Source organism: Cricetulus griseus, chromosome 6, assembly GCF_003668045.3.
Source record: "Cricetulus griseus strain 17A/GY chromosome 6, alternate assembly CriGri-PICRH-1.0, whole genome shotgun sequence".
Taxonomy (NCBI): Eukaryota; Metazoa; Chordata; class Mammalia; order Rodentia; family Cricetidae; genus Cricetulus; species Cricetulus griseus.
Genome location: NC_048599.1, coordinates 74,863,568 through 75,007,746, shown reverse-complemented (window position 1 = coordinate 75,007,746; position 144,179 = coordinate 74,863,568). Strand labels below are relative to the sequence as shown.

General features: G+C 43.3%; 1 protein-coding gene across 1 annotated transcript; it reads left to right on the top strand.

The window, feature by feature from the left end:
* The first annotated feature begins 28,358 nt into the window (after nucleotides 1-28,358).
* Slc1a2 (solute carrier family 1 member 2) lies at nucleotides 28,359-134,238 on the top strand. Its single transcript, XM_035446778.1, has 11 exons — nucleotides 28,359-28,664; nucleotides 85,153-85,292; nucleotides 86,928-87,080; nucleotides 89,003-89,253; nucleotides 93,097-93,262; nucleotides 97,618-97,744; nucleotides 104,989-105,222; nucleotides 110,659-110,853; nucleotides 116,615-116,749; nucleotides 125,519-125,750; nucleotides 129,723-134,238. Exons 2-11 carry the CDS (start codon nucleotides 85,163-85,165, stop codon nucleotides 129,792-129,794), a joined length of 1,695 nt encoding a protein of 564 aa, XP_035302669.1. The 5' UTR covers nucleotides 28,359-28,664; nucleotides 85,153-85,162; the 3' UTR covers nucleotides 129,795-134,238.
* Nucleotides 134,239-144,179: the final 9,941 nt, after the last annotated feature.

The window sequence follows — 144,179 nt, the reverse complement described above, 5'->3', positions numbered from 1 at the left end:
AGATACAGACTCACGGAAACTGTGGCAACATGCAAAGGCCTACAGAAGTTCAAACCAGACAGAAATCCCAGCACAGAGAAGGGAAAGTGGGCATAAAGTCCCACCCAAACAAGGAGCTATTTGCAATTTATCCCTGTTGGGAGAGGGAAAATCAGTTTTCTCCAATGTAGTGACATTGGGTATACCAACCACACTCCAGGGCAGGCCAAATGTCCTTAGGTATTTGGCTAATACAAAGTGGACTCTCTATCTTTGTGTGCTTTTCTGTTTCTTTCTTTCTTTTCATTTGATGTGGTTTTCTTAGAGTTTTTTTGTTTGTTTTGATTTTTTTATTTTGAAAGAGAAAGAGCATGAAGTTGAGTAGCTAGAGAGGTGGCGATGATCTTATAGAAGCTGGGAGAAGAAAAAGAGCAGGATTGAAATATATTGTCTGAAAAAATTTAAGCCAATAAATATGAAAGAAAGAGAGAGAGAGCATGGTTAGTACTGGGGGAGGCGGCATGCTTTAAGGGTGTATAGTTTGTGGTTGAGGGGGGGTCCTTATTTGATCTAGAAGGGCTGAGGAAAAGGTTTTGCCTTGCTGAAGCTGAGTTGAGGATTTAAGTACTGGAATGAAGAAGTGAGGTGAGGAAGAGCACTCAGGAGGGAAAGCATGCGGAGACCTGGAGGTGGGCTCCAACCAGTAAGGCTACATAAGGAAGTATGGCAAGCAGAGTGGTGGGTGTGAGGCTGGAGGCGGAGTCACACAGCATGGAGTGGTGCTGGAAGCTAGGAGGATCGGACCAGAGTGTGCTGCCAGGCCTCACTGTACCCATCAACACCTATGAATTCCTAGAGTTAGTCAAGAGACCTTAGATCACGAAGATCCCTTGGCTTTGACTTTGCGTTTTTCTGTTGATTAGCCTGAGTGCGAACGAAGACCTTAAGACTCAGCACTGCCACAACTCTGCATGGCTCTAACAGAATTATCTTATATGAGAGAGACGAGTTCAAAGGGAAAGCTGACAGCCAATATAGGTGAGAAGAGCAAGGCACTGTCACCCTCACCTGATTCTTCTTCTTGGGGATCCTGTCATAATTCTGATTGAAATACTTTGTATCCCTGGGGCTTGGGGAGTTTCTGTTTTCTGCCCTGTTGGAGAGAGGAGAACATTTGGGAGTGGTTTGGTAGCAAATTGTGGTCTCTCTCTGCTTTTCTTGGCAGCGGCCCTTGCTTTCCCTGGCAGGGCTCAGCCCGGATGTGCTGTTGAGAGCCAGCATTTTAAGAAGACAGTCTCAATGGTTGCATTTTTAAGAGCTCATTTCAGGTTTGTAACCCAATTCACTCAGTGTTTATCCAGAGGCTTGGTCTAGGCTTAGGAGAGAGACCTTTGTCAACCAAGCAAACACAACCAGTATATCAAATTGGGGAACAATGTTCTCAGATGAGGAATAAAATTCCAGATTGCAATCTTTGAGGAAAACAAACAAACACTCAGTTATGTTCTTTTATTTAAGGTTTCTAGGAATGCAATTTAGCATAGGTGAGAGAGAAGAATGCTACTAATTGGGCTCAGGAAGTGTATTTGCAGTTGAAATGGTGTCACATGAAACCATCTCCAGGTGGGAATGATGGAATTTTGAAGTGAACTAGGGAAAACTCCAGCTCTCTGGAGTATGCCAAGGCATAATGGAGGTCTTTAGCCTTCGATGAGAAAGCACCATCTGTGAATCTAGACCCATACAGAAAACCTAGCTCTCTCTTTAATGGATGTCATCTACTAAGGAAACATGATTTAGGATTTGCTATATAGCTCTCTCATTATTAAGTAATTTTCTAAGACGTAAGTAGAGAAAGGAGAACATCTTTGAGTTTTTTGGAGGGACCAGAAAGAGGCCCAGACCCTTGGTCCAGTCCTTTTCCTGGACATAGCATTGACATAGCATTTAACCATAAAGAACCTCTGTAAAGCACAAAAAGCCCATGGGAGACAATAAATTATTCTTTCTCCTCTTGCTGTTTGGGAGGACATCACTACTGAAGACTATAATGTCCCAGCAGAAGAAAGAGGCCACTTTTGCCAAGACTGGGGAGAATCTGGGTATAGAAATTCAAGTATTACTCTCAAAGTCTCCCCACTTTACACAATATCAGCCTACCAAGGAGACAGTCACTCTAATTTAAAGCACTGTGGTTTTTATGGCGCACACAAATGAATCTGAGCTAACCTTGACACTGTGCCCCAAGGGATCTTGTGCTAGACATATTGATTTGGGAATGGTAGGCAGAGACCTCACAATTCCCCCTTTTGCATTGTCTTCTCGCCACCTCATCTGTACTAAGAAAGAATGAATTCACTCTTTCTATTAGAATTCATTAGGCAATAAGCGTAACTGTGGAATGTTTCAACCTTCTGGGTACTTAATGAGAGGGTTTATGTCTGTAGAGATTATATTTAGACCAAGCTATCAGTCTGAATTGAAGCTACGGTGAAGAAACATCTCTTTTCTCATTAGCTTAGAGAGTGAGACAAAAATAGAACTTCTTCATTTGTCGTTTGCTAATGTGTGCTCACAAGAAAAAGTGAATGAACTCAAATTGTGTCTTGAAGTTCCCACACATCCATGAAAGGATAACTGCCTTTCTTTTCTATTCAATGGCCACAGAGGAAAGACAAGGCTGCAGGCGGGCTCATTGCTAGTGGTACTGTGTGGCTCAATTCAAAGCTATACTACTGACTTTCTGAGTGACAAACTAGTGACAGCCGGGAAGCTGGCATAATAAAGGTGATAATTGTTACTGCCATGTGCCTGGAGCTGTGCCAAGGGCTTTGTGTGACAGATCCCATTCATGACTGCACTCATGGACGGCCAAAGGATTAAGTGACTTACTCACAGTCATTCAAAATGGAAAGAGAAGATGATGAAATCAACTTGAATCTTTCAGGGCTCCAAACATGCTTGGGATGGATGGTTCCCCAGCTGCTTTAATTCTGAAGATGATTTCATAGCTTCAGTGCCATTCTTTTCATGCTCATTCTTAGAGTGAGCGGGTACCACCAGTGGAAACCCCCTCTTGATTTTTATTACTCCAACCTCCTTTATCTTTCTAAGACCTTTTAGTTTCAGGCTTCTCTAGTTAGTTCCTGTCTTAGTGCTCTTGACTTCTGACACGATTTGGAGAAGAGGTTTTTTTTTTTTTTTTTTTTTTTTGACATATTCTTCCTCATAATAGAAACTCTACACTGAGCTTTATGCTTCTATTCATTTATGAAAAGAACTTATGTTTTATTAATTTTTGAAAACCTTTAAATGTTTAGACTTACAGATTTAGTGATTGTTTGGTAGATTAGTTTTCAGTGTTTGGTTGCTTTGAGATGAGGATCTTGCTACATGACTCAGTCTGGCAATCCTCCTGCCTCAGTCTTCTGAGTGCTGAGATTACATGGGTGTGCCACCCTGCTTATCTTGGACCAAGGGTTTTTTTTTTTAACTTTTTATTGATTCTTTGTGGGTTTCACATCATGCACCCCAATCACATTCATCTATCTGTCCCTTCATATCTGCCCTTGCAGATACGAATAAAATAAAGTAAAACTTAAAAAGAAGTCTTGTTGTGGAAACTGAAGTGTGTCACTGTGAGTCACACAGTATACCCTGTAATTCATACAGCTTTACTTGCAAATATTCATTGCAATGGGTCATTAGTCTTATTCCAGGTCTCTGGCTTCTGCTACACTATCAATACTGGATCCTCACTGGGACTCCTCTTGGATATCCTGTTATTGTCCTCCGTCATGGAGATCCTGCAGCTTTGAATCTACAAGACCAGCCCCTCCATGTGCTCCAGCAATTCCTAGATGGGATAGAAGTTGGGGCATGGACATAGCCATGCACAAGGACCTGGGTGGTAGCAGAGTTGGTCAGCTCACCAGCTCTCCTGTATCCTTACCACCAGGGTGAGTGGTCCAACAATGCCTGTGTTAGCTCATCCAATGCCACGGACAGCAAGGGGCAGGGCCAGTTCTGCTCTCACACCCTCAGGACCATCTCACATGCACCCATACCACCAGGATGGAACTATTGTGTTGCCCAGGTGAGATGCAGGGCCTAATCTCCTACAAGCTGTAGCCGGTGAGGAGAAGGACGAGCTTTCCTGCTTTCATGCTTCTGAGGCCAGCTCTCCCATCTGCCTCAGATGGCGAAGAGTGATTGGGGGGGCATCTCTCCCTCACCCATACCATCCAATGGCAGATGAGGGACAGGGTCAATTCTTGCACTCTCATGCCCTCAGGGCCAGCTCACCTGCTGTGACTGTACTGTACTGTCCAGGTGAGGTGCTCTCCTGAATACAGGAGCACTGCTGTATCCAGTGAGGGGTGGGACCAACTCTGTAAAGCCCTTGGATATCAATGTGGTCCCAGGTACAGTCCAGAAAAGGGACATCGACATGCCTTGGTGGTAAAAGGGGCTATGGACATTGAAACAGACCCATGCTGCTGTATGGCCATGGACCTAGACATGGCCCTCAGCGGCAGCATGGGCCAGGACTTCACCTTAGCCTTGGGTGGCTTCAAAGACTACCATATCAGACTATTCATCCGTGTGTCTCCAGATCTGCTTCTCATCATAGTGCTCTATCTGTACCACTTCTCTTTCTTTCCCATCTCCCCACATCATAGTTGTACATCATAGTGGCTCATGTTGGGGGAGAGCCATGTGTTGGGTGGGGCCTCTGGGTGTCTTCAACTGTCCGTTCAATCTCAAAGTTTCCAGAGGAAATAAATCTCTGGCCAAAGTTAGGTGCAGCACAGTAAAACTGCAGTTCAACATATAGTCCAGACTCATGGTTGAACCACCACCACAACTAGAGAGAATAACAGCTAGGCTGATGATGAAAAGTAAACACATCAGGGCATGTCCAGCTAGTTATGGGTCTTCATTTTGCAGGTACTGTTCTTCCTGGGCCAAGATGCAACTCTGAAAGTCACAATGACTCATACAGTGTTTGGTTTTCTCAAAGGAAGACAATATAGGTCCACTAGCACTTGTATTTGTCACTGGTTCTATTGATGAGTAGTGTAATTCACCTTTTCCTCAGAAGCAAAACCTTCAAGTCTTCTGTTCCACCTCATTTCATAGCACACAAACCACTTGTCTTCCATTTCTCCACCACCTATTTGCTCCATTCTTGCTCTCCCATCATTCCTCCTTCTATTTACTCACTTCCCACCTCATCCAGCTGGGAGGGCCCCACCCCCTTGTCATTGCACTGCTGAGTCAGGTGGGGTCTCAACGTTGTCTTTGTGCTTTCTGGCATCTAGGATTTGCTTCTTGATGATCCCAACTGTGGTGCCTGTTGGCATGAGCATCACTGTCTTGCCATTTTCTCTTAGCCTCCTCTCCTCATGGCGGTGTCTCTTGGACCTTTGTCACCAAGTGGGAAGAGAGGCAGGAGAGCACTCAGTCTAGGGAGAGATCAAGTCCTTGGCAGAGGCTACAGCCACCACAGCCCCTGCCAAGAGTCTGGAGCATGATCCTGAGGCAGCCAAAGCCACCAGCACCATCTTCTTGGATCAACGTTTTAAAGAGAATACTGGCACATAGCTTACAATTCCTCAAGTACGAATAGAGGTCAGAGCACAGACATGTAATGGGTTCATAGTATATGCCAGACCCTATGATAGCTATTTTATACATAAAAATTTTAAAGCTATGCAAATTATTTCTATTTTACAAAAGTGGAAGAGGAACTTAGAGTCAAAGGAATTGGATGATACATTCTATGTCACATTTGGTGTTATTTGCGAAGGTGTTGGGATTCAAATACAGGATTGTTTCCCTCCATAACACAGTCTTTCTTTTCAATAACATAACATAACACCTGCCTAGACACTTGGAAAGAATAAATTTGATCTCTGGTAGTTCTGACTTTTCAAAGAACCACAAACACAGTTGTTTTGCCTAATGAGCTTGTGGTGGGCGGTTTTCTCATTACTAAGTTCTGGAGAGTGTCAGTCATCAGAAAGAACAGGGCAGATACTACAATAATTGCATTAGGGGAAGAATTTCTCTGTGTAGCTTTGGAGCCTATCCTGGCACTCACTCTGGAGACCAGGCTGGCCTCGAACTCACAGAGATCTGCCTGCCTCTGCCTCTGCATATTTCCCCAGACATTACAAATGACAATACCCTTTGAGAGGGTGTATTGGTTACATTCTCATTACTGTGGCTAAATACCTGGCAGAAGCAGGTATTAAGAAAGGAAGGATATATTTGAAATCCCAGTTCAGGTGAGTAGAATCCATTCAAGGGCAATGATGTAAGAGGCTCTGTCCATGGTGGAAGGACAGGAAGGTGTAACTGCCTGTTACAAGGTGGCACGTCCAGGAAGCAGACAGGCTAAGCTGAAAGAGCTATAACCCCCAAAGCCCACCCCAGCAACCCACTTCTTCCAGTTCTGCCTCTCCCCCTGTGAAGGTTCTATAACCTTCCCCAAAACCAGCAGTAGCCCGAGACCAAGTCAGTGCATAAACATGTGTGACTGTGGAGGAACAGTCTACATTCTTTCTATAATGGGTAAACTTGGGATCACTGGCTTTTACTTCTTTCTTTAAGTCTTTTTCTCCTGATAAAATTTGAAGTTTGCAGGGTGTTGGTGGCGCATGCCTTTAATCCCAGCACTTGGGAGGCAGAGGCAGGCAGATCTCTGTGAGTTCGAGGCCAGCCTGGTCTCCAGAGTGAGTGCCAGGATAGGCTCCAAAGCTACACAGAGAAACCCTGTCTCATAAAACCAAAAAAAAAAACAAAAGAAGAAGAAGAAGAAGAAGAAGAAGAAGAAGAAGAAGAAGAAGAAGAAGAAGAAGAAGAAGTCTAATACATTCTCCTCTGCTGTTGCTATGAGGGATGCTAAATCATCATTCTTTATGGGAAAGCCACATAAGACCTTTTTCTTTCTTATAAATTAGGAGGCCTACCTCACTGGCCCCTATGTGGACATGAAAAAACTAGTTTCAAACACTTAGGAGTAAAGCAAGATAGGAATAGAATCTTCAGAAGATAGAATAGAAAGATGAGTCTGTCTCTATGTTGACTCAACTAAGCTCCTATAATCAGGGGAGAAGACCTCAGAGAACTTAGGCTTGGACCCTCTGGGGGCTGTTTGACTCCTCCCATGATACAAATGTACATTTTTTCTGATCTCTGGAAAAAACGATCTGACCAAACCAGCTTCTCTGCCAGAAATGTGGAGTGTTCTTGCATGTTTATAGGGGCAGCCTGTCCCAACATGAATGACACAGTTGCCATAATAAATATCACAGCAGAGAGGGGACAAAACGGGGTTCTGCAAGAAGATAGCTGACACTCAAACTCCAGCCTCTTTTGTTGCCATGGAGATCCCTCTGCACTGGCCTCTTCCTCCCTTGTTTTCTGTGAAGTGGAAATACAAGGATTTGTTTCCAGGCCTCACCCTCCAAATTCCAAATTCACTAAGGAGCCCTGTGGGGTTTGAAGGATGGAAAGGAAGTTCATTAGGAATGTTCAGACCTGTGTCCCTTCCAGTGGATTGCCCCAGCCACAAGGCCTCTGTCAGGTAGCCTCCACACTGGATGTTCTTTGGGGTCTTAGTAACTGGTAGATAAGTGTTGCAGAATATTTGTTTACACTGTAAAGATATGTCCCAGCCTAAGGCAACTTCTGATTGGTTTAATAAAGAGCTAAATGACCAGTAGGTAGGCAAGAGAGAATAGGACTTCCAGGAAGAGAGAGAGAAACAAGGAGGAGGAATCTAGGCATATGCATTTTGAATGTGTAGTACTAAGAAGAGGAAACTGAACGATGTGGCAGAATGTCGACTAAAAAATATGGGTCAATTAAGTTATAAGAGCTAGCTGAGAAAAAGCCTAAGCTAAGTCCAAGCTTTCATAATTAATAAAAAGCCTTCAGGTCATTATTTGCAGGCTGACAAGAAAGCTTGCTACAAGTAACCTCCTTTCAGGCTCTGAATAGATAATGGTGCCACACTGTTACTAGCACAGGTTTGTCTTCAGCTGGAGAATTTCTCCACACTCTTCTGTGTCTCCTTCAAAATGGTCTCTTAGCTAAACTCAACCTTGTTTATTTAATTTGAATATGCCATCATCCTTTAGCTAGGAGCCATATTGAGACAACCAACAATTTTGTAACCTTCTGCAACTCCCTTGATGTTCTTGGCCTCAATATTTCCTCTGTGAATTGGGGACAGCTTTAATGTCTTCTGCAGAAGGTTATCTTGAGAATTAAACAAAGCTTTGAATGTGAGGACCTTTCTGTGCATTGTAAGCCCTTGGTAAATGTTATGATGATGCTATGACTAGCAGGAAGATGTTCAAACACTACCTTAATGCAACTCTAAGTCACTTCTTTCAACTTGGGTTAGGTTTTAAGTCACAAATCAATAAAACAAGAAGAAAAAAACCTTAAAAATCCATCAAGTCACGTATCAGAGAGCATACAGCTGATTTTTTTAATCAGTTCTGAGAATAGTTTTTCATTGATATCAGAGAATACATGAGCATGATTTAAGAAGATAAATCTATGTGCAAATGTCAGAGCATTCTACCACCTCTGTAGTGTGGACTCCCGAGGAGACAGATGAACGCAACACTAAAAATTGTCCCCAGTACCTCTAGGGGTGGCCTTGTTCTGTTCTCAGCAAGGCTTCATCCACCTACTGCTCCCTGGGGACTTAGGGATTGTGGTGAGGGTTAAAGGAGACATCAGGCTATACTTTGGATTAGGGAAGCTGGCTTCACAAGTGACCTAAAAATAGTAAATACAATTCAGTATGTGTACCTGTGTACATGTGTCTAGAAGACTTCTAGATGTATGAGGCTGAGATCATCCTATGTGTTATTCTATCTCACCCTTATGACAACCCTGAGATGGCCATTGTTGCTGCTGTGGTTTGAAATGTTTCTCCTGGGCTTATGTTTTTCGATACAAAGTCCCTTGCCATGGAGACTATGGAGCCTTCCCATGGTAGAGCCTGGCTGGATTACTGAGAAGGTTATACCCACGCTTGATTCACATATATATTCTACATTCTGTGTATGAAAGAAATCATCCAATATTTATCTTCCTGAGTCTGGCTTATTTTGCTTTACCTGATGATCTCCAGTTATATCATTTCCCTGAAAACTATGCAATTTCATTCTTATTTTATGGCTGAATAAAATTCTATTGTGAATATAAAAACATTTCCTTTATCCATTCATCAGTTGATGGACATCTATGCTGTCTCCATACCTTGGCTATTTTGAATAGTGCACCAATACATATGGGCTTGTATCATCTCTGTGGTATGTTGTCTTAAAATGTCTTTGCATGTATGCGTGTGCCCATGTGCGTGTGTGTATCCAAGATTGACACAGTGGAATCATATGATTTTTCTATTTTTACTCTTTTGAGGAACTTCCATATTGATCTCTATAGTGATTACACTAATTTGCACTTACTTTAGTAGTGTGTAAGTGTTTCTCTCCTCCCACATCTCTAGCAGCATTGATTATCATTTATTTTCTTCGTGATGGCCATTCTGAATAGGATGATGTGGAGTTTAATGTAGTTTTGAGTTTTCCTAATGGGTAAGATGTCAAACATCTTTTCACATATTTATTGACTTTCTGTACTTCTTTAAAAAACTATCCAATTTACTTGCATGATTTTTTGGTGCTTAATTTTTTAGTTCATTATATATTCTAGATGTTTCCCTGCCAGATGTGTTGTTGGCAAAGATTTTCTTCCACTCTGTAGGTTTTTCTCCACTTTGTGAAGCTTTTTGATTTCATGCAGTCCTATCTGCCAGGTCCTGTTACTTCCTGAGATGCTGGGGTCTTTTTCAGAGAACATGCATATGCTGAGATCTTGAAGTGCTTTCCTCTGGCAGTTTCACACATTCAGGTTTTGCACTAAATGTCTCTGGTCCATTTTGAGTGGGTTTGGATGAAGTGGGCGATAGAGATCCAGATTTACTCTTCTATATGTGAATATTCAGTTTTTACCTGGGGTAGGGGAATATCAAATCATTTCTAGACTAACAGAACCAAAATCTCAAGAAAGCAGCCCGAATATTACTAGTTCAAACCAAACCAAACCAAATTAAATCTCTACCAACATATTTGATTTCACACCCAGTGTTGGAATCATATTAAATGCTCAATAGAGTCCTTGGGGACATTGACAGAGAACCAGTTTCTTCTGAGCCAGAATCATCTGTGGCATAGTCCACATGATTAATAGAGCTAATTCCCTAGGCAGATGAATGCAAAAGTTTCTCTAACTCAGGAGGTGATGTGGAGGCACCCAGACATAGCTATTTACGATGAAAGTGTCAAGCCAGAATGACTAGGCCTATCTAATCCTGCATGCCTAATGATTCATTCATTCACCTGAATTTTCTAAGGTCCTCACCATGAAAAACATAATTAAGAATGATTTTCAATGAGAATAGATTTTTTTAAATAAAAAAATAGAAACAATTTGATTGCTTTCCTCTCCCCATCTTTTAACTTTCTCTGTGTTTAGGGGCACCAGGTACCTGTTGATAGCAGTGCTGGTGAGTGGTCCAGCTGAGCCCTCTGGGGCTATGTGGATGCTGAAGGTAACCATTATATAGCAGTTCATTTAAGGCTCTTCTTAAAGGGGATGCTGGTGATAGAGTAGTGCTTGGGGGGTGGGGTTCTTAATATCCAGGCTGGGAGAGATCCTTGTGGCTTTGTCCTCCAGCTGCCACCTCAGCAGAAAAGCACGGAAAATCCCTAAATAGTAAATGACAATCTCGGATGCACAGTCACAGTCTACAGGGCTTCTGAGAAGGCCATGTCAAGCACACTACCAAATTTCAAGATGCCATTTTTATACACACGTTTTATTAGTTTTTTTTAAAATTAAAGTTAAAAGCCCAAGTCTTCAGGGACGATCAAAGATTTTATTCTTTAAAGAAAATACAAGTTAAAATAATTCTGATTCATCAAAAAATTTTTAGTTTTAATTTTTGTGTGGTATGCATATGTGCACTAGGAGCACTTAGGAACATGTAGAGGCTGGAAGAGGGTGTCAGAGCTCCAGGAGTGGAAGTTACAGACAGTTAGGAGCTGCTGTGGGTGCTAGGAATCTAGCAAGAGCCATCTCTCCAAACCGGAGTCAGAATCTTTACTCTTGGGCCGAACAGAACACAGATCTGGTCAACGTACTTGGCAGACACAAAACAGGAGAGAGGAGCTAACTTCTGTTAACCTCCATCCCGTGTTCTTTTTCCTTATTTCTCTCGTGCACCTAGTTTTCCTTGCATCTTTTGTCCGAGAAACAATCCTCTAAGGACCTTAAAATTAACCGAACCGTCTTTTCTTTTGGTTTCTGAGGCAAGGGCTTAGTCTGTAGCACAGATTGCTCTCAAACCTGAGACCTTTCCACCTAAACCTGCTGAGCGCTGGCTGGAATTACAGCCATACACTACCATGCCTGGATTAGCCAAACGCTTTTTGAATGTCTTTCGTTCAATTACTTATTTCCGCACGGTTAGATTGAAGGTGAGACCTCCAGTTTGCCTCTGATGGAAAGAAGCAAAAGTGGAAGAGAAGAGCTCCTCTGGGCTAGGATTCTGGAGGAGACCACAAGGAGAAAAGAAATTAGAATGCTAGGATTCTGAGATCTCGCTCCGAAGAGCCTGGCAAGCCCCAAGTGATGGGCTCACACCTTTTGACATCTTTGTTTACACTTTGCAAACCTCTCAAAAAGAGTGTGTGTGTTTAATTCTCGTCACAGCCCCGCAAAAGGGGTTGTTTTGAGTCCCATTGTCCCGCAGAGGAAAGGAAGGCTTTGCCTTCCAGGTGGCCACAGATCAGCATGTGACATAGCTGTAGGTGTCTCAGTCGCCAAGATAATAAAAGCTGCGCGGAACGTGTCATTATTATGCAAAGCTGGGCAGAAGGCTTGGACTCTCCCTTGCAGGAGCCCATCTGTCTTTGCGCGCCGCCCCTTAGACTCAGAGGCCTGCTAGAACTGAGCCGGGTGGGTGGAAATGCGTCCCCAGCCCTTGGCCCTGACAGTTACTCTGCGCCCTGCAGGCAGACATCTTTCGGATTAAAAAACAAAACAAAACACCCGCCCCCCCGAAATTATGGCCTCCCTCACACCCCTCCTGTCCCCAGGGAATCACATTAATATTAATCTAGATGAATAATTGAATGTCCGAGATTTATTCGGGCCTTGGCGAAGGAGGACCAGCAGCTGGGTCGCAGTTCTATATGGCCACCTGAGGGTTTCTGCGGCTAGGATTCTATGGTACTCCCTATCCCAGAAGTGGTACAATGAGGGTGGGTGTGCCCGCCTGTGCGATGTGAACGGGAGCAGGTGTCCAGGGAGTGATGGGGAGCGCCAGGGCTTCTCCAAGGATTGGGGACATAGGGGCATCCCAGGTCTCAGCGCTTGGCCCAGCAAAGGGTGACCCGGGGCCACTCAGACTCGAGAGGAAACAATAGAGACTCCTTAGATCCTGGGCTACTGCCACCGGCTGTCCAAAGCTTTCCCGGACTACCGGAGGGCCTTTTTTTTTTTTTTTTTTTTTGGCTAATTTATGGCTGGAAGCTGGTGGGGGAGGGACGACAGAGGAGGGACAGCGTCTGTAGATGGGGGGCAGGGGCGACGGTTAAAGAAGTCGCCCCAGGCTGCGGCGCGGGTGATGTCAGCTCTGAACAAAAATAGAGAGGGATCGCCTGCAAATCCCCAGCTCCGGCCCAGCTAAACCTTGCAATCCCTCCCGGGCCGGCGCCGAGCCAGGGCGCAGCGGCCTCCACCGCCTCCCCCGGCGCGGCGCGCGCACACCAGCACACGCGCACGCACGCAACACTCCCCCGCACTCGCCCTCCCGGTCTTTCCCGGTGCCCCTCGTTGCGGGCTACTCGCCGCACCCGTTTGCCCTGCGTGGTGAAGCACACACAGGTGGCGGCTGGGACGTGGGGAGCGCGTTCCTGCAGCCCTGCGGCCAACGCGATCTCACAGGAGCCAGTGTGGGATCCCCGCAGCGCCACATCGGAGCGCTGGCCGCGAGCCGCGCACGGGAACGCGGACCGCGCGCCGTGGAGAGCCGGGACGTGGATTAGCGCCCGCAGCAGCCTCCCGCGCGCGCCGAGGCGCTAAAGGGCTTACCCAGGAGGGGGGTGCGAGGGCGGGGAGAGGCTGCCCGTTAAATACCGCTCCCCGCCGCACTCCAGGCTCACCCAGCTCGCCGCCACCGTCGCCAGACCGTGCCCGGGAGGAGGGGGCGTTCCCCGCGCCATGGCATCAACGGAAGGGTGAGAGGGCTTTTCTGGGTACCTGCGAGGAAGCGGGATCCGCGCGCGGGGTGCTGCTGCCCTATCCCAGATGGGGCCAGAGAACTGTGACTCCGGACGTCTGAAACCATGGCATAGCGACAGCCAGGCTGGAGGTGGTGGGGAAAGGGACTGATTTCTTTGGTGGATTAGCTGTCCTTTGAGATGCTGGAGGCAGAGGATTGATTTTAATGAACTGGGCGAAGTACCACGGGGGTGTGAAAAAGTGTGAAAAGAAATCCTTTGGAGGTTATTTCGGAGATTTAAAGGCAAGAAAAGATTATCCGTGGTGCCAGGAGACACTGTCTGGGCTGCAAGGTGGGGACCGGTTGAAATGAATGAGCCAGGACCAGAGCCCCGGGCGGGGCAAGGAACAGCGCGCGGCCTTGAACGCTAGCTTTGGGCGCGGGTAGGGGGCGGGGAGGCGAGCCCCCGGCCCAAGAGATCTTTACCCTTGTCCGTTGGAATCTCCCTGGCCAGCAGCAAGGAAGGGTGGAAGAGATTTGGGTGCTTCCCGAGAGGAGGGGAGAAAACCTGTAGCTTGGAGCAGGGCAAGAGTTTCCAGACTCTATTGGGAACACCGCTGACTTCTTTATTTTGCCTGTGGCCTAGGAGCCACCTCTTGCCTCTTGAGGCTGCAGTTGGCATGGTGATCGTTCTGTGATATAGAAGGACAACTGTATTTAGCAAAGGGGTCATGGGAGATGCAGGGGCAACAGAGTTCCTTGAGTACTCACTCCAAGGCATCCTGGTCCTGTCTCAAAAAACAAACTTTTCAGGCTTTCTGTAGCCTAGGAGGGTATCAAAAGAATGATTGGGGACCCCAACTTTTAGGTTATTTCACAAAATGACACTAGCTGCTTGCAAGAGATCACTGGACCCACATGAGATTTCCAAAGCAAGTATGGGGGCTTCCCAGGACTCTACAGTGAAATCTTGGTTCTGGTATTTTCTGGAGCATTTTTAATAGAAATCACCAACTTTCAGTGAGGAGGTGGGTGGTGGATCTCTAAGCAGGAGTGGAAGGATGGTGTTCAAAGCCAGACTTGTAGATTTCAACCTCAGACAAGGAAAATACTTCTAAAACTGTATCCAAGAGAAAGAATCCATCCATCCATTACTCTCTTTCCCGGAGTCCTTCCTGAGGTGCTTGTCATCTTGTCTAGCATGAGATTTCTTCACATGGCCCTATTTACCAGTGTGGACCTTTGAAACGATTACTTATCCAAAAAGATGTTCCAGGTTGGTACTTGTATGTAAGGAAGGGGGTATCTTGTGTTCAAACACATCTCTAGAGATAAATATTAAGAACCCACATGGCTTAACATCAACACTCCTCTGTGTTGGATTTAAAAGGTGCTCATCATAGAACAGGTATAAAGGTATTTCTGGCCACCTAAAGGCCTTCTAGAATTAGTTCAGCCTTCAGAGTCTCAGTTGGAAAACCTCTTTGAAAAATATTGTCTTCCAACCGCTGCATCCAACTCCCCCTCTATTTTGATGGCCAGAGAGGAGAAGGTAGAGATGACAACAAAACCCCTCATATATGCTGCCTTTCCCTACATCCTAAGTGAGGGCTGCCAAATGGTTTGACATTTAAAGTAAACAGATGTGATTTTTCAGGACTGAAGACCAACTCTAGTCCAATTACTGCCATCTTGGTGCTTTGTGCAAAGTTAAGGAACTACTGTCAAAAGAACTTGTATTTAAGAGTTGAAAGAATTGGGAAAAAATCTGAAAACTGGGAAACAAATGTAGAAAAATATGTTATTATTTAAGAGCAGTAATTGGTCAGCTGGAGACATTCTCAAAACCCTTCTTTTCTCCCAGGAGGCTTTGCAGAATCTCTGTTGGGTAGAATGCACCTGCTAGGCACTCTGGTGGAGATAGACACAAATAGCCTTGGAAATGACTCCCAGAAAGCTTTCTCAGGGGAGGACTTTCATTACTAGATTGTTCTCGTGGGTTGGTGAGATCCGTTTGCCCCTTCGGATATATCTGGGTAATGCACCTTGAAAAGGAAATTCAGGAAGAGTCCCCAAGCTGGTCTCTTTTGTTAGTCTTTGTCTTCTAATAATATTAAAGCTGTTTTTTCTGAAATATACATTGCTCAGAAGGATGCCAAAATAGCACTGTAATTACATGCTTTCAGTTTATACATGTTCAGCTCAACTGTACTCCAGAATGCTGGGGGAGTGGGGTAGCATATTAAACCAATTGATCTGGTGACTGTTTATTTGGTGATCAAGTTGCCATCAACAGAATATGTTAATTACTACTTTCTATGGAATTATTAGAGGCAACAAATATATTTGTTTAGCACTTGTTTCAAAGCTTATTTGTATATCTTTAATTCACTTCTTTCAATAGCTTTATGAAGTAGGCAATCCAATGAAAATAGACGTGAGGGCTAAAAAAACTTGCGTACGATATAATGCCATCTTTCCAGGAAGATTCTGGGATTTGGGCTATCATCTGGAAACGTCAGTTGTCAGTAATGAGCGTGTGAGGCATGGCTAGTGCCTATTGTCGTCTTTCTCTAGTATCTTTGTATGCATCCCTGCCAATATTTTTATATTTCATGTGTTTGATCCTTGTCTTTTTACAGACCATACCCACCACTCTTTGGTTATTTGAAGTTTCAGTGTTGCCCTGGGAATATATATCATCATGGCTTTTGTGAAATTCAGCAGTATAGTTTCCAGTTTCTGATAAGTGTATTGCTATAAAAGCAAGGTTCAATTTCACAGCTGCATGTCTTTTGTTGTTGTTGTTCCTGAGTCCTAGGCATGGCTGGAATTACTGAGATGGCTTTTAGGTTCCTGACCCAAATTGGAAAGAGATTATAAGTCGCTGGTGACAGGCAGGCTGGTGTCTGTTATTGACTGGGTCAAAGTGGAGTGGCCAGATGCTGAAGAGACAACATTTTAGAAATATGGTTCTAAGGGCCAGGGATGGCCAGGTCTCCACATATATCAGAGACTGCTGGCAATCCATCTTGTGATCAGCTCCCAGGAGCCAAGGGGTCAGGGTTGCACCAATCAGTAGGGCTTGGGTGTCAGTCTGACTCAGAGAGCAAGTGAAACAGAAAACTGCTGACAGCAAAAAAAGCCCTGCCAAGGGAGACCCTTGAATTTATGATTCCCAGCGCACGATGCTAAACATAGCAATTGCCTTACTCCCCCACCCCACTCTGAAAATGAAATTGAAGGGAACAGGGAGATGAGCTTGCAGAGTGGGCTTATTATGGGGTGAGTGGAGGGAAGGGGAGATGGGGTTTAGAAGGGCTTGCATATTGTATGCCTCAGGCTCTGCTGGAATTCATTTCTCATTTTCAGGACTTCCTTGGGTAAAATGGATATGAGTGGAGCTATGATAAAGCCATTCCATGTTTGCCAAGGCAATCTCTTGTGAGTAGTTGAAAGCTTAATTCAACAGAAATAATTTCTAAATCCAAATGAGACTTGCAAAGTAGAAATGGCAGCATATTATAAACCAAATAGCAGGTCTGAGTCTCCGACCCAATGGTCATGTTGTTTCCTCTTTCCGGTGTACGATGAGTTATCCTCTCCTTTGGCTTCTGCACTTAGTGATGTGTCAGACCTGGCCGAGTCCTTCAGAGATGAGACTCTGGCCACACAAACAAACAATATTAAGATAGCACTCCTGGTCAGTGAGCTACAGATCTTTCAATACCAGATATGCCTGGCTTCTTCATAGTTTGACGCTCAAACACAGGTTTATTTCTTGACAATTCCCTGTGCACCTTCTCCCATGGCTGTATCAGTTATAAAGATGCCTGAATTTCCTCCCTTTATAGATTGTTTTCTATAGTGAATTGTCTCCCCCACTGGATTGCCTTATCTCTTGGAATGAACTGAATCTTCATTTCAATTGCCTACTATCACTATTTTAATCTAATAAAACACAGATAACTTAAAACCCTCTAGCATTAGTAGGCACAAGTACAGATGGCAGGATAACATGTCTTAGGTTTGCATTTCAAGAACTTGTCCTCACGGTTTGTACAATACACTTCACAAATGTCTGACAGTGCTGGCTCACACACAGTCACCCCATCCCTGCCCTTAACAGCCTGTTGTGGGGCAGGAGGCCTCGTAGAAAGGGTTTGGAATCCAGATTACAGCAAATCTCTTTAGTTATCAGGGCTGTGTGATTGCTGTCCCCTCCCTCTGCCCGCCCCTCACCCTGCAGCGCCAAGCCCTTGGAATGAATTAATTAGGGGGAGTGTTTAAAAATATCTCATGGTTCCATCTCCACATGCTCTGTTATTGATTGGAGACAGATGGGCTGCACATTCGTCAGCAGCGGAGAAAACAACTGATATCTCACTATGAACCTGTCTGGTTGGCTTCAAATAACACCGGAGAAGACAATGGGCCCCAGCTATATTGATAGTGACAGAAAGCAGTCCTAACCTTTTAAAGGGTATACCTTTTTTTTTTTTCATAGTTTTGTTGCATTTTCAAGATGGTTTCTCAATGGCACTGATATTTTCTTTCATTTGTTTATCTAATGTCTCACTTAGACATGCAGATGTGTTCACTGTCTGCTGAAATGTCAGCTGGAGTTTTTGGTGATGTCGCCAGCTGCCTTGGATTATAGACTCACTGAGCAAGGGCTGGCCTTTGAAATGAGAATGAAGGGAATGAACTCCACTTGGGCAGCTGGACTTGATCTGTCTCAACCCTAGACCCCTTTTAGATGGATGATGGCAAAGACTTTGTATGAGGTCCTTGGGGACAAAGAGGTATATATTGTCCCTGTGTGTCATGTATATTAAAGGATTCATTTAAATGGCAGGCAGGACTTTCTTTTGTTACATTGGTCAGGACGACCATCTGTCATTTGCTGTTCCTAATCTGGCCTGGGACTTTGAATCACATGCTCCCACTCCTGGTCCCCAGCCTCTGCTTTCTCTCAGGATCATAGAACTGGAAACAGATCCAGAAATTCTATTTGTCTTGGCTTTGCTTTTTTGCATTGCTTTAAATGTAAGGTGCTGGACAGTACAGACCATGTGTGGCCCAGAAGTGTGCTCTCTTTTTGGCTCTCAGTGTATTTTGAAAACGTTCTCATTATTTGTCTACTTGAAAAATAGTTCACAATTTTGAATTTTCCTTTTTGCCTTATGTATTTGGGTGTTTGGCTTGCAGGTATGTCTGTGACCTACATGCATGTTTGGTGCCCATAGAGACCAGGATAGGTGTGTCAGAACCCCTGGAACTCTAGTTACAGGTGGTTGTGAGTTGCCGTGTGATTGCTTGGAATCAAACCTGGGTCCTTTGGAAAGAGCATCCAGAGTTCTTAACTGTTGAGCTGTCTCTCCAGTCCCAAATTCCTGCTTTAGCCTCTCTAGAAAATTGGAAATCTGTTGACAATGAACTCAGTTTTCTGTCTTAATACATGTATTGTGTAATTATAAGCCAGTATCTTTTGTGTGTGTGTGGGGGGGGGGAGTTATATGTATGCCTGTAGGTGTGTATGTTTGTATCCCTGCATGTATGAGTGTGTGTTTATCGTGTGTGTGTGTGTGTGTGTGTGTGTGTGTGTGTGTGTGTGTGTGTGTGTGTGTGTGATGTGTTTGGTGCCCACAGAAGTCAGCAGAGGTCATTGGATACCCTGGAACTGGAGATAGTGATTGTGTGAGTGACCATGTAGGTTCTGGGAACAGAACTCAGGTTCACTGCAAGAACAGAAACCTCTATGCCGTCTCCTCAGCCTCCAACTTATTTCTTTCTAACCCCTAACCTGTCCTTACCCTAACCACTTCTTGTAATTTCCTTTAACTTTGCCCTGAGTTGCTCTTAATATGGTTCCTCCATAATTATTGATTTCTGCAAAGCTAATGGCATTGCCTCATCTCTATACAGTGCCTTCACACAGCCCTGGGTAATCATGTGGGCCACTTGCTAGGCTATGCCTCTGTGCTTCTTTGTGGAAAATGTAGCTGAGCAATCATCAAATGTGGCTACTAAAGACAGTGACTTAAATTACTCAGTTTCTTGATGTCTTTCATTTTGCCCAGTACAAATAGTGATGCCCCTCAGGACTCCTTCTGAATTGGCCAGAACTCAGAGACTGGATCTATGAGACACATTTTTACGATTTATTTTTATTTATCTATATCTGTGTGTGATTGGGTGTCTGGCACATGTGTGCCCCTGATGGAAAAGGTCAGAAGAGGACATTGGATTCCCTGGAGATGGAGGTAAGCTGTTGTGAGTCACCCAGCATGGGTGCTAAAATCTGAACTCTGGTCCTCTGGAAGAACGGCAAGTGCTCTTACCCACTATGCCATCTCTCTAGCCCCTTGTTCCCCAACCCTTAGGAAATCCCAGGTCTCACAGCACAGCACCCCATTCCCATTGATTAAATAGAGTTTCTCCACCACACACACAATCTGATAGTAATGAGATAATTGTCATATATTGAAGTGGTGGAAGATGTCACCCTAGACAGATTTAAGTAGGGGTGTTCATTCGTTTAGTTTTATTCCAGCTTCCTGTGATTGCCTGTCTGTGACTTAATTTAATCCTTGAAAAAGCTCATAATATTATGCTCGTTTTATGTAGAGAGAGACACTGAAACTTAGAAAAGTTTTTATTAAATTCTGTGATTCGGTTGCTAGGTCCCTTCCCCCTTTTCATCTATTGGAGCATTTCAACATTTCACAATTACTGCACGTTTCCTCCAACTTTAACAAACCTTCCTTCCCTTTCTTTTTTCCCACATGTTTGTGAGTGTGTGTCTGCAGTCACTTTGGTAGGAGAAAACAAGCACCATCCCCGAAGAAACAAGATTATGACAAATGTCATAGGTTATGCACAAGAAGGAAAGAAATGAGCTTATCTCTGAATAAGGATGCTTTGGAGAAAATGGTACTGTAAAACGACGTAAAAGGAAGTTTAGATAATGGTGAACTATTGTCATATCCCAGTTTGTAGACATCAAACCAGAGGGATTTCAAACAGGGGCAGCTGTGCTAAGGGGAGATAAGGAAAATGACACAGGAAGGAAGGAAAGCACCCCCTATTAAGTACCAGTGGAAGTCAACCTCCCAATCATTAGTGATCTGTTTGTTTGCTTGTTTTTTTATCTCAGTCTTTACTTAACTGGACAGTTGGGATTTGATGGCCAGATTATACAGAAAAGTGTGTGTGTGTGTGTGTGTGTCGGGGGAGGGTATTCTGAGCGAAGCACTTAGGTCTGAAATGGATGGGTATCAACTGACATGCTACATCCCTGATGTTCCATGGGGACGGGTGGCACTGGAGATGGCTTCAGCTCTTGTTTATTTTTATATGCAACACGTGGCCTAGAAAACAAATGTCAAGAATAAAAATTGGACTAACTTCTAGGAATGGATTTGAGAGTGAAGGAATTATAGACAGAATTTAATTCTCAGTCTTTTCCTGGAATTCAAACTCATCCATTAGCCAACATTTTGAAATTATCATGGAATCATAGCATTGAGCTAACCATTGGTTTTAAGATCATGAGCATAAACATTTCAGATGAGATCAGGTGTTATGGCCGTAGATCAATTGAAAACATTCCAAATGAAAACTTGATTACGGCAGGAGTTTATCCCAGCTAATCTAGTTAGGTTTGGATACTTTTCATGGGCCTTGACTTGTTGCGTTTTGAATATTGGTGGTGGTGGTTTGCAGGGAGCAGAGTCTGAGCTGGAGGCGGACGAGTGTGCAGTTTATTGGAAGTCTGTGGAGTTGGCTAAAATCCATCCTAGATGGAGTAAAGGAAGCAGGGATGGGCAGATGGAGAGGTGAACACTCAAGCAAGGCCTCATCCCACCCATAGGCTGGTCTGGAGCACTAGAGAGTGCTCCCTGATGGAGGAAAGATAACCTGTTTTCTACCCCTGCACAAACAAGCCATTCAGTGGAGCTTTGATAGGGCAGGGGCTTGGCTATATGGGTAAAACGCAAGGATTTGGAAAGAGCCACAGTGAACAGTTGTCAGCGTAATCCTCCTAACAGATAAGCCAATGAATCCTTCATGTCTGAAATTGAAGGCCTGAGCATCTGGGTAGTGTACTACAGTAGCCACTTCCCATGTAAGTGTTTGGGAAACAACAGCATGACATTTCATCTTCCTTCAATCTGCCTATTGAAGTAGACGATAGTCTCCCCAGTGCTGTAGCAAATGGATATGGTATGCCAGTTAATGAACACAGAATTTCTAAATATAAGGGAGATAGGATAAATAAATGCAAAGATGTGTGCGTGCGTGCGTGCGTGCGTGCGTGCGTGCGTGCGTGCGTGCGTGCGTGCGTGCGTGCGTGTGTGTGTGTGTGTGTGTGTGTGTGTGAGAAGCAGGGTCTCTCACTTGAACCCAGAACTCACCAATTTGGCTAGATAGGCAGTTTGCTGCAAGGATCCCCTGTCTAGGCCCACCAAGTGCTGGGACTACAAATAGCTGCCATACGTGGTATACTCTGCGTTTTTGTGTGTGCTATGGGTCCAGACTTGTGACCCCATGCATGTGTGGTAAGTACTTTACTTGACAAGCCATCTCCCTATCCCAAGTTCCCAGATCACATCACAGGTACACAGCTAATAACAATGTATTGTATATTTAAATTTTTCCTAGGACAATTGTCTAAGTGTTGTTACTTCAAAAACAAACCATGCAAGGTAATTTGTGTGCTAATTAACTTGAGTTAGTAATTCAATAATATGTACATATTGAAACATCATTGTATGCCACAAGTACATCAAGCTATTTGTCAATTACAATTAAAAGTAGTTCAATTAATTCATCAAACTATACCTTAAAAGCAGGGTGTGGTGGTGGGGGGATGAAAGGGGAAATGAATCCCTGTAGAGAAAATAGGAAATATTAGAAGTTGTCATCCTCCTTAGTTTTAGCTATGACCCATACAGCCATGAGCTTAAGTCCTTCTGAGGAAGCCTGGCCCAGTGGGAAGATGCTATCTGAAATGTCCTGGAGAGAGAAATCAACTCTGGTTCCATTTGTCTGATTCTTGTCTGGAATGGTGAGCTTAATGAGGTGGTCCAGAAACAACAATAAATTTTAAGGCCAGGAGTATAACCGCTGTTGACACTTGGCAGGGTTGACAGCAGCTGTTTTTCTCTTCCTACCAGCGTTATCCCTGGAGTCCTCATCCTGAGCAGAGTGAACATTAAACTAGGGAGTCCCTCCTGGAATATCTGCTATGCTGTTCTAGTGACCCAAGCTGGGCAGTTTGTCAGCATCTGCAGAGCACGTGTGCACTTTCACCTCTGTTCCGTTGGCGATTATTAAGATTTTTCCCGAGATAGAGGAACACTCTTGTGCACAATCAAGTCCTTGAGATGACACCTCTGTGGGTATCCCTTCATTTTCTCATGTCCCTCAGCTGTGTGCTGACTCTATGACACTGGTGGTCGCTATATTGGTATTTTCAGCAGTACAATTCAGTTCAAGGGGGCACAACAAATCACTTTCTTTTTCACACACCTCTTTCAAATCAATACCCACTGTTTGCCATGGAAGATAGATATTTCTAGTATTTCGGTAAAGAGATCATGGAGTGGATTCAATCTACACTTAGTATATTTTGCATGTAGAAATAACATATAGGTCTGAAGGACTTAGTACCCATTGTCAAAATTGTTTTTACAAAAATTTTTACCATTCCTCCACATTAAACAAATTGTGGGCATTCTTTGTTTGTTTGTTTGTTTATTTGAGTTATAAACACGATTGAATTACATGACAATCCCAGTTCCCTTCTCCCCCGTCCTCCACTATCACCCCCCCAACTAAAACCCTACCTATTACCTATCCTTTCTTCTAATCTACACCTGACTCAACCTTTCTGCTAAATTGTGGGCAAAATAAACAAACATATAAGCCTCACATATTATAGGAGGGTATAAAGGCAAAGCTTATTTCTTACTTTCATCCTGTCCTCTTGAAATCTTCACATCTGAAGCATTTTTGTACGCCTATATAAACATCTTAATATTAATATGCAAGTTGGGGCATCCTGTACAAACTATTGTAGCTAGTTGTCTATTCACCCAATACTTTTGGTTGTATAAGTTTGTGAACGTATGTGTGTGTAGGTGTACTTATGTTCGATAATGCTACATATGAAACATGTATTTCAATACTTAATAATAGATCACAGAATGGCTATAATATCAATGTAACCAGTCTCTTTTAGACATGTGGGTTATCGCTGAGTCTTTATTATAATAAGGGTGGGCTCTGAGCGAGTAGAAGCTTGAGGCATGGCCATCGAGACCAATGAGAAGATAACAGTGATAATTTAGGTGGACAAGTTAGGGAGACAGTGGGGAGAATGAGGGCATGGGATGAATATTTTGGTGCTGTTAGGAGTTCTCAGTGACCAAGTGTCTATGGGGGCAAAACACAGCATAAAGCCAGCTCTCAGATTCCTGGTTTGAACAAATAGGGGCTAGAATGAGAGCAGAGAGGAAATTCAGGGGAGGAATGACACCTCAAAGAAAGAAGAAGATAAGGAATTTATCTCATCCACTGGTTAATTTTTTTTTTTTGCATATGTGGGACACCAAGCAGATGAGATCCCGTGAGAATCCCATGAGAGTCTTTGTGGAGTGATATTGTAAAGATAGAGGTAGACAAACTCATTCTGACTGATCATGAAATGAAGAAAAGATGGGGCTGAGGATGATCCTGGTGAGCTGTAATGTCTGTAAAGGTTGGAAATGAGTGTAACCAAAGCTGTGATATGCTGAGTTGTAAGGAGAGGGATCAGAAGGGACCCGGTGTCTCAGAGTGGCTGACAATGTCGCCTGTTATAGACATATTGAAAGTGCAAGTTCTGCAAAGTGGCCGTTGGATGAATCAGTTTCAAGGCCACCTTTGCAGACCAGAATCAGTAGTGATAACTCTGTCATGCTACTAGTATAGGTTGTGAATGGGTACAGAGAAAAATGAAAGTTTTTTTCCAAGGTATGTATGTATATACATACATATGTATGTATGTATGTATGTATGTATGTATGTATGTATGTATTTTTTATTTGTGTGTTTGTGTGTGTGTGTGTGTGTGTGTGTGTGCCCACTAGAGCATGCACATTCTGTGGTCAGGTGCCTACAGAAAAGATGGTTGTGAGCTGCCAGACATGGGTGCTGAGGACTGGACATGGATCATCTGAAAGTTCATCAAAGACTCTTAACCCCTGAGACATCCCTTCACGGCAAAGTTACTATTATTATTTTACTATTATTTTGAGTGGTAGAAGAGGTGGCAAGTAGGAAATTCTCTACACAGGGCAGCAGAGTTTCCCCTTGTGTCTTCTATCCTAGTTTGAGGGTGTGTCAGTGCAGCATTTATATGCCAAGGAAAAGGCTGTTTCTGTGAAGACATTCAGACTAATCTTTGTGGATGATTGTGTCAAAGACAAGGATCAGAGATGAAACCTGCTCATTGCTTGCTTTGGATTTCCTGAAAGGAAGAGTGGGATGTCTCTGGGATTCTTGGTTGAGGCTTCCTATGGTTTAACCAATCCATGTTTAACCAATGGTGTAGTATCTTAAGGTTTCTATTGCTGTCACAAAACACCATTATCAAAAAGCAAGTTGGAGAGGGAGGAAAGAATTTGTTACAAGGCTTACACATCCATATCGTGTATGGAAGGAAGTCAGGACAGGAACTCAAACAGGGCAGAAACCTGGAGGTAGGAGCTGATGCAGAGGCATGGAGGGATACTGTTTACTGGCTTGCTCAGTTTGCTTTCTTATAGAACCAGGACCATCAGCCCAGGCATGGTACCACCTACAATGGGCTGCTCTGCCATCAATAACTAAGAAAATGCCTCACAGATGGATCTAATGGGTTTATCAATTGAAGTTCCCTCCTTTCAGATAACTCTAGTTGGTGTGAAGTTGACATAAGACTAGCCAGCACACATAGGGACTCACAGTGTAGAAGGAAAACACTACCTGCCCAGATGGGCAAATCCACATCGTCAACCACAATGATCTGATGATGTGGGCAGCCAGTTCATCCTGCCTCTGTAGCATCATTGTCCAAAGCTGGGGTAGGGTACCAATGGTTGCCATTTTCCTCTCTCCACATTGCCTTTTTTAAAACCCTTCTTATCTTCCTTAGCTGGAGCTGTCCTTTCTCTCCCCTAGAACCCAGGTCATTATGTAATGTCTGGGTACAGTTTCTTGGACTCAGTGGTGTGTGTGTGTGTGTGTGTGTGTGTGTGTGTGTGTGTGTGTGTGTGATGTAGCATATGTGAATGCTCACATCCCTATATGTACATGTGGAGGCCAGAAGTTGGCATTGGACATCTTTCTCTGCCACTTACCACCTTACTTTTGCAGGCAGAGTCTCTCACTGAACACAAAGTTCACCAGTTTTCTAGATTGCCTGTCTAACAAGTTCCAGGATCCTCCGTCTCTTCCTCTCTGTTCATCTAAGCACAAGGCTACAGACATGTTGCTACACTTGATTGTTTATGTGGGTGCTGGGGTTCTGATCTTTGTTCCTCATGCTTGTGTAGTGAGTAGTTTAACCACCGAGCTATCTCTACACCCCTTGGATTCAATATTATTTCAGTCATGTTTTTGGGCTCTGCATTCTCTTTGGATCCTTTCTGGAACATTTCCTTACCACTGCCCTCTGGATACCTTCAGGAGAATGTTGCTCTTTCAGGTCTTTTTCTACCCCAAGACTGACAGATCTCGGCCTATTTGATGTTCCTATTTGTGTGATGCATGGGTGCATGGGGATGAGTGTACTACAATGGAGCTGTTGCTATTTTACTCTGCAGACTCACACCTACTCCCTTTCAAGCCCCCCCCCCACCTCAGCCACCAGTGCTACCACATTCTAGGCGCTGAAGTCATTGATACTAGCTTTGTCTCTGACCTCTTCTCTTCTCTCAGCTCTAATATGCAAGCTTACCTATGTCCTTCTCTACAAAAGGTTTCTTAAGTCTGGCCCTTCTCTCCACAGCCACAGGTATCGCTAAAGGGCAGGAAACTGCTGTTGCTTTCTCCGAAGCTGCATAGCTTCCAACCTTTTTAGATCTTCCTCTACCTGCGTCTCACATACTCATTTTCCTTCCCAGACCATTTCTTTGCATTGTTCTCCCACCATTCCACTGCTGGCCAGTGCCTTCTTCTAGAGCATTCTTTGGTGATAAATCTTCAATGCCACTTCCTAGAGGTGCCCCCCCACCTCTCTCTCTCTCTCTCTCTCTCTCTCTCTCTCTCTCTCTCTCTCTCTCTCCCTTCGCCATCAAGAATGGCTCCCCCTTTCTTAACACTACCTCAGTCCTCAGAACTTTCTTCCTTCACAGCAGCAATTACAGCTTTCAAATGTCCCACTTATTTATCCCCTTCTTTGTTTGGCTCTCATGGAGGGTTGCATATTGAGGACCAGTTGATGTTTGTATCTTTCTAGATCCTAACATCGTGAGTGCATCCCCTGAGTAAATGGATGGCCCTATCAGTCTGGGGGAAATAGGGATAGAATCTTAAAAGGGGTGACATTTGTGTTGAGCTTTCTCCAGGGAGGCTGACCCACTCTGCTTTGTCCAGACTTCTCAGCACTCCATTAGATCAGATTGTGCCAAGCCTTTTCTGCTCTGCCTGCTCACTGTCTCTCAGATCTCTCAGAGCATTGGAACTATCTTAATTTATTTTCACCTCCACTTACTATCTTCATCTCAGTGAATGTTGGTGTAATTGAATTGTCTGCTCTGGGAAAGAGACTCACAAGGGCATAGAGAGGAGAGAAGAAATAGGCTTAAGCCAGCAATAGGGCCAAGGTTTTGAAGAGATGTCTTTTTTGCTCCTCCAGAGGTGTTCATCTTTATAGGGTGCTGGTCAATGGAATATCCCTATACAGCAGTCAATAACCAGTCTTTTGATTGCCAAGTCTTAGCAGGGTTCAGGTCGTTACAGACGCCACCATTTGGGCAGCAGCTCATCTCCTGAAGCCAAAAATGGATTTACCACGGTCCATGGTGTCCCTGCTCTGCTGCCTAGGAAAGACTACAAACTCCTCTCTCTGCACCTTTTTCAGAACACAGTGGGCTCTAGTCAGATGAGTATATTTGATGCCCCCATGTTTCCTGAGACCACCTGTCTCTCTTCTGAATCTTGTTTATTCTCTTTTGTTGTCCTTTGCAAAGGGAAACGAGAAGCTGGGATGGACATTTAGATACACGGAAGAGAGCTGAGGCAAAGTTGGTATTTAAATTGCATTAGTGAATAAAACTTCTTGTGCTTGACAGTTAACTGCTTATAAAGCTGATTTAGAAGAACAGTTACCAGAAGCTGCCAGTGCTGTGGCTAAATTGTTGCTTTTGATTGCTAAGGAACATCTCAGAATATTTAATCATTCCCAATGGAGTCCCCTTACTGTGACTTGCTGCTGGTAGAGAAATGACCTCATTAGCATGTGTGTTTGCTGCTAACCTGAACAAGAACGTTTATACATACATACATACATACATACATACATACATACATACCCCCTCAACACACCCTAGAGTGGAGTCCTTTGCTTCTGTTTCTTGGTACTTCACTGTGCTTCATGGTCTGTGTGTTCTGTTGGAATAAGAGGTCGAATACCATTCCAGGAACTTTTAACAGGAAAAAGAGCTAGCTAGCTATGAGCTTTGCAGGGCAGTCCCTAGCTGCAGCCACCCTCTGTCATTGGTAGGGTGATTACAGCTAGATTCAGATCCAAGGCTGCAGATTTTGAAGTGAAAATAGAATCAAAGCATAAATTCTGCATTTTCTCATTTCCTCTACTACAGAAGTTGTTGTGAGTTCTGAGAACCAGGTACTTACCCATTTGCTGTCTTCCTCCTGTCAGAAGACTCTTAATACATTTCTAGTCAGCACCAGATATCAATGCCCAATGTTTGCATCATTGTTCTCCAAAGAGGCCCGGCCATTTCTCCCAGCAGGGGGCGCAATGGAACTGTATGGCCACAGGCTGGGCACTGGGGATTTTCCGGCCACTCTGAAGCAAGCTAGAGGGCAAATCGTCCTTTCCAAGGCCAGAAGCAGCTGTTGCCCAGATTTTAAAGAAAGGAAGCCCTGATACTTTGGTATTGTACATTCCAAGTCACCCTGAGTTGTCCAATCAGACAGATATCCGTAGTTCTTTGGGGGCTACAGCCAACTGATAGCCTTGGGGACCTGAGGGAGTTGGCAGTCTTGGTCTTCATTACCTGCCCTGGCCCTGGCAATCTCTTTATCACCCTGTCCTCACCCTCCTGGATTCTCCTCAGCGAAGTTCAAGAAATATCACTGATTCCGGATTCAGGTATGTGCGAATGGTTTCTGTCTGGGTTATTGACAAGCTTCTTTGAGGTGAAGAGGCAAGTAGAGAATAAAACACAAATCTGCTCTAAGGCTGAATGGAAAGGTACCTGAGGAAATAAAGAGAACATTTGGACACTTGGAGAAGTCCCAGAATAAACAGTTCATGAATGGAGGCATGGAAGCTGATATTCTTTTCAAAATGACTAACTAGGCACCCCAGAGGGCTAGCTTGTGTTTCAAGCCAGGTGGCAACAAAATCAAAGCAGGCATGGAAACACTGTTTTAGTTAAAAAGATACACTCCTTTAGGAGTCCAAGATTGATACCAGGTCCATATGTTCTCTAAAGGGCTTCCCCTTTGCCTGTGGCTAAGCTACCAGAGGCAAACCAGTCAGGGGACAATTTGCCCACATTTTTTGAAAGCAGGAAACCCATTATTCTGCCCAGCTGTGGCTTTAATGTCTCACTGAGGGCATTTTAAGTGAAGCCTTGGAATTCTTCTGTCATTAGCTCATGGGATGTTTGTTGAGTGGCTGAATGAGTGAGAGTCTCCAGAGAGGGAGCTGACTGGAGGAGTCTTTATCACAAGAACTTCTGATTTCTCCATGAAGAACATCTCGGATTACTTGGGAACAAACAGAAAACAGAGAAGCAGGTCCAGCCAGCTTCACAAGCATGTGGTGTAGTGCTTGGCAGAACTTTTCAGTAACAAGTGGCTTCAACTTGTTAGTTTGCACTGTACCCCACAAATTATGTGGCCTGTTCTAACAGAGAGCCATTCAGGAACAAGCTTATATATGAAAAGCTCCTCGTGGTGACAGTGAACAAGAGATGAGAGTAGACCCTTTGAATACTTGGTATTTTGCTGTATGCTACAGTAATCAATGAAATGCTTTGCATAAAAGAGCTTCTAGGAGCCAGTGTTGGACAGTTATGAAGAAGTTTGAATCCTTGCTTAAAACCCCCAAAAACCTCCTATCTCTTCTCTCATTAGCTTAAGTCTTCAGGAAAGTTAATGAGCCTCTGTAAGACTCATCTTTTTTTAAGTAGGGACAATGCCACCTACTCAACAGGGTTTGGCAGACAAGGTATATGTAGAGTACTCTGGGCACAGTGCCTGGGATATGGATGACTCTCAGTAAAGGTAGCTGTCATTGTTCTTGGAATTGTAACTCTGGTTACCTGTAGCCCTCTGTGCTCAGTGTGCTTTTCCATCAGGCTCCTGAATTCGCAGACTGCATGGTACACGTGACGTGCACCCACAAGCACATTTGCTAAGTTTTTCCCATAAAGCTATTGGTGATAAGATTAGAAAAGTAGCCCAGGTGTCTTTGATGGTATGAGTGGCATGTTTGCACTTGTAGGCTGCTGGAAGATTTCCCCTTTCTCTATGCTTTTAGCTTTTTACTTGTTTTACTTACTTACACATCTTATTCCAAATACATAGTGTCTTTCCAAACACCAGAAGGGAATTCTGTAGATAGTTTCATCCTGACACCGTATACTCAAAGTTAGTATCAGAGTTAAAGGTCCACCCCTACTCTAAATGCTATAAATCTAGGTGGATCCCAAGGCCCCGCCTTATGGTCCATAGCTAGAACAGGGCAGAGGATGGACAGAATTCAAACTATTAGTTTATAATAAACAACTCTGATACAACTCTGATACAACTCAGGATACAACTCTGAACAGCCACAGAAAGATGCCTAAGCTGGGTACTGGAGTAGGATTTAGAGTCCCCTGCCTTTCTGGGTACATTCTCCAAAAAACTTACTGTGTTCACCAACATAAAAGCCCATTTCATTTCCTCTTATGAAGGTTTAGCTGTGTAGGTACCACTGACTGAATCATTGGCTCTTTGTGACTAATCTCTAGACTCTCTCTGGGGAACTTGGGGTGGCAGTCAAAGTTCCAATCCTGACTCTTCCCAGTGAGCAGTCCTACTCGAAGCTATCTTGGGGCCCCTCAGCCACTAGGTATCTCATTAGCATACACAGACACTTAGTGGATCCAAAGTAGAAACACCCTTAGAACTCCAATGGGATTCTAATGATTTTGGTATTGAGTGCCAGGAACTTGAGACAAAGACCAAATATTTATTTTTTTATTCTATAGTCTCCCTTTAATATCAGAATTTCTTCAAGCAAGTTCCCCACTCCACATCCATCCATCCATCCATCCATCCATCATTCCACCATCTATCATTATGAGTGGTAATATGCTGCTGAAGGAACTGTCCCCTCCAAGGTACCGTCAGCATCACCAAACCAGAGCCATCATGTTTTAAGGCCCTACCTCTGCCCTTCCACAGACACCCCGATGCCTCCTGCGATAGCCATCCAGATTTTGTACCAGAGTCTTTGGTAGTGACATCTACATAACAAAGTCAGGTGAAGGCTATCTTCAGAATAAACAAAGGAAAGAATGTTCCAGTTTGATTTAGCAGTCTGATAGGTCAAAAGCAAGATAATTGGACTGAATAATTAAAAGTACTTAATGTTAGTTTCCCTTATGATTTTATAGGAAGCCAGAGCCTGTTAAATGCTAACTGTTGACTTTCTTAGGGATAAAGGGAGACTAAACTGGTCAGATGGCAAGAAGAAGGGTAGGAGAAGGACGAGAGGAAACATAAGGACCCACTAAAGGCAAATGTGGGCGGACCTGCCCTTTCCACACTGTAGGAACAGATTGCAAGCCAGCCATTTTTATTTTGGAAGCAACTTCTAGGCTGATGGAAATACACTTGCCTAAACGGTGTGTCTCCTAGAACTAGGTGGCTCAGGTATAGACAGATGCTGCAGGGTTAGGCAGGTGTCCCTCCCACCCACAAGGCTGCTGGGTGACTCTTCGTACATTCACAGGGATGAGAGTTAAGTAAAGTGGCCTAAGCCTGCTGCTGTGTAAGCGAAGAGTTAGCCTCGACTCAGCACTCCTAAGATGAGACAGGGGTAAGGTGATGGCTCAGTTAGAAAAGTGCCTGCCTTGCACAAGGACTCAGCAACCCAGTCAAGAGCCAGGAATGATAGTATATGCTTGTAACCCCGAGGCTAGAGAGGCAGAGTCATGCAGATCCCTGGGGTTTGTGGCCTACGTTAACCTATCTGATGAGTACCAGGACAGTGAGAGAGATGACATCTTACTAAATAAAATGGATATTCACACTCACGCACACATAGCAATTAGGTATTCACATCACCTCCTGGATACAGTCAGACAGTGGGATGATTCAGTAATACAAGTTAAACTGGAGACCCTAACAATCCTACTGGAGCAGAGCCTGTAGTTAGCAGAACGATGCTGCTGCCGACTTAACAGTAGACCTTTGGAAATGGGATGCTTGCTGTGGATGACACTTTGAGTTTAGGTTGTGTTTCCGTGGACCAGCATACCATCTTGTTTCAATCTTTTCAAGACTAAGAGCACTTAGTGCATGTGAAAGTTGGAAGCAGATGCCAAATTGTTCTATACACTGTTATAGATAATACGGTGTTTCTAATGGTTGTCAACATGGACTCAGAATGTTCCAGAACATTTGGCCTGCCTCTTCATTACCTGAAGCTCACAGTCAATGTTAGTGGAAAGGCAAGTGTTTTGATCCTAGCTCTCACTGGCTGCTGGACCAAAAAGACTTCCAATCTATCTCACAATATGCCTTCTGAGTTTTAAAGACTGGGGAAAGGGAAGAAAACGAGGTTCCTTCATATGTTAATTTGTTTGGGCTGCTGTCATATATTCCCATAAACCGAGTGGCTCATGAATAACAGAAATTTCTTTTCTGTGCTTCTGGAGGGCGGGAAGTCCAAGGCCAAGATGGAGGCAGGTGTCTGGTCAGGCCTTACCTTTATCCATAGAAGGCATTTTCCCTCTGTCCACAGGAAGGGGGGAATGAGCTCCTCTGCTTCTTTTGTAAGAGTGCTAATCCTCTTGGTGAGTTTCATCCTTGTGGCCTAACCACCTGTCAATGACCCACTACCTAATATTATCTCTTTGGCAATTAGAATTTTAACATGTAGACTCTGGAGGGACATATCCACAAGATCTCAGTATTGTGCCCAAAGCTCCCAACCATGGTTCAGATAGCCCAAGCCTTCCCTCTTTCTGCCCAGAATACACGTTTTTGAAGATCCCTTACCTGACTGATTTGTGTCCTTGCTTCACCTTGGGCCACTTCTCTGTACAGGTGAGGCTGGGGCCTCTCCCTAGCCTGGATGCCTACTCCTCTGAGTGTCTCAGTGACAAAGTGAGTTGGAAAAGATCAAGTTTGCTTTGCTTCTTTGGCCCTTTGTTTCCCAACCTCAGGCATATAGGCATGGTGCCAATGTACAGATCGTACTAAAGACAAATAAAATAAAATGATTGCAATTATAAAAGTAGCTATTTCAATGTTTTAAAAAATATCTTAGAAACATTATATAGTAGTCTCCTGAGAGAGAGAGATAACTCAGTCTATGTGCCTCACTTGAGCTCTGTCCTTGTCACAGGGCACCCCTTTCTTCTGGGTTTTCCAGTAGGAGCTGCCATGACTTGTGACATGATCCTCAACATCCTAACTGCTCAGCAACAGCCTATGCTTGTTCAGTTTAGACTGTCGTGAAGTCAGGGCTAATCACTGTGACAGATTCAGCCAGAAGCACAGTCTGTCTCTGGCTCCTGTGTGAACTTTCCTGTCACAGGTTCTCTGAAACCATCACTTACATGATGCCCAGGTCCTAAGGGCAGTCCGTGGTCCTCAGGAGCTGGGTATCCTCCAAGCCTACAATGGGGAGAAACACTTCTCTCAGAGAGTATAGCTTGCTTCCGAGTTACCCAGGCATCATAAAGAGGGCCTATGCTTTTGGGTAAAGCCCTTTCTTCCTTTACAAATGGCTTCTTGTGTAACAACTGAAAGGCAGTACTGAGCCTCTCCAAGCCCCAGGGGCAACAGGTGGCTCTGGTATCTCCTAGAGAATGACACAAGCTCTAGCTTTCAGTTTACTTGGGTTTCCATACTGCTCTTGGCCGATGGATTGGCAACCTCACAACATCTGTGGAATTAAGGGAAGGCGAGACAACAGAATGCATCCCCCTCCCCCCAGAGACAAGCAGGCATCTGCCCATCTGGTCAGTTATTGCTGGATCATCCAGACAGTTTTAATAGGACAAAATTCACACTCTTTGAACTGAGGTTAATTTTTGTTGTTGTTGTTTCCAATCTGGAGACTTCAGTTAGCAATTTGAACTTTCATGAATTTTCAAGGTACATTTTTCATGCCAGTATGTTCAAGTTCCAGCTTTCTTACCTGCATATCCGCCATCTATAGGACCAAGGTTTTGGATACTGACAACAAGAAGCCTATCCCTTGTGGTACCCACACAGCAGATGGAGGTTTTAGAGACCTGAATGTCTTTGGTCCCTCTATGCCCAGCTGACGTCATATCAGGGAAAGGGTGTCTGTCTAGTATGTGTGTTGCAATGCCCCAAGAAAGCCAGGACAACAGGATTACCTGAGCAGGGAGGAGTGAGAAGGCCTGCTCTTTGGTCTTGGAATGTAAGTGAGACTTGTTGAATGGGGCAAGAAGAGATACTAAAAAGAGAGTTGTTAGAATGGTACCAAGGAAGGGAACACTCACAGCAGGTTAGTATTCAAGTGAATGGGAGGGTGCTTGGTCCATTTTAGGTAGACAGGTAGTCCCTGAATTAAGATACCTTGACTGGGGAGTTTTGACATTATGATGGTGAGATCACACTCGTACATGGGTTCTGCTATTCCTTTTCAATATAGTAGGCAGTAAATTGTGTAAGATATTCAACACTATTTTAGAATAGGCCTTATTTTGGATGAGTTTTTCCAACTGTAGGCCAATGTAAAATTCGTAGCACATTTACAATAGGTTTATATAAGCTATGTTGTGCACGTGTCAGATATATTAAGTGAATGTTCAAATGACAGGCTTTTTTTTTAATATGCTGAGGGTAGATTGGGCAATAGCTCCACTATAAGTCATAGAGCATCTGTATTGTAGTTTTGATTTTATTTATAAATTTCATTTGGTTATTTTTTTCTGGGAGAGACACAAAATCCAGAAGGGAATGTTCAAACTGGGAGGGAAAGTGGTGGGTGGCTTCCCCCACCCCACGTTTCTAAATTGTACTTCACATGTTGTCTGAATGCCCCTTGCTTATTGCCAAATCCCAATTTAATTCAAGACTTCATAATGGACTCAGGTTTTGGAATCCGCTTTACCAACTCTGTAACAATGAGGCAGCAGAAAGGACTGAAGACTTTGGTGGGCTATCAGAGCCCTTACATAGGCTGTGCATGCTAGGGGCCGCTTTCAGCCATCTGCCTTTGAAGTGACCAGGAGAGGAGCCACACTGTTAGTGTTGGAGGGAGATCAGGAACTGCCCATGCCTTGAATGTGGGGGCTGTAAGCACACAGAGCCCTCTTGGATTGTAACACAAACCACTCAGGTGGCAATAAAATGCAGCACCAACCAGTCATTCAACAGATGCTTGTAGACAGGCTGGCCCTCTGCTAGGTGCTAGGAAGGCATTCTGGACTACAGTCAGCCACTCACCATCTGGCAGCCACACAGAGCATAGCAGCCTGTGTGCTCAGAAAAATGAATCCTGGGTTTTCTGCCACATGGCATGACACTGTGGCCCAAGTCTTAGTATGGGACACTTGGCACCAATGAGGAACCTCAAGATGTTTGAATCCAGTGCAGGCTGTTTTCCTGGACATATGATTCGGCTTTTTGGAAATTCAGTGTCTTCTTCTAGTATTACTGTAGACTAGGTATAACCACAGTTGCCCTGGGGGAAGAAATAACAGTCTCCTGTCATTTCGACTTGCTCTGGAACACACAAGTGCTTGGAAAAGGTAACTGATTTAACTTATCACCTATTACACTTAAGCCCAATGATGCTTTCATTTCCCCGAAACACACAAAATTGGGCTCTCTAAAGTAAACATCCTTCAACACGTATAAACGACACATTTATTATCCTCCCCTCCAAGCAAATGTGTGACCTCACTGATTCTGAATCTTCCAGAAAAAAGGAGGTTTTGAGGATGCCAAGACTGGCCAGACACCGAGGGACCAGGCAGCCCCTCAGTAGGCTTTCCCAAAACCCTCCGCTTCCTTGGGAAAAATGAGTGTGGGAGTGCCGAGTCCGTCTCTGCGCAGCCTGGGGACGGGCCTTGGGCCTTTCGGATGTCTGTTCCGGCGAGAAAAAATATGAACAACAGACTCAAGAAGGCTTAACTGTTTCTTGGCTCTGGAAATCCCAGTATGTACAGGATCGTCCCGCTGGACCTGCTTTCTGAGATCAGAAGAAGCAGGCTTCCTCTGGTTATGCCTGGGACTTCCACTGCCCCGACACAGGGGGGCGCTGCAGCCTCTCTTTTGCTCAAAGCTCAAATCCATTCCGGATTTTTCTCTGTACTAGCCTGAGGTCATGTTGTGTGTCCTTCCATAGAAATCAGTGGGAGACTAGCAATGTGCTCAAAATCCTGCACAGACAAATGGGCTCTTTTCAATCAGGAACAGAAAGTTACACAAGCAATTGACTTTTCACAATAGGCAAATTTTAAAGTGCATGTAAGCAAAAAGAATCCCATTCTCCCTTTGAGAATTGTGTTCAGTACATACATGTGCAGGTACACACATGCACATACGCACACTCTAACACACACTAGGATGGTTATGAGTGATTGTTATTTGATTACTCAGATATCACTCTGCAAACAATTTCATTATTTGCATTTTCCCTTAAAAAGAGCTCAGGACACTTTTCCCATCCATTGTTTTCAGAGTAACTTTGAATAATTGAGATAACTGAGGTTGAAGCCCTAAGATCTGAGGGCTGAACAGGAAAAATCTCTCAAGGAAAATCCTTGCAGTGAGTGTGAACAGGTGGAGACACCTTCCACTTTGACCATCTTAAGTGTGGCATGCATGGTGGCATTTACTGGGACACTGGTGAGAAGGCAAGAGTGCAATTTAAACCCCTCAATTCTCCAGAAGATGCCTGGAGCCACCCAAACCTGTTTACCTTTCCTTCTGGGGCAGTTGGTGCTCAGGTAGGTGGTAGGTTACAAAAGTGGGATTTGGGAAATGTCTGGAGAGCTACAAAGATGACACCAACTAACAATCTAAGCAACAGAGAAGAGGCTACCTTAAATGCTCTCTCCTGATAATGAGATTGATGACTAATTCATATGCCACAGTATAGCTTTCATCCAGCAGCTGGTGGAAGTAGAAGCAGACACCCACAGCTAAACCTTGAGCTGAACTGAAATCCAGTTGCAGAGAAAGAGGACTGATGAGCAAAGGGGTCCATACCAGGCTGGTGAAACCCACAGAAACAGATGACCCAAACAAGGGAGAGCTCTTGGTCCCCAGATTGATAGCTGGGAAACCAGCATGGGACTGATCCAGACCCCCTGAATGTGGGTGTCAGTGAGGAGAACTTGGATTTTCCTCTGTAGGCCTCTAATGTGGCCTCTTGTAGTGGATCAGTACTTATCCCTAGTATAGGAATGGATTTTGGGAGCCCATCCCACATGGAGGGATACTCCATGAGCCTAGATGCAAGGGACTTGGCCTAGACCCTATCCCAAAGGATATGACAGACTGTGAAGACCTCCTATGGAAGGTCTCACCCCCCCTGCCCCTGGGGAGCAGAGAGGGTATGGGGTAGGTAGGGTGTTGGTAGTTGGGGGTGTTGGTAGTTGGTAGGTAGTTGGGGGGGGCAGGGGAGGAGGGGAGAGAGAGGGACCTGGGATTGACATGTAAAATAATTTTCTTTCTAATAAAAAGAAAAAAAAGAAACCCTGAGGGAGGGCAAACAAAAGTGGGATTTGCAGCAAGATCTAGATAGGGTGAGCGTTTGGCTGTTTGGCAAAGTGTGAAATTTGGCAAAGAGGTAAAAATGGTGGCTCAGGCTTTGCTATAAAATCGATGAAGGTTCAGAATCTGGTTCTGTTGCCTGCTACCCAGCTGAGTGACCTCGGGTAAGTTGAGAGCATGCATCATTTGTGATGTGTCCTGGTAAAACTTCTTTCACAGGATGGTGGTCAGCATTGAGCCAGTGTCATGGTCATCCCTCTGAGTCTGTGGGTTTCACAAGTGCATGGATTCCACCAAACACATCTGTTGATAGCATGTGCCCTGAACTTGTATAGATGTTTTCCTTCTTTTTTAAACAAAAAATGGAAAATGTAGTGATATCTTGTTTATTCACTAACAAATAAAACTTGCCTGAAGATCAGGGGGCAGAGCTAGCCACTAGTAACCAAGGGCTGAGGAGGAAGTGATAAGGCGGGAGGAGACAGGAGCTCAGTCTCTCTTTGGCTGGGAAGATGAGTAGGCAAGATGTGGCTGTGGTTTGCTTCTTCGTCTCTCTGATCTTTCAGCATTTCCCCCTATATCTGACTCCAGGATTTTATTATTAAGACCTATTAGAACTCGTGTTGCATTATTCTCCAAGCAATACAATATAGTAACTACCATAAATAAATAGCATACTAGCCCAGCATTCACACTTCGGCAGGTGTTAAAAGCATCAGGTTTAAATCGCACAGGAAGATGTGCACAGGTTATGTGAAAATGCTGCATCCACCATTGCATACGAGATTTTTGATCATTTGCAGACTGTGGCATCCACAGGAGATCCTGGAGCCAGTGCCCTGTAGAGCCAGTGTTCTGTTCAGGGGCTGAATTTTTCCCATAAAGAGATAGTGAATATTTTAGGGTTTTGTGAGTGGCAGTACCATTCATGCTGTTGCCATTCAACTCTGTCATTGAAGCATGGATGGCAGCAGAGGAATGGGTGTGGGTGTGTTTCAATAAAACTATTTATTTGTATAAATAGTCGACAGGCTATATTGGACCAGTCGGCCATTATGGCTGATACTGTCGATGCAACTAGAGATAATCATGCCAAGAAAACTAACTCAGTCTCAGAAGGACAGATACAGTGTTTTCTCTTAAGTATGGTTGGTTTCTAGATTTTTATAGAAACATAAAACCTTGTTTGTATGTATAACATGGAGATAGAAATAAAATTACCTAGGCAACAGAGGGAACTAACAGGAGGGGTAGGGGTGAGAAAGGGTACAGAAGGGCCTATGGAGGGAATATATTCAACATAAAATAAATATGTACATGAAAATGTCATTATGTGAACCACGACTATGTGCATAAAATATACAAAAAGAAAATTTAAAACATTATTCCTGTCCAATAGAAATATAACTGAGTCACATACATGATGTTGATTTTTTTCATAACCACAGTAATGAAGATGAAAGAAAGAGGTGAACTTGATTCTAAAGTGTATTTTGTTCATCTCAGGGAACAGAAATGTCTGTTGCTCCAACATGCAGCAAATATGAAAAACCATTGATGATTTTTTTAATTTCATTTTTTACTTGTTTTACTTTTTGATACGGGTGTATGTGTATGTGTATGTGTATGAGTGTTTGCTTGTGCTTTAGCACACATGTGTGCAGGTGTCCATGTGTAGAGAATTGAGTGTCTTCCTCTCCCTGAACATGGAGCTTTGGATAGTCTGGCCAGTGATTGTTCCTGCTCTGGGAGTTCTCTGTCTCTGCCACCAGAGATGGGGTTACAGGATGGCTCCTACACCTACTGGTTTTTCTGTGGATTCTGGGGACCTGAAGTAAGGTCCTCACGCTTGCACAGCAAATGCTGTGCCCACCAAGCCCTCTCCCTAGCCCCTTTTGTGTTTTGGGTATTATTTTCACAATCTGCTGTGTGCTTTCAATCTCTAATGTGCTTCATTGCATTACATGTGTACATGGGTGCCGTGGGGGAGCATGGCTCCAACTAGTGCTTCTCAAAGTGCAGGTCCCCAAACTGCAGTGGAGTGATTTGGCGATTTACTTGAAAAACAAAAGCAAAACAAAACCCTCAGAAACAAACTCTAAAAATCAAATGGCGGAGAATAGAAATGACCAGAGTACAGTTGTTCCCAGATTAGGGGGTGGGGGGGCAATGACCATTTTATTACAGTATGTTGTTCTGTTAGCTCTATTTTATTGTTATTTTGTGGACCTTGTAGTGTGCTTCACTGAGAAACTAAATTTGATCAGTAAATATGCTTGTACAGGAAGAACACAGTATATCTGAACTGGCAGCATATGCCCCTGGATATACGATCAGGAGGCACCAGCGTGCACCATATTCGGAAAGGCAAGGGGTTGTTTTCTGCAGGTAGATGAGTGCATGTTCAGGTGTGCATTTCTATGCATGAATGTGTATGCATGGATCACAGTGACAAAGTGAACACAGGTATTTTTCTTGTGGACTGTTGCCAAACGTGTGAAATTCAGCGTTAACTATTTCTCGGCTTCCTTTTCTAAGTTTTAAGTCCAGCTGACTTGCTTCTCATCTTTCCCCCTTGGGCTCTACTGGGGCAGGGCCAAAATCATCCACTGACCAAATGAATGTGCGTGACTAGCCAAACCAGTTACTGAATGTCACGATGGCATTTAAAATTACAAATCAACATCACAAGCTGTGAATGTCACTGTTTGGAAAAAAAAAAAAAAAAAAAAACTCAATTGACAGGACGCAAACTGAGGCCTGGACAGTTGATGACCTAAGAGAGACCCAAATCCCAGGGAGAAACTTGAAGAGAAGGGGAAAACCCATGTACCCACTCAGAAGAAGAGCCCCTTCATGTACATTTCACTCTCCTCTAGATACCCCAATGAGTAACTGAATCAACCCATGACTTAGGCACATGATCTATCATGACTTGAAGTGTTTGAACAGGGGAAAGTTTAAGAGATCCTGCTTTGCCCAGATTCTCTTACTGACTCTACCACAAACATTTCTGAGCATCTTTGGAGAGTCCAACATTTGCTGAGTGTCAGGCTTGGGACTGCTGGGAAGCACAGACCGGGAGGCACAGGTCCATGCACTATCAGCTCACTTGAAGAAGGCATCTCTGTTTCTACAGACAGAGGTCAGAGAGACCCCGAGTGATGCAAAGACAGGATTTTACTGTCATCTTGTAGGTCCATAAAAGATAAAGTCAGAAATGCCTAGAACACATTCAGTTCAGTTCCCAGCAGTTGTCAGGAGGTTCACAACTGCCTCTAACTCCAGCTCCAGAGCATCTGATGCCACTGGCTTCCATGGGCATCGGTGCTCATGTACACACACACACACACACACACACACACACACACACACACACACACACAGACACACACAGACACATGTGCATTTGTATCATTGAAAACAAATAAACATTAAGTAATTAAAGAAAAAGGTTAAGTTTACATAGCATTTTTGATATGGTTAAAGTTTCATAATAACATAGCCAATTGCATCCAGTAATAGGATGCATATCTGTTATTTCCTTTTCCTTCCAGAAGGGTGCAGTATGAAGCTGAGAAAGGCATTTTGCATCCCTTGCTGTAATGCCCTGGCATTTAGAAGCTCATAAACTGCATTTTAGAGACATCTCTTCCGCACTTGCCACACTCACTCATGCACATGCAGTGTCTCCAGGAATTCAACAGTCATGAAAAAAAATCCCAGATACACCACACAGTTGTTTTAAAGCAAGCAAGCAAGCAAGCAAACAAACAGACCTTGCTGTTGTTACCATGGCAGCCAAGCACTCTCCTGTCAACCACCCTAAAGTGAATTATTAATGAGCTGTGTCCAGCATATGATTAACAAGCACACCCAGTGTTTTCAGGAGGAGGTAAAATGTGGTCACTGTTCAGGAAAGTGGGCATTGTTCCTTGCTGTTCGTCTAATGGGGGAAGATCTACAGGGACCAGCCATTCTCTTTGGGTTCTCTTCACTGGTTAAGGAGGCTGTCCTCTAGCATTTGGGAGTTGCATAAAAGGTTGGTCCCCTGATGTTTCCAGAAGCAGGATGTTTAAACAGGCTCCCTTCCTTCCTCCAGCTTTCCTCTGTCCTTCGGAAAGACTTGATTCACCCCTGCTTAGATACCCTCTCCTACAGATTAAGGCCATCACTCCAGTATTATCTAACCAGAAGCAAGTTCAAAAACTAATTCTGAAACACAATGGAAGAAGACAGCCACTGTATTTTTGCAATGTGCTGAACTACAAATTCCTGCCCCTTATTTTATTTAACAATAGGAAGAGTTGGGGCTCAGTTTCTCAGGCAAGAGAATTTTAAGACAATTTACTTAAGCTTTCCAAGCCTCAGTTTTTACATGTATAAGATGGGTTTAACTTAAAGTTATTTCAGTGGCGAGGAACTTTAAGGATCATTGCCCTTAAGCTTCCCCATTTACCAGCCATTGCCATGAAGATGATTTATCCCTGGACCATTCTTCAACATTCCTCTAGTGTCGAGTTCCTGACGGCTCTTATGATATATATCTTTTGAGCCAGGGGTTGAGACAGGGTCTCACTATATCCCAGGCTGGCCTGTAACTCCCTATGTAGAGCTGAATGCACAAGAGCTGAACCTTGGGTAAATTGTTCAATCTTTTGGCTTTTCTGAGCCCCCATTTGCCCAAATGGAAGAAGTAAACAATATGGGTTTTCCTTGCAGGGTTGTCTGGAGGATGAAATGGCAACTCATGTGACATGAACTTGTCATGTTAGGTAATACCTGTTACCTCCTTTCTATGTTCTGGAAAAGCTGCTGGTTTTCCCAATTCAATTGGGAGATAGATTGATCTTTCTAATTTTCACCTTAGGAACAAGGAGATTTCTATCTCGGTTTCTCATCACCATCACCACTATCACCACCACCACTGCCAACAAGAACTTCCTTCTCCCCTCCTCTGGGCTTTGGAGTGGGAGGGTAGGACTCAGATGTCTAAAACCCTCTTAAGTTCTCCAACTTGATGGCTGAAAGTGGAATAAATATAAAAGGGGCTGAACTTCTATGGTGGTATTTCTTCTTTTTCTGGAGACTTGGAATTGAGGGTGGTGATGAAGGCGCCTCTTCAGCAAGAGGGGAGGCCTCTCCAGCCAGCCAACAAGAGTCTTCCATGGCTTGATGATCTGATATCCTTAATCCACAGGCCAGAAAAATGAAGCTCTGACACTCCTTTAGGACTCTTGGGTCCAGTGTGTGCTTGCTGCTCTGATTTATGGCCATATGTTGTGCAGATGTCCTTTATTATTCAGAAGGGTGGAGACACACCTTCATTATCTATACATTACTTCTCAGAGACTCAAGGGGCTCAAGGATGAGATCAGAATTAAAGGTCAGCCAAGAGGGTGGTTATTTTCTGTGTCCTCTGTGACATCCAAGCTCATCCACAGTTTGGCACATGAATGGATTTTTTGCTTTGCAGCTCAAATATCTATAAAATTATGGTATCATTAAAAAAATCATTCTCAGCTCTAACTGGCTTTGCTGATTATAACCCAACCACAGATGCAAATCACATTTGACAAGAGAGCTTCTGTTCCCATTTTGTTTCATGTCCTAGGATTCCATGAGATAGCTATGCTCAGCAGCACTACGCTCCTCTTTTATGGTGTATGTTTCTTCTTCAGGCAACTGCAGCAAGAATTGATTGGAAGAGAGGAGGAAAGCACAGGCCTTTGCTGAACCCTGCAGTGCTGTGGAGTTTGTCTGGGGCCCCTTTCATCTCATCAACTGCCAAGACTCCACACATGTCAGAAGGACATTGTTGTCCCTTCAGCTCTAGAAAGCCTACAGACAGGGTCTGGCAGGAGACGTGTGTAGTGCACATGCTGAGGAGATGGTGGCTGTTCTTTAGAACATCAGCATTACCCTGTGTAGTCCACCAGGTACCAAACCACAGCCATTGATTAGACCCCTACTGATGGTCAAATCTGTTGGCAGGCGATGGAAATTCAGAGACAGGTAACTGAGTGTGCTCATCTTGATTAGTTTCTTGCAGAGTGGTAGCGTGATTTGAGCAGAGCTCTTTCTGTGCCAGGGATTGCTTAAAATGCATTTAATATGCTGGTTCTTGTGATCTCCAGAATACCCTGTGAGCAGTACTGTTCCGTCCCTCACCATTCCCTATGTGTGAGGGACTGTGTTCTAGGACACCACCCCTTAGTGGATACCCAAAATGGTGGACAGTACCAAACCCTAGATAAACTGTTTTCTCCCACAGATGCGTTTCTGTGAAAATACTTTACCAAGTTGGCTTGTGAGAGACCAACAATAACTAATGATATCTAATAATAGACCATAATAACACATTACCCAACATGACTACTCTCAACTTCAGGCCATTATTAAGTAGAATATAGATCATTTAAACAAAGGCTGTGGGATTCCATGGCCATAACCTACTGCTGTCTGAGTTGCTACTGAGTGACACAAAGTGGGTAGCATTCACAGTATGCCTACATGGGATGAAGGATGACTCCTGTCTGTCCTGGTGCACTGGAGCTGGCTGCCACAAGATGTGGCCATGCTACTCAGAATGGCCACTTAAAATTTATGAGCTCTTTATTTCTCTCCAGAACATCTCCCTATTTTCACGCCTTGGTGGACTAGGCAGTATACTACAGAAAGCCCAATTGTAATCAGACATCACAGTGGCATCCTTGTTTTGCAGACAGGGAAAGGAGGACCCAGAGGCACTGGGCAGCTCAAGAGCCATAGCTACTGAGTGGAGGACCAGGCCCCACCCCACAGCATCTGCCTCCACCATCTGCATCTGCCCTTGAACCTTCAGCATGGCTATTCCTTCTCTCTGAAGTCCTAGTAGCATTTTCACCTCATTAAGCCTTAAAACACTTTTAGGCTTATTTCTTTTACAATGCCATTGTGAAAATAATCTCTTAAAAGTAAAACAAAAAGTAAATTTCAGTCAAAAAACATACAAAGTAACAAACCCAAACAAAAGCAACCACAATCCTTCTGCTGTCAGCTTTGTGTGTGTCCTTTAAGTCTGTATGGTTGTCATTTGAACAGAACTGTGTGACAGCATGGGGACTCATCCCTATAGTCTCAGTGCTTGGGGAGAAGAGATGGGAGAATGGCTGAGTGTAGGAGGCTAGCTTGGGTATTGTCATAATTTGCTTTTCTGTTGCTATGATACAACTCTGACAAAAGGAACTTATGGAGGAAAGGGTTTATTTCACTTATACATCTGGGTCATAGTCCATCACTGAGGGAAATCAAGACAGGATCTCAAAGCAGGAGCCTGGAGGCAGGAACTGAAGCAGAACCATGGAGAAGTGCTGTTTACTGGCTCCTTCACTCTGACTTGCTCCGGCTGCTTTCTTATATCACTCAGAACCGCCTGCCCAGGGGTGGCATTACCTGTACTGGGCTTCCCCTTCCCATATCCACTGTCTATCAAGAGAATGCTCCATAGACTTGCCTACAGGCCATTCTGATGGAAACACTTTCTCAACTGCACTTCCCCCTTTTCAGATGACTCTAGCTTGTATTATATTGCCAAAAATAAAATAAAAACTAACCATCACAACTACAATAGTAAGTTTTAGGCAAGTTTGAACCTCGAAGTGAGGTGTCAAAAAAACCACCTCATACCAAACCAAACCAAATTATACCAAAATAAAACAACAAAAACCTATGCATATTGTTTGAAGTGTGGTATTTTTATTTAGGAACACATCAGCTATCTTTCCTACTACATTTTTCCTTGTTGTGTTAAATGACTCAGTCAATTTATATATTTTTAAGTCATAGCTACACCATGAAATTGAGTTAATAAGTCCCCTATTGTTGGACATTTATATTATTTCTAAGATTTTATCATAACATACAACACTGTGATGAATCTCTTAATATACAATTTTCCTCTATGTGTTTGATGATTTCCTTGGCTGTAGATTTTTAGCTTATGTGATGTCCTGGAGGAAAAAGCTGAATCAGACTGAAGGCTAAGGTTCAGAGGGAACATGGAAGGTCTGGGGGTGTAGCGGACTGGAAGAGCGAGTGCTTGCCTTAGGATGTGCTGAATCCAACTCTCTGTACCAAACCTTTTCAGTTGCTTTCACTACTGCATCACCAGAAACAAATGCCTCAAGTGTTTGAGACAGAATCTTAGTCACTCACCTGTGCTTTTTAGGGTAAATGTTAAAATGCGTGATTTGTACTTTCACAAATTATAAGTACATTTTTCATGAGAAGTTGGTTCTATGCTGTGGTGAGGATGTTAGAGCGGGTGGGCAGTGTGAAACAATAGCAATGGAGATCTACAGTCAGCGCGTGACTTGGCAGAGAAATAAACTCAGTGGCTGAACCCCTGCACTGTGGTACAAATGGCTGGGTGATCTTTCGCAAGTCCTGAGTGCCAGTGTCTCCATCTGCCAAATGGGCCCATTGAGATACATGCTTCATATGGGCATGGTGAAAATTCAACTTTAAGAGAATGTGAGCTTGTTAGCTGATGTGTGCAGACCCCTGTCATCAGTTACATTGTTATGCTTATCATCATAATCATCTCCCCTCCATGAAGGGACTGTGTGCTTTGAGTCCCATGTTCATTCACTGTGCACAGAACCTGAGAGCCATGGGGGATGTTTAGCTTTTCTTGGAAAGACAGCCAATGAACTGGTGCTATGGGGCCTGTTATTTGCTGGAAGTGCAAAGGAGGAGGGTTTAGGGTCTACTTCCTGTGGGAGATAAAGCAATTTAGGGGCCTCTGAACCAGCACAGTGGGTATCAGTGGACAGGCTTGTGTGTTGCTTACAGTTTTATCTGGTCTAAAGTTTTAAAAAATTTGACATTCAATGACAATTGTGTGTACAGATTCCTTCAAGTATCCTTGGTGACACTCCAAAGGGAAAGAGGAGGGAACCTTATCAGCTGACGTAACCAAGGTGACGGGGGATTCTGCAGGATTAGACAGGACCAAGGACTGATAGGTGTTACTGACTGTTAGCTGGGCTTGCTTCTGAGTTATCTTTGCTTCAGGCAATGATGGGTCCTGACAGCTCAAAGCATATGGAGCCTTCACAGTTAATCCCAGCAATAAGAACAGCCTCTTTCCTGGTGCTTCTGGGAAGGACCCCAGGGAATAGTCTGATTGGTGATTTCCAGTTCCATTCATTCCTGGTGTGACCAGTGAGGAGAAGTTCACTTTGATTGGCTAGATATGGGTTATTGCATGTACTTTTGTGGACAGTTCTCCAAAGAGGTGCTGCAAAGACAAAGGGGAAGGGGGGGAGGGATGGATGGAAAGAAAGAAAGAAAACAAAACAAAAGGGAGGAAGAGGAGGAATATGTGTCTGCTACAATCTCAAAGATTCTCATAGTTTAGTAACTCACACCAGAGCTCTGCAATATCTCATTGCAGCTTAATGCCTCCTCCACCTACACCGTGGGTGTGATTTTTCAGTGAAGTGTTGTTTTCTCACACCTGAAGCTTCAGCACTTGCAGTGACTGCTGCTTCTTGGAGCTGAGGGTGTCATTAGTAGCATAACAGCCACCTTGTGTGGCTTAGCTTTTCCCTACAGATGCTAAAAATACCCAGAGCTCTGAAAACAAGCAGGGCGTGCCGGCATGGGGCGCACACTCAGCCACTAAGCCGCCTTAGCCCTGGCTCTGCAGGGACAGCCACTATCTTGTCCACCCACCTCCTTCCTAGGTTGGTTTTTGGATTCTGCTAAGACTCTGTTGATACAGCAGACAAGGAGGCTGCTGATGGAAGAGAACTGAGTGGAAGAGAGGAAATGAGGGAAACTGATCACTGTTTGCCCTAACTTTGCTGCTCTCTGTAGACTTGAACTAAGATGTGTCAAGAGATCAGAGCGGTCCCTGCAGCAGCACAGATTAGCTGGGATTTAAACTAAAACTCCTTACCAAGAAATCACCTAGACTAACCCTCCTGCATGTGTTCATGAAGAGGCCCAAGGATCACAGCATTCAGAGAAGGTTAGTGTGCATGCTGGCCAGGGCCACAGCCCAAGGTTATTGTTCCTCAAAGACAGAAACCTCCAGAACTTTTCTGTAGAACCCAGTAGAGCTGAACCACACAGGGAGCCAGGGTCCTCGTAATTCAAGCATGCACCTCTCTTCTGTGTCTGAAGAGGTCCAAGTATTGGTATCCCATGCTGAACTGCTACAGTCAGGGAGCCTGCTTGCTGTGGGTTGTCTTATCAAGCCAGTGAGCTCTTGGGGTTTTCAAAAGCTAGCCAAGGGATTACATGATATGATCAGACAAGTTATGGAAATACGTGACTCATAACAGATCTGACCTTTCGTAGACTGTCTGGAATCATCTTGTGTCTGTTTAACAATATAATGAACTCAACTTGATGAGAGCATCAGGTCACAGCTTTGGCTGATTGGATGGAAGAGGCAATGACTTATTACCAATTCTGTGGATGTCTGGGCTTTGCCAAACTTTCGAGTTTCCATTGGTAATTGCCACTTGATTAATAGATTGCCCAGAAGTTGTTCTCAGAGCAATCTTTCCATTGGCTTGTTTATGACAGGACCCTGGGATTTAAATGAAAACGTTAGGGATAAGCAAAGACAAAATGTTCTTCGCATTGTTTCCTTCCATACGTGAGGGGAGGAAATGTGTGTGTACTCTGGACATATGCTTCTCATTGGAAAACTCTGTTGAATGTCTGTGTCTCCAGGCTGGTTCTCATGGAGAGTCTTTGGCATCTTCTCAAGCCTCAAGTGAAGTCATCTGAGCTTCCAAATTGCTAGGTGGTCGCTCCCAGGGAGTATGACAAGGCAGGGGAGCATGTCTCTTTGTGGGTGGGAATTTGCTTTCTTAGGAGTTTATGACTGCTCAAAAAGAAAAAAAAAAGAAAAAAAGAAATATATTGTCTGTTTAATCTGCATTGCTTAAATGTGGCAAAGTATTTAGAAGTTTTGTGAGTTATGGTAACTGCATCATCATAACAGTGACAACAACAGCAACAAAAGGGTCTAGCCTTTACTTTATCATAACAGTGACAGCAACAGCAAGGGAAGGGTCTAACCTTTTCAAAGTACCTTCTGTGTGCCAGGTTACTTTTCAGTGTGGCATGCATTTGAGCGCATTTAATATACAGACAGTGGGTTTCTGATTCAGTATTTTGAGTTTCCCATTCTCCTTCTCTGAGTTAAAACCGGGTAGGTGGCTGAGTACCCTTTCCAACTTCAACTTCGATCTTCCAGACTGGTCTTTTAATAGCTTAACTGAAGACAGGCCATGGGTTCTATGTTTGGAGATACCCTCTTCTTTTGCTCTTACTTCTTTGAGGAGCCTTAGCTATGAGAAATGAACCCATTTGAGAGATTCTGTTATATGTTAAAGACCTATTCTATCCCTCTCACCCTTGTGCCAGTACGTTAGAAATGTTTTAGCTTTGTGTTGCTCGTTCTCGGTTTTCATGAAAAGGAGCACTGGCTGCTCAGTGCTAGACCCAGGCTGTTGATATGAATGCCAAGGGAGAGCTCCCTGTCAGGTGCAGGTTTTAGCAACTCAAGCCCATTGCTTCTGGGTGGAATGGCCTGCAGCCACATTCTCTTGTCCCTCCTCCATCTCTGGTGGAGCAGCAGTGGGCTGTTCTGGCGTGAATGGCTTCCCAGGAGCCAAGGTCCCCTGCCATCTCCGGAGCTATCACCCAAACAACGTTCCAGAGTAATGGGTCCCTAAGGAGAAGCCTTGTGGAGGCATCCAGCCAGAGGCATGAGCCTGCCTCATAGGACCTGGGGTTCTGCCTTTTCCTAGAACTTTTGTGCATTGTGTTACTGTTTTAGAATTCGTAGTTCTGAGTTGATGATGGGCTCTTAGAATGGGAGGCTGTGGTGTGACTGATGTTATCTTCAAATATACAATCAGTGGAAAGCTTGAATTTGAACTGATGGGCACTTGCCTGGTTCTGTGTGGCTTTATTCTGTCTAAAACTTATAAACGAGCTTCCACATTCTGTATATACAATGTCCCTTCGTTCTCTTTGTCAGCTGCATGCACGTGCATATGTTCTCACATTTAGCAATGGCTGCTTATAGAAACAGATTGGAGATCTTATTCCTTAAAGAAATCTCACACTAGAAAGAAGGAAATGGGTGTTTACAGTTTTTTTTTTTCATGGAAGTTAGAACATGTAGGTATCTCAAATGGGTGACTCAGGTCCCAAACAGATCCAAATAAGAAAGGTCTTCTGCTTGTTGGCAGTCCAAACTGATTGGATTTGACAAAGTGGGCAGGCAACATGACCTGGGTAACAGTCAAATCCGTACATCTGTGTGCCCACAAGGCCTGACTTGGAGGTCATCCCCCCCACCGCCACCAGGGGCCATTGGAGGTTCAGGTCCTTGTCCCTGTGTGATGATCTGCTTCGCTTGCGACTCTGCACCTACTGAGGAAAGCACACAGGTGGTTGTCATCAGGAGTGTGGCCATGTTAAATTTTAGCCCCTTCACAGTGACTGTGGTTCTAGAGGAGCAACTGGCCTTTGTGAGCCTTAGGTACTTCATGCTCACTTCTTCACTCCCTCTTTGTCTTGATCCAGTGCACTCTGAGCACGTGACACCCACTGTTTACTTGTATGACATCCACTGTGTGCTCTGTCTGACTCCCACTGTGTGCTCTGATACCCACTGTGTGCTCTGTCTAACACCTACTGTGAGCTCTGTCTGGCACCTATGGTGTGCTCTGTCTGACATCCACTGTATGCTCTGTCTGACACCTACTGTGTGCTCTGTTTATCACCAACTGTCTGTGGTACCAGTTTATTTTACTCCCAACTCATTCTCAGCCTTGAAGACATCTCAGTGGATGAGTGACAGAGGTATTGAGTCTAATGTTGATTGAATAAAAGCAAAAAAAAGAAAAGGTAAAGAAGAAAGACATAATTTCTGTGCTGTATCTGGTCTCTGTTGCTGACTTGTGTGGTCTGATATGTGATGTATATGGGCTGTAATGAATGAGCTAATGAACTACCTACCTCCTGGGGCATGTCTTATGTCACGTCAGTGTAAACACTGATGCTGCCTTCACTCCCTTAGCCTTCTGCCTCAGCTTTCCTGGTCCCCATGAAGACACTGGCATCTCCATTGGCCCAATTCCAGTATTCATACTACTGCTGCATTTCTTGAAGCCTCTTTCTGCTTACAAGTGACCTATCTCCTGCCTTTCCTAACAGCTCCATCGACCTGCAGCAGTTACATAGATTTGCTGAAAATGTGAGCCAAAAGAGGGACAGACACAGAACCACAGCAGGAAGCATGTGAGAGGACTCTGTCCTACTGAGGCAGATCCAGCTGGCTCAGTACAAGTGTAGCCAGCTTCCAAAAAAAAAAAAAAAAAATCACAGATTAAAACAGACTCAAAGTTAAATCAAGACAAGCACTTATGTAAGTCAAAGCAATATAACTTGATTATAATTTCAAAGATAAACATGTTAATTCATAAACTGACAACAGCAGTCCTTTGGCTCTTGCTGTCATTCGGCATCTCTGTTTTTAAACACAATTGTTTTTATTTTCAGATCATTTTAGACATACCAAAGAATTGCTGTTTTTCTCCTAATCTGGTTGTATGTGTTTTAGGTTATGTCAGATTGCTTGTAGGATCTGCCTATTCCTGAGCAGGGATGAGAAAATGATGGGGGGGGGACATTTGTTCAACAATATGTGTGTGTGTGTGTGTGTGTGTGTGTGTGTGTGTGTGTGTGGTGTGTGTGTGTGTGTGTGTGTGTGTGTGTGTGTGATTTTCTTCCTGTTTCAGCACCACCCTTGGCTTAAAACCAGCAACATGTGTTTGGGGCAGGTCCCTTTCTTTCTGTGCATTGTGAGCAACTCCTATAAAGCATCTTCTTTCAGGGTCAGTCCTGTCCATCATTCCCAGATGACCAGATTAGTTAGCAGTATCCCCAAGGAACCTGTATTCTAGAAGCCTATCCCTTGGAGGGGTCCATCCTCGGTCTCCCAATCTCAAGAGTATCTCTGATGAACTATGCACAGTACAGACCCCTTTGCCGTAAGTGTGTTCCTCTTAGTGATGTGTCCCAAGTTCCATGTGTTTCCTGTCCCCATCACTTTCCTCCCAGTCAGGCTGCTGGCTGCTGGCCACATCCCACTCACACTTGCCTGGTGGGAAGCAGGCAGGCTCTGTCCTCTATGGCAGAATCTGAGTGCTGCTTGGCTCTGTTTAGGTAATGGCTGACTGATGCAGCTGTCTTCCCTACACATTCCCCGAGATGCTTTCTTTTTCATCCCTCACCTATCCCATTCCCTCCTCTCCAAATTCTATCCTTTCTCCTTGCTCATGCTGCACAGGCACCCTTGCCTGGGGAGGCAGCACACCTTCCCAATAGGGGAAGGGCGTATAACAGCTCAACACAAGCGCAACAGTCAGACTCAGAGTCACCATCTGCCTGCAGTACCAACTGAGGAGAGTTACCAGCCTCTCTGGACCTTTTCTTCTTTTCTACGAATGGGAATACAGTAGTCCCCACTTATAGGTATGGAAAGACTTAAAGAAGTCAGATACCTGGGAAGTTTTCCCAATGTGTCTAACACAGAGAAAGCCTTCCATAGCGGTTACCTAGCATCAATGGCCCAAAGTGATAAATGCCACCTAAGAGGAGGCAGAGGTTGTGACTTGATGTGGATGGAGTCTACCTTCCAAGAGGCCTGGAGCAGAAAACCCAGCCAGCCAGCCAGTCATGCCACTGCTGTGATACCAACAATAATTCTCAGAAGCAAAATGCTGAATGGGAGCTAAAGGCTCAGAATAGAATGGCAATATCCTTGCCCAAGAAATATTCATGAAATGATCCGATAACATACTAGTGGTGGCATAGTAGTCACAGTGTGCCCCATGCTCTCTAGTAGACATCTCTGCATATACCCAGCTGGTTATATTTTTACCACAGTCCCATGTATCGTTATTACTACCAGAAATACTCGTTGTGTGAATGAAGTGTTTGGGATTCAGTGCTGTTAAGACAATTTACCCAAGGTCATGCATAAGTGTCGAAGGGAGAGTGGAATGAGTCTTGTGTGGCATTCCAGCAGACGTCACCATGAACACTAATTCAGCTTATCCTGCCAGGTCTATTTATAGCTGTGATTAGGAGCCAAGCTAGGTACATTTCTTTCTCAGTTGCACTATTGCCTGTGAAATTTTTGGATTGGGACTGAAACGGCCTGCAGTGAGGCCAGACATACTCTATGAAACAGCCACACATATGTGAGGACTAGCTGGGAGATGCGGAGCTTAGAGGACCCTGTGGAGGCTTCACCTGGGGTGGGGGCAGACACATCAGCTCATCTATGAAATGTCCGTGCTGTACATATTCTGGGGCAGATCTCTCCAGTTTGAGTACTGTTAGATGAAAATAGAGGCTCTGCTCTTCACATCACATCAAAGTCACACAGTTTCGTGTGGCAGGTGGACTCCTACCAGTATCTTCTGTGTCATAAAACTACATTCTGCTATGGAGCTCATTGCAGTTGCTCTTCTCTGACCCTGAAACATTGCCCCAACATGGTTTGAGGTGCTTGCCAGAGATATAGGAGCAGTGCCAAGAGGTGTCTCTTGAAGCTCAGGAGGCCAGCCACGTGCCGTGTTAGGGAGTGTGCTCATTGGATCACTATGCATAGGATGTGTGTGGCGCTTCCATAAAGAATGTAGACAGACTCTGGGTCTCCATGACCTTGGGAGCCAAATGAAGTGATGTTCAATGAATCTCTCTGCCCCCTTCCTGTCTCTGTCTCTCTCCCTCTCTTTTTTCCTCTCTCCCTTTCATCTTCCCTCTCCCCCTCTCTGTCCTCCCCTCTCTTCTTCCCTCCCTCCTTTTCTCCCTCCCTCTCTCCCTCTCATTCTCTCCATTCCTTTCCTTGTCCCCTCCCTCTCTTTCTGTGCATGCATATATACACTAATACTGCACTGCACCCATATGGAGGCCCCTTCTCCTTGTTTGTGGCAGAGTCTCTTGTTTGCCACTGACTTCACCAGCTAGCGAGCCCTAGAGCTTCTGGGAACTCTACTGTCTCTGTCCCCCACCCCCGTTTCACCATAGGAACACTATGATTGAGACAGGCACCACTGCATCTAGCTCGGCATGGGTGCAGGAGAGCTAATCTCAGACCCCTGCATGGGTGTGGCAAGCACTATACCCACGGGATCTCCTCCCCACCTCCTGGATAAGTTTCTTCACAGTGGGTCTTTTGGGAACGTTTGGTCCCCAGTTTCGCATGTATCACCCAGGGTACCAATCTCTTTCCAACCTTTCAGAACCTCCCTCTCCTTTAGATCAAGGAACGCTTGACAGGTACTAGTAGTACTCGGCGGGACAGTCTGGGAAAAGATGTTCCTAGAGGAGACCATGGAAGGTGCTTAGGAGGCAAAGCAGATTGCTTTGGGCAAAATCCACTGAGTAAATGAAACCACGGATCATTGAGAATGGAAGCCTAGAGGGAGGCTTAGACGCTGGACTAGTCCTGGGCACTGATGTTGAGATTCCAAGTCAGGGGTGAAAGTTAAGCAAGCATTGGGGGATTGTGTAGTTCATGATGACATTGGGAAGGAGATGTTAAATGAAGGATGTGGTGACATGACTAGGGCTTAAGCGACTCTGCTGGACTCGGGAGCTGGCTGCGGAACTGTGGGCTAGCCCATGGAAACTCACAGGGTCTATGAAGTAGACAGTCCTGGCTCTTGCTCACAGAGCGGAGAGGGACATCAAAGGCCCCAAATGATCCCTATGGGGCCTTCAATTCCTGTGTGTTATGTAATGTACAAACAAACACCTAGCAACCTTGGGAGCTGGAGCCAAATGACAGCCATCAATAGGACAGCATGTGACTCCTTTGACATCAAAGCACTGGCTAGGTAAGCTTTAAAATACCCAACTTCACACTGGGGATGGACATCTGAGCTATTCCCAGAACTTGGAAGCCAGTGATCTCCTGCAGCTGAGAGGATGCTCAGGTCAGACAGCTGGCTTGAGACATGGGGTTGGTGGGCTGCGGGGGACAATAAGAAGGGAGGAAGGACTGTACACCCAGAAAGGAAAGAGAAATGACAAGAAGGAAGGATGGAAGGGAGAGTGGATGGAAGGAATGGGAAGCAAGATGGATGGGAGGGAGGGTAGGTTATTACAGATAACCAGTTTTGGCATTTGGCAACATCTGCCTCTCCCGCAGAGCAGACCTTCTTAGAAATGGAGAGGCTCTGTGAGTGAAAAGATGACAGGTGGTTACATAATGGGTGCTTCCAAAATGTCTCTGAATGGTGTGTCAGACATGTAAGTCCCCAAACCTTTATGGGCAATGACGGGCTAGGCATCTCACGACACACTTCTCAATGAGCGTGTGTCTGTTGGGTCTGAATCTTGTCTACTGATACATATCTTTTCCCCCTTTGAATGACTCCTAGAGCATGTCTGTGATGCTCGGTGGTGAGTTGGGAAAGGTGGCTCTTTGGCCAAACCATCACCCATGAATTTCTCATATAACACTTCAGCTTGTAGAGGTTTGGTGACGTGTGTGGAGTAGAACCATGGGTTTTTTGTATAGGTTAGAAGGTGGGCATCTTCAGCAATCACTACTGAAAAACTGGTCCAGATGCAAACCTATGCATCCCAGCTCTGCTGTCTTGTCTGTCTGTCATATGATAGCTCTATTTCTACTGCAAGGACAGGGTAAAACAAGTGATGTTACTAACGTTTTATTGTCAGTTAACCCTGCTGAACACGCTGCAGGCCAAAGATTGTTGCCAAGGTTAAGGGACTCCCTGTTCTTGCAAAAAGCAGCTGTGTTGGTTTTGATGGTGAAAAGGTATTTTCCTAGCATTGCCACATCCATGAAGTATCTGGTCTGATGTTGCCTTTGGAACCTTGTTGAATCTTCGGCTATTCATGTCTACAACACAGTATGTGTGGATGGATGGATGGGTGTTCCTAGGATCGGCTGCCCACCTTAGTCCCTCAGCTAACTTCCTTTTTAAAGTTACCCCTCCTTTTCCAGATGCAGAAAGAGAATAGCTGGGCCTCCCCAGTTCTGCCACACATCTTTACTAGGTTCTTGGCACAGTTTTAGGGGGTCACTGTAATTAGGACAATGTTCTAACACTTCATTCCTTTACATGCTGGTTTATAGTTTCAGAAGTCCAAGAAAGTATTTTTTGTTTTGTTTTGTTTTTGTTTTTGTTTTTGTTTTAAGAAGAGGTTGATGAAACTGAAACTACTGATAGCAGGGGCTCAGGAAACCAAAAAAGAACCTCATGGATTCTGAGCAAGGGTTTTCTTGTTGCTTTGGATGGAGGTGATGCAATTCAAAACCCCCAAATGCATCCTGTTTCAGTCATAATATACAAGGAAGCATTGGGAATCGTCTTCTGCAGTTTTGCTCTCATGCAAGCTTCTAAGGTTGTCTCATTTTTTTTTTATTTTAAGCAAAATGAACTTAGACCATTTTGCTGTATAATCTTATCCTAAACTTCACTCTAGTCTTGGGCATTAGTCTTAGGACTGCCCATAAATCAAGTAGACAGTGTACTCAATGTGCTCTATACTCAGATTTTTAAACACACTGGAGTCACCACATGGGAATGTGAATAACAAATTCTGTCTTTTATGATTCTATACTTAACTCTTGCCATGTCACCTGCTTAACATTTTCTCAGTGGTTAGTCTAGTCTTCTTGATTCATAACTAGCATAGAAAATGATTGTCTTTGTTTGTATGCCATTTATTTTCTTAGAGATAATTCCATGCGCCACATTTATAAAACAAGCCTTGTGTTACTAGGCCCATGAATACAATTTAAAATATTCTCCGCCAATGTCCAGAGAGTGCAAGCCCAGTTAGACTTGCTACCCATAGGGTCACATGTGCCTGTTTGCACAAAGTTACACTCTTGAGTGGTTTAAGTCACTTTCCTTTGATTTGCTGTCTTACTGAGGACCAGTAAGTTAGTTGGATTTGCTTAAGTGAATGTTTATTAAGTTTGCTAAGAAATTAAGTAATGCTTACTATTTTTTTAGTAAAAGAAAATTACTACATTTTATTTAAAAAACAAACACACACTCCATAGTGGGCAATGCTTCCACTTTCTACATGAGACAGTGACTTTCCACTGTGACCTACTTGCCCAAGGAATCAGCTGGTGTGCAAGCCTGTATCTGTTACCAACCTCACTGTGAAGCTGAGTCTGGACCCCTGCTATTTGCAGTGCTGGAAACAATTGGCAGACAGAACTCATGGGTGCATGTCTTCCTGGGGCTCTATTATGCCCCCATGCGGGGATCGCCTGGATTTGTGCTAGTTGTGGGAGAAAACAGACAAAGGAGGCTTGGGGTGACTGGAGTGGGAATTTAGGGGTGGGGAGATCAGGGCTTTGTGGTGCTACAGTCCTGGCAGCAAGCCTGTCTTGGTCAGTGTCGTCCACAGACCTCTGGTCATAGGTCTCTCATACCAAAGGCAAAGTCTACCCTTTAAGTCTTTCTATCAGCCGAGTAGAAGAATGTGAGCTCACACTGGCCAAAGCAGCCAACAGAGGGAACCATTCTTTGAAGTCTTGTGTTTGTTTGATTCTTGGAAACTTTATGTCACACTCTATCACTGATTTGTGTTTATTTCTACATCAGTGTGTCTTAAACGACCAGGTTTCTTGGATTCTAATGTGTAACCATTTATAAGAATTTCCAAAAGTTGCATACCAGCAGTTCTTTTTAGGAAGATCACATAAATTATAAGACACCTTCCATTCTCATAAATGCTTAAATGAGAGAAAAGTATATATCTTAGAATAAAAAAAATTCTCTGGAGGTGTGTGGTGTTTCCAGTGGGACCAGACCTGTCTTCTGGCACACGGTTGTGTGCATGTTGGAGATGGCAAGTACCTCAGTAGATGGTGCACAGTTGTAGATGTGTTAGTGGGGGTCAGTGGTGAGGGTGGGAAGTTTGGAGGGCTCGATATGCTTTCTGCCTCCCCTCATTTCTGCCCCAGTGGGATCTCTTTACTTGGCATTATTTGCCTTTGGGCCCAGATAGTCTCATTTGTGGGGCAGCTATGATTAGCTGCAGTATTCCTGGCTGGTAACCACAATATCATCTCTTCCCCTAGTTGGGACAGCCCCTAATACCTGCATTAGTTACAAAACTGCACCTTGATGAGAGCCAGTTTCAGGGCAGAAGAGAAACTTCTGGAAAGGTGTGAGACAGGGTTTCTCTGTGTAACAGCCCTAGCTGTCCTGGAACTCACTCTGTAGACCAGGCTGGCCTACAACTCACTGAGATCCACCTGCCTCTACCTCCCAGGTGCCGGCATTAAAGGTGTGCACCACCACCATCTGACTCACAGGACACATCTTTGTCATCTAGTAGTGGATTTGTGTCTCAGCCCTCTATTTGATGTTTGCTGAAGCTACTGATAAAAACTCCTGGTCATTCAAGGTGGGAATCAAATGCTTGTTTTATTGCTCTGTGTGACAATGAAGGAGATCTAAGTTTATCCTCATGGGGAGTACAGTTTAGAAGGGACAGTAGGAGCCAGTCACAGAGACAGAGGAGTTAGACCTACAGTCAGATGAGGGGGGCTTCTAAGAGGAGGTGGTTCCGGACCCCTGGGGAGAAAGATGAACAGGGGTGGTGCGTCGTTTGCCACCATTTATATGGGTGTCTGTAGCAGTGCAGACAGGGAAGAAGAAAGTCAAGGAGGGCTGCCTCACCTGCCGGTCAGAGGCTTTCACCAGCTGCACCTACTACTGTATGTTTCACTGCCCTGAGTGTAAGGTACACTTGAAATTGGATGGATTTTTGTGCAAAAAGAGAATCACTATAGTAGATGGGTATAGTGTTTGAATCTATAGGAACCGAAGTTTCAGAAGTGTTAAATGTTAAACAAACAAACAAACAAACAAAAATCAGTTAAAATTCTAAGTTACTGTACACAGCAAGCCCTGCTTGCAAATGTCTGCCTTGGCCTAGTTTCCGTAGTCCTTTAAGCCTCTTTTCATAGGGCATATACGATGTTCTATCTTGCCTTTTAAAGGCACAGTTAACATCGACCCAAAAGCACTCTATCTCGTGGGCTCATTAATATTGTTTGATATTAGTTTGATATTGTTTGCATATCAGACAACTTTTAACTTAAAATTTGCTTGGAACCAGGGCTGAGTAGGTTACAGAGGCTGGGGGAACACGAGTTTATATTGTTCTCAAAATTCTGTGGCCCAGCATGTCTTCTAAACATACTCCACACTTTCTGGAGAAACTGAGATCCCAGCAGGGACGTTAAGAGCACCCTGACCACTCTAGGAAGTGGTGAAGGAATGGAAACACCTCCCAACTTCCCACGCAGACCGTGGAGCACCAGCTTCCCCTCCAGGGTATCTGGAATGATTCTGTTTCTGCCCTTCACTAGTTAACTGATCATGAGTATCCTGGTCCATTTTCCGAGCCTCAGTGGTCTTATCTGAAATGGCACTAGTGACAGGAACTATTTTATTGAGTTATTTGAGGTAACGCCAGATCCACATAAGTGTTAGCTGTCACTAACATGCTACTGTTACTCCTCTCTCAGATGGAGACTGGGTCAGCAGGTTTCTTTTAGTTGTATTAGGACAGTGGGAAGGTCGGTTCACTGTTCAAGATACACCCTTACAGAGATGTAAAATGTTAGCTGGCTGAGGGGAAGGTATGAGCTCCCACCCCTAGAAAAAGAGCTATTGCAGCTGATGGCTTCCAGGGGAGGGAAAGTCAGTTTTAATTAAGGTAAGGTGGACCATGCTTCAGTGAGTGGTCCCACATCCATGAGTATATAGGCGGCATTGATTGGACCTGGTGGTTTATAAAAAAAGACATGAAATTGGGTGTGGGGAGGACACTAAGTGGATAGATCTGGCAAGAGTTAGGGGAAAGTAGGAGGGTGAATACAATTAAAATACATTAGATGCATGTATGAAATTTTAAAGGAATTAATTAAATGACATTGAAATTATTCTTTGAATCCTAAAAAACAAAAACATAACCCTGTTAGCTGGTTTGGGTATATGCTCAGAGGGGTGTCAGGTTTAAGATTAGTGTGGCTGAAATAATGGAATCTCCAATTCCTTATTTAATACTTTCTGGCTGAGAGTTGAGGGGGGCTTCAGTGGCTAGTAGGTCCAGAAGCAAGAGAAGTCCCAGGCATCTTCTAAGTAAGCTTGACCAATCATCCAAATCTATTGGAGTCAATCATCAAAGGACTTGTTGCCTAAGCCAAGCTTTTTGAATTGTGCAATCTTTATCACATTATGTATCTCTGCCAAGATCTCCAGGTGCTTGAGGCTCAGGTCTAGCTCAAATCTGAAGCTGGAACAGAGCACAGGACAGCAATCCCAAGAGTCCTGGGACTGCAACCCAGTTCTGCAATTTATTAGCTATGTGACCTTGAACAAAGTTTCACAGCCCCAGCCTGTTTTCTCAGTTAACCTCAATTAAAATATGAATCTTGGGGTTATTGTGAGGACTTAAAAAAAGGCTGGGAAGCACATTGCATCATTGCTGGGTCAGTCAAAGAAGGTGACACCTCTATCTGTCTCCCACACTTACAAGACAAAACAAGGCAGGCAGGAGAGTCTTTTAGGTTCATCATTTGTGAAAAACTAAATTAAGAATTAAATGCAGAGGCTTGCTCAGCCTCTAGGGTCTGGGCATATTCTCTGGTGATTGGACCATCAGTCTGTCTTGATGAAAAATGGGAGTGAGTGGCCAGGATTTCCTGGCTCATCATAGACATTGGTTTTGAGGCACTTGAGGCATGAGGCTTGGAACTCAGCCCTTGGTGTAGGTGACCCCATCCAGTGCTCTCATTCCATAGAATGGAAAACAGAAAAGGAGACACGGAACAGCTGGCTCACAGTTCTGTTTAGTGGTAGAGCTGGGATTTGTATGATAATTGCTCTGAAGTTCATATTTGCAACCACTCCAAATAATTTATGACTTTTGACACTGGCTGGAAGAGATAAGTATGAAATGGACAGGAATGACTTTTTTATCTGCTCACTTCTAAGTTTCCTGAGCCCCAACATTGTCTTCTCTTCTCTGTCTCCTCCCAAACCACAGCAAATAGGCCGTAGAGGCATGTGCTGAGAGCAGAAACACCTGGCCAGATGTCTGATGAGGAGGATGTTCTGTGTGCGCACACACATGCTTCTCTGTGTGCTCACATGCATGGTTCTGTGTGTGCAGATATATGAGTTTGCACATGTATGTACATGTAAGTGAAGACCAGAGGAAACCTCTGCTATAGTTCTGCAAGTACTGATCCTCGAGAATCTTGTTTTGTTTTTTGTTTTTGTTGTATTTGTTTTGTTTGGGGACAGAATTTCTCAGTAGCCTAGAACTCACCAAGAAAGCTAGCCTGGATGACCAAGAAGGAAAGAAGGATCTGTCCCCCTTCACAAAGCAAGCATGGCCAACATGGGCATGCCTGTAGATGTGCCTCAAGGTTGTGTGTATGGCAAACATGGCTAACCAATCACAAGACCATTCACAGTGAGTCTGAAGCCCACTTCAGAATCCTCTCAACACATTGCTCCAGGCAGCCACTACTAGTGAGCTGGACTTTGCCCCTGAGAAGAGATCTGCTTGTAATCCATTTTTGTTTCTAAAGGAATATAAAGGCCATTGAGATAAGGTTTGTGGGCCTGCTCAAAAGACTGTGTGCAGAGTTCCTCAGTCCAGCCAGGGCAGGTGCGGAGATGCGCTCAGTGTTGTGTTCAAAAGCCAGAGGTGGCTGGTCTGTGAGACACCTCAACGTTGTAGCTCTCTTGGTTCCTTTGTGTCTGACTGTTGTGGGTTTTCCTTTAAAAATTGCTGTTTGATTTAGTCCTTGCCTGTCTTAAGGTCTTTTTTCCCCTTGTCTTCCCTCCACTGGAGAGCAGGCATATTTATTCAGCTTTTTCCCCCCAACATAATATTTTTATTGATTATTTGGGAATTTCACATAATGTACCCCAACCATACTTGATCCCCAGTCTTCCCACATCTGCACCCCCAATCTTGTGGACCTCCAAAAAAGAAGGAAAAAAAAACCCATGAGTCCAATTTGTTTTGCCTATATACTCACTGGAGCATGTTCAAACTCTGAGTAGCCAACCCCTTAAAGAAAACTCAGTCCTTCCCCTCCTGTACCCCCACCAGAAGCCATCTGTTGTGGAGAGGTACACCTCAGCATCATTACCACAATTAAAAGTTCTCTTTGATGGCTTCCTGTCTAGGCTGTTTCAGCTTTTAACTAGGGCCCAGTGGCACTGACTCCCCTGTCCAAAGTCAGCAACAAGTTTCCAAAGTCAAAACTCCTTCCCCTGGTGCTGGATCATCTCCAGCACCTGACCCTACCTAACTTCACAGCTCTCTCCTCAGCCTGCTTAAAGCACATGGCCTCATTCCACCAGGAGTAATCCCGTCACCACCTTTTCTATATTTTGTATAGTCACAACTAGCCCACGAGTCTCATTGCCATTCACCAAGAAAGCCACTCCGATCTCCTTTATGCTTTTTGAAGGGGACACATGCCACTAACCCTGGTTCTTACTCTCTCATAGTCACTCGATGATTAGGAAGTGCATCTTATGAACCTTGGTGACAATGTAAAGCCCTAGCTGAGCCTAGAGTCTGACCACACCTTCTGTTGTTGTCTTGTTTAAGTGTATGTCTCTGCCACCACACTAGACCCATTTTGGTCAGGCATGGCTCCACACCATCAAATGCCCTTGGTTCTGTGTGTATTCCTCAAGTTGACCGGAAAGTGGCTTCTCTTGTCTGGACGGCTATTCATTCTACATTATGTTGTTCTTAGAAAGGCTCTCTGAGGCCGTAGGGCTGGCCATAGGAACCAACCAGGGAGCATAAAGTTCTATTTGCAACGCTGGACCTGTGGCAGCAGAGCTGGGGTGGGGTATAGGTGCCTCAAACACAGAGCAGGGAGCTAAGATGCATTAAGAACACAGTATAGATTTATGCTTCAGCTCCTTTTCTGGGAGCTTTACATTATCTACACCTTGGTGTTCTTATCTGGGAAGTGGGTCTTAACCCTGGCCTTATTTAAAAACATAAAAGAATTTAAATGAGTACAGAACATTATAACTCATTGGTGCAACCATTGACCGTGCTTTAAATTTTCCTGGCAATGGGATTGAATAACGATTTTCATTTTCACTTGTACAGCTTTCTGTGGGGGGAAAATGCACATTATTTGTATAATTAGAAGGCCATATAATGAGCAATTATTTTCTCTTTTTGAAGGGGGGGGCAGACTCTGCTTGGTAAGGGGTATTGTATTTTTGACCCTACCAGCTTCAGTCTTTTTTGCCCACTGTTATGTTTCAGATGTACTTAGTTAGAGGAAGTCTTTCCTCCTGGTCCTCTGCATCCCTGCCTCTGTCATGCCAGTGGAGGCTTCAACCCTCCAGAATAATGTTGTGGTTGGCTTAGAGGGGGTAGGGGGGAAACATGGCAGTGAGTGCTAGAACAGTAGCAAGGCATGCACTGTTTATGGGGTGTTTTACAGTGAAACTGTAATTGGAACCCTGGGATTTAGTGAGACTTATGAGGTGAGATAGGCTTAACACCAAGCATCCTGAAGTAAACTTGTACATGACCTGGCATGAAGAATAGCTGTACGTCACGTGTGTATGTGTGTGTGTGTGTGTGTGTGTGTGTGTGTGTGTGTGTGTGTGTGTATGTGTGTCCTTAAATTCAGTATGATATTTACAGCAGCTTATGCATGATACTTAAAATGACATCCTCATCATCATCATTACTCTTGCAGTATTTACTCCACTTAGTAAAATTATAGGTCGTTTATTTGCTCTCTGAAGCAGAGCCCCTAAGACTGATGAGATGGTCTAATTCTCCTATTTCCTCCTAGTGACAACAAATGACTCCAGGTCACTTGCATCTCAGTGCAGTAGAACCTGATCCTGTTTTACAATGCTCAGAACTCCAGACACCTTTCCTGCTACAGAGGATAGCAGTGAACTGGCCTAGGATTGGGGTCTTCACTACCCTGGGTTAACCTTTAGCCAAGGCAGCAGGAAGGATCTCGTGTTTGGGGGCAGATTCTCCGAGTTTGTCTGCAGAAGGAATTTGGTCTTTTCCTTTGTTTTGCTTTGGCACCATGAGGGATGGATCAAGAAACTTAACAAAAAAGTCATCCCATTGACTTGAGGTCTTCCTGGCCTTTACAGAACTTTCCAAGCTTACTCCCACTTTGGGGTCTTTGTACTTTTCATTACTTTTCTCCATGATGCCACCTGGTTGCTTCATGTAATGTATTAAATGTCACCCCAGCCTCCTTATACTCCCATAACTATTGGCTTGACTTACTATCCATCCATTCTTTGTGATATTTACTCCTATGGGATGTTCATTGCTCATTATCTACCCTTAATATGTGTGTCTCTGTGGTGTTTGCTGCTGGCATGCAGAACAGGGCCAGAGTCATAGCAGATGCCCTGTGGTATTTGATGAGTGGGCCCATAATAATGAAATTGTTATGATGTACAATTTTCACCATACAATTTTCACCATATTTGGATCTCAAACATTTTATGGATTGAAAAAGCAGGTCTGAATTCTCATCAGGACCACTTCTCAGCTAAATTCCTGGTGTCTTCAGCCAAACCATTTTCTCTGCTAGGAAATGATCTCCTGATCATCTGTATACAGCAGCAGTGAAAGAGAGATTTCACAATGTTTGTGAATTTCATCAGTCCTTAATACACAAGATAACTTGGAATGTTCTCCCCCATGCCCCATCCGTGTGTGTGTGTGTGTGTGTGTGTGTGTGTGTGTGTGTGTGTGTGTAGAAATGGAGGGCCAGCTCCTGAAGACAATACATTATCTCACTTTGCAGCTAGGATGCTGCCATTACAGATAAATGGGCATGGTGGTTTGGGTGACTTGTCTAAGGTTGTATGACTAGTGCAGAGCAGGGCACAGATAGATCCATTATTACTCTGTTCAGAAATTGTGCCATGGCTGGACATGCATGTACAGGACCTGGGGCAATTGTCCTTTGATGCTGGAGCTCCTGTACTAATGGTTGTTGTCAGCACTGCTATTGAATAAGGAGCAGTAGAATTAAGGCAAAGAAATGATTTTGCAGTTTCTCTAATTTAAAAGGAGTCAATAAAAGAAGCGAGCATGCCGTGTTTCCTGCTGGAAGTGGAAAATCCAGAGATTGTGCTCTCTGCCAAGAGGCACTTTCTGTATATGCTATATATCTTCTGCCTCTCTTAGACACATTGTTTGCTTTGATTCTCAAGCACATAAACTCTGGATTGTTGGGGCAGAAGGTTATCTTTTGTCAATATCTGTAACTAGTGAGCCAGAGGGAGGAGGACATCCATCAGCCAGGGTTTACAAGCCTCTGCTGTTGTAAGGCTGCTTCTTAGACTCATCTTTTTCAAAGTGGAAGTCCTCGTCCATTCTAGATGATTCGTTAACAAAGTCGGAAGCTACACAATACAGAAACAACATTGTTTCAAAAGAAAAAGCCCAGATGAGTGTGATGGTGAACTCCTGAAATCCCAGCCCTCAGGAAGCACAGGCAGAAGGATGGCTGAAGCCACACAGGTCCACATAGTGAGGTCTGGGCCAAGGCCTAGTCTCAAAACTAAGCAAAGAAAAACACAACACTTCTTAAAACCCTGGAAAATGTGCCATAACTCTCCTCACATATCTTCTTCCAGAATCATTTCCCACTCTCAGATGCAACCCTACCAATAGTTTTTTTTTTTTAACCTTCCTTTCCCAAATTTCTTTCCATGTATACAATTGTTCTCACACACACACATAGATTTCAATGTCCATGTAAAGTGCATCTTGAATACTTTTCCATGCCAGCTCACTGGTGATCTTTTTAAGGGTTCTTAGTCTTTGCCTCATCAGCCTATATAGAATATATTCAACCATCCATACTGTCCAAATTTAGCTTATTGCCCAGTTTTTACCATAGAAATATTTCCTCAAAGAATAGACACTTTATGAATACACACACTTCTCTCAAATTGTTAGGTGAGTATTTTTGTATACCAAACACATACTTTATGTTTCGACAGAAACTCTGAAAGCACTCCAGACCCTGTCCTGTTTGAACTTCCACACCTAACATTCTAGAATTTTGCTCGTAATAGATGTTCTCATCTGTGTGTATACACTCATGTATTCATGTGTTGTATGCACTTGTTAGTATAGGTGTGTGCTTTCATGAATATATATGTATGTACCTGTGTGTGAAGGCCAGAGGTAGGCCAGATAGCTTTCCTCTACTTCCTTCTACCTTTGTTTGTTTTGAAGCAGGATCTCTCACTGAACTTGAAGTTCATCAGTTCAGCAAGGCTGGCTGGCCAGTGAGCATCAGTGATCTGCCCAACTCTCCCCACATCAGTATTGGAGTTACAGATGTGTGCCACCATGCTCAGACTTTCAGTCTATGACCAAATTTGGGTCCTTAATCTGCTAAAACATCTCATCAGCCCTGACGTGTGTGTGTGTGTGTGTGTGTGTGTGTGTGTGTGTGTGTGTGTGTGTGTGTGTGTGTTTGTGTGTCTGTGTCTGTGTCTGTGTCTGTGTCTGTGTCTGTGTCTGTGTCTGTCTCTCTGTGTGCAGGTGCTCGTGTGTGGTGTTTGTGTGTCTATGGTTTGCATGTGCGGTGCATGGATATGACTGTCTGAGTAAATGGGTCCATGCAGACATTACTCCCTCTATCTCTCTCTACCTTATTGCCTTGAGACAGTCTCTCAGAGAAGTGGAAGTTCACTGAGTTAATTAAACTCTGGATCTGTTTCTTCCTGCCCTCACCAATGTGGGAGTTACAGGTACCATAGCCTTGCCAAGCTTTTGGCATGGGTGCTAGGCAGTCAGACTCAGGACCTCATGCTTACGTATCAAGCACTCTTACCCCCTCCCATTTTTCCCATTTCCCCATCTCCCATTATCAGCTTTTGAAAATGTTTTGTCAATTGAATATGCAAAGGTTGGTGCTCACGCTTGCTTGTCCCTGAGTTCTGATGTGATGGAAGTTTCTGTATGTTGTTTGTGCTACTGTACTGGTGGATTTTTCAATGTCATTCCAAACATTAATAGGACTATTCCAGAAGTGTCTCTCCTCCAGGGCTGGCATGTGGATAGCAGTCACAGCATATTTTCATTTATTGGTTTCATAGTTAATAGTCAACTTGCCAATGAAATCCCCATCCCAAGGCTCACCTCTACCCCTCCTGGTCTACTTCAAGTCTCAGTATCTCTAACCTGTCCTCTACTTCTGTGGCCTGGGCTTGCAGACCTCCTCTGAACAGCTGTCAGGGCTAATGTACAACATTTCAGAGAACCTGCAAGACCCTGCCCTAGAACAAACCCAATCTCTGTCCAGATATTTTGGCAATCTGATGTCATTTCAATTCAAAATTTTTCCCATAATCCCCTCTCCATGTCTCCAACAGATATTCAATGTGCATCTCACTAATGGTTCCTGGCTTCTAAGCCATTCACTGTAGTATTCTATTCACTGGTTGCTTGAACTGCTGTCTTCTGTGTTTGCTAATGTTCTAGGACTGTGCCTGTATAATTTCTTGCTGACCTTAGGTGCCACACTGTACTTCAAGAAGGCACACGGACACTGACATAACTCTTAGGTCACTTGTTTTATAAGAGTCAAAAGTACTACTTCAATGTTGGTGGTATTTTCTAGGGAATCCAAGCATTCCTTTGAACTGAGTTTTATGTTGTCTTTCTCAGTCAGCAGCTATTCAAGGAAGATCCCCTTAATTCAGAGATTGCAGTGGGGAAGGAGAGAAGGAAGGATGGTCCTGTTGGCTACTGTGCAGCACACACTTGCCTAGTAACACACCCTCCCAACGGACTTCCCCCCACCCCTAGGGTGGGTAAGAAAACGGGCTCTTGGGGATTAGAATGATTTGCTGAAGACTATATAACCAGCAAGTTTCTTGTCCCATTCTCTTGAAGCCTAACCTTTGTCCACTTTCTTCAGGAAAGCAGGCATGGAACTTGGGCCTTTCTGAGGCGGACAGGTACACAAAAGGCCAGACTGTGGCCAGCGCTTTGATCTCTCTGCCAAGGATTCTCTGTCCTGGCCCTGCTGTGCCCAGATGGACTGGGAAGGGGGTCTTTGTTACTGGAATTTTTGACTCCCTTATGTCATTTTTTTACTTGCTGTGGCTTGGCATTGAGCAAGGGTATTTTCCAAAAGAGTAGGTCACATGTAATGTGTGCCTAGCATGAGCTGGTCCTGTTCTGCTTGAGAAATGATGCGTGAGCAGTGAGCTCTCATCAATACAATAGCAGAAAAAAAGCTTACCCAGATAGTCTGAGTCAATGGTGTTATGGTCATTTAACATTTCGAACCGTTGAGAGAAGAGGTTATGTCATTAAATAAATTCATGATAATTTCCTCTGAATTTTTAATCATGATATTGCAAAGTAATAAACTTACATGGTAAAATGTTAGAAGCACATGAAAGGTAGTGATTGGTGAGACCCTCTCCTCACATCAACACACCTGGAATTCTCCCTGGGAGGCACCATCAACTCTATTATGATTGTCCCAGAAATATTGGTTGTAATCTTTGTGTGTACAATAAATGTATTTATGCTTACCCATAATCTATTTCTTTTGAATCCATCCAGACAGACAGATATCCTGTCAGCCAACTATCCATCCATCTTGAGCCTCTTTGTGTTTGAAAGTGTGCAAAAATGCTTGAATTTAATCTCTTGTTGGGGGGTTGCATCAGGACCAGTACACTCCTAACAGAGGGCCTTGTGAGTTCCTGTGATACCTGTCTGGGACCCAAACTTCATTATAAAGTCATTCACCTGGGGAAGGAGTAACCTAGACCCATACACCAAAGATGTCTGATGGCTTTGTTTACATAAACTATACTAGTAATCTCCTCGATCCTGTCTCTTCAAAGTAACATATAAGAAGATATCCTTTGGCAAGGATAGTTCCAGCTGGGTATAAGTCCATGGAACCTGGGCTTCAGGAAGTCTTCCCTAACTCATTCATTACCACATAAGAGTGTCAGTTTACAATGTCGATCTCCTTAGGAAAATAGACTGATTACATATAACTTGCTGGATAACCAAGCACTCTACCAGAAGGCAGTCATCTTTGTCCCCAGAAAATTTTTTCCCAGTTAAGTGGCAAGAGTGAAGAGCTGAAAGATGTCTGACCATACTCTTTATTATAACTTATTCCAAATTGTCCCACGAGAAGCCAGTACGATGCTGGGAAGAGTAGTTCTGTGTTTTTGAAAGGCTCCCTCTTCAAATGCATGAAAATACCTGTTCTATCTGTCCCCGATCCTAGCAAGCTCCTCTGGAGAGCTCTGGGCACTGCCCTCCTTTGGAGAGTTCTGGACACAGGCCCCTTTGTGGCCTTTGCATTAACTCCTGCCTCTGGGTTCTGGCCCTGAGTGAGTTCCTATCCTCACTGCTTTTGATGATGAACTATTATACAAAAGTTGTAAGTGAAATAAGCCAATTGATTTTGGTCATGGTGTTTCATCATGGCAATATAACTCTAGCTATGACATTACCTGTGCATCTTCATGGTCATGAATGGAACATCCTGATATACCCGCCCTCAGATGGGCAGAAGTTCAGCAACTCCCTACCTACAAGAACAGGAGTTGAAGGAGGAGGGCCAAGAATCTAGAAATAAAGGAGGAGCATTAGGTCCTAGACAGGTCAAAGCAATAGGTTTGTAATGGGAAGCCAAAATATTTTTTTGTAAAGGGATAGTTCACACATATTTTAATATTTCTCTTTCAACTACACAATTATGCTCGTGAAATTAAAAAAATTTATAGGCAGTAGCTAAGCACTGGTCTTGGCTTTGTTTTAATAAAACATTGTTTATGGAAACAATCACTGGGCTGGGATTTTCCCGTGACTATAGTTTACTGATCTTTGGTCTATGAAATGCATATAATCTTTTTCTCCTATATAATATAGAAACCTCAACGAATTACATCTGGAATGTAAAGAATATTCAATAGATTCTGGTTATTGACATTATTTATGCCATAGTAACTTTTGTGGAATTTCCAACAGCACTAACTGAAAAACTAGTTATAATGAAGTGTGAGTCATATGCCAGTAATGTGCTAGGATTCTTTTTTACTGGTGCTTGAGCTTCCTCTTCATAAACACATGTAGAACTGAAAGTCAGTGCCCAGGTAACGGGTGGCGGGTGGCTTTGGGTATGTGTTTCCTCCAGCCATTTTCCAGGCTTGAAGGACTCCACCACCTTCCAGGATCTGGTATTCATAGTGTAGTTCAGGACACAAGTGAACACAGATGGATAGACTTTGATGTCTGGATCCAGACTGGGAAATGTGAGAGTGTTGGTAAGAGTCTTGGCATGTCCTCGAGCTAGTGGAGAGAGCTGGTTTGGGACTGGCAGGTGTTACATGACTCAGGGGAACTCCTTGCTGCTAACATGACTCAGATGTTGGTCTCGCATGAAGACTATGAGATGCCCCTCAGTGCATTTGCAAACAAAGAACTGAATGGATGCTTGATCATTTCCTTGCTAACTCCCTGGTTCGCTACTGTTTGAATTGGCTTAGCAGGCAGGACGTGCCTAAACTGCTAGTCTTCAGGTTGGTTGCATCCTGATGTAAGGATCTCCTCAGGTCCCCCATGGTCAGAGAGGGGTCTGTGGAAACTTTTATGTGCCCCAAGATTTACTCATCAAATTCTCCACAACTCTGTAAAACTCCTCGGATTTTGGTTAACCAGGTGTTCTGCAGTGATTACAGGTACTGACTGGATAACTCTTGCGCTCTTATTCCTTCCTCCTCCTCTTCCAGTTTATTGCCACTGTCATCACTCAGATCCACTTACAAACACCATTACAAAGAGTGATCTTCACGAATCAGGAAAACAAGCTTTAGAATCTTCTGGTCTCTGAGTGCTATGGAGAAGTAGGTAGCATTGGAGATTTGAATTACCATTCCTCTAAGCCAGACTCCAGCAAACATTTCCATGCTGAACCTTGATTTCCAACTCCTGCTGAGGTGATCAGATGGCTTAAATATAGGAGGAGTATTTGAGTCTGCTACCCCATTATTTGAGTATAGTCAAAACCTGAACTTTGGTTTTTGTTTTTTGAGCCAGGATTTCTCTGTAGCTTTGGAGCCTGTCCTGTAATTCACTCTGTAGACCATACTGGCCTCGAACTCACAGAGATCTGCCTGCCTCTGCCTCCCGAGTGCTGGGAGCAAAGGCGCGTACCACCACTGTGCGGCTAAAACCTGAGCATTTGAAGTTGGAGAAATCTGGGTTTCTCCTTGGTTCTGTTGTTTAGTATATGATTTTAGATAAGTTAAATGTTATCAGTTTCTTCTTTATAAGTTGAGGATTATAATAATGAGTCACACTCCTACCCTGCCAGCCCATAGAGCTGCTGTTATGAAGATGAAGCAGAAAAGTCACTGTCTCCCAAAGCTCTTAGATGTCAACAGCGTCATCAGTATCTCTTAACCTGATGAGAGAGAACAACTATTCATCAGAAAAGTAATAGTGTACAGTATGTTTTTAAAATCTATAAGAAAGATTTTTAAGTACTTTCCCCGAAGAGAAATGACCAATATTTGAGGAGAAAGGTATGTTTAACTCAACCTATACATTTTACAATATGTTTACATAGTCAAATATTACATGGTAATTTGTATACTTTTATGTGTTTATATATCCTGTTAGAAATAAATTTAAATAAAAGATCACATGTTATGATCTTTTATGAGCTACCTAAGTGGCACTCATCCCGGGAGGCAGGTGTGTTGTTTTTTCTAAGTAAGTTTTGTGGATGTTTATGGTGAATTAACAGCTCTGAGCTTGAGACTGGGTGTCTTAGTAAGACCAGAGAATGAGAAGTTTGCTTGAGCTCAGTAAAATAACAAAGCAGTTCTTACACACACACACACACACACACACACACACACACACACACACACACACACACGGATAATTGAGTTCTGGTCTGTGATCCAGTAACTAAAGCAACACCTGTGAATAGTATTCTCACCTTAAAGTTCTAGGTTCTGGTAGTCACCTTACTACAGTGAAGAGAATTGGGGTTGGGTAGAGACATTCCCAGCTCTACCCTTTCTCAGCTACTTGACAAGAAGCAAGCTAGTCAATCCTGCTTCCTCTTCAATGAAATGACTAATAGCCATTCTTCACAGTGTACAAACCAACTGTTTTAAGAGATTTTGCAAACTCCTGCTGTCAAGCCCGCCCTTGTAGACTGTGGGTCCAGCCCACAGTCTATAGCACTTTCCCCCACTGTAGACTTGTAAAGAAAAGGCTGACATCATGGCTGGGTGTCTTAGCACACACTGAGTCATTACTCAAGAGAGATCTAATTTTGAACCATTGATAATGAGAAGACAGACAGAGAAGAAGATGAAGGCCCCTATGTTCCCTATAACTTGCCAGTCACATGTTGACTTTCTGCATTGCCTTGAAGGTGAGATCACCTTTGTTTTCACATTTGTCCCCAGGGAAGCTACTCAGAGTTAAAAATTGTGTGCCATCCTCTTAAAAATCAAGATGGCTCACTATTATAACATTTGTCTCCTGCTGAATACATAGTCACTTTGTGTGCAGGAATTCTGTTTAAGCTTGCAGAGGATGGCCTTGTCCATACAATGGTAAAACTCAACGGGGAAAGAGCCCCCAGCTTCAGAGGAGGCAGGCGGGAGTCAACTTATCTTCTGTTGGGAAAACAGCACGGGGTTCTTATTGATAAATGTTAATTGATACTTGGTGTTTTTATTAAGAAGGCAGTGGGGACTGGGGGAGACTGTGGCAGTGGACCCTTAAGTACATCTACTTCTCATATCTGACTGATAGCAGTAGGGTGTGTTACAGAATGGTTCTGTTTTCCATATTTTTTTTTCCGAGACAAGGTTTCTCTGTGGCTTTGGAGCCTATCCTGGAACTAGCTCTTGTAGACCAGGCTGGCCTCGAACTCACAGAGATACACCTGTCTCTGCCTCCTGAGTGCTGGGACTAAAGGCGTTCGCCACCACCGCCCGACTTGTTTTCTATATTTTAAGAGAGGTAAAATCTGGATTTTTGAAATGAAATCAGCTTGCCTTTGTATGTTGTTAATTCAGATATAAAAGCAACAGCCTCGGACCAACCAGGTAAGCCATTGATCCAAGGCAAAAACTTGTCAAACTTCAAATTGAAGATTTATAAGTTGAACATGAGCAAAACCTTCTTCCAGAACACTTAGAATGGAAGGCTTTTAATCTGGTTGCTTGGGAGCCAAATGTTGATGACCCAGCGGCCAACATGGCACCCCCTTTACCGCTTTCCAGATAAAGGCTTAGGATTTGTTGGCACAATGGGCTAAGGAAAGAACCAAAGTGCTCCAAATGAAAACTTACCACATAAGTTTTCTGGGTAGTGTATGATTTAAACCTCGTCTCTTTCTCCCCATTAAGACAATATCAGTCTCTTATTAATGGATCACATTGGGGTCTGTTCCTAAATAAGGCACAAAGGCTCAGTGTGTACTAAATGCAGCCTCAGAAAAATTGGAAGAGTGTGGGTGGAGGAAGAAGGAAAAAATGCACAGGGCACAAAAAGCCTGACATTTCTGTCTTAACTCAAAGCCCTGTTCTGTACTTGAGACCAGAGGTCTCCTTCCAAGAAATTCTGTAGACCTCATCTAACTCCATTACAATATTCTTTCCTAATGTTTAATTCAATTTTCCAGTTTTGCTCAACATCCAATAGATGTCTGACACTATGTGTGCCATAATATAGAGGATTCAACAAAGGCAGATGTGATCTTAGTTTAGGTATCATAATTTAGGAGCTAATCAGGTAAGCCACTGATGCATGAAGAAACAGTGCCACACTCCATATAGAAAGTTTTATAAATTGACCAGGAGAAAATCTTTCTTCTAGGACACTTAGAATTAAAGCCTTTTGACTGGATGCTTAGGAGTCAAATGTTGATGATCCAGTGGCCAATATGATGTCTTTTTTTTTTTTTAACCACTTCAGGGCTGTTGGTGTGTGGTTCTGTTAGAATAACTTTAAGATGTGCATAAAAAATGGTATCATGGCCTCCCACTACACTTTAAAAGTTCTTGTTGCCTTTGGCAACATCCTAAGATGATACTACCTGGGATTCCTGTTGTGCTTGTAGGCTAAGGGACTTCAGACATCTTTCCTCATGCTTTGTTTATGTGTTATTCTGAAGCCATATCATACAAGGAACCTCTTACTCGATGCTTGACCATGGAAGGTCCATTCCTTCCCTTGCATCCTTCCATAGGTGTCTCTTAGATCACATAGACACGAACCACTCTAACACCATCAAATTGGTACTCTCTCAAACAGTTGTAACCATGCACCTCACACCTAACACTGATTTCATGTCCATGGATTCAGCCAGTCATGGGTAAAAGTATTTTAAGTTAAAAAATATGCCTGTGGTGAATATGTACAGACCTTACCCCTCTGCTTATCATTATTTCTCAACCTCACAGAATAACAATTCACAGTACATTCACTTTAGGTATTATACATGATTCAGGGGAAGATGCATAAGGTTTTCATGTAAATATTAGGTGATTTTATGTAATGGACTCTGGTATCCTCAAACTTTGTTATCCCCAGCAGTCCCAGAATCCATCTATAGATACCCAAGATTTGGAATGGCAACTATACTCCTTCCATTGAGTCTGTAGTCTAGTAGGGCAGGCATTGAGGCATGAAGCAAGCCATATGACAGGGATGAATTGTGCAATAAAAGATTGGAGAGGCATGAAAAGTCTACTGGGAGCTCTGGAAGGAACTATTCCAAGGAAAACTTCCAAGAGTTTATGAGAACTCTGTTCTAGGTGAAAACTGTTCCTCTATGAACTGCCTCTGTCTGTTAAAAAGTGGGGTTTGGAGCCTGTGAGAGCTAAAAGGTTCTTGCAGTCAAGACTTACAACTTGAGTTTGATTCCTGGGCCCAACATGGTGGAAGGAGGAAACTGACTCCCATGTTGCTCTTTGACCTCTGCATGGGTGCTGTAACACATGCATGTGCACTGACATCTTCATCCCATCCTGATGTGCATTCGAGTATGTGTGCGGCACACACACACACACACACACACACACACACACACACACACACACACACACCACTTAAAATCTTAAGTGGAGATGGGAATGTATAAAGAAAGAAGGTGTGTTCTACTGCATTGTCATGGAACACCATGAACCAAGCTGTCTCAAGCTCTGGGTGTGAGAAATAACTTTTTCCTCTGTAGAAGAAACTCTCTTGGTAGCATCTCATTCACTGAAACATTAGAAAAACAAATTACTTGAGACCTAAGTATGTAGACAGTAAGAGAAGTTGACTGTTGAAATTTAGTCAATAATCACCATTTAATAGCTTATAAGAAACAGTAAGAAATGGCACCAATCCTCTGGGAAGAATGAAATGCTTGCCAGGGCAATGAAAGCTATTTAAAGGCAGCCTGTTTTCCAGACTTTTAAACAGTCCCTGGCATGAAGTGGAAGGGGAATTTTAGTCTGTACTCATCCAGGACGGCATTTCTCAAAGAAATACTGATATAGAAGGTTTTTGATGGCATCTCAGTAAGGATGCTGAGAAGTCAGTTTGGTGAACATTCTGTCTCTCTGAATAGATTTCTAGAAGAAACAGATGAGTGGGTATTGTTAGGGACTCTCAATGTATAATCACCTCACCTCTCATGCTTCTGGCAAATAGCAAACAAGATAAGGTAGAAACACTATGTTAGCTTCTAGGGCAGCTGAACCAAAGCTACCAGCAAATAAGGAAGACGAATGAGCACTGACCTGGCCCTTCCTTCTAGCCGCTGGTGTTTCTAATGCAGATAGTCCTTGCTTCTTGTAGGATAGGACTTTACTGCTTGCCACTTCTGTTTCCTTCTCTCATCTTTCTCAGACTCCTAGACCACTCTATTTTTCAAAACTTAGTATCACACAGAACTTGTGACTAGATTATAATTTTTATCTAATCATCCATCCACCCATCCATCTGTCCAACATATAGTTATTAAACATATGATTTTTCCAGAAATCATGCTACATGTGGGGAGAGAGCTAATATATAAGAGAGTCTTATTGCAGCATTATCTTCTTGTGGGGAAAACAAACCACAAACTGTGAGAGAGGCCTTGAGAGCACGTAGCAACCTGCAGAGGGAGGATCTAAAACTCAAACTTGGGACTCAGTGAATGCCTTTAGATGAAAGCATGCTTCAGTTGTGAAGGTGAAGTGCATGTAAGCCTAAGAAGGCTGGGCCGGATGGAGTGATGAAAAGAGGAAATGGTTTGCTGAAAGTCACGTGGCCTTTATTCCTCTGGAAATGGGGCCAAGTGCCTTGTGGCTCAGGACATGCCCTATGATCTCTCTACTTTCTTGGCACTATGTGAAATTTTCAGATATATTGTTGTGTACCACAAACTAGAGGTGGGAAGTGTGCCTTTGGGGACTGGGCTGACCAGTGTGCTTCCAGGACATGGCATCATCTTAATTTTTAGAAGTGCTTCTTAATTTGGAATGGTTAAACACTCAACCCAGCCCTCACAGTAGAAACTAGCCGTGTCTTGGTGAGTAAGTCTTTATGGAAATGGCAAATGTGTAGGTCAAGATAACCTTAAGTGTGTCTCCTGGAGAGGACTTCCCAGAAGTATAGAGGTTTTGTTCTTGTGCTGGCTTGTTTTGTGACATAAGGTAGGGTTGTTTGGGGAAAGGACTCTGAACTGAGAAGAACACATTGATAGGATTGGCCTGTATGCAAGTGTGTAGGGCAGTTTCTTTTGACGGTTGATGTGAGTGATGAGTGATGCCACTCTGGGCAGGTGGTCCTGGATGGTATAAGAAAACAGGTTGAGCACCATAGGGAACAAGCCAGTAAGCAGCGTTTCCCCATGGTCTCTACATCAGTTCCTGCCTCCAGCTTCCTGCTTGAGTTCCTGCTCTGACTTCCCTCAGTGATGGATTGTGACTTGGAAGTGTAAATGAAATAAATCCTTTCCTTCCAATGTAGCTTTAGGTCACCATTTATCAATGCAGAAGAAAGCTAGGACAAACGGTTTTTCCTGATGTTCCTTCGGAGGTTGTCTCACTTTAAGGACTGTGGAAACGTCTTGGTTAAAAAAAATATATATCGCCAGGCAGTGGTGGCGCACGCCTTTAATCCCAGTACTCGGGAGGCAGAGGCAGGGGGATCTCTGTGAGTTCAAGGCCAGCCTGGTCTCCAGAGGGAGTGCCAGGATAGGCTCCAAAGCTACACAGAGAAACCCTGTCTCGAATATATACTAAAACTCAAATGTGGCTAAATTGTTGTGATGGTTTTCTTGAGCCATTGGAGACTTTTAAGTGAAAGGAAAAAAAAAAAAACAGTGTTGACTTTGTATCAAATTGTTGATACCTTTCTGAATATTGTCCTTCCTAACTCAGGATGGCTTAAGATGTGCTCTAGCCAGCCCCTCACCCCTCAGATATTCAGGCAGCTTAGAGAAAGTGCTCCCCTGGTGGCATCTGGGGTAATCCACGCTCAATGGGACCTTTCCAAAAAGCATGTCTGTGGCTTAGTGAATGAGCACAGGACTAGGAGAGGATCAGAGCAAGGGACTGGAGGAGACTTTGAAGTCTGTAACTGTCCAGGTGATATAGGCAGGGTCTGTGAAGACATAGTCACTGTCAGGGAAAGACTTCTTGGACAATGAGCATCTCCCACTATGTTGCTTAGTCAAGCCTCATAGGATGAAGTAAGCACGGATGGACTTTCTTTTTTAAATTCTGAATGTATATATCTTTTTAAAAACATAAATACTTTATATGATGACATAATTCTTTTTTATTTTTTATTATAAACAAGCTTCTTTTTACATGTCAATCCAAGTTCCCTCTCCCTCCCCTCCTTCCCTATCCCCCCAACCTCCTTTCTGCTCCCCAGGGAGGGTGAGGCCTTCCATGGGGATCTTCAAATCTGTCATATCATTTGGAGCAGGGCCTAGGCCCTCCCCTGTGTGTCTAGGCTGAGAGAGTATCCGTCCATGTGGAGAGGGCTCCCAAAGTCCATTCATATACTAGGGATAAATACTAATCCACTACCAGAGGCCCCCATAGATTGCCCAGACCTCCAAACTGATATCCCCGCTCAGGGGGTCTAGAACAGTCCTATGCTGGTTTCCCAGCTATCAGTCTGGGGTCCATGAGCTCCCCCTTGTTCAGGTCAGCTGTTTCTGTGGGTTTCACCAGCCTGGTCTTGACCCCTTTGCTCATCACTCCTCCCTCTCTGCAACTGGATTCCAGAGTTCAGCTCAGTGTTTAGCTGTGGGTGTCTGCCTCTGCTTCCATCAGCTACCGGATGAAGGCTCTAGTGTGGTGTATAAGGTAGTCATCAATTTCATTATCGGAGAAGGACATTTAAGGTAGCCTCTCCACTATTGCTTAGATTGTTAGTTGGTGTTATCCTTGTAGATTTCTGGACATTTCCCTAGTGCCAGAATTCTCTTTAAACCTATAATGGCTCCCTCTATTGTGGTATCTCTTTTCTTGCTCTCCTCAATTCTTCCTCTGACTAAATCTTCCTGTTCTCTCATGTCCTCTCCTCTCCTGTTCTTCAAGCCCTCTCTTTCTTCTAGCTTTCTCTCCCCTCCCAATTATCTCAGGAGATCTGTCCCTTTCCCTTTCCCCGGGAGACCATGCATGTCTCTCTTAGGGTCCTCCTTGTTTCCTACCTTCTCTGGAGGTGTGCATCGTAGGCTGGTAATCCTGTGCGCTCTGTCTAAAATTCATATATGAGTGACTACATACCGTGTTTGTCCTTTTGTGACTGGGTTACCTCACTCAGGATGGTTTTTTCTAGTTCCATCCGTTTACCTGCGAATTTCAAGATTCCATTGTTTGTTTGTTTGTTTGTTTGTTTTTCTGCTGAGTAGTACACGGAGGGACTTTCATGCTGTTAAAAATGCCAGTTTGTCTTAAAGTTCCTGGTGCTTTACAGAAAGAATGGAGTGTCCTTTGGGGAGCCAGGGAAATCTTGGCTGGGGACAGTGTTAGTTCTTCTCACTGCCACATGGTACTCAGATGAATAAACACAAAGGGGAAAGCCCCCAGCAAGTACAATTTTTGTTTTTAAGGGTTGGCCTCCCAGGAAAGTGGTTTGGGGACTTCTGTGTCCCCATTGTGTCTTTCCAGGCCTTTAGGTGGGGCATTGAACTTGGGCAGTGGAGATCAGAAAAAGGATGCATTGCAGACCTCACAAACTCCAGGCAAAATGCACCAGCTGATTCTGGCTTCTGGGGGGGAATGTTCTCCTGCCACCTCATTGAGAGAGTGAGGGAGGAAAAAAGGAATTGATGCCATATGAGGTGACACGAGAGTGAGCAGCAGGAAATCAGAATCCAACACCACATCTAATGAGCCTGTTATTAGAGGCTCTTGACAGAGCGAGGAAAGTTGAATGCTAATGAAAAGCAGGTACAGAGAAAACTTAACATGGCCCCATTATGTATTCCCTTTGAGACACAGAGCACAATTTGCAAGATAGGCTGAATTTTCCATTGAAACATGAGAAGGAGCTGGGTAACAATTGCAAAATTAACAGCTGTTTAAATAATGCATCGCATCGGAGAAACTAAGTTTGAGAGAAATTATAAGCTCACTGTAAAGACTTAGTCACCACCCCCCCCCCTCCAGCTTTCTTGTTACATTGGCCTTACTTTGTTGAGTGGCTCTTTCATCCAGGATGTACCCAAGTAGGAACACAGGTGACTTAACAAGTCTCTGTGGCTGCAGCACAGGGGTTGGGGTAGGAGTGGTGAAGAACATTTATCACTGTGGAGTTGGTGTACCCTGATTCCCTGCCTTAGTGTTTGAACTCTTTATTGCCCTGTTCTCTTTGCACAGTGAGTGGACATTAACAAAAAGATGAGAACACACACTTGAAGTGACTGGGTTGATCCAGGTTAACTACATAGATCAGGTTTTGCCTTCTCTGTTTGTTGCCCTGGAAGCAAACCCTTACACTATTGAGATCTCAGGCCTTCTGAATGTCCACCTTCCCTCCTTTTAGTAGACATGTATGTCAGTAGGAGTTGGGGCAGTCATTGAAACCCTTCCACTTGCATGATGGCAATAGGCCCCAGCATTCCTTATTTGACATCCGTCTAAGTCAGTGCCCATGCTAAAATCTAACATTTAGACCTGAGTGTTTACATCTGGTGGGGGTTTTAGGTTCTAGGGCAGCTGTACAGGTAGCCATATTGTATTTATTCTACTTACTTGCTAAGCTGTAAACAAATTTCAGAATTGATTCCAAGAGGCTCCTCATTTCCTCCAGACTGATGTTCACATGTCCCCTAATTATACCTGTCCTGACCACTTGATATCAAGCTGTATTTTCCTACTGTCCTTACTTCTGCCCAGCGCCATCACCACTTGTTCCTTCTGCCACTACATGTGCACACCACAGGGACAAGAGCTTTTTGGTCTGGGTTTGTTTTATTTATTGCACCATTTTCAGGAGTGGGCACTATACTGTGATCCCAGAAGAAATCCAAGGACTAAAGGCAAGAATAGTAAGAGCATGCTGAAACAACATGTTGCTGACGTCTGTAGAACGGCTTCCTTCCTAGGAGAAAGCAGGGCATCTTTCCATTTCCCAATTTGTTTTAGCAAGTGCTTGTGTGGAAGGTCACAGGCTTTCTCTCTCATGTCTCATAGACTGGCAAAGGATGCAGGGATTTAAGATTCAGGTCAGGAACCAGACCTTCCAAGAGACCTTTCCTGAATATCCCTATGCCTGCCCTCCCTGGATTAGCATATAGTTCTTGTGCTTCCCAGTAGCCACCCATGTAGGGCTTGATCAAGCACACATGTAAAGCAGATAATTATGGTCAACCCACTTCCTCCACTTTCTAGGAAAAGGCACTAACCACTGAACATAGTGTCAGAAACACGAAGAACAGTCAATGAATCCATGCTCGGTACTTGGCATTGATGCTGCTTGCTAAGTAATCAGAGTATGCATATGTCCTAGAAGTATGTAGGCTCTGAAGCAGCTCTGCACAATGGTATATCATCATTGTTGCTACTAATATTTCATAGTAATATTCCAGAATCTTCTTCTTTCTAGGCTCCCCTGATGGTCTGAGAAATTCAACAATTGGCTGCAGAATTTTTGCAGATGATTTGGGAAGCTCCCTGTGTCCCTGCTTACAACTGAGGCTCTGATTTACTTTAGAAATTTGTGTGTGTGTGTGTGTGTGTGTGTGTGTGTGTGTGTGTGTGTGTGTGTTGGCAAGATGGCTCACTGAGTAAAAAAGGCTTATTGTTCAAGACAAACAACCTGAAATTAACTTCCAGAACCCATAGTGGAAGGCGAGAACTGATCCCTGACAGGTGTCCTCTGGCTTCCACATGTGTGCCATGATGCCCCTCCAATAATAATAATAATAATAATAATAATAATAATAATAATAATAATAAAGTTATATGTTAAAACTTATTTTCCAGGTGCTCAGAACAACTGCTTAATTCTAAGAAAGCAAGTCAGAGACCTTCTAAGTAAGCACTTGTGGATTCTTGACATCTTGATGCTGCCACTTTGATGTGGCTATTTTGATTTAGGGCTTCTGGGACATTTTTGTCACCGCTGAAAAAGCAAACTATTAAGCAAGCAGCAGCAGTTTTGTATAGCAAAGAAATGTGTACAACAGGCACCCAGCCCTTTCTTAGGGTTGGGTACATATGTAGACCTAATATCTGTGTGTTTCCACTTTGCTGTGGCTGTTTTGATGCCTAATGTTTTCATGACACCATGTGGAACTTTCCAGAATGTTTGCTTTCCATGCTTGCTAGCCTCATTGTAATAGGGAGAGTGGGTCTGATTCTAATTTCGATGGCAGTAGGGTACAAGCGAAACAGAAGGCAAGGGGGTGGGGGTGGATGATCTCAGAGGTGTGTGTATGTGCTGGAGTTTGGGGAGGGACTGGCTGAGGGAGTGTGTTCTCTGTCTCAGAACACATACTGCCTCTATTCCTCACTGGCCATTTTCTAAGTTTTGATCTTCATTTTACTTTACAGTCCTGTCTGGAGAATTGTGCAAAAAATGGGAAAAGAGCCCAATGTACACCTAGAAATATGGTCTGTCTATGTTAAAGAGATCATTCTAATAAGTTTCTTCTGCTTGCTGCATGAAGCCCCTGGTGTCTGTTTCACATGGTGATGAAGGAAGTGGCCCTGCTTGCTCGCTGGTCCATGTGAACATGGAGAGCAGCCATACTGTTTTCTTTTTGTAGGTTGTCAGAGTGACCCTGTGTGCCCACATGTGGCAGCAAGTCAGAGACTGCTGCAATAGCAATTTAGTAAGTAGAATATAGGGGCCACTAAGAAGCTATGGGGTTCTGGATACTGGTTTTCATCTGAGTATCCTGCCAGGCTATGAAGTACTATCCCTGATTTTTAGAGCATTTTGATAGCCAATACATGAAACAGCTTGTTATGAAAAATTAGCTCTTGTGCCTTGGCGCAAAGTTTTAGCTCTGAGCTAAATACTCAATATCTTGCTGGAAAGCTGGGGCAACTGGATAGGTCCTTTCACTTATTGGCACCTTTGCCAGGAGCTTGATGAGTCTGTCTGTTCCTCCTGCCCTCTGGAGAAAGGAAGGTGCCTATGGAAGGCACCACACTAGCTGAACAGTGTGTGTGTGTGTGTGTGTGTGTGTGTGTGTGTGTGTGTGTGTGTGTGTTGTCTAGGTGGACAGATGAACATGTGTGTGCAGATGAGTGTGCACATATTTGAATGTGCATGTGGAGGTGAAAAGTCATTCTCCAGGCTCCATCGACCTTTCTTTTCTGAAGCAAAGTCTGGAGCTCACTGATAGGCTAGACTGTCTAACCAACAAACCCCAAAGATCTTCCTGTCTCTGTCTCCCAAGTGCTCGTATTTAAATGTACACCACCACAACCAGATTTTTCTATCTTTTCTTCTTTTCTTGTTTAATTTAAATTAGAGACAAACATGTTTTATGTGTCAATCCTAGTTCCCTCTCCCTTCCCTCCTCCTTTGCCCCCCACTGACCCCTATCCCATCCCCTTTCTGCGCCCCAGGGAGGGTGAGGCCTTCCATGGGGGATCTTCAGAGTCTGTCATATCATTTGGAGCAGGGCCTAGGCCAGGCCCTCCCCCATGTGTCTAGGCTGAGAGAGTATCTCTCTATGTGGAATGGGCTCTCGAAGTCCATTTGTATACTAGGGATAAATACTGATCCATTACCAGAGGCCCCATAGATTGCCCAGGCCTCCTAACTGACATCCACGTTCAGGGGGGTCTGGATTTTTAAAACAATCTTATTTTACATACCAATCACATTTCCTTCTCCCTCCCATCCTCCCACTCCCCCTACCACCTCCCCCCACATCCACTCCTCAGAGAGGGTGAGATCTCCCATAGGGAATCATCCAAGTCTGTCACATCATTTGGGGCGGGGTCAGTGCCCTCTGCCCTGTATCCAGGCTGAGAAAGAGTCTCTCCATAGGGAAGGGGCTCCAAAAAGCCAGTTCATGCACTAGAGATAAATATTGGTTCCACTGAAGTGGCCCCATAGACTGCCCAAACTCCCCAACTCTCGCCCATGTTCAGAGTGCCTCGTTTGGTCCTATGCGGGTTCCTCAGCTGTCAGTCTGCAGTCAGTGAGCTCCTACTTGCTCAGGTCAACTGTTTCTGTAGGTTTCTTCAACATGTTCTTGACCCCTTTGCTCATATTATCACTCCTCCCTCTCTTCAACTGGACTCCAGGAGTTCAGCCCAGTGCTTAGCTGTGGATCTCTGTATCTGCTTCCATCAGCTACTGGATAAAGGCTCTATGATGGCATTTAAGATAGTTATTAATCTGATTAGGGAAGGACATTTAAGATTCCCTTTCCACTATTGCTTAGATTCTTAGTCGAGGTCATCCATGTGGATTCCTGGGAATTTCCCTAGTGCCAGGTTTCTCATTAACCTCATAATGGCCCCTTCTATCAAGGTATCTCTTTCCTTGCTCTCCCTCTCCGTCCTTCCCCCACCTCAAACTTCCTGATCCCTCATCTTCTCCTCCACCTCCCATTCTCCCCTCCCCACTCTCTTACCTTCCTCCCTCTCCCCCCACCTTCTTAATTTACTCAGGAGATCTTGTTTATTTCACAACCAGATTTTTAATGCGAGTTTTAAGGACCATACACTCATGTTTCCCTGCTTGCAGGACAATTGTTTTACTGACTGAGCCATTTTTTCAGTCTTTACTGAATTTTAATGAAGGAATATATAGCCTTCATTTCCCATATTATAATCTGGCTCCTCCCACATTATCGATCTTTAGGTCCCTGTCCTATGCCTCTGGTCTCCAGTTAAAAAGAAAAAAACACACTAAACCCTAAATCACACAGCTAGCAAATGCTAGTGTGAGGGCTAGTCTCCTGAAGTCCACACTCTCCCCATTACCATCACTGATGCTGCCAGGTCATCATTCTACAGGCAAATATTACGTTCAGGAAGATTTGTCTAGCCTGGTAAGAGTACCTGAACAAGTGTAACACCCTACTTCCTTGAAAGGCACTGTCATGTCATCTACAATGATGTGTGTTACAATCTTCTAGGTGTTATTATCTTTTCATCTGTTTTGTTTTCATCCACCAAATAATGGTGTTTGTAAACAGAAGCTACCAAACATGTCCTTAGTTTGTCAAAGTGAAAATGTGTGTGCTTCATTCTAAAAATCTTACTGGCCTAGGAAGTGATATAGCATGGGAGAGCCACAAGGTTCTCACTTCCCCACTAGGGGTTCTATGGAGCAGGCTCTCAAGATAGCTTGTGTTCACTTGGGGTGGGTCATCTGGAAAATGGCCAAGTTGCATCTGAAGATGATAGTGGTCAAAATGCTGCCATACTGTTTTGACTATGAGTGGCCTTCACTCATGGGCAGTTTAGCAGAACCCTGATTTTACAAGTGACATTTTAAAACTACAACCAACTGAACTTTCTTTTAGCTGTATACAGTGGCTTTTTCAGAGCAGAGGGAAGGCTTGAGTTACTACCAGGTGTGACTTTCACCTGTGTAGGATGTGGAAGAGTTGAACTCTGGGGCATTCTAATTTTGGTGTAATTCAGGCCACGACTTTCCAAAAGAATGCTCCTCCCCTATCATTTAGAGAATGAAAGAGCTCAAATTTTGGAACTTGGTGTATCTGGATTTGAAACTTAATGTCCTATAGATTTTAAAGCCTATCCCAGTAAAACGGAGTAGTGACATTCCCTTCCCAGAATCATTATGGGAGTGACTCTTGGGAACCCTACTAGTTTTCATGGTGCTTCTTTTTCTTATTATGGGGATCCAGGGTAATGGGGGGCAAACACATCCATATATTTTACAGGTCAGCAGGAATCCATTTGTGCCCTCATTACTCCTATTTTGTCCCCCTACTTTGCCTCTGTTATCTCAGCCCAGGGAATCACTAATCACAAGCTTCATTTCTGTTGCAGTGCCAACAATATGCCCAAGCAGGTGGAAGTTCGCATGCATGACAGCCACCTCAGCTCTGAGGAGCCAAAGCACCGAAACCTGGGCCTGCGCATGTGCGACAAGCTGGGGAAGAACCTCCTGCTCTCACTGACTGTGTTTGGTAGGTGTCGGAGGTCTCTCCTCCCCTTTCTCCGGAGGTCACACCATCCCTTTCTCCTGAATCACCCCATCCCTTTCTTCCAGGCTTTCCTGATTTGTGGGGGTAGCTAGCCCTGCCAAGGCCCTATTAGGCACTGTTGCCTCAGTGGCAAAATCTACCCTTAAACCAACTCTAGCCATCTTCTTGCCTCTGGAATCTGTGGTTCTCAATAACACGAGTATATATTTCCCATGAGTGTGAATATGCAGGTTCCAAGCCACACTTGTGAAGACTATGTTTTGAGCTGTGGAGAGAGAGGCCAAGCAAGGAATCTGCAATGCTGCAAACCTTCTGAGTGATCTCGCAGCAGGCAGGCAGTAGATCACATTTAGACAAGCACTTGCATCAAGATAAGGACAAGAGGGCCAGGAAACCCCACTGAAAGGGACCAAAAGACCAGGTCTTTGCCAGAAGCATCATTGGCTTTGATTAACTGATAAAGTTGAGGAAGAAGCATGGAAGAGGCCCATTCTGATGCTCAGATATGTTCCAAGGCACGTTGGAGGTCTACCTTCCTGCTTCAGGCCTCATACAGGGATGATTCTTCAGTCTGAGCTGTCAATACAATCTCAGTCTTGGGTTTTCTACAGGGTTTATTGAAAACAGAGTAAATGGCAGTTTCTTGTAATGACAGCCACACAGTTTCTCTTCTCAATTCTTTCCTTGCGCTTCCGCTCTCTCTTAGGCTACACAGAAATGCAACTAAAGTTCGCCCCCCCACCTCCTTGCTATCAATCACACCCACCCATTCACCCACCCTTGTGTCATCTCAGCTGCCAGTGTTTCAAAACTGGGGACTGCCTGAGTTCAGTTAGAAACGGGGAACCACAGACATGCCTGAGCTTTTTAAAAAACCATCTACTATGTAATCAAATCTCCCTCATTGTAGAACTTTGTTTTTAACCTGTAGAGCCAAGAACAGGGTCTGTCATTCAGCTATGTCCTTCCCTGCACATCCCTAGAATTGACTCCATGACCCATGTGACTGGCAACTCCTTCTCCATCACCAAGAGGGCTCTGGCCTGGATTCTAGGTTTTGCTTTTGTGGCTTATGCTGGCCACCCATTTTTAACAGTCTAAGGATTTTCTTGCAGAATGTAGGAGTCTGTGAAACAAACAGCACTTCTGCTAGCATGTTCGCCCAACTTGGCTCCTCCCATATTATAGACCATTAGAGCCCTGTTCTATGCCTCTAACCTCCAGTTAAAAAAGGAAGACAGCAGATCCCATTGCCAGATCTGGCTGAGAGAAGAAAAGACACTGCCTGCTGGGAGTTGGTTCTTCTGAGAATCTGTGGTGCTACGTGCAATCAATATCTCAAAAGATTTTGGAGTCAAGTCTTTATTGTTCCCCATGGAGTGTTTAAAAATGTTCTCTGGGCTCCTCCAGTGTCAGAATAGTTGGAATTGTTACAGAAAGGTATCTTGCTAGTTGTCAAAATCGGTTTCCCTCATGTAATGTCTTTATTTTGTGGCATTCATAGTCCATTAGGCAGACACAAGAGAAAGATGATAATCAGTGATAGGAGACCTTGGAGCTATTCATTTGACTAGGGCAAAAATGGAATTTAGATTTCCTCTTTCCCTTCTTGGACAGGTGTCATCCTGGGGGCAGTATGTGGCGGGCTGCTCCGCTTGGCGTCTCCCATCCACCCTGATGTGGTCATGTTGATAGCTTTCCCGGGAGACATCCTCATGAGGATGCTGAAGATGCTCATCCTCCCTCTCATCATCTCCAGTTTGATCACAGGTGAGAGCTCCTTCCTGGTGCCTGCCCAAAGTGCAGCAGAGCCCTTGCCTGCCTTTTGGGTTCAAAGTAGAATTTCTATTTGGCTGAGTCCGTGGACGGGACTGTATCATTGCATTTGTGAGCTTTGTCCTGTCTCTAAGATAAATCACTGGTCCTACAAAAAGAAAGAAAAATACCATCTGTCATTCACTCTGCTGTTTCTTCTAACAGCCAAGGGTATAAAAGAATAGCTATGTATTAAAGGTGATAGTATATTGTTATTTCATTTTTAGTATTTTCAAAAATGTGTTTTATTCAGAAACTGATACAGGAACTGAAAACTTATACTGCCTTTATTATTTACTTAGACAGTTGGGAACTATGAATTAAAAACAGATTAAATGCTAAGCATAAAAGCTGAGGGCATTTTTTAAAAAGAATTATATCCTTACTATGTGATAACATGCTTTCTTATACTTTCGGCTAAGAGAATTAATTAATTTGAGTTTTTCCTATGTTTGAACTCATATTGGTAATTTTCTTCTTACCAGACAATATTATTGAAGCAGGGTATGATGTTTAGCTTAGTGACTACTTTGGAGTTAAGAGTAGGATGTGCCAAGCTGGTTCATAGCTCGGTGCCAACGAGCCAGGTGACTTTGAGTGCTGTCCTTTGCACTGAGCCCTTTGTGGAAGCAGGGCTCAGCAACTCCAGCGGACTCAGATGCTGGCCCAGTTGCCCCACAGCCTCACATCAGAAACACTGGGTTTCAGATTCAAGTGTCAGGGACCTACTGAGTTTGTCAGCATTAAACCCTGGGCTGAGTGACTTTGCGCTTCTCTCCAAATGAGATAAAAATGTTCTCCTGGCCTGTTCAGCAGATCTCCTGCAGGCCATCTGGGAGAGACCTGGCTTCCTTGGGCCAGAATTAGACTTTGGGTTGGAGAGAGAAGTGGGTCATATGCGGGTCAGATTGATTCAGAGAAATTCACACCAACTTCCTCCCCCGGGGACGTGAAGAACAGCAGATCCCCAGAAAGGGCTTCAGTCTCTCTGTTCAGCAAAGGTAGGAACTGAAACCAGGAAGTGGGCACACTGAAAAAAACATCTGGAGAAGAAACCCACGGGAGGCTGAGGTCTGTGTGACTTAACCTGGAGTTTCCTCTCACCTCCCTCAGTGCAGATGTTGCTGGCAGCTGCTTCGTATACATGTTCTCTGGCAGCCACATGAGGGCCGCCATGTTTCAATACAAAGTGATGGGCAGGCCATGCTGACTCTCCATTTAAGTCTCTAGTAATGTATTCTAAAGACATTTGAGCATGCCTTTGATGCCCTAGCTTTGGAGTCTCCTAAATAAGGACAATAAATAGTAATAGGAACATACAAGTGAAACACTAGCCTCAGCTAGACCATCACTTCAGAGAAGATAATGGAAATGGAAAGGACAAAAATGGAAAGGACATTATCTTGGAATTAAAAAATGGAAAACTCTTCAATGTTATTTTCATATATGTGATAGTGACTAACACAGTATATAAATCATACAACCATCTGTAAACTATGAGCCAATTATCACCAACTTTCCTCAGCTCCCAAGAATCTCAAGAAGTGCTGGATGGTAGTGGCCCATGTCTTTAATCCCAGCACATGGGAGGCAGAGGCAGGTGGATCTCTGTGAGTTCAAAGCCAGCCTGGTTTACAGAGCGAGTTCCAGGACAGCCAGGGATACACAGAGAATCCCTGTCTTGCTGGGGGGGGGGGGCATGTCAAAAAATACCTCTAGAAAATAGAAATTTGAAGTGTAGAATTTAGTAGGAAGAGTGTTAGCTGACCATTAATGTATCTGAATGATAGGAAACCAGGGGTTGCACTTATGTAGAGAATGAGGACATGGGTAAAAAAAGAACAGAACTGATCTTTCTGGATTTCTTTTAAACCCAGGGTTGTCAGGCCTGGATGCTAAAGCCAGTGGCCGCCTAGGCACAAGAGCCATGGTGTATTACATGTCCACGACCATCATTGCCGCAGTGCTGGGGGTCATCCTGGTGTTGGCCATCCACCCAGGCAATCCCAAACTCAAGAAGCAGCTGGGGCCAGGGAAGAAAAACGACGAGGTGTCTAGTCTGGATGCCTTTCTGGATCTCATTAGAAATCTCTTCCCGGAGAACCTGGTGCAAGCCTGTTTCCAGCAGGTAACCCAAAGCCCCCAGTGTCATCCCTGTCCAATCTTCCACCTAATCCTTGAGACATAGAGACAGTTTCAACTCCAAATAGCAATTTTCTTAATACTTATTTATTCCTGCCAGGCCCAAGTGTTGTGCAAAGTGCTCTGGGGAAGGATCCTAGGTTTGGAGTCAGATGGCTTGATTTCCAGAATCGTTGTTGCCTGATCCCTTGATATCTCATCACTCTGATACTCACCTTTTCTTGTTTCCTTTTGGTTCCCATCTCTGAGTACATTTTTACAAATCTTGTTCACAACCCTCTAAACTGTCCAGTGGTTCCCAACACTATCTCAAAGCTTTATGTAGTAAAAAAAAAAAAATACTGATTTAATCCAACCTACAAAATGAGAGTCTCTAATCCATCCCCAAGATGAAACAGGGGATTGAGGATAATTTTTTTAATTGTTAAAAGAGCATACATCTATAATCCTAGCCCTGGTGAGGCAAAGATAGGGGGATCCCTGTGGTTTTCTGACCAGACAGTATAATTGAATCTGCAAGTTCCTGGTTCACTGGGAGACCCTGTCTCAAAACCTAAGAGGGAGAAAGACCAAGGTAGGCGCTGATATCAACCATTGGCCTCCACATGCACTTTCAAACACACACACACACACACACACACACACACACACACACACACACACACACACACTTATAACTTTTAAAAATAGATAATTCTGCTGAGACCACTGAGTCATCAGCCAAGGCTACATTTTCTGCCATGTTTCCTTCCGCAGGCCCAACTTAGGTTGGCACATGTCTCAATCCCCATTAGCTCATGAAAAGACTACACTGGAGCTCATACGTCTCCTTCAGTCCTTCTCAGGGAACCACTGAAGAATGACACGGGCAGCTTAGAAGAAGGATCTGGATTTCCAGCCCTCAGTGCAGTGCCAGCTCCCACTGAGCCCATATCACACTAGGCTGGGACGGGTTTCTCTGATCTTTAAATGTCATCTGATAAAGAAATGATGAGCATTTAAAATGAGAGATCTACTCATCACCTTGATTTGATCATCGTCAGTGTCTGCATGTATGAAAATATCCCATATATATGTATTCATGTGTGGAAATCTTCCATTACACACCATAAATATGTATAATTAAGTCAATGTGGCCGGCCTCATGTTAAAGAACACCATTCCAGACAGGGAAAGTAGGATGTACAGTGACCAAAAGTTGGAGAAAGGAATCTTACTGAGGTCCCCCTCTTCATCTGCTTGCTAGCCTCGCTTAGGAGGATGAAGTTGCTTGCTTTGGAGTAGTAGATACAAGTGGCTGCTGAGTCTATTTTGAACATTTTGAAATGTGAGTTTTGGATCCTGGGAAATTGGCTAAGAAAAGGTCCGACAAATCTGATCTCCTTCCTGTGCCTGGTCACACCTCAGATAACTTCAGTTCAGCTTGGAAAACGAGACCAGAAAGCCCCAGGACTCAGAGTTACTACTCTGATCCTGTTGGATTCAGATTCTGTAGTGTTGGCCATATTCACATTTGGGGTCTTCCCCGGATGATGATGGTCTTTACCCAATGGCAAAGAGTTCTATCAGGACTCTAGGGCATAGAAGACTATATCAGGATCTATTCCTCCCCTGCCATGATCCTACCTCTTCCTAGGGACACTTGGCTTTGGTTTCCCCAGCTAAGGCCAGTGTCAAGATTCCTTTGAGTTGGGGCAATATGAGGAATAATAGTGTACAGTCCTCTACTTTGAGGTGAAAATGGGTATAGATCCTCACTCTGGTTCCAAGGGCCTTGGCCAGAGGGGACCATTCTTACAGAGTAACACAACATTGACAGAGGTGGAGGAGGAGGGTTGGTACTAGAGTCCTTTCTGGGTCCCTGTGGTCTGGCAGGGAGTGTTTTTAAATTGCCTGTTTTGAGTGAAGGGGGATTCCTGACCAGAATTAGAAACAGATGTAAAGAGGAAGGAGAACTATTCCTAGATTGGAGGAAGCTTTCAGTCGTCCTGGCTTGCTCAAGTAAGACCCTGTATGGGTGAAAGCAAGGGATCCTGCCTGTGATTTAGGACTGGCTGGGAGATCATAAACTTTCACATGTTTCCTGTAACATGTAGGAAGGCAGAACTCCTTATTTAAAAAAAAAACTGAGTCAGGGGGATGGCTGGTTTTCTATTGAAAAATAACTAGCATGACAGCTATGGGTATAGACAAAGCTGCATGTAGCTGAAGGTGGGAGTCTGGCAGGAAGAAAGGTGTGGAGGTGAATTAGGAGACACTTGTGAGTTTTCAGGTTAGGGGTGCTGGTAAGTTGGACTCAGGTACTACAGCTGGTATTCACATGGCCCAACCACAACAGGCTCTGTGAGACCTCGGACAGAAGACCTGACCAATGTGCCAGTGTCCCTGTCTCCTCGGATTCAACTGAAACCCCTTCCTGTGCTGTTCGGAAGCTAGATATTTAGAGCCAAACATGATTCTTGTTGAATCTGGATTCACTGACTAACTAAAAATCAGGGCTTTGGATTAGTTATAGGACATACTAGATGCAAAGCCATTGGCTCCCTGCCTCCTACCTGATCCTGTCTTTCACCATTTACCAAGGTCCATGATAACCTCTTCAGAGTAGTCCAAGCTTTGACATCTCTACCACTCTCAGGATGAGTCACCACCTTTGCTGCTCAGAGCCTGGCAGCTGCATCCAGAAGTGTCCTATCTGGTCACTTTTGTGTTCTCTCTTCTTGCTGCCATTGCCCAGAGCTTGAGCCATCCTCTCCTTGTAGCCAGTCATGGGTCTCCTCTTATCCTGCACAAGTGCATATGGCCAGATAAACATGGGAGACACCTGCCTCCTTCGATAGAAGCCCGCCCATCCTTCTCTCCTGCTCTTGTCATCTCGGTTCTGCGTTGCTGTCAAACTCAGCCACCCAAGGATCAAGTCAGCATAACTTAGCATGTGCTACAGGTGGTGGGAGGAACTCAATGGTGGCCAGGCCATCTGAGTTCAAGTGACAGTTCTGCCAATGAGTATGACGTCTGAAAAGTCAGTTGACTTCTCCATGCATCCTATAGTCTGCATCTATTCAAGGTTCAGCCATCTGTCACCTTCTATGTGCCAGCACCCACATTCTATGATTTTGAATGATTTCTATTTTAATGCCCTTGAAAGTGGTATTTTTTGAGGCTAAGATGTGAATTTTTGCATGCAGGATGCCTGACACTTTTAAAATTAGAACCATTTCCAAGAATGTCGAGGAATAAATGGAGACATGCTTGGGGATTGTTAAGCAAGGGTTAGCTGGTTTCGCTGCCTGAAAGAAAGGGTATTTTCCTACCGTACATAAGAATCACATGATTCTGGAAAGATGCCTACTGGCAGCTGTCGCTCTTGGTGCCCAGATTCCAGCAGAGCATGGTTTTTGGAAAGACCCAAGGCCTAAGAGAGGCTTCTGGTGACTCCATGCAGCAGAAGGAATATCTAGCTGGGTATCACAGTTTGGAAGACAGCAGTTGGACATATGGCATCATTCCCCAACCAGGGGTGTTATCATGGGGAGGAAAAAGGGACACTTGTTCCTCAGCAACTGTACTGCTCAGGGTGCTTAAGGGGTGAATGGATTTCATAAGTTTTGTAATAATCTTGTCAGTAGGACAGTTGCACCTTACTGCATATACAGTGAGATAACATGCTGTTGAGCGTAAACACAAACTAATTCCCATTTTTGTTAGCCCCATTTTGTCATTTCTCAGTTAACATCCTGGGAACCTTAAACTACATGGTTGGCTGGGCTCTTGTTGACCTTTTAGACCACACCTCATCTTTATACTTTTTTCTTTCCTCCTCCATTAGATTCAGACAGTGACAAAGAAAGTCCTGGTGGCACCTCAGGCTGAGGAGGTCAATACAACCAAGGCCGTCATCTCCATGTTGAATGAGACCATGAACGAGGCCTCTGAAGAAACTAAGATCGTTATAAAGAAGGGCCTGGAGTTCAAAGATGGGATGAATGTCTTAGGTAGGCAAACTGGTTGTTAGTGTCCTTCACCTCTGTTCCTACAGTGACCCAGCCTTTTGAAGCTGCCTTCTTCCCTCAGTTCTTATTTTCCCAAGCTTTCTTCTAAAACAATAGCAAAACAAAACAAAAAAACAGTAACTCTGCTGGCCTCTAGGTGGCGCAGGAGGCTCTCTCTGGGGAACAGTATGAGGGTCACTGAGATTGAGAGCTGAGCCATGAAGGAAGAGGGATAGAAGGATGGGCAGAAGGGAGACCTCCAAAGGGATATGGCAGCCGGAGATCAGGGATGGGAAAATAGGAAGGGACTGACTTTTTTCAGGTACATTCCTTGGCTCTGTCTAATATTGTCAGGTCACCTTATCTAACTATCCATTTTATGAAATAAAGTATCCTTATCTTTTTCATTTATTAAGCATTTTTTTTCAGACGTCACTGTGCAGGAGCACCTTGCTGGTTGCCCCATCCCAGCTTGCAGTCTATAACAAATGCAGAGCTACCAGTATTGGCCAGCATTAGTTGGGAGAACAAAGGGGTACTGTAGAGCATCATGTTTAATTATCTAGGATTTCAGGGACCTCTCTTCTCAAGCTTGGTGCCTTCTCCCCACTCCATCCAATGGTTCTCTTCAGCTGGACAGATGTGGGTTTCGGGATAACTCACTGGTTGTCTACCTCAGGGCAAGTTGCTCCACTTCTCTGAGTCTCAGAGGGAAAGTTGAAATGGGATTGGCATGGGTTTCGTAGACAGACCGTTGTAACTATGAAATGAGGTTGTATATATAAAGCACACTAGCACATGCCTTGAGTTCTGTTCAGACAAGCTCTGACCATTATTAAACGTAGACAAAGAACCGAGGAGGAACTCAACCAGAAAACATCTCACAAAGTGCGGGGGTGAGGTTTCCCTCATGGGATTGGCTCCAAATTTTCCCAGTTTTACTACCCACCCAGCCATCTTAGGGCTTCAGGGTGGGCCCACACACCTCAAATTCCACCACTCATCAATATTATGATGTCAAGAAAATGGGACATTTGTCCATATGATGGAAAGAATTGGAAAAATCTGAATTTGTAAGCGACATCTCCCAACCAAGTTTTCTAAGGACTCAGGTGAGAACTCCTGTCCTTTTGTCATCTCAGAGATCAAGTGCCCTTGCGTCCTTGGACTGTTATGGGATAAACTTGAATTCTAGGTCAATAACAAATACCAGTTATTTAGCATAAGTTTGTCCCAAGTGCCTGGGCTATTCTAAAACTAAGGGGGGTAAAAAGAGTTCATATGTATCTGGAATTCAGAATGTGACTGGGAGTCCTGTTCGATTGGTTATTCTGTGTTTGGGGGTCCTTCTTCATGGACATCCATACTGTAGAGAGGGAGGCAGAGGAGCAGGCAACCCTATGACCACAGGGCTGAAGCCCATCTTTTTTGTTTGGACTGGAAGAAAGCAGGTTGGATAAGGTAAGTGTGAGGGAAGAGATAAGTGGGTTGCCAGGCAACAAGTGATCAGTAAACACAGGTGACAAGCAGTGGGAGGCCAGGGGTGGTTGGAGGAAGGAGGAGGAAGTGTGAGAGTCCCTCTGGGAAAGTTTTGCAGCCTTGCCAGCAGCCTCTCTCTCCACTGTAAAGATACCTACAGCCCTTGCTGTAGCCCTTCTCAGCTCCCCGGGTCCCTTCTGGTGGGTCATAACTTTAGATCCCACCTCCTTGAAACCCCTCCTCTCCAGAAGGCCAATACTTTGGAATAAATGATTCAGACAGTCCTAATCTTTTCCAGAGTCTTGATGAATTCTAGAAAGTCACATGACCTTTGGCTGTGCCTGGGAGTTTCAAAACACTGGCAACTCGCTCAGCCCCAACGGCCAGTCTAAGAGGGCTTTGTTCAAATGAAACACCCCTGTTCCAGTGAGCAATTTCAATTAGGCAATGTTTACCCAGGGAAATGGCAGGCCGAATCCGGCTTTCCATCCAAGTACACAGCAAGGCACTGTGAAGCCAAGGGAAGGTAGATTGTTGAGAAACTTCCCATTTGCCAATCACAGCTGAAATAAGGTTCTTTCCATGGCCTTGCAAGAGTTAGTAGCTTTGTTTTTTTTTGTTTTGTTTTGTTTTGTTTTTCTGCTCTTTGATTTTTGGAAAGTCCCAAGGACTAGGCGTTGCAATACAGTAAGATACAGCCCAAGCTCTGCCTTCCACTTCCTCAAGGACATGTTTTTCCCCTCGGAAACCTAGAGAGCTACAGTGTGTGGTGCAGCACACATAAGATTCCAGCACTTAGAAGGCTGAGACAGGACTAGTCAAAGACCAACTTGAGTACAAATCAAGACTGATCTCAAAAACCAGCTAAACAGGTGAACTCCCAAACCAATTCTTGATCCCCACCTTAACTCTAATTGCTTAAACTAGTGTCAACTGCTCCTTTAAAAATCTTTTTATGTTTTTTTTTATAAACTCATAGATATTCAAATGTCTGTCGTCTCTGAGGGGAGTCTTCATTCTAATTCTTTGGAACCTTAAGACCTTGTACATCATCAAATAGTATTAACTAAGCAGCAATTGGACTTCTCAGCCTGAGTTTTCACAGATGGAGTCTTTGCCATCATACCCAACAAACTGCCCTCCATAGATTGAGAGAAGGGGAGAGGAAAAGCTGGGACCCAACATTCAATATCATTGAAAATTAGTTAATTCTACCCCATATCCAGTCTTCACTGAGCCCCATCTTCCTTGGGTCAGTAACTCAATAGTGAAGTTACTAATCAATCCCTCAGGTCAAGAGCCAAGGAGGAGAGATATTAAATTCCAAATATTAGCAAACTAAATACAAGGGCTGCCTTATTTTCACTTAAAAGAGATGGGATCCTATCAAGCATAGTTGACTAGGCTCATGAATGGTTGGTGTAGAGAAGAAGGGTGGCTTTGGGAGATGTGAAAAAAAGGATAAATAAAGTCAGAGGCTCAGAGAGAAGGAATTTATGTCTAAGAGAATCAAATTACAATGCTGTGGTGTACCTAATAGAAGCCAAATTCAGGCATAACCGGATATAATAAGGAAAGACTGGAAAGGAGGCCTGCTAGTCTGAGGAAGGGGAGAGAAGAATTGGAATATGGCCAGTTCTTCAGAATCAGATAAGAAGCCAAATGGACAAGAAGTGTTCTGTGGCTGGGAAAATAACTGTGACTTACACTCCATGTATGTAGTCAGGATTAGGTCACCAAGACTGGGAATGGGTTAAGGGTCCAGGAGCGTGTGTTGATTGCAGTAAAAAAATCTGGACTTAGATAGTCCCCAGGCAGTACTGGGACTACTGTTAGCCACAGAGTATGCCCAGTCCCTGGGTGTGTGAAGGTGAGACACTGGGGGTGAGGTGGAGGGTAGGGTGGGGTGGGGAGGCGAGGGAGAAGGTTGTGAATCTCTGGCAAGAGACACCAGGCTTGGTTTTTGAGGAAGTAAAAAACAAGGGAGGGTCACCAGGTCCTTAGACAGATGATGAGGCAAAAGGCCTGGGGTTGAGTGTTGGATTTGCTTCTTCAGTATGTAGTGAAATTAGGCTGCCATCAAGAGGGTGGGGAGTAAGCTCCCCAAATCCTTCCTGCCTTGTGTTAAGGTTGACCCTGGAGGCTGATGTCAAGAAAAGAGAGAAGATGGCTGAGAGGGGAGGAATTGGCAAGATTTAACGATTAACTCTGCCTTCTGGCTTTATTATCCTGAAAAAAAAATAAGAAAAAAAAATAAAACATGACAAGTAGAATTTTAAAAGGGGTGATTAATTGGGGTTTCCTAGCTAGTTTGGATTTCTTGTTCTTTCCTGTTTCATCATTCTTCTTCCTTCCACATTTGCTATGTAGCTGGAGGGTAGTCCCAGGGTGACGTGTACCTGCCCTGATTATCTCAGAACAACACCAAAATGGTCTAGACATTTCTCCAGCAAGGGCTTTATGGGCTAGTTGGTCTCTGCTGTTCCAAAGTTTGCATGACAATCCCAACAGGCCCCTCTCTGTTAATCTGTGTGATAATGGGAGCTGTTCACACATGATTTGCTAAGTGAGGAGGAGGATAAGACAGCACCTTTCATTTTGGAATGAAAATGGCTTCCTTTTCTTCAAGGAATTCACAACTGAACTGCTTAAAGTTTAGCCTGCACATGTGAAAAATGTCAAGAAAAGCAACAATTATAGGATGGGGGGTGGCTTTCAGTGTGAAATGTAATGTTTTTTTTTTTTTTTCCTTCTAATTCCTAATTTATCCAAGGGTGACTAGCAGGCAAAATTGGCCCCATACATCAGTCATGCTGAAGCATTAGGGAAAAGAAGCACACACTTGGTCATTTGTCCTGAGTAATGTTCCTTGTCCACAGGTCTGATAGGGTTCTTCATTGCTTTCGGCATTGCCATGGGGAAGATGGGTGAGCAGGCCAAACTGATGGTGGAGTTCTTCAACATACTGAATGAGATCGTAATGAAGTTAGTGATCATGATCATGTGGTAAGTTTACTTAGTCTGACATCATTGTAACGGTGCCATATAAAGCCTTGGGGTCCCCAGAGGACAGTGGAGTCCCCGGAGTATGAAAAGGGTAGGCGTGGACCAGTGGGTGTGGAGAAAGTGGTAGAAATTCTCCTTCTTTTCCTCTTGCTTACCTTTCCCCACAATGGTGATTATTGGTCCAAATCTGATGTGTTACCTAATTCTGTTTGTCCTTTGACTTGAGGATGGATTTTTTTTTTTTTTCATTTCCCATGTTCATCCCAGCTCAGGCTTCTATAAGGAAGTGCTATATACAAAGTGACTTGCTCACCCCAGATACTTCTCTGAGTTCAGAAAACTGGAAGTCTGAAATCAAGGTGTCTGTATGACCAACTTCTAACACATTTATCTGAGTTATGGAAGAAACAGCTCAGGGGAAAAAGGAAGAGAGAACATCCCAGGTCCCCTCCCAAGAGCATAGTTTTAGAGTTATTTCTGCTGCTATAACAACATACTGCAGGCTAGGTACAATCAAAAACAGAGGAATTAAAAAATCACAGGTTGGGAGACTGGGAAGTGCAAAATCAGTCATTAGCAGATTTGGTATCTGGTGGGGGGCTGATCCTTGCAGATGATTCTTTATACAAGCCCTCACGTGGTGGGAGGAATGAATAGGCTTCGCCCAGGCACTTCTATTAAAACACTAATCTCATTTAAGAGGGCTTATCTCCAAGTGGCCCATCTCCTAAACCTCTGTTCTGAGGTTATGACTCAACACATAGGAATTTGGGGGACAGAACTGTTCAAACTTTAGTAGACACTAGTCTCATTCATTAGGGTGTAGTCTAATCTCCTCTAAAAGCCCCACTTCTACATGCCCAGTATTAGGACTTAAAATTTTAAATAGGGGAGAAGCAATATATATTCAGTTCATCAAAATGGCTAATAAAATAAAATAAAACGAAGAAAAAGAAAATCAATAGGATAATAACATTCCATAACATGATAATTAAAAGAAATATACATTATCTCCAGAGAACCAAATGTGGTGATGTGTTTGTGGTTGCTTCTCATGAAAACTCTAGGAATGAGAGGCCAACTGGAAGCTTTGAGGTTTCAGTTCAATAAGATAACCAAAATATTAGTTTTGGCATGTTCAACTCATCACCTCATTGAATGTTTTTTTTAAAACAAAGGGATAAAGGAGTACTGGTAAAATGCAGTGTTCCCGTCTGTAATGGTGCTGGGTTTTCAGCTCCTTAGGTGATGCTACATGTTTGAGTACTTATTTTGTATAAGACTTAAGCTAGCTTGGGATGATGTGTCTTTTAGGTCCACGTGAGTCTTCTACTGGCTTGGTAGATAATGACCCTAAGCAGCACCAGCCTTTTGCTTAAACAGTATTTCATGTCCTTGTTGCCTAGAATTTCCAGCAGTATGCACATCCTTGCAGTAAAGATGTGGATGGCATGAGTAAAGATGAAGATAGTCATCCTTCCTTCACACCCCTGTCATTTCCACAGAGTCCTTGGAGGGAATTAGGTTCTTCAAGGAAAGTTGATGAAGCATTGGAATGGAGAGTATGGATTAGGAAGTTACCACTTGGTGAAACCTTCACCCCTAAAGGTTTAGCACATTGTCCCTGGGTTTAAAGAGGGCTGTGAGTCTGGCCTGCAGAAGTTTCCTTACAGGTTTCCATTGTCCCATCCAGAAAGGTAAACAGGTTTTTTATGACTAGCGAGCGGCCCATGCCTATCATTCTTTAGGTGTCTCATCCACATCATCATTTGATAACATGAAGCCTGTGGGAAGGTTCAGGGTAAAATTGGTAGCACTGTTAGCTGACCCCTCAAACCAGAAATCATCATTGTTTTACTTAGGGTTTCTATTGCTGTGACAAACCCTTTGACCAAAGAGCACATTGGGGAGGAAAGAGTTTATTATATTAGGCTTACACTTCAGCATTGCTGCTCATCACTGAAGGAAGTCAGGACAGGAACTCAAAACAGGGCAGCATCCCAGAAGCAGGAGCTGATGCAGAGGCCATGGAAGGGACCTTCTTACTGATTTGCTTCCCATGCTTTGTTCAACCCAACTTTTTATAGAACCCAGGACCACCTACCCAGGGATAGCACCACCCACCATGGGCTGGGCCCTCCCCTATTGATCGCTAAATTAGAAAATGCCTTACAGTTGGATCTCATGGAGGCATTTTCTCAGCTGAGGCTCCTTCCTCTGATGACTCTAGCTTGTGTCAAGCTGACACACACAACCAGCCTGTATAATTATATTCTTTATGTAGTGGTAAGAATAGTTAAAAAAGCAAAATCTAGCATTATGAAGATAATATAATTTGTATTGTTAGTTCCATTTTTTAAAATTATTTTGAGATAGGCTCTCATGTAGCCCAAGAAAGACCTTGACTTGACTCTCCCTCTGAGCATTGGTATGTACCTCCACATTTGGCTTCAAAATTATGATCATTAAAATGTAGATTGGAATGATTTTTATCTTGTTATGTGCGCAACTTCAATTATTATATTATTAAATTAACTCATTTATTAAAGAAATTATTATCATTAAATCACAATTAAGACTTACCATTTTTTTCAATATGCGTGGTATTAATTTGATAACTTTCCATGGTCACATTTTTTTATCCTAATAATACCTACCAAAACAGATGGTTTCAGAAGCCCATTTTCTGATGATCGAAGTAAGCACAAAGGTTGAGTTGCCCAGGGATGCAATGCTGTATTGTCCTAACTCAGTTTCTTTTGGAGCTCGAAGTAGATGAAACCCAAGAACTTCTGGCTACCAGCCATGTGACCTTAAGCAAGTTAGACCCATTTAAATCCTAATATTCTAATTAGTGAGAGAAAATAATTGTAAACTCCATGTCATGAAGTTGCTTCGAGAATTAGGTGAAATGGTGACCCCAGTCATTGAAACTGTTTTGTTTCCAGAAGGACCACAGCATTTCTATGAATAGGCCTGTGGTTATTCTGTTTCGACCATTACCCCCATCAATCTAACCCTTGTTCCTGCATCTCTGTGTGTATAATTCTTTAAGAAGTCTGAAAACCTCATGATTTTTTTAATTGAAAGTTCTGTAACATCATTTTTTTTTGAAAATTCTTTAAAATTTTTTTCAAAACCCTGAAAAACTCAATAGGAAGTAAAACTTCCTATAGTCTTCCTCTACTAGAAAAAAAAAGAGGTATCTGCCATTTCTTTGTTTCTACCAGTTGACTACTGGTCTTCCACCATCCATACTGTTAAAGGAAGAAGCATTCAATGGAGCTTGTTAAACCTGGGAAGGATGGCTCTCTGCAGGGCTGCCTCAAAGGAAATAGGGACCTCACAGCAATGTGCTTTTACAGTGATGGAGAGAGGCTAGGCTCAGAACCCAACATACTGGAAAGTGGGAATTGATAACCAATGGGGCAGGGGCACACCAAGAGTCAGAGGGATTCTGCTAAGGACCTACCAGAACTTTTTGAAGTCAGGCCAGGTTGGCCAGATACTGCCATGAGAAACCGGATCCCAGGATGGGGATGCTTTGCTAATCTGACTCAATGGGATTCCTTGTTGAAGCAGTGTTTTAAAGGAAGGAGAAAAAATGGAGCCTAAAGATGGAGGCATCTAACTAAAGTTTGGTAAAGCAAAGAATTTTTTTCAGTCCATCTGTTCTTTCACTCAATAAGTAATGCCTTCTAAACTGACAGTGATGTGGTATAATGATGAATGCCGCAGAGGGTTCTGGCCTTCATGAGCCTCATAAGCTAGTGAAAGAAGGGAAAGAAAGACAGACAAATGGAAACAAATGTGACTTCAGTTAGTGATACAGACAACAAAAGCAGGGCATGGGGTAGAGAGTGAAGGAAGGGGGCCAAAGTGGCCAGGATGAGCTGTGTAGGAACAAGGAAGGCACGGTACAGACCTGACAGCACGGTGAACAGAGAGAAGGGTCCTGAGGAGAGGAAGCAGAGAGGGGGAGGCTTTTGAGAATCAGAACAAAGATCTGGAGCCACTGGAGTGAGAATGGTTGAAATGACGACAGGAATGAAGGTGGAGAGACAGGCAGGAGTCAGAGTCTCCAGGGCTCTGTGGGTCACACGGGGGTTGGATTTCATTGATTTGTGACAGGAAGCTTGGGGGATAGTGACCTTATAAACAGGTCTGAAAATACAGAGCTGAAAATACAACTCACCTGTGGGTTTCATGGAAACATTCCCTACTTCTAGCCCAATGACTGTGTCCTGAACTGGAAACGAACCCAATAACTACTGGGTGTCATTTGGCTTCAGAACTGTTGGGTGGAGACTTAAGCCTCTATTTGCACTTAATTATGGTCTTTTTGTTTCAGCTCATGAGTTTTGAATGGTAGCCTTGGACTTTGGGCATTTCTGCCTTTCTTTTCCATGGAATCTCATCTCCAATGAGCTCTTTCATTAATATGGAAGCCTAGGAATACAGCTCACATCAGGTGTAGGGAAGTAACAGCGTAAGTCCAAGGGCAAAGGCTTTTTTATACCCCATTAATACTCATTCAGTTTGGGTGAGCAAGTGTTTGGAGTAGCAAAGGCTTCTACATTCCATATTCCCCCACTCTTATGCTTCACCTTATGGCATTTGGTTAATATTCTCTATCTACAATGGGAGTTGGTGCCTACCCCCATTGCCCAAACTCTACCCTTGCCTCTCTCTAGTCCATCTGGCTTTGGCTCAAATGTGCTGCCCCTGGGGAACTTTGTAGCTGGTTTTCCTTGGCAAAATGCCTTGATAACATGTTTCCTCCATTCTACGAATTACTTGACCTGTGGAGAGGAGTGGGGAATGACAGAGAATTGAATACCATCCTAAAAAGCTCATATCTGTGTTTCTCTAGACAGCTTTAAAGGATGATTGGTGTTTGAAAAGGAATTAACCTCTTGGTTTATGAAGGTAAACCCTTCAGGGCACCATGGGAAGGCATGCTGTTCCATTATTTACAGTCTCAACGACAAAGTGCTGACCCCTGGGGCTCCATAGCTAATTTATGAGATGTTGTGACTATGGGCACACCAGAAGAATATCAAAATGGCAAGAAACATGAGGGTTAAATGTCATGACAGGAGGCTTGTTTCACACTCCTATTAATCTCTAGAGAAGCTGTCGTCAACCATGGCAAGCAGGCACCCCAGGGAAAAGCAAGTGAGGATCAGGCTGGAAGCTCCACAGAGAAGAGCAGAGCCACGCTAATGTTCTATTCTTTTGCTGGCAGATACAAATCGGCTCTTTCAGAACAAGGTTTGCTTATAATGCTATCTGCCTCTGGGTAGCCCATGAGAGGGTTTAGAAAGACTCATTAGCTCAGACTTGGATAAAAAGGACAAGGAGAGGCCTTGGTGCCCAAGTTTGTGCAAACAGAAGCTGTCATTCAATTCTTTCAAGAGTAAGGAATCAAACTGAGGTGGATGGGGGAGGAATTCACCAGTGCACACAGATGCACTCACTTATGAGCAGTGAACACAGATGTTCATTCACATTTAAGCTTCATGGCAACTTGGTGAGGTTGGAGTCTAACCCCAGTGCACACACTGGAGAAGTGAAAATCTATCACAGAGTGAGGTGCTGTAGTCAGTGAAAGGCTGGGCAAAGTCTATGTTTTCTACCTTTAAGGACTCGAGTCTGCTCTCCATTGCCTTTCTTTAACTTAGGAAAGGACTGGGGCCAGGCCTGATTCCCCGGAGGAAAGAAGGAAGGAAAGAAGGAAGGAAGGAAGGAAGGAAGGAAGGAAGGAAGGAAGGAAGGAAGGAAGGTGGAGGGTGGGAGGGAGAGAAGGAAAGAGGGAAGGAGGGATGGAGAAAGGGAGAAATGGAGAGCTTGTTTACACAGTCCTTTCTTTCCTGACCACCTCATTGGGAGCCTTATTTGGGGATTTTATTTTCTTCTTAGTTATTCTCAAAAATATGTCTATAATTATTGGTGAGGTATAAATCTTCCTACAAATACCTTATTTCAGTCAGATACCATCAGATTGTGAACAAATTCATAGCCAACAACACCTCTATTAGATAATACTACTATTACTAATTATTATTATAATTAATTATAATAAAGAATGGTCCCAGACAAGAAAAAACTAAGTCAAGATGAGTTTTCCCATGAGTAGGAGCAGAACGGTTTCCAAGTGCTCTATAAACTAAGGGCAGCATACAAACTGGGGTAAATATGGGGTAAATTGGTATATGGTGATTGTATGCCAACTTACAAGGAACTGGAACGGTGCACTAAAGGGAAGCAGTTCGGTTTGGTAAGAAAAACTCCCACTTCTGGGTTTTCACAAAGTGAGGGTGGTTCTCCTTATGGCTTTGTGGGCTTGGGCGAGTGACTGAACTTTTCCAAAGAACGTTTCCTTAATTACTGAGTGGTAATACTGGCTGCTTTTAGGGTTGCGGTCAGGTTAAGTGAGGTTCTGAGTGTGCAGGCCCTGCCGTAGTGCTTGAAACACAATGAACTGTGCCAGCATCATTGCTCTTATATGGGGAGAAGGCCTTTCAGGCTTAAAAGTCACCAAACCACATTTCTCTAAGTGCACTCCTTGGCTCAGGTGCTTTTATTTTGGCAGGCCTCTCTCTCTTATTCCTTCCCTGCCTTTTTTCTGTTTTCTCCATCATTTTAAATATATTCCCTAATATCCAAGATTTTTTAAAAAATGGACATTTACGAATCCCAGTTTATACATTTCCAGAAAGTTCCTCAAGTTAGTCCCCAAATTCTAGGAAGGAATTGAAGAACAAGGATGTCAAACAAGACTCCAGAGACACAATTCATGTCTCTCAGCCTTTAACTTAGTGTTTGTAGAAAGATAAGCTAAAAGATGACAAGGCATGCCCCCTTTATTCCTAAAACTCACCTTAGCAATAAAGTTTGCCTTTGGACTTAAATCGTCAAAACATTCGTCACTACATCCATAAAACAGTTAAGCCGGTCAGTTCAAAGTACTGAATCTTGTTCTCATTCTCAGCAAAAAAATGTGTGTGTGTGTGTGTGTGTGAGAGAGAGAGAGAGAGAGAGAGAGAGAGAGAGAGAGAGAGAGAGAGAGAGAGAGAGAGAGAGAACACACGCACGCACGCATGCACGCACGCAGAAAAATAAATAAATAAATAAAAAGAGAAAGGATTTTTCCTCCAGGTGCAGTTCCCAGGTGGGATTTAGGTTCTGAATCTCTTGTCTAATGATCTCTTCAATGCTACTGTTTCTTTTGTGTTTTTCAGGTACTCCCCACTGGGTATCGCCTGCCTGATTTGTGGGAAGATCATTGCCATCAAGGACTTAGAAGTGGTTGCTAGGCAACTGGGAATGTACATGATCACTGTGATCGTGGGCCTCATCATCCATGGGGGCATCTTTCTCCCCTTGATTTACTTTGTAGTGACCAGAAAAAACCCATTCTCCTTTTTTGCTGGAATTTTCCAAGCCTGGATCACCGCCCTTGGAACAGCTTCCAGGTAGAGAGCAGGAGAAACCACCTTTCTCCATGCTGGCTCTTTTGTTCTGTTTGCCACTTTCCGTTTCCCCAAATCTTCCCTAAAGTCAGTGAGAACACCTTTCACATCATCTGAAGATATTTTCTAGAAGGTTAACACTTTGAACTTTTGGCTTGTCCTGGGCAATGCTTTAACTTCTGGTTAGCCTTGTGGCTGGTCAGCAACTGACTAGAAACATAACCTCATATTAAATGTTTAGATGGTTGCATGGTGTGAATTTGCATGTCTAACATGCTCCCCAAAGCATTAATGCAATTATTCAGAGGTTGCAGTATGATGTGGATCACTTAACATACCACCTATAATTTAGAAAGTGTTTTTATTTAAAAAAAAAAAACCTCTATTGAGGTTTTTGCCAATAATTTTTCAAAAGAAGAAGAATCAACTTACTTTGAAAAAGATGTGCCTATTTTTATGTTATGTGTATGTGTGAGTGACTGCATATATGTATGGGCTCTCCATACATGCCTGGCGCCCTCAAAGGCCAGCAGAGGGAGTTTTAAGCAGTTGTGTGCTGTCTGATGCGGGTGCTGAGAACTGAACCCAGAACCTCTGTACACTGCTGAGCTGTCTTGCCAGCACCAGGAAGAATAATTCTTACTGGGTAAATGGTGATTTTTTTTCCCAACAAGCAGAAACCAACTAATTCACTGACTTCGATATAAACCTCTTAATGGACAATTCTACCCTAAATTTCCTCCCTCAAAGCCAGCTTCAATGACATGACCATGATAAAAAGTCAGCTCCTGCTTCATTATCTATTTCCATTGCCTAGGAAATCAATAAGGTCCTCAAATATAGGCAACAAAAATAATTTTTTGAATATAATCTTGGACCAGTGTTAGCCAAAACACAACAAAGCAAGTTAAAAAGCAAAACAAAAAACATCTAGAATTGTAGAATTTCAAAGACTGAAAGTTTTACTTTTCCATACTGAAATTGATGCTTTACTTATGATATCTGTCTTTGTGCCACAAAACTGAGGCCAAGATCATGAAATAGGCAACTCAGAGCCCAGCAAATGCCAAAACCCACAGTGGAAGGCCATCAGGTCCCACTACTGAGTCCTGCTAGTGAGGTCCCCACTCAGAGGCACAGCATAGCTGGAGGATCCCAGGCCCCTGTTCAGGCAGTCAAAGTTGCCTAGCGTGACCCAACAGCTGCCTGAGAAGTCAAATTATATTTGCATATTGCAATCTGGGAGAATTCATTGTGAATAGAATGTGCTTTCAGAAAAGGCTGAGATGAGCACAATACTGGGAACCAGATTCAGCATCCTGTTTCCCCCAAGATGAAGGGAAACCCTTTAAAATTTCCCTTTTACTTCCTTATGCTTTAAATTCTATGTAGATAAATATTTGTATCCACGAAAATGCTTCTCTTCAGAGAAAAAGTAAACCATTCCCCCCAATAAAAACCAACTTATTTACTTTTATTTTTGTTATTTGATCACAAATATGGTATGTCTCAATAGCAATGAAGTTCAGACGGAGAAGACAATTTTGAGGAAGACAGTGAACCTCACCAGACAAGTATTTCTTCAGCTAATAACAGTATGCAATAACCTTGTAGTTAATCTTTATACTTATAAATCTTCCTCTTTTTTTTAACTATGTGTAGATGCTGCTCTAGAAACTTCTATTTCCATGGGTCAAGAGATCATTAATATCTTGTCTATTAATATAGATCTTTGCTACTATTTTTGTGAACTTCATTGTAGTATACAGGATATTAAAAAATGCTGGAGAGATAGTTTAGCAGTTAAGAGTGCTTGCTGCTCTTGCAGAAGACCTAGGTTTAGTTCCCAACACTCAAATGGCAGCTCACAACCACCCATAACTCCAGTTCTAGGGGATCCAACACCCTCTTTTGTTTCCCTACATACCAGACATACACATACATACATGTGGACAAAGCACCCCAGCACTTAATAAAATGAGATACTAATAATATACTGTACTGTATTGTACTCAGTGTGCAGAGGTGTAAATCTAAAGCATGCCCATTAAAAGGGGCTCTCACAAACGTCTCTGCCAGGCTCCCCCATGACCCCCTCAGGATGCATTCTAGACCTGGACTTGCTGAGTCAAGGGGTGCAAACTGGTAGTTTTGAAATGCATCACCAGTTAACGTTTCAGACAGTCCAGAATTTAATGTTCCCACCAACTGTGTTTGAGAGAGTAATTTTTCCTACCCGCACACCAGAGCTGTGTATTCCGAATCTGTGTTGCTTTGATGCATCCCCATCTTATTGGTGGGGAAACTACTCAGCAAATTTGCATGCATTTGATTACAGTTGAGGGAAAACATCTTTTTATTTCTTATTGCCCTTTTCTCCCCATTCCTTGCCTCTTGAGGCTGTGTGAGCCAACTCATTTTCCTTTGTGGGTACTCATCCTTCCCTGGATGGTTCTCAAGCTCACTTTATGCATAGGAATTATTAACTTTTACATCACAAGCTACAGATAAGAAGCCTCCATACTAGATATCTGTCTTGAAAATAAATAATGATGTTTGACGCTGGAAGTTTTTTCTTTACATATATTCAAAGCTGTAAATACTCCTTTCTACTGAGAAATTCAGTTTTCCTAAAATATTTCTCTACACACAATTATAACATAATGTTTTAAATTTTTCTAATGCTCTTGTGAATTTGTCAGTAAGTTATTTCAAAAATTATTACTATCTTTCTTTTGAAACCCATTATCCTAGTTACTTTAAAAGACAAGACAAATCCTGAAGAGATATTGGGGGTATGTCCTGGCATTTAAATCAAACTCAAATGCTTGAGTTACCTAAGGAAAGCCTCAAATGTTAGACCTATTTCCTTCTTCCTTACCCTGTATTACAGGGAGGAAAATATGGTTTTAATCTTCACTTAAAATGTGGCTTTTGCCTAGATGTGGAGTTTCCCTTTCTTAAAAGGCAATGGGAAAGACTCACATTCCAAGAATTGAGTCATGCTTTTTTTTTTTTTTTCTATAAGGGACACAAGGGGAAAAAATCCAGTGCCCAAGAACAACACATTAAACACTGCTGTGCCTCATTGTACTGAAGGAGGACTCTGGCTAGATACTTTTCACATCACTGTAACTAAACACCTGGCAGAAACAACCTAAGGAAGAAAGGTTGTGTTGGCTCAGGATTTAGGGAGACACAGTCCATTGTGGTGGGGAAGAGATAGACACTGGAACAGGTCTGTTCATGACAGAGGGAGCTTGTGATATTGCCTTCTCATGGTGCCAATCAGAAGGCAAGATGAGGCCGGAAGTAGAATGAAAGCTAAAAGCCTCAAGGTCCATCCAACTGTCATATATCCACTTAAGCCTTGCCTCCCAAACATTCCAAACCATCTCAAACAGGGCCACAATACCAACCATGCAAAACTGAGAGTGGCTGACTGGCTCTTCTTGATGGACACAGAGGCTGGTATCAGAGAGGGATGTGTCCCAGATCTCTGGCTTCAATGCATGCCATGAATCATAGGAGGAATCTCAAGTATTGGACATTATTATTAGCAGCATCCTAGGGGCTCTCAGATGGAAGCCAAAAAGCAATGCCAGAGTCTGTCAGCACAGGAAGTCACTGGAGTTCTTAAGTCCTCGTTTGGGTTAGTTGAGTGTATGCAGATTTAGAGGATGTAAAAATAAAGCCTGCTCAGTAAAAGAAGAGGGACTGTTTGTGTGCTTCACAAACCATTCCCCCAGGCTTTCTGTCCGAAGACTCCTTGCTGACGTTTTGGAAAAAATGGATACAATAGGAAAACTGAATATATTTGAATGATCCCAGAAGTATGCTTTGAGCCATATGATTGAGAATCCTGCCACCAAAAATGACTGAGTAGCCATTTTAGATCAGTTATGGTATTTAGGAAACACTTTGAAACAGCCCCAGGAAACGGGGAGAAGGGATAAGAGGAATAAAAGGACACCAACTTGTAATTAAAACAGCTGAGGCAGCAAGCCAGGAACATGGTATTTCCTGCATGCAAATGAGAACAGAGCCTCACTTTTTACTTGGGCTTATAAGGCGTTTGTAAACGAGACACATCCATCCCTGGCCCAATTAATTGACTTCTACCCTAAGACCAGCAGGAAGCGTTTCAGAGCCCTGACCTGTAATCACAAAGGATGTTCTGTCTGGTAAGATGACTCCTGCATCAGCTTAAGATGTAGACTTGGGTGTCTCTCATTTTATAGCTTTCAGATGTATTGCTCCAGAGTGGGTACTGGAACCAGGACATCCCTAAGCTGGCCTCTTCGCCCACTGAGAAACCGAGACCTTTGTGAACTTGTCCAGTGTTGTTCAGGCCCCAGCTGTAACTAGTGTGAGGGGGTAACTCTGACTAAGGCTTGGAAATACCTCCAAATGCTGCCTGTACTGGATATCTTCCAATTCATTTAAACAGGACAAAAGTAATCAAAGCAGGACAAACCACAAACCAATCCCATGCTGTTTGGCTCTTTTGCTTGATTTCAACATTATTTAAACTTTGAACAAATCGACCCAATCTCCTTCGCACTACTGTCTAAAAGGATGTAATATTCTGGCTGTGAGGAAGCCTTGTTCTCTTAGGAGTTCTATTTTAGAAGAGGTAGGAGCATGCCAAATATTCTAGCCTCTAAGGGTGGGTCATGTGGTTGGATCACCAGCCCATGACTGGGAGGAGAGTAAAGAAAGTCCCTCTTCTCTGCCTTTAGTTACAGATCACATGATTTCCTGCACTGTCACTGTGGAGGCTTAGGACTGGCTGTTGGCCATGTCTCTGGGAGTTTGACTGTATGTCAAGTTCCCCAGTGGATTGTTCAAAGCTTGGGTTCCCGATGAAGGGTGTACAACATGTTTGTCCAGCATTTTCCAAATTAGTAAGCCCAACTCAAGACAATTCCCAGGGGCTTGATGCAGTCCAAGGCAGTCATTTTGTTGGAACAATATTTCTGGCATGAAATTATGGGTCATTCAAAAATCCCTCATTCTGTTTTGCTGTTGACAGCTGATCGCTTTCTGACATAATTCTTTTGCAGCCCAATTCATACGCAAATCAGATGTGCTTCAAGATTTATCCTAAGATGGAAACGGGGACTGAAGGGGAGAAGACTTGGCAGGCACTGAGTAGCTCTGAGAAACCAGAACCAACTAAATATTTTGTTGCCTATCAGCAGCTTAATCAGATTGAATTTAAACTCCCAGCTCATTTTTTAAAAAAATGTTTCTAGTTACTATTTTTTGTATGTCACAATGATTAGAAAAAGAACAAAAATTTGCAGTGTCATTCTGGTTTGTGCTTTGTCCTGCCTCTAAACTGCCTCTAAAGTAGAGTCTCTCTCTCTCTCTCTCCCTCTATCCCTCCCTCCCTCCCTCCCTCCCTCCCTCTCTCTCTCTCTTTCTCTCCCCCAGTGCTGGAACTTTGCCTGTCACCTTCCGTTGTTTGGAAGATAATCTAGGGATTGATAAGCGTGTGACGAGGTTCGTCCTTCCAGTTGGAGCAACCATTAATATGGATGGCACAGCCCTTTACGAAGCCGTGGCTGCCATCTTCATAGCCCAAATGAACGGTGTCATCCTGGATGGAGGGCAGATTGTGACCGTAAGGTGAGTGAAATGCTTGCAGAAGAAATGGAGAAACATTCATCTTCCTTGTTGCCACTCCATAGTAACTTCACTTGATGGAAGCTGCTTGAGTTTCAGCTCTAGTGAGACAAAGTCAAGGAATTGCTGGAAAACTTCAAATGGAAAAGATTGTGACAGGAATGGAAGAGGCTAGTGGTATATTACACATGCCTACCCACATCAGAGCTCAGATATGATTTGAACAGTTATTTGTATACTCATTCAACACACAAGGAAAATCAGGCTTGGCAGTATAGTGGCTTGTCCAAGGCTATACCACCAGTCATGAGCTAGCATGGCTATGGCTAGGGTGACATTTGCTAATTCTGGGCCCAATTATTCTGTCATTAAAATATGTTCCCTTCTGGGTAGGTGAGCTAGCTCAGTGGATAAAGGCATTTGCCACCAGACTTCAATCCTCAGGCCTCACATAATGGAGAGAGACAACCACCTCTTTTAAGTTGTCCTCTCATCTCCAGACATGTACTGTTTGCACACATAAACATGCAAAATTCATGTTTAAAATATGCTCTTTTCAATGTTTCAAGGCATGATGGTAGACATGATGAAAGACTGAGATTCCTCAGTATGACATAGAACATTTTAGTGTAAATAAGTAACACACAGTTGTGCTCTCACTAATGCTTTTATTTACTATCTGTGTTTCCTGTTGTTTTAACATTGAGAACACTGTCTCTAGAGGTCATCTAAGATACATTGCTTCTCCATGAACTCGGACCTTATTTGTAGGTCGAGTCATTGAGGACTTCAGTCTTCAAATTGTTCAATGTTGTGCTAATGGTATACCATGAAGTCATTTTAGTATTCTCACTTCTACTCTGACTAGGAGCTTCTATTAAATTAGAAGGCAGTTTCTGGCTCTAGTTAAAGTAGCAAACACAACAAAAAGCCAGTGAACTACCTCCTGGTTCCACTTATGTCTCACTCCCACTCTCAGTGTCTTGATGTCCTCATCTACAAATGAGGAAGGCATTCAGAATTGGGGACTGTGAATTACTGTGCCAGCTCGGAGCCTTGCTGTTTGCTTTGTAATGTGCTGTAAAATAATTAGAATGTTAGTGTCTTTTAAGACAGGTGTTTTCCGTTTACTGGTTGACCCTGTTTCTCACCACCTAGACCTAGCCTTGTCACCTACCACCACTGCCTGCCCCTTTACGATGTTTAAAGTTATTCCTTTGGGATGGTGTGAATTGCATTCCCTTTCTCTCTCAGTTTCTATGAGATTGGCAAATACAAGGGATAGGTGGATCACATTTTGTATAATCAGTGTACCTGCAGACAAAAGAAAATCTCAAAGACACAACCCCACTGATTCATTTTGAGAAGAGATTAGGTTGACATGGAAATAACTTTCAGCTTCTTTAATGAGGACAACTCCAGTCTTGTGGTGCCCCTGTGGTGGCATTCTTCATATCTCACCCCAGACATTCCCAGCAATCTGAAAAGGAAGGATGGCCTTTGTCCCCATTTCACAGAACAATTACACCAGGCTAAAGGTGTTTACATGAAACCTCACTTTCAGGGTATGGATGCTGTAGACAAGAGTCACATGTTGACCCCTTAGGAAACCTCTTTCTATTCCCTACCCCTTTTCCTTTGTGGCTCTAACTCAGAGGAAGAGTAATGGTTGTGTTGGTCTTGTCTCCCTTGCACATGAAGAAGAAGCCATATCCTCTGTGTTCAGATTCCTGTAGCAGGCTTTCCTCCCTTTAAACCCTTCACAAGGTCCTCTCTACTTCAGGAATTCTGGTGACAGCTGGTGTCTGTTTGGCCTACAGCTCATTCTCTAGGAGATCTTTGGCGGTCTTAGGATCGCTTTAGGTGCTACTCTTAAGGGGAGGTTACAGGGGGGATGCTCATTTGTACCTGATTTCTCCATTGAAAGGTCATACTCAGGTGTTGGAAATTGGAATTCTTGGTGTTTTGTGGGTTGACAGTCCAGAAGAACTGCCACTACAGAGTTGTGCCTCTTTTGTCTATCTGGGAGCCTTTTAGCCAACGTGGAACTATTTTTGTCGGGTTACCAGTTCCTTTAATTTCATAATAGCCATTCCAGAAGATTTTAATGAACATTCCATACGCATCAAAGCTTGGCTGAAAATCTAAGTAAGAAAACAAAGAAAATAAAACCTCACCAGATTTAACATACAATTTGGAAATATAAATAATTCCATGTGAAGCCATCTCATCTGGCAGATTGGGAACCTGAGGCACAGAGACTCTAGCCATCTAGTAATGGCTACAGTTCAAGTCCTCAAATTTAGATATATCCTTCTGTTTACCGAAGATCCTAATTTGTGGCCTTTTAAGTGGCTTTAAAAAAAATGGGTAATGGCATCTGTATATCTCAGGTAGTGAAAATAAACCATGAAGAAAGAAAAAAGAAACTTGCCCAAGATCATGTCTTTAAGTGGTGAAGTAGAATTTGAACCCAGACCACCTAAATGTGGGTCACACTGCATCTGCTCTAATTGGATATATACTCTTGGGCTGCCTTTGCATGTTGATTTATCTGACCTTTACAAACACCTTGTGTTGTATATACTAGAGTAGAACCTCCGTCTCCTCATCTGTACCATGAAGGCAGCACTCACAGAATCAGTGTGGTTCAGAGAGCATCATCATACATGGCACATATCACATGTCAATAGATGGAAGCTATTGAAATTGTTACTATCAATGACAATCAATAAAATAAAACAGTAGTCCTATAAAGGTACCTGTGATACAATGAGTACTACAAATTAATCCCAATGGGAAGATTACTTCATATCAGAGTACCAAACATGAATCTTGTCCTAACAGATATCACGCCAGACTTCCAACTTCCTGTGCTTAAAAACTTGTAGGTGAAAGGGTTTGCCTTAAATGAAGCCTTTGGCCAAGCAATGATGGCTTCATGTTCTTTCATTCTTGGCCTTGACAGCAGCCAGGCTTACCTCCCAGTGCACACTGTGGGATTAAAATTAGAGCAGTGACTAAGTGATTGGGATTTTACTGACATTGCATAATTTTATCTACTTGGGATTTATTTTATATTAACAATGCCACTGTTGGGAAATTTCACTGAGCAAAGGATAAGGTTGTCCATATATGTTTAAATCTTGGCCTCTGGGCAAGTTTAGCCAAATCCTCCTTAATTGTAGACATCTGAAGGTCTGCCTCTACAGGCTCCCACATGGCATATGTTCAGTTCTCTGCCTGCAATGTATTTGGGGAAAAAATAGCCAAGTCTAGCTTTATGTTGTGCTGTTATGTAAATCCTTCATCTTCTCCTCTACCTTGTGTAGAAGAGCAATGGTCAAGAACTTTCTGTGCATTTATTGTCATAGACCTCCCAGGGTCATCAAGAGCCAGCATGTAGCAGAACCAAGCACAGGGATATTCAAATCCAAGAAGACCACATTGAATCTGAATGATCCTAAGTTACCTAACCCATCCAACCTCTGATTGTCTTATGGTGAATGAACATGTTTATGTACCTAGAATGGTTATTGTGAGGTTCTGCTTTGATGTTCTGTACATAGAACTTGGCACAACCTCCAGGAATTTGCCTCTGGAAAAGCTAGCCAGGGGAGTGGAATATCAGACAAAGCATAACAGGTCAAGGGACCAGGGACAGGCTGAGAATTCTCTAAAAAACACTGTCTGTAGGAGAGCAAAGCTACTGTTAAGATTTAACTCCCAACAACAATTTTTGTACTTATAGGATTTTGTCTCACCGAACCAAAAAACAAGTCAGATCAAAATGGCCACAGTGCTTGTAAGAGTTACCCATGACCAAAAAAACTGATGCTATAAATCAAGCAGTCAAGGCCAAGGATGACTGGAACCTGGAAATCCCATCTTCCCTACTTGTTCCATCCATATTGGTGAAGGGCTGAAAATTGCCAGCTGTCTGGGACTCTAGGGAAGTTTCACTTCTACAACTGTTCACCTTGTCACTGAGTTCTTGATAAGAATGACAGTTTATTAAGCTAGGGGGTTGTAATGTGCCCAACCTCTATTAAGTGCATTTCCACTTACTGGTTCCTAAAAGCTGCAGGCCACCTCATGAGATATCCTCATTACTCCTTTGCACCGACGAGAGTCAAGGTATAAAGAGATGCAGTTGCCCAAAGTCATGTGATTGACAAGTGGTAGAGCTAAGATATGAACATAGATTGTTTAAGTTTTAAAAAAGTTACTACATACTATCTGCTGTCTCAAATGGATTCAATCATGGAGTTCTCTAAAATCCAACACCAATTCCATGCTGGTGTGACAAGGAAAGGGCACAGACACCTAGGGCACCTAAGCAGGCATCTATAATAATACCTAAAAGGGTGACAAAATGAAACAAGTATGCCAACACACAGAAGCCCCAGGGGCCTTCTTTTACCTCAAGTCCCTCTCAATTCACATGTCTAGGGATTCTAGGCTGGACCACATTGAGGGTATGACTTGGTTAAAAACTTCTGATAGCCTGGAGTTGGTACCTGAGTACCTGCTCTAAAAACATTTTAATGTTTCAACTACAAAGCAAGCAGTCTTAATTTTTTTCAGCACTCACAAAATCACATCGGGGAGACCCATTTTAAGAAGACACATTCTATTTAAGAAACAAATCCAGGTCTGAGGAGGATATGGCTTGTTTGATAAAGACAGGGAACTGAGTTTGATCCCAAAACCCATGCAAAAATGCCAGGCATGATGGCAAGTGTGTTCAATCCTACTACTGGAGAGTGGAAGACAGGCAGACACCAGGGACTAAGGGGTTAGCTGGTGATCTAAACCAATGAGAAACCCTGCCTCAAAGGGAGTGGATGGTGTACCTGAAGATGACATCCGTGTCCTCTGACCTCTACATGTACATACTAGTATGTACATGGGCACCTACACACACACACACAAGCAATTAAAAGGGAAAAAGAAATGATTGATTTTATAAAAAAAAAAAAAAAAACAACCTGTACAAGGATCAAAAAGTCACTGCCAGTTGGTGAGCCTCAAGAACCCTCTGATATGTAGACAGGACACTTGAACCCAAGATTAACCTTTGAACCCTGGGGAGAGTTCAAAATGGTAACAGGTATGCTGCTGATTTTTCTTGAAACATTAATGAGAAGTACAGAAACCTCCTTTTGCTCCATTATCATTACGTGGCACCCCCTCTCTCTGAATAATGTGCTTTCCAGCCTTGGGAGAAATGTCCAGGCAAGTGAAATTGAATGTCTCCTGCAATATGCTGATGGCTTTCCCTGATGTCCACTCATTTGGTTTTGGGTATTTTCTACCCTCAGTTCTCATGTTAACATTGGCAGTGACCTCCTTAGACTCTTGCCACACAGTCCAAAGAACTGTGGCACTCACAGACACATGGAGGCATAAACAGGGACGAATGCAGTTGTGTTCCCACAGCACAGTGATTTATTTCTTCATCTTTAATATTTCCATGCCTGCTTTTAGAACTTCAACTGCCTTAATACTTAGTACTTAGGCTAATTGGGTACCACAATGGGGACAGGACTCCAATCCATGAATTTATAAGCTTCCGTTATTGTTGAGCTCTGTTCTTGGATATTAGTATTTCACATTTCTTTATTCCCTGGAGAAAGAAAAGGAGAGATTTTTTAGTGGTCATACAAAATTTGGAAGATTTTTTTTCTTATCTTTGAGATTGCCAAAATAAGTTTGCCAAGACTCTTTCTCTTCTGTGACCTGGTCTTCTCTGTCCTTGCAGCCTCACAGCCACCCTGGCAAGCATTGGTGCAGCCAGTATTCCCAGCGCCGGGTTGGTCACCATGCTTCTCATTCTAACAGCCGTGGGCCTGCCGACAGAAGATATCAGTCTGCTGGTGGCGGTGGACTGGCTCCTGTAAGTGCCTGTGGGCTGGGTTCTTTTGGGGATTGTGAGAGCTGCCTTCCAGGAGTAGACAGGTGACAAGATAGCAATAACGCATTAGCCGATCTCCCTTGGAAATCCTGTGTGTTCTCCCTCTCCTATAAAAAGTTACTGTGTCTACTCCCTATTAAAAAGTACAAAGAATTAAAAAGTAATTTGAGGTTGGCTGCTGCAACTCCATTCCCTCACCTCTTCTTGGACTTTTTTTCTGAAGCCTGAATCCACCATTAGAATTCATCTTTTCAGGGCTTAGGAATGGCTCACATAGTAATTGCCTTGCAAGCCTGCAGACCTGAGTTCAATTTCCAAAATCCATATAAAAAGAGCCAGTGAGGGTCATCAGGACGTTCAGTGAGTGAAGACACACTTAATGTGCAAGACTGGCAACCCAAGTTCCATCCTTAAAACCCATGGAAAGTGGAATGAGAGCCAACTTCACAAAGTGGTCCTTTCTTTAACATATGCATTGTTGTCACACACACACACACACACACACACACACACACACACACACACACACACACACGTGTGCACACACACACACACAGGTGCGCACACATACATTAAAAAATTATAAACTAGTCGTAATGATGTGTAATTGTAATCCCAGCACTGGTGATGCAGATACAGGCAGATATTTTGACTGAGCATCCTAGGCAAATCAGTGAGTTCCAGGCTAGCAAGAGGCAAGAGACCCTATCTTACAAACAAGGTAGATGGTATCTGATGAAAAATAGAGAGCTGGAGTTGGTTTCAGGCATGTCTCCCACACACGTGTACACCTGCACATACAGGAACAATCACACTTATGCTTGTACATGTGCAAACGAATTTACACACAAAGAATTTCATCTTTTAAACATTTATGCTGGTGGAGCAGTCCTCTGATTGTATGCCAGAGTCTCTGAATGGCAAGTATGTCGTCATGTTATCAGGAATGAGGGAAAGACACACATGGTAGGTACTGAAGCACCATTGCATCTGCTTTTCATTTACCCCTTGAAGAGCTCTATGATGGGTGTCTTAGATTAGGAAACTTAATCAGAAGAGTCAGGGTGTTGCTGAAGTACAGTAGAGCTAGTATGATCAGGACAGGGCCCTTCAGATGACACTGTTGTTTCTTAATTGTCACCACAAAGTCTATCAATGGAGAAGGGTGTTAGAAAGGTCCAGAGTTGGAAAAGTTGGAGAAGATGGACCTCCTAGGAGGTCCTCTGAGGGTTTCATTGTTTGCTCCCTTAAAAACTCACATTGAAATCACTTTCATTTGAACAGGATTAACAGGTGGGACTTTAAGAACTGCTTGCTCCAGCAAGAGTGGCACTGATGTCACCATAAAATAATTCAGTCCCTTCTTCCTCTTGCTTTGTTCGGTTTCCTTCTAGCATACGATGGTACAGGAGCTTGGGCATACCAGATTCTGGTGCCTTCATCTAAGACATCTAAGCCTCTATAACTCTAAGGAAAAATCAATGTCTGTTCTTTATAAATTTCCCAGTTTCAAGTATTTTGTTATAGTACTGCAAATGGACAAAGACATTCTTGATTCTATGTACTAACAACCAAGAACTTTTTGTTTGCCATGTTTTCTTTTTTTCTCCCTCTCGTGATTATGATATAACCAGTAACCTAATAAAGTAGGACAATGAAGTAAGATCAAGGCCTTAGCTCCTCTTAAAATTCAAGTTCTCTAGCCCCAGCAAGTCTCCCTCTGTGAGCCCTGGAGTTTTTGGCAGTCTCCTGCTCTCAGGCCTATTAGGTGAGAGTCATTTCATGACATATTCAAGACCCCACCTTTGTCTGACCTACATGTTAGCAAATGGAATAGGAGAGGTGGATCCTCTCTGATCACCCCATGCAGGTGCCCACATGCTCACACTTGTGTGGGAGGCTGTGGTGTCCTAACTGCATGCCTGCAGTATGCCAGCAGGAAGAATTTGGCTGAATACCAACAAAAATGATGATCTATCTGGATTAATTTCCTTGACGGAATCATTAAGGAAAGAAAGGAAGGAATAAAGGAAGCAAGGAGGAAGGAAGGAAGGAAGCTCTCCTGAACTGGAACAGGAAAGAAGAGCACCAATGCACCAATGGAAAGCTTTTTTCTAGTTCTAAGGCTCTGATCTCAGAGGGATTGAGGCCATGTGGTCAAAAAGGAAGCATGGAGGATCTTGGGAAGATGGGCATCAGAGTAGGGTTACATCTGCTTTCAATCAGTACTGATGCCACATTCTTTCTAGTAGGAAAGAGCATTCTGGAAACAAATGCCCGAGCTTGATAAGCTCTATGGCTCTGGATGCTGCTCAATGGTGTGTAAGTGGTTCTGGGGGCTGGGTTGAGATAGGGGTGCAAGGGAAGGTTTTCTGGTCCTTAGAAAAGTAGTTGATGGATAAAGAGCAGAGAAAAACAGATGGTGGTAAGTGTTTTCTTCTTTAGGCAAAGTCTGTAACTTTTTTTATACTGCCAGCAATTTTTTAATTTAAAACCTAACAGAGCCTGTCATGACATTTAATGTGTCACAGTGTTTGCCAATTGCTGGAGCCTATCCAGCCTCATTACAGCCTTCTAAGCCCTAGATGCTTGTCTGTGGGCAAGCTTAGCTGCTCTGTAAATGTCATGGTGAAAACCAAGGTTCTAGAGCATTTCCAAATACCCAAATCCTGAAGTATGAAAACGGCAGGCCTTGTTAATACTTGAACCATCCTCTGGACACCAGAAACCCTCTGTATCAAAACTCAGGCATTTTTAAGAAACTATGGGAGGATGGTAAGGAGGGAAGATGAAGGGAAAACTGAGATCCAATACCGAAATCAATTGCTGGGGCTGGCAAGAGCTAGAAAGGAAAATCCACATACAGTGACACCAGCATGGACATGTGGTTCACTTCTCATATGATACTCTGTTAGGGAGATATTTTCTGCACTCTCATTTGCTAAGGAAGGGTAAGTGTGATTGAGACAATATCTAAAAAGGATACCCAAAATAGTCCCCACTCTGTGGGACATGCCGTGTGTTAGTACCTCTTTCTGGAGGGAGCAGAATTTTCCTCAAACCAAGTCTGCGCCTAATCTGATGTGGATTCAAGAGATGTAGGATGCAGTCTAAGAACTGACATGTCCACCAAGTTCCCAGGTGGTGCTGATGATGAGGTCCAAGGATCTCACTTCTGGGAAAATGAGTCAGGGTAGGGAATATGTTTCTGATCATCCAGGCTCTTCCTGACTATGGGTATCTAAGCACTCTATATTGAGTGACTGTTGAGAGTTTATGCATCCATTCAATGAAATTATATTGTCAGTGTATTAAGTATTAGATATTGCTTTGATTATTTAGCAGTGATTCACTTCAAAGTTATAGCCAATTATAAGTAATCTAATAGTATATGCCCCATGTAATTGAGGTAACTGAGAGATGTAATTTATCCTATTTGGTGGACATTAAATGATGAAACTATCCTTCAAATACAGACAGCCCGGATGGAGTTTCTTGGGTATTCTAGGCCTGAGAAGATGGACTCTCTAATCCTTATTTAAAACACATGCATACATTTTAAATGCACACACACACACACACACACACACACACACACACACACACACACACACACCCCTACAATACTTACTTGACTTCCACTCTATTCCTGATGGAAAAGAAAACCAATTCCCTCATCCACCATCTCTTTGAAGATTCTAGAAGTTTATGTTTATTGCGTTAGTCTTTGGCTTTCATTCTTCATACATAGATTTGTTTTTACCTTATCTCGAATCTATGTCAGCCTCATTGTAGAATGTGATCCACCGTTCAACCAAGGCCTCCCCTCCCAACCAGCAGATCCCTGACTCAAAGCAAGGCAATCACAGATCCAGGGGCTAGGTGGATTCAGACTCTGCACAGCAAGAACATTTTTGATATGTCATAAAAGCCAAGGAGAATAAGAAAATGAAAATGGAAAGTCCCTTGCACCTGCCGTTGAAGCTCAGTATTCTCTGAACCCTGTAATCACAGTTACAAAACAGCAGCATAGGAATTAAAATTTAAAAAGAGATTTGTTTTGTCTTTATTTATGTAGATGTGTGTATGTGTAAGTATATGCATGTGAGCGTGGTTTCCTGTGCCTGAAGAGGGTTTCAGAACTCCTGGAGCTGGAATTACAAGCAGTTGTGAGCTACTTCATATGGGTGCTGAGAATCCAACTCAGGTCCTTAGCAAGAGCAGTCCAGGCTCATAACTGTTCAGCCCATGTTAGCAATGAAACTTCAATACTGAGAATCTCTTTCCTAAAGAACAACTACTCTTGCTGGGCGGTGGTGGCGCACACCTTTTATCCCAGCACTTGGGAGGCAGAGGCAAGAGTAACTCTGTGAGTTATAGGTCAGCCTGGCCTACAAAGAGAGTTCCAGGATAGGCCCCAAAGCTACAGAGAAACTGTGTCTCAAAAACAAAAACGAAAATAAAAACTAACAAACAAAAAAACAACAACAAAGGAATAACAACCCTTTAGTGTCCCGCACATCTCGTGATCGCTCCTGCCTTGATGACCATTTTCAAGTGTTTTATCTTGCCGAGTCCTCTTGTTCTTCTCTTTGCGTCTTTCCCAGCTCTGTGTCCACCTCTTTCAGTGTCGATTTCTGTGACTCCCTCCTCCACTTGGATGATGCCCGAATCCTCCCTTACACTGTGCAAATCCTGCCAGATGTTTTGCTAAACAACAAACAATCCTTTCTTTCTGTGTTCATCTGCTTCTAATCCACACGAACAGTCCATTCCATTCTTCCTCCTATTCCTACCTACTTCCCAACTCTCCCACCCTGCCCCAGGCCACACCGAATGCCACAACCCTCTCTGGTTTCTATGTTCTCAGAATTCAAGTATAGATAGAAACCATTTTTTTTTTAAATTGCATCTGAACTGATCACCAACAGACTTTTTGTTTTATAAGTCTTCCCAAAACAAAATAGCACAGGTGCTTATGTAGCATTCCTACTGTACTGGGCATTGTGAGTGATCTAGAGGTGGTTTTTAGGGTATGTTGGGAGATGGCTGTTGGTTGTAAGCAAGTGTTAGGACATTTGGTGTAAGGGACTTGAGCATCTGTGGCTTTGGATATCCGTGGGAGGTCCTGGAGTCAATTCCTCCATGGAAACTATAAACATCGTCTTAATGCTCAGCGTCTCAGTGCCTTACACTCTAGTAAAGATGTTTCAAAACAACAACCAGATGTGGTGTGCTCAAGAAATCCCAACTGTGTGCTAGGTGCAAAATGAGGAGTATGCATCTGTGGGGAATGAAAGAGGAAGTGAGCTCATCACTTGACTAATAACAGCAATACCATGAGGAGCAGCTAATGGAAGGACACTTATTTTGTGCCATATCAACCTTTCATATGCAAAGGAGAGGTTCTCAGATGGCAGTTACTATCTTCCCCACCAGTGGGTTTTGTTCTGACTCTGACAAACGAGAAAACTGCGCAGGAAAAGCTAGATAACCTGCCTGTTAGAGCAGGATGCCTCCACAGGATGGAATCCAGTTACATCTCAACCAACAGATGGGTAAGTGCTCTTCCTTCCTGAACCCTGGGAGACTTTAGCCTTCTAATGCAAGCCTGTCCTATATGACCCATTGCTGCCACATAGAGTCCATCAAGACAGTCCCTCTGTACCCTGTCCTCTGAGAGCCCACATTATGCTTTGTTTCTACTTGGTGAAGTTCTGTGACATTCCAGGACTTGGTTCTTTTACATCTACAGCAATGATCATTTCTTAGGATTCAGCACATTACAAAGACCCAGAAGAGCTGAGTGACCTAGCACTCTCTGTGAGAACTCGGGCCTTTAGACAGTCTCACATCTCCTGCCAGAGGACTTGGACCAAGAGAAAAATGAGCCAGAGTACCTTGGCAATTATTTTTCTTCAAACAAGCCAGGCCCAGTGATTGGTGTGAAGGACTGTTTAGCCCCCTCTTGTTTTTGGTGCCTGCCAGCCCCAAAAGAAGATCTGTGCCATTTATAGAAAAATCATTAGATGTAAGATTCTGTTCCCATTTCCTTTGCTTTCTTGCCCTCCTGGCAGACAGAATCCCAGAGGTGGCATAAACAAATCCATTCCTTTTATTTTTTTTATCTTCTCTTCTTCATCCTCGTCTATTCTTCTCCCACCTCCTCTCCCTCTTCCCTCCTTTCTCTCTCTACTACTTGAGGTCAACAAGAGAGACAGACTTTCCCAAGAGGCCAAGGGTGACCATGATAGAAAATGAAAGTTATCTGCTTGTGGAAAACTTTCCACATATGAACCAGAAATTCTCATATCCTTTTTGGGCCAGGGTTACAGTTCCATAGAGTCAGAAAGACATTTCCCTGGTGGTTTAGAAGTTTCTTGGCTTTGCAGTATTGGAGGAGCAAACAACATACAAACAAAACATCCCTGTTATTATCTCTTGACTGGGTATCCTGGGAATTTTCCCAGGATACATAGTGGCAGAAGTTGGTAAGATGCGGCTTAATCTAAATTGGCATCTTGCTGTTTGACATACATCCTTTAACTCATGCCGTCTTCCTGAGGAACCTATCTTCATAAATTTGCCGTATGCTCCTTTTCTTGCATATTGTTAGAGTTGAGTCCCTCTACCAAAAGATATGGCTGGACCGTCATCTTCACTTTGGATCCCACCCTCACAAATCTATCCAGGACTCATCACCAGAGATTATCATCTTTTCTCCATCCCTTTAGTTTTGCCTTCTCAATGGGCTTTGTTTAACCTTTAATCAACTTCAAGTATTTTGCTTCTAAAATAAAAACAACTCAGGAATCCTTCTTCATGTACTCTGCCTCTCTCATCAACCATTCTTTTTGCTTTCCCACCTTCTTGGAATATATATATATATATATATCTCCCAACTTTTACACAGCTGGCAAAAGCCAGTTTCTGTCCTGATAAACTGCTCTCAGTGGATCAATATCAGGTTCTCTGTTACTAAAACCCAGAACTATTTCTCGTTTTTTGGGAGCTAAAGGTAATAATTGACATTGTCTGCCACACCCTACCTGTTATAGGAGTTGGAGTAAAAATAAAGCTAATGTTTTCAGGGGGAGATGGTAGCTTCACCAGGCATGTTTGGATGTGCTTCCTAGCAACTTCTAAAATACATTTGAATTAACTGAATAAAACCTGTAGTGCTTTTATATGTATGTCATCATCAGGTTAAATAACTTTTTAAAATAGTTTTCAGCATGTGTCTGAAACTGTTATAAGCATTTTGGTTGTATCATTTTGACTTCCTAGAAACCATGTGCACTGGCCATTTCTCATTATTTCAGTTTTGAGAAGGCCCACACATATTAAAATGCTTAGAGTTGCCAACAGGTAAGGGACAAAGATCACATTTGACTCCAAGCCAGGCTGCCTCTGGAGTGCATTCTATGACTTTTCTTATGGTGCTGTGGTAAAACCCAAGGCCTTGCACATGCTAGATAATAAGTCCTTTATCTCTGAGCTACATCCCAGCCATTTATTTTGTCTGATATATATAATATATATATATATATATATATATATATATATATATGTGTGTGTGTGTGTGGTGTGTGTGTGTGTGTGTGTGTGTGTGTATGTATATATATATATATATATATATTATATATATATAATTTTATGTTTTATAATGTAAAACACACTTATATTAGAGAGGCACCACATAATATCTTGATTCATGTATATACTGGGTAGTATCTTAGTCAAGTTAAATATGTATGTCTTTTTAGAAATAATCTCTTCATGATAAAACTGCCCACATCCTTCTTTTACCTTTGAAATGTACAGCACATTTCTGTTGTTCTAGTGAGCCTGTTATGCGATAGCAGAGTGGGGTTTCTTACTCTCATCTGACTGTCTCTAATGCCTTATCAACCTCTATCCTGTGTTCCTTCTTGGACACTTGTGCTGGGCATTGTTAACCATTAGCTTCAACTGTTCCTGGATGTCCTAAGCCTAAATCTTCATTCAGATACCACCCCCGGCCAGCCAGATTCTCAAGACCAGAGAGGGACCAGCACATTCAAAGACAGAGATATACCAAAGGGTTCAAGTTCAGCTCTGATCATTTGATATGCATCCCCCAGCCCCATGGACAGATGTGTCTGGTTACCATCAGGACAGCTAGACTTGCAAGTGAGCCATGCCAGATTCGTCCTAGTGCAACTTCCTTATTCTTACTTCCTAATGACAGATAGATTGCACCACAGCAATGCAGATTCATTTTGCGTCGTTGTTCTAATTTTAAAATTAAGGTTTCCACTTAATCATACTCATAGAATTTGAATGGAAAGTGGGTGTCCTCAACTATGACTGTGCTGACAACAGCATTACCTCATCTCCTTTCTTTCATTTTTCACATTTACTTATTTGTTTGCTTATTTAGTTCTTTAGTAGCTTTTCAGCACCTTCACTGATAGGACTTTGGAGGTGTGGGGAATGTGGTCAAACGCTCCTTCACATTGACTGGCTTGTACTTCCTCATGAGAGAGTACAGCTACCCTTAAAGAATTCAATGAGCTTTCCTGGTGCTGATTTTCTGAGATGAGTTTTCATATTCTTAACAACTGCTTTTTTTTTTCAAGCCATAACTTGCAAATGTAAGATATGAGGAAAGACATTCCGGATCCTTACTAGCTTCAGCAACACTGAAATGTTCTTCTTAGGTTCATAGAAAGAGCAGTTCCTCACTGAACTTCTCTGCTTCATCCCTAGGGACAGGATGAGAACTTCAGTCAACGTTGTGGGTGATTCATTTGGGGCTGGGATCGTCTATCACCTCTCCAAGTCTGAGCTGGATACCATCGACTCTCAACACCGAATGCATGAAGACATTGAAATGACCAAGACGCAGTCCATTTATGATGACACGAAGAACCATAGGGAAAGCAACTCTAATCAGTGTGTCTATGCCGCACACAACTCTGTCATAATAGATGAGTGCAAGGTACCTTTCCCATTCCTGGATATTGAGACCTGCATATAAATAGTGCATGCTGAACTTCTTAAAAACGCAAAACCCTGCATCCATTCTTACCATGCTTTTGTAAGGAATCATGTAACCCAAGCTTCTGTGAGGCCCAGATCATCCCATACAGCATTGTGGGAAATCAGCAAGTCTGACACCAAAAGAACCAAGCAGTTGCTTGCTTCAACAGATTCCCACAACCACTTCACTCCTCTTTGACTTTCTATAGCATGAGTATCCCTCCTTACTCTGTATTACAAATTGCTTTTTTTTTTTGAAAAGTTTGATTGGATGTCTTCCTTTTATTTTTGTTTTGTTTTTATTTTTATTTTTGGGTGGGAAGGGAAGTTTTAGCCTGGCTTTTATTTTTCATGCCAAATGGGGATGCAGTTTCAAGATTAACTGTCCTTCAAAACAGTTATCCAGAAAGTCTTTCTAAAATGCTAAGTATCACACACTGCGGTTCTCCTGGACTGTGAGTGTTCTGGGTTCTCCTCCAAGCTCTTGGGTGCCAAGTCTTCAAGCTCGATGGGCTCTATCTGGCCTTCACTGTAACTAACTTGACATTGTTAAAGATAGACTGTTGTGACCAGAGTGATGCAAACTTGGAGAAACCCTGGCAAATGAGGGGGGGTTGGCTTGATAAAGGGATTGAGTATAGCAACTGAAGCCAGTTTGAATCAACAGAGATCCCTTCTCCCCTTTTGCCTCCTGATAATAAGATCTCATTTAATCTTTATTACTGTGTTAAGTCTTTGATGATTCTGATAACACCATGATTTCTGCTGGAGAGCTCAGGCTAACAGAAGCTATTCCATTTAGCAGACTGTATCATAGGTCCAGAGTTCTTGTAGAGGAGAGAGTCTTGCTTGGTCCCTCTACATCAAGTACATGTACAGGTGAGCCAGGGCTCTGCTACAAACTGGGGAGTGAGACTGCTCATTGATTAATCAATTGACAAGACAAAGATGTTTTCCGTTTTAAAATTTCAGATAGACTTTTGGGGCAATAAGATCATCCTTTTTCTTGCAATGTTAGTGTTTTTCACTTCCAAGTAAATGTGTTATTTTATACATACATACATACATACATACACACACACACACACACACACACACACACACACACACACACACTCTGTTAGTTTGGATCACTAAGGGTCAATATCCTCACAGAACACTTTTGATCATATTTATCAAGTATTTATTGTGTGCCTTGTATGACTTAGTGGTGTGTCTCCCCTCCCCCATGATATTCCATATTTTCATCGTTCACCAAGTATTTACTGAGTGCCTATTATAAGACCCTGAGACCCTGACTGATTTACTGGAGGTATCCAAACAAGAATATGCAGTATATTTCAAGAAAGAAGGTTTGAACGCAGATCACTTACACTCAAGGAAACATGGGATGAGATAGTGGAATAACCATATATATTTTTTATTTCACTGTTATGTGCAAAATGAATCCTAGTCAGTGCTGAGACCCTTTGGGGGCTCTCAAGGGGCTTCATAACACTGTCAATAATGTGTTTTGGAAAGTAAGGAGCAGAGGGATGGAAATGTCTTCCCATTTCAGACTCACTTTTCTCTTCTTAAAGAAGGGAAGAGGCTAGGAGATGGTGGTGCACACCTTTAATCCCAAACTCAGGAGACAGACATAGGCGAATCTCTGAGTTCAAGGCCAGCAGATTGAGTCCTTGGCAGCCAGGACTACACTGAGAAACCCTGTCTTGCAAAGCAAAAGGCAAAACAAAACAAGAAAAATATTACAAGAGTGTTTACTACATGTTTTAAGCAAAACTGCAAAGTGTAAAGGGAGCAAATTGATCCTGCCACTACAAAGCAAGCCTATAAATAGTGGCACTTGATCTCCATCCAGCCTTATCTTGTCCAAACTCCCGAAACAGTGCTTGGACTGTTATAGGAACTCAGTACATATTTGTTGAAAACACCCTACTAGCATCTTGATTCCATGTCATATTTAGGTAGCCTTCTTTTTTTTTTTATTGGACAGTTTCATAGAACTAGTTGCTCAATCACTCCATAAAATTGACTACCCAATCAGCCACCTGCATCTGTATTGGATAATTAACATTTAGATGCTGTCAGTACTCAATCTGAGCAGGCCCCGAGGATAATATATCTGGGTGTATTGGTTTCACAAATATCTCAGATGCTTGTATTTTTAGTCAGGTGATTGGCTTTAGCTCTTTGAAGAGGATCAGATCCTCAGCCTTCTCACTCTAAGTCAGTCACCTGTGTTGTCTCCGATGTAGGAGGCAGCCAGAGCTATGTGGGTAGATCCACACACCTCCCAGAAGTATCTGGATCACATTTATTCATTTCTCTGAACTTCTTTCCAGTCAACGCCCACCCTCACCATTGTTTAGGTCCAGCTTTTAGAGCCCAGCAGGAAGAGTTGTCTGTCAATGCTTGTTGCCAAGGCCCTACCCTTGACTGAGCAAGACGGGTAGAATGGGTTAGGGAGAGGACTGCCAGTTTCTTTGATTCCACAGAGGGACATGGAGTGCCAGAAAAGCCACTGTTCCAGCTACTTTTGAAACACATGTCCCAGTATTTACAAACAAGAAGTGAACACACCCCACTTGTCATGTGGTTCTTCCGGATGCCACAGCTATACACTGCCATTGATCTGATTGATCACTGAGAGCCAAATAAGCATATTCAAGGTCACAAGGAATAGGTAGATTTCTCCAGTCTGCCTCTGGCAGTCTTTCTTGACAGTTTATTGAGTGGGAAACCAGTTTGCTGCAGCTCTGGTCAAAACTCTAACCAATTTAAGCATTGTTGTGCCATGCTAGTCTCTTACTTCACAATGGTAGTTTGGAGTTATGTAATCACCTCTTAATTCTCATTGGAGTAACAGCATATGAGCCATCACTGCTAACTGCATGAGCTTTTGAAGCAATGGTGTGAGGGCGGGTTGGGGTGTGCTAATGGGAATTGGAAGAATGGACAGGTTTTTTTTTTTTTTTTTTTTTTTAATTTTCATTGCATGGTTCACGAAGGTCACTTGGTTCTCTGTTCCTAGCATGCTGCATGTTCTTGATGCATGCATTTCATTTCCACTTGGGTAAAAAGGAGGTCAGATTTCTTTCCAACTTTGCTGCATTTGTCATGTCTCCATATTCTAATGCTTCCATAAATCCAGTCTCTTCATTATGTGGAATATCAATCGTGGGTTTAAGTTTGCACATGACGTTGAGGACAGACAGACAGAAGAAGGTAAGCTAGGAAACCTGCTTAGAAGTGGATGGGGAAACTTCCCTCCTGCATAAAGGTTCAGTTTGCTCTGGGCCAGGAAAAACATGTATATATGGTTTGCTAATTATAGTTTCCTAAGTGTCTGCATTGAAATGATTTGGAAATGCATTGCTACTTTTAAACCTGTCCCCCGTTTTGATTTCTAAAATGAAATTAGCTTATTCAGTAGAGCCAAAGTGTCATCATTTCAGTAATTAAGACTGAACATGTACGAAGTTTACCTGGGCTTACTGTGGCTGAACCTTTCACATGCATGAGTAGAAGTAGCTGCCTAATTCTGGATTTCTTTTTGTATGGTTGTATGGAGTAGCACATGGGCACTCACTGTATTTTAAGGACTACAGTAACACGTGATTGGTCCATGGGTACTGAGATACCCCACAACCCTAAAAATGTTGTTGAAGTTGTCCCTAAATGCTGACCATCAGTGATCCCTCAATACTCTCCTGACAAATACAGACAATTTAGTTCTCTTTTCACTGTTGAACACCGGGATGGCTTCAAAACCATGGAGCTTAAATGGTATTTGAAACAATACCATTTAAAACTGTGGTTTCAATGTTCACTGTAAGCTTGGATTTGGTGCTTCTCCACATGACCCCTGGGTGGTGTTTCCTGTGCTTCGTGGCCTGTAAGTTGGAATGTTGATCGTAATTGTTTTCAGGTAACTCTGGCGGCCAATGGAAAGTCAGCTGACTGCAGCGTTGACGATGAGCCTTGGAAACGTGAAAAATAATGACCTGACTCTCGGCCAATTCTTGAATAAACTCCCCAGCATATCTTATGGTAAAAGATGCTCTAAACAGGCTTCCTTTACAAAAGGAAAAATGCACATATTTCTATGTTTACTTAATCTGTTAGCCGAGGCTTAGAGGAGCTGTTGTATACCCGTGATGACAGGCACAGTGCTGTGTCTTTGCCAAATAATGCTTCATAACTGTCTAATTTTCTTACTTGTGTTATTACCTGAATGGATGATGCTGGAGACACCACTTTAAACAGAAGACACGTTCTTGCCAGCTTCCCTTTGTCTCAATGTACAACTGTGGATGCTCTTTTCCCGGGGGACAGGACGAAAACAGTGTGGTACACTCCAGGGACTTGAGACAATGAGCACACACAGTGTGGTATTCCTTAAGTGTTCATGGCTTACCTTGTTCTGCACAATGATCCTGCTAGAAGCTTCTAGAAGTTTTCCCCCTCCAGACTGTAGAGTCGGCACCTGCACTGATTGAAAGCATCTGTCGTAGGGAACTTGCATTTTTGTGTACTGTCTAAGTTAAATATTTCAGAGTTTCAGTGGGTGCCCATACTCTTGGAAGGCAGGTGACCTTGGAGCCCACAGTTGCTCTGCCTTCCCTATTTGTGTGTGTGTGTGTGTGTGTGTGTGTGTGTGTGTGTGTGTGTGTGTGTAAAATGGGGAATTTAAATGAACTAAGAATTATTTGCATATAACCTTGAGAAAAGTAAAAGAACATAGTCAACCTAAATTTTAACCAGATTTAAATATCCAAACTCACTTGTTTGACTTGTGTTCAGACAGCATAGTGAAGTTAGGTGTGATTGTCTGATCTCTGTTTCTATTTGTTTCACTCTTAATCTCATTTGACTTCCTAACAAAAAGATATTTTCAATATCCAAATTGCTTCCCTCATGTTCTTCTCCATCTATGTGGCTGAAATTTAGCTTCCTCACACAAAGGGACGCATGTTGGCTGTGCTTCTTCTCATATCATTTCGATATATAATATATAGAAAGTGTTCCATTATATAAAGCACCTGAAAACCATCATAAGACACAACCAAATCCTTCCCCTTCAGTGAGAAAGGAGCATAAAGCCAACCTTTGTATAAAATCCCTTAAAGGTAATATTCCTATGACAGAGTCCAGACAGTCTCAAACCATCAAGTGGGGCAAAGAATGGCTCCACACAAGTCTCAGATAGATTCCTTTCCAAGGACTGTGAAAGTTTGAAGGAAGAAATAATATAATTGTCACGGAATGGTGGTTTGCCTGTGGTACACAGCCAACAAATTAATGACTAGTTGTGCAAGCTAAAATTATGAGTGTCTCTCCTATTATCTTCTGTTGAATAACCCACAGTATTTTCCCAAGATTCTTGAGCTTAAGGGTTAGCTGGGAACTTGAACCACTAAAAATCAAAATACACTTGACTCTAAGGAGCAGATGGAACCTGGTCCATAGGTCAGAGTGCATATGTCCTCTGAGGCAAGTAGAGTTAGGAAGACATTCCTAAATAAGTAATAGGACCCAGCATCTCTGAGAAAGGGTACTTACTGAGACATTGCCTCTCCTTTTAGCCTCTCTTGTGACTTCTGTCTTTCAAATCAAACAGCTTGGAAACATATGAATTATAAGAGATTCCTTTTTTGTTTTGTTTTGTTTCATTTTTTTTAATCTCATAAACCTTAATTGTTTGAAAACAAGGATCACACAAAAAACAAGAGATTCCTGTTTTTTTAACTATTGTTTTTTTCTTTGTTTTATCCCATAAACCTTAACTGTTTTTAAACAAGAATCATTCTGGAGCAGTATTAATGACTATTTTGTTTTGGTTTGGTTTCTGGTTTTTGAAACTAGCTCTTGCTATGCAGCCCAGGCTAGCTTCAAACTCACACCCTTCCTGCTCAGCCCCAGTTCTAAGATGATAGGTGGACACCACCACATCAGTTGGCAGATGGTTTTTGAATGCTGGTTGTTTTCACCTTCATCTGAGGGTAGCAATGACAGGCAATTAATTCCTTATAGAAGACAAGTGAGATCAAGGTGATCGTCTGGTTTAGCTGTGGAACTATTCTAGAGCATCTGTAAGTGGTACCCCCCATATGGGGGTGCTTTCCTCCCCTGAATAGATGTATCTAGGGAAAGCATCCAGGAGCATGCTGGATTTTGCTATGTGTGACCAGGAAGGCCATTCCATACAATGGTTCTCCCCATATGAAAGGCCATCTCAGTACTTGTACATTGACCTTTTCTCAGAAGCACTCACAGGGAGACAATGTACGTTGTCACCTCATATTCTGCCTGAAGATCTTTCTAATTTGTTTTGTCTTTAGCTTGCCTCTAGCTGTCCCATTAGCCTATGTGAAAGGGCAGTGTTTTCAAGATAGCCAAGGTACATGGCTTCACTAGTCAGATTTTCCTGGTCTGTGACTACATACATTGTCTAATGAGAATATGTTAAGGAAATCACATTTATCTAGAAATTGAAAAAATTACATTGAAAATAAACAATTCATCAAATCTGAGACTATTCTGAAAACCTAGGATGTGGGTGGAATTGACATAGTACTATGTCGTATTTTTGTAAGTCCTCATCCATCCTTCCAATGGCACACCCACTGGGGCTTCCTTTGCCTAGAAAAGGTGCCATAAGTGAAAAAAAAAAAAAACAGATCCCAAGTATATTTTAAAAGCCTTAGTCTAAATAGGGTACTTGTCACTGTGTGTATTAATACAGCCATTGCAGTTCTGAATGCCCAATCTTTTAGTGTAGCTCTCTCTCTCTCTCTCTCTCTCTCTCTCTCTCTCTCTCTCTCTCTCTCTCTCTCTCTCTCCTCCCTCTCTTTTACATAACCACAGTATATGTGACACAGTGTCACATACACTAACTCCAGGGAGTTATGCTAGGGCTTCGGTAAGCCTATTCTTTAAATGGATTCAGTTGATACTTTATCATTTCAGAAGCAAACCAATTGAGCAGACGTTCACCCTTCCCTTCCTTACCCTTTTCCTTTGAGAAGCAAGAGGAATCATTATTCAGGTATTAAGGAACATTCACCAAATCCAGTCAGTGAATAGGATGGTTGTGTTTGAAGGTGGTGATTAACTTTAGGTTTCTGAGGGTAACCTCTCCATATACAGTATGCTAGAGAATTGAGGCAGCCATCAGGATCTGAGCACACAAAACCTCAGTAAAGTCCTGGAGGTGATTTTAGGACCACAAGGTCACTACCACATTCTGTTTTATACTTCCTGTTGGATATAGGAAAAAGCCTGTGTGGCCTCATTGCCTGTAGACACCATAAAAGACAAACAGCCATTTCTCCTCTCTCTAGTCAGCTTGGACATTCATAGAGTGAAAGGGTACCAAAATGTCCCTGGATGGAAACTAAGAAAATAGAGAAACAGATAGGAAGAATTCAGCTAATGGGGCAATTCCTGCTAGAGGACTCTGGGAATCTCAATGCTCGACTTGATTCTCAGGTAATTTCCAGCTGTGGCTGGAAAATCATGCCACATGCATTTGGTCAGAGGCCCCTTTCAGCCCTGAGAGACTGGGAAGCTTATCTGTGGGGTCCTCAAAAGAAAACCCAATCCTGCCTTCTTTCTGCAAATCATCTCCCCTTTGTCCTCCAAAGCAAAAGTTCACTGTAACTTTTCACTTTCAGCAGAATCCAGGCTCTTGCCTATGTACTATTTCCCTCATGCAATAGCGCAATAAATCCAAAAAAGTGTTCACACGCTTCTGACTCCGATAGACAAGTCCGGGCAGCATCAGCCTTTGATGACTAAAACTGAAGCAGTTACACCGCAGGGGCCAACTCACCCAGCTTCTGCTCTCTGCACACTGCCCTGCACTTTTGCTTTGCTTATTTTCCAGCCGAACTCATTATAAGCCTAGACAAAGTACCAGATGGGATTTTCCGGTATTGGGATACTTACAGGACTCCAGGGCCAAGGGTCATAAGGAGACAAAGTTTAAGTGTCTCAAGTGGGGGTTTCCTAAATCAAGTTGTCACTGAAGATTCATGGTCTTGGCATCTATACTACTTTCTGGCTAAACCCAAAAGAAGGGTCACCACATGCCAACCAAGCCAGGTAGCAATGGTGTCAGCTATTTTTCCATGAATGGAGTGAGATAAAATCTGCTCAAAAACACCAGCTAGTTTAGGATTTTCCCTAAAACTCTCTTCCCAGTTCTCTGCTTTCTTCCTTCCTCCTCCTTTCCTTCCATCCCATTGCTCAACAGACAGAGAAGTAAATGGCCATGTAGTTATGTGGGGGCTTGTTTGTAAGGAGATAGCAGATCTCAGCTGAGTAATATTCAGTCTCACTACCATAGTCTGAGCCATAATCAGGCACTGACACAGGGATGCAAGGATGCTTAAAAACAACGTGGTTTGGGAGAGGAACCATTTGATTTAGATACTGCTCACTTGCAGCTGTATAGCTTACAAAAGCCACTGTCTGCCTGCCCAGGCTTCTTTTGATTCTGTATGAGAAGAGGGGGGATTGGACCAAATGACTAAAGTCCCCGTCTAGCTCTGCAAATGCACTTTTCCAATTTCTGCTTTACTTTTTCCATCTTCAGAGGTTTCCTGCTCTAAAACATGACTTACTTATATTTTAAGCTGTAAAGACACACAATAATGAATAATCAGTTTAGATTCCCCCCCCCTCATTCCCTTAGGAAAACTCAAACTGGAGCCTCTGTTCATTCCACACTTTACAAGAGGCTTGGAGAGTGGCCATTTAAACCCATAGTTCACTGCTCTTCTGAGACACCAGTAAATATCCCTTTGTGAAGATTCCTTTGACCTAAACTCACTGTTCTCACAGGAGATGCAGTTCTGCCCAGGGAGATGTTCTGCAGAGTCACCAGGAGGGACCAGGCACCTCACAGCTGCACTTGAGTTCTTGCATCATACCTGCTGTAGCAACAGAGCCCACTCCAAATATTCAGCCCACATCACTTTCCCCAAACAGTCCTAATTGCCAATCCTGTATGGGAATTTGGGAGGCTCTGGCGAACAAGCTTGAACACTCCTGACATTTGGTGCAAGATTTACACAACCACAGCAACCGTCTCCATATGTGTGCAGACATGAACATTCATTCCTGAACCAGGGAGATGAGTCTTTTCTCGAGGGATGTGCAGGCAGATTTGATTGATTTCATTTGAAAGTTTTCCTCCTCGTTTGCTTGCATAACAGACATAACATTATAGGGAGAAATGTTGTCACTTATAAGAATGGAGTTTTCCCATTTTCTTGTGCCCTTTTCTGTGCCCACAGAGTCTCTAAGTAGTTAGAAAGTTGTGAGGTAGCTTACCCTCTCTGCTTCTGTTGTAATAGACCATAGCTTGCATGTTTGCCCTCTGACTAAATTTCTGCTAGAATAGAGTTGACATGTCTAGTGTAGTGAACATCTTCATTGCCAGAAAAGATTTTAGCTCTTCAAATTTGGGAGAGCAAGTTGGAAAACCAGGTCTAAAAGGTTAATTTTTGCTGTTGGTGGTGATGGTGGTTGCTTTGCACCCTCCCCCACCTGCTTCCCTGCCCCAAGGTGGCAGAAGATCTAGAGGAGAGAGCAGAAAGTTGATAGTGTTTCCTAATTGACCCACTTAAGGTCATCATGGAAAAGTGGGAGATAAGGTTCTGGAATCATTTCCCATCAGCATTTTTTTTATGCCAATCTCCCAATTTTGTTAGAACAGACCTGTGCACTGCAGAGTCAGCACGTGACTTAGACAGTTGGTGGCAGTATATCTGGGTTCCTCTGGAGACACCCCCAATCCCCAGATGAACTTTGGAACCTAACAACTGACTGTTATCCTTGTCATCATCCTCTGGGGCATGGGGATGATGCAGTCAGAGCCTTGCTACTTCTGGGTTCTGTTTCTCCTCATGGCAACCACTTACCCTGCCTAGAAACGGCCTGGTGCCCTTGAATTGGGAACAGATACACTCACGAGCCAAGGAAGTTGGTCAAACATATCCGTAAGGTTTCTTCATGAGCAAATTCCCTAATACATGCTATCTGAAACTCAGCTCCATGGTGACTTTCTGCTCCATATTTCCCTTCCTGTCTAAGAATCTGGTACCCAGACTCTTCTACAGCTCATCTCAACCCTTTCCTCTTTCTTCCTGCCTCTGCAAGAGCTCAGCATCCCATCTCCATGCTGTACAACACAAACCAGACCATCTGGTTACTATAGAGATTTGTATATATTAAAACAAGCCTACTTTTTGGGGAATTTTTGTATATTCTTTTTCTATTTGTTTTCTACAGCTTGAGGAGAGAGCTGGCAAACTGTGAATCTAATTTTATCTTGATGCCAGCAGATATATTTTAGCTTCCTGGGAAGAATCTGTGTTACTAGGGACAACATATCACCCTCTGATCAGTATTGCACCCCAAATCTACAAAGTTACTTTGGCCCAATCTTACATTCTTTCTTAGACGAATCCCCACAGTTATTTGCTATTATTTATAAAGAGAAATATTTATAGACCTGGATATTACAAGTTTAATCTTAATTTAGCCTTTAAGAATGTTATGCATGTTTGTATCTATTCTTCAAAAATCATAAAGACTCAGAGTTGGCAGAAATAATCTATTTAGTATCTGTAATTTTTCAAACAGATATTTTCTTATGATATTTTCTATACAACCACATAGAAGTATAACTAATTAGAGCACAAGTTTCTATAGCAATTTAGGGGTATCAACTGTTTCCTGAGCATACAGCCACATTTGAGAAATTTAGGAACTCTGGTCCTTAATGATGCAATGACTAACATGACCAAACTAGGAGCAAGGAATTGCTTAACCCCCTTAGATAGTTAGGATATGCATCTAGACAATTAATCCTCCAAGGCCAAGGAAAGGTGCTGACTTCTTTTCTTCCAGCACCAGACCTTGTTTTCCCAATCGACCATTCTAATTTACTTTCCCGTAAGATGAATAAAGACCGGTGCTAGCAGTGGGATAATTTCTATATCAGAATCTCCCATGCATTCCTAAATATTTATGTGAAAATTGGCCTAGGAAAGGGTTGAGTAGCAAAGACTGAGGATGAATGGTAAGACAAGAATTTGGGACAGGTTTGGTACAGTTTTGAGTCTTGCCAAGCACAATGAAAGCAAAACCTCACATTGTTATGTGAATCAAACATATATTTTTAAAAGAAACGAAAGACAACATATTTTTAGTACCTGCTCAGAATCCATGCTGAGTCACTGGGGGGTTAGAGGTGGGAGTCACACTGAGATTATTTGTAATAAACCCAAATAGATTATCCTCAGGTAGGCATCAAACTATGTAACCATCCCACAAGGTAAACCAGTAGCCACGGAAAACACGAGGTGTCTTTCCTCCGCCAAACACATTCTCTGAGATGGTGGTGGAACTAGTATTTTACCGTGTTTGAAAGGGTAGTCCGTTACATAGAACACATACTAGGATGTATTTGAACCTGCTCCTCATCAAGCAAACAGATTAGATGTGCCCTCAACTGGCTAAGATTGTATCTGTTTTCAAGTACAGCTAGCTATCAGAGCATGACATTCTTGTGTGTACACACTGACACTTGGTTCACGCATGAAGACAGTGCCTATGCACTTTGTGTAGCGGTGATGTAGGTATTTGTGTGTAATTTCAGTGAAATGGTGTATAGATGTAATTTAATTTAAATGTTGTTCTTGGCTGTTTATCTAATTGCAATAGATTTGTTGATTGCCATTTGGAAAACCTACTGTTTGTCTTAGGTATCTCCTAGGGGTTATTTCTCTTTCTCAATGTTATCTGAGTGAAGAACTTACCTATGAAACCTCCATACTGATGATTGTTTGCAAATCTATCTGTTCAGCACCTTTGTAAATACAACTCAGAGCAGGGATGGGGTTGAATGTGTGTCTCACCACACAGTGAAAGTCATCCTATACCTGCACCTTTTCCCACTCAGTGCACCTGTGGAACTCATGGTTGACAAGGCTGAGGGAGGTTCAGAATGAGGATATTTGTCTCCTGACTTCCTTCATCAGTGGACTGGTCTTAGAGAGACAAAGAAGGAGGGCTCCACCTGCTCCTTGGCATGCTAGAATCGTGTCTTTGGGGGAGGGTCGACCTCGCTGGCTGTCAGTTCTTTGTAATGACATGATACCCATGACCTAAGATTCTGAAGAGCCTTGTTCCCTTTGACTTCTTGAGTCAGAGTACAGAAATGTATTTACTGATTAGCTGCCATGCAGGTGACCCCCCCAGCCCCCTCCCCCAAAAAAGCACAGTTCTGGCAGCATTGCACATTTGTCAGAAAACAACAGAATACTATAAGCACAGCAAGGCTAGGGGCCAGCCTTGGCAGCGGCAAAGGACCAACCTCTGATGCACTGATCCCAAGTATGTGATGGGAGTCTGATCTCCTCTACCCAGGATGCTCTGTTTGTATGTGTGAAGTGGGTGAGAATGAGACTAACAATGACCAATTCCTCCTCATTCTCACAAGCTGTGAGGTCTGTAGCTCCTGTAACCCCTTTCTTCCTTGCAAAGATGGGAAGAAACAGCAACATGCTGGAGAGTGCCCCCCCCACACACTTTTCAAAGATCCTGAAGATGTGAAGCACATTCATTTCCAGGGGCTTCTCCAGATGTGTGGAGTGAGGAGTTGGGTGGCTGGGTCCTTCAAATTCTGGATGAAAAAAAAAAATGTACTGAAGGGAAGTAGACTTTAGGCAGGATTATCTTTGAATGAAAGAGTAATGGTTTCCCTCAAGTTCACAAGTCCCCCGTTGGTCTGATGTCATGTAGCATAGTGTATCTATAGCAGCGCATGGTATTTAAAGACTAATGAATGCAAAAAAAGATGAGAGACTCAACTAATTTGGGGATTGTTTCTTATATATGGTACTAGGAAATACCTTGTTGGCAAAGCACATCTTGGGTAGTTAAGGTCTCCCGTGTCTGTCTTAAGCTTTTTTGTGATGTGGACTGATGACTGTAACATTTCATGTGTAAAATAACTGGAAATAACCTGTGAATCCAACCTTTCACTAAGTGTTTTAACTTCTGTGGATATATATTTCTCATCAATAAATGTGGATTCCAATTTCTCTTGGTGTTTGCCAATTCTTCACGTCTCACTTTATTCTGGTTTTTTTTTTTTTTTTTTCCCGAGACAAGGTTTCTCTGTGTAGCTTTGTAGACCAGGCTGGCCTCAAACTCACAGAGATCCACCTGTCTCTGCCTCCCAAGTGCTGGGATTAAAGTCGTCCTCCAACACTGCCCGGCTTCACTTTATTCTTTTAGCTACAGAATGTTAGCTACATCTTTAGTGATCTTTGTGATAGAAAAATCATTAAATTATGGACTGAAGTCTATACTATTCCAAATAAACTTTTTTTTTGGAAAAACTCAATATAAAAAAGTCATGTCTAATGAAGCAAAGCTAATGGAGTGGGGTGTTACAATGTTTCATCAGTGAACCAGCCATGACAGGTTAGCCCCTAACCTCAGAGACTTCTAAAACCCCTGTTCACTTCTTATTTGTGTGGCACAGCAATTTCTACTTAGCTAGAAACACTGCTCCTTGCTGTCTTCATCCAGGGAGTATTTTAGTCCACACCGGGAGCTTCCCTGAAACACTTGACGTGAATACCTTGTGAAGAAACGTTTGTATGAGGTCACTTTCTGAGAGGTTGAAATGTCAGACAGAGTTCAGGTGGCTATGGTTAGCAAGGGCCTCATAATGTCACAGCATGCAGGTGACATCCCATGGAAGAAATGAAAGCAAGAGCAGCCAGTGAAGTGTGTAGAAGAAGACAAATACAAGGGGTATAACGCAGACTGCACAATAGCAACCCATCTTCAAGGTAACAAGTTATGTGGTACCTAATCCATTCCCTGCAAGCAGACAGTAATTTATGAGTATGACATCCCAGATAACCTAATCATCTCTCACTGCATCCCACCTCTCATAGGTCCTGCCACCTCTCGGCATTTTCACACACCTTGGGTAGAAGACATCTATGTACACACCACAGGAAGTATGAGGGAGATCATCTCCATGTTTACCAATGCAGGTAAAAAGAAAGACAACAGAGCCCATACTCACCCTAGTGCCTCCACCTGAATGCTAGCTACCTCAATTCTGCTCGTAGCTCAATGGCCAAAGCAAGTGGCACAGCTCTGCCTAACTTCAAGGGGGCAAGAAAGTACAAATTCAAGTACATGCAAGAAAATGGAAGCGAAATGTTTTCCTTGAATTCCTCAAATGGTCCATAAAAGACGTAGTCAAACAGTTTCTTCGGATTCCAACACAGCAATGCTTTTTTTTAGTCTTCAACGAGGATTAGAGCAATTATCCCTAAGGAATTGCATGGCAAACATTAAAAGGTCACATTAGAGATATTAAATGCAAGGTCTTCAGAAGAAGGATCTCTGTAGACATGTAGAGATGCTTATGCAATGAAAGCCCACCCAGATCTTGTCAGGCTTACATTTCACACTGCAGGGCACTCACTGATAGATGGGATGGCTTAGTTTTCTTCCATTCTTGGGAGAGGGAAAGAGGCACATACCTGATATTGAATTATCAAAATTCAGAGATAGGACACAGGCTAATTCCTGTCACTAATGGTGACAATTTGCTTAAATTGTTGGTGAAAATGAACACTTCATTGATGCTTCCTTCCCTTGGAGCTAAGTATGTATCTCATCCACATGCACAGCATCAACGAAGTCTCAATTACAGAAAACATGCTGAACAGTACATTTCTGGGTTGCCATTTTTCCTTAAGGTGGCAAACAGCCAAAACCAGAGTCAATGTAAATATTTTAACATTTAAAAAAGATACAAACCAAGGATGACACAGACTGGGAGAAACTTGAACCCATCACTCTTGGGTCATAGGTGGGAATCCATCAGTTTGTGTGGGCCGAGTGTTGTTTTGTCACTAATGAAGAAGCAAGGAAAGAAAAAAATAAAAAAACTAATTTGAGCTGAGTATAAAAGGAGCAATTCTGGACTGGGAGTTAGGACACTGGTGACTTCTGCAAATGTGACTGTTCGTTTTCTGTTCCTGTAGGAAATGCCAGAGGGAAATCTGCCTTCAAAGAGAAAAGGTTTCTTTGGCTCAGTTTTAGAGGCCAAGGTTAGTTGATGTTTTCTCTGGGGCCTGAGGCAGTGTAGCACAACATGGCAGGAAGCACTTGATGAGGCCAAAAGCTCCACACTTGATGACCAGGTTGAGAGAGAGAAAGAGGAAGAGGCTGGCTCACAACCACACTCACCTTCAAGGGCTTACCCCAGAGCTAGAGGCTCTTAGCAGACCCACACTCTGGAGATTCCACTGGTTCCCATTAGTCTTGAAAACATGGGCCTTTAGGAGGACATTCCAAATCCAAATTTCAATGGTAGCCAAGTCTTTGGCACATTTGAAATAATAGGTTTAGGTTAGAAAGCCATTCAGCTTTTTAACATTGAAGTGTAAATGCTGTCACCTAGGTAAACAAACCACACACACACACACACACACACACACACACACACACACACACACACCACACTAACTTCTTAAACCAAATAAATGTCACCTAAATCTGAGCCATGGTGCTTCTTGGAATGCAAACCTTCATGACCCTCTTTTACCCCATACCCCCACTGGCCCATTCTGCTGCTTGCTTTCCTGCTGATCACTCCTCTGCTTCTTAAAGAACAGTTTGGGGCTAGGGAGATGGCTCAGTAGGTAAGATACTTGCATACATGAATGAGGAACTGAGCTTGGATCCCCAGGACCTACATAAAGAGCCAGGCATCATGGTATATACCTAGAATGGCAGTTTTGGGAAAGTTGAGCAGAAAGATGCCTGGAGTTCATTTGCAAGTCAGTCTAACTGAATAAGTGAACTCCAGCAAGATACTCTGCCTCAAAAAATGAGGCAGAGAACCATTAAAAGAATCATAGTTGATTTTGACCTCTGGCTATGTACACATGAGAGAGAGAGAGAGAGAGAGAGAGAGAGAGAGAGAGAGAGAGAGACAGAGAGAGAGACAGAGAGAGACAGAGAGAGACAGAGAGACAGAGAGAGAGAGAGAGAGAGAGAGAGAGAGAGAAAGAAAGAGAGAGAGAGAGAGAGAGAGAGAGAGGATGATAGTTTCCTGATTGAGGTGAGAAGAAGAGCCAAACTCTTCCACAATCGCCTTTAAAATCATACCCTAGAGACCAAATCTAAACTCCTAAACTAGCTTCAGGTCTTTATAAAAGGAATCCAGATCATATGTAGTCTTCTTAACATGTGACATAAAATTTCTAAGAATCAAATGAACACAAGGCTTCAAAGAACACTTACCCTCTACTGGCTGCTTTGGTCAGTGTGAGCTCACACATTAACAGGAGGGTACTTAAGTTTAAAAGAAGAGGTCCTCTTTCCTTAGACATGTGTGAACGGAGAAAGTAGGAGTCAGACAGGGCCTTCTTGGTCCTTGACATCTTCGTTGAGCAATGTGTAAGGCCTCATGGGCTCTGCCCATTAGCAACATGCTACTCACTGTGATGGGAATTGCCATTTGACAGAGGAAATCACAAAATATCCCTCTACCCACCCAAGAGCCACCAATAGCTCCTTCACTATACTCCAACAAAGTATTATAAACTAGGTACTTCAGAAACTACAGAAAATTATACATTGTTCTAGAGGTCAGACCTCTGAGTAAAGGGACAACATGGGTTCTGGGGCAAATCCCATCAGACTTGAATGTTATCTTCTTTGTGTCGTCATATGGTAGACAGAGGGCAAGAGAGACCTAGGGTGTGCCATTAACAAGGGCACTAATATCATTTGTGAGGGTTTCATCCTCAAGACCTGATCATTTTTCAAAGGCCTCACCTGCTAATGCCATCAGTGAGACCTTTAGGATTTGGGGAAAACACAACCACTAGGTTTATTGCAACCTTACTCTCTCAGGATGGAGGACTGTAAGTTATAAAGTGGCCTTGAAGAAGAAGCACAGTGGTATGGCTTCCCTTGTAGCATGAACCTGAGGAAGATGCAATGTTGTGTTGCTGTCCCTCTAGCATGAACCTGAAGGTATCTCCTTCTAAGCACAGGCATATAAAGAGGAAGTGAGGGTTCTGCACACTGAAGAGCAGAACCACATAAGACAGTGTTCAGCTAGCTCGGGTCTCATCAAACTTTGACAAGGTCTCATCAAATGTCTCAGTCCAAGCAAGAAGGCCAGGAGGTCATGCTGCCTATGTAGTTGACATGTGTCATGCAAAAATAGAAGACTGGGGAGTCCCTGGCACAAATGAGAATGCTTCTAGCTTTACAACTTCTTCCTGGTAGTTTTTAAAATTTAGTTAACTCATCCCCTCAGTGAGGCAGTGAGGGGCCATCAATTCCTGTCCTTGTAAGAAAAACCTAGCTAAAGTCAAAATCATGGTCTATGAAGTTTGCCCAAGTGATATGAAGATGACAGAGACAGTCATGCTTCTAGGCATACACATTTAAAAGCAGAATGATGCAAGCCACAAAGCAGATAAATGCAGTGTTTTCCCACTTCTCTTCCCTCCCGCTCCACTGAGTCAGAAGGAAGATGTAAAACCTCAAAATCTTCCTCTGTTGTTTAGAGTAATGAGATTTTGTTTTCCAAATATTGTCTGGAAACAATCCTATAGCCTTCAGTTAAGGGGAAATGCAAATATAGAATAGTTGCCCTCCTTGGTTGCAAAACCTGGCTTCATTGAGCTTCTTCCTGGATTCTGGCAGTTCACAGATGTCTTCCCGGCACTGATGGTATCATACTCACAGAGGGGCAGCCATGGAGTTTTCCACTGGCCTTCAGCTGAACAAAAAGTGGGGTATTTTGATTGTTTTGCTTTTTTTTTTTTTGTAATATAGGCTTCCTTCTGATCCTAGATTTCCTTCTCATCTTAGAAAGAGATCATACCCCACTGTGAGATGATAAAGGACCTTGAAGGAGATGAAGTATTTCCAGGTTAGCCCACATCTTTTTGCAAATGAGGACACCCTCATTTAAGTGAGCTAATGGTCATGGGGAATCTAGTCAAGGTTGCACACTGTTTCTTTTCACTGATGTGGGGGCCTTTGATTGTTCACTTATCCTTGCTTTATTCCTCTAAGGAATGGAGCTGATAAGTACATATGATTAGTGGTGATGTTGGGGGTGGTACCCAAGTGTATGTTCAAATGTCTGCATTCGCATGTGGAAGCCAGAGGTTAGCTTTAGGTGTCTCTCCTCAGGAGCTATCCACCTTGTTTCTTGAGGCAGTGAGGAAGATTCTCGCTGAAATTTACCAGTTAGGCTTAGGTGGCTGGCCAGTGAGCCCATCCTCCCACCCCTGCCTTCCAAATTCTG

Bases quoted from the DNA above. Each gene is read 5' to 3' on its own strand.
- Slc1a2 (XM_035446778.1), top strand. From the start codon at position 85,163: ATGCCCAAGCAGGTGGAAGTTCGCATGCATGACAGCCACCTCAGCTCT. The intron at 87,081-89,002 runs GTGAGAGCTCCT...TTTTAAACCCAG, and splicing joins CATCTCCAGTTTGATCACAG to GGTTGTCAGGCCTGGATGCT. The intron at 105,223-110,658 runs GTAGAGAGCAGG...TCTCTCCCCCAG, and splicing joins GCCCTTGGAACAGCTTCCAG to TGCTGGAACTTTGCCTGTCA.